Genomic DNA, 141,355 nt, shown 5'->3' on the forward strand with positions numbered 1-141,355 from the left:
CAAAACATTAATAGGATACGAAAACACTTTTGAATGAACTTATTTACTTAAATCTATTTAATTATTCATTATTTTGATTTTTCCAATTAAGGCTTTGTTATTAGTGAAATAACAAATCAAAATTATAGAGTCAACTCTTTCTAGAAATAGGAGGAAAAAAGAGAGAAAGAGTGAAAAGACAAGAAAAGGGCAATTGAGAAAGACGAAACAAATAATTCTGATACTTGGTTCTGATGAAATGAACTGTGAAAGTTTGGAGAAGTAAAAATGAGGCAAAGAATGTTTGGTGAATGATTTGAATCATTGATATCTCCACAGAAAGAAGTGAAATGTTTTTATTCCCGATATGATCTCGAGAAACCTTAATGAGGTTATACTGGACATATTGCTGACTTAATCAAGTTTGTTATGTCTGGATTCTGCCAGTTGCCTTCCACTTGGTCATTTAGTTCAAACTTGATGTAAAGAAAACTTCTCATTTTCATTTACTGATGAGTATTTCATGAAAACGGAAATCAACAGACAAATTATTAAAAAGACCAAAAAAATCACTTAATCTGATAAAATCTATACTAAATTATACAAAAGCTATTTGATTAATGTAAGATAGAAAGAAGAGTACCCATTGGATTAACTTTTTAAAAATATAAGTTAATGAGTTGCATTATTATTTTTAACGACTTCAAAAAAAAAAATGGTGAATGAAAATATATTCAAGTTAAATGAAGGATAAAAAAAAATTAAATATGGTAATGAATAGAAAGGCATTCTTTGCTATTTGGAGTTCAGTTGAAATTTGATCACTGAGAACTTTATTATTTATAATATGATTAAAAACAAATCACCAAGTATTTAACTTCTGTAAATATTTCGTACAGTTGCAAGAAAATCATTTATATGTGAAAGAAGAAAAAGTGACACTTTGTTCGGTATGAACTGAATAAAGTTTTTTGTTTTTTTAAATATGTCTTAATAGAGTGTATTCAATGGTTACGTCTGTTATTTTTCATCCATTATGATTAGATCTCATAAAAGTGTCATTTCAAAAATTTATTTATAGTTTCAAATTAGAACGAATGTTCTGCAAAAGATGTACCTTAAAAACAGACCTTCAAATTTTCATAATCGATAAAAACTACGACTAAAAAATTATTTTAATTTGATTTTCCAATAAATCATGACAGTTTTCCAAAAAAAAAGGCATTAATACTTTTTTCGAAAAATAAATTACATAAAAGGAAAATAAAAGAGTTAAATGAACAAATGTGGAAATTCTATGAAAAAGTGAAATAAACATAATTTTTCCATCAGTTTTTTATTAAAATAAATATTCGAATAATTTTTAATAATTAATAATTAATATTCTACTCGAACAAACTCCTTTCTCTTTTCTTTCTTTGACGCCGAGATTTGTTCAAATTATAAAATATTTATTCTTCAAGGCAATGCAAAACTGTATTATATTATAACAACAACCTGAATTATTATCACAGTTATTTATTTTCTGATTCAATATTGATCACATAATGAATATTCAATGTGTGCAGCCATGCATGTTCGTTACTAAACCAAATTTTATATGTGCCACTTTTGTTACATTTAATTTCCTCCCTGATTGGTACCACAGTTGGTCCAGGCATTTTCTGAAATTTAATTCCAGTATGAGTGAGAATTTCCTCTATCTAACTATATCAATCTAACTTTAAATACCAAAGATGAAGTAAGTGATGTTCTAAATGATACTAACTCTAATTATATGAAAGATTACGGAATATTTCATTCTCACTGCACTTTTACATTTTATTACAGTATTACTTTGAACTTATTGTAGAACAATAGTAGACAATGACTAATCTTCAAACAATTCCGTTTAATTAAATGAGCTAAATATTCGCAAAATTCAAAAAAAGAAATACATAAACTTAAACTAAACTTTAACTTAAACTTAAATATTTTAAGTCTCGATCCAATACAAACACCAGGATTAATATTATTTTTACCGGATTTCAACTAATACGTACCATTAATAAGGGATAAACATTAATTAGTGAATTGGAATTCTCACAGGACTGATCTTTGACGTAAAAAATAGTGAATCCAAAATGTCCATCAGCATGAATGCACCATTTTATAACAGAACCCTGGAAATTTTTTGTATTTGATAGATGTATATAGAAGTGAATATTCGTCTACCTGTACACACTGCTCTTTTTTAGTCCTAAATTATGCATTCTAATTTTATTTGTCAAAGTTGTCGTAAGTTATTCAATTTTAAAATGATAAAAAAATACCTGTTTAACATTCACATCAATTGTACCCGTTTTTCCAGCACCAACTGATAACACTTTACTCTTTTCATCAACTTTTTTTTTATGATAATATTGTGGATCGAGCGCTTTAGCAAGCTCTAATTCTGCTTTAAATATCTGCAATTCATCAAGTGGTGTACATTTATATTAAAAAATTTCTCAAAATTTAATTTAATTGTGGGGACGACAGAAAAAGTCCGCTATATGGAATAATAAACAGATAAATTGATAGTTAATTATCTAAAGCAAGCTGATTAGGTTAATTTACCAGCTATCATTTTTTTTTTCTCATAGATATGAAAATGTAACTTATTGAGGAGATGCACCTTTATTTTGTCATCATTCCAATATGCTGGCAATGCTTCTGGAACAGCAACATTTTGAATTTCGGTTTTCCAATTTGAGCCAAATATAGAAACTTTCTGCCGAGTTCGTTCTGGTAGCAGCGGTTTTACGATTGTCCTGAAAAATGAACAGATGAATTTATAACAGAAGCATCACAATCCACTTGTTATTGCTTGCATTAACAAAAACAAACTGATTAGCAGTAGGATGTCAGAGATGTCAGAGATAAATGAAATAGCATTTCATTTATCAGTAAAACAAGTGATGAATAATATACCAGATAGAAGCCATGAATGGCGGTGCATTGATGAGCACAAATCTGTGGATCATCTCTACGTAATGGTCACTCATAAATGCTGATATACCGGCCAACGGACCAGTCATTAAGGTCAACAAACGTTTGTCATATTTCAAATCGGTCAAATCCATCACATATATAATGGAAGCTTGTTGGCCTGCATTTTAATGGGAGATTAAAGTTTTAATTTGGTGAAATCACCTTACACTATTCAGCGTTAATGATTAATACAAGAATGCAGTGCAAGTGATTTGATTTTGATTGGTAAAATGAGCTATCGCTTATTGGTATATTGACTACACTTTGTTCAGTTATTGAATTTCAATATCAATTCTGTATATATGTAAATTTAAAGCAAATAATTACGCAGCATTTTGATTTAAAATACCATATGAATGTTCAGAAAAATGACCATTGGTAATTTTCCAAAAATATGTTTACCAGTTTTTTTCTCCATTTCCATTATTTCACGTAGCAACAATTCAAGATCCTGAGTTCTGGCCATCATAATTTCATTTAATGAGAATGTCTGTATCATTCCCCAGTAATCATTTCGTCCAGTTTGCTCGATATTAACAATAGCATTTGGAGTTTTTATTGCTGGGCCAGTTATACCAGCCTGGAATTTATAAATGTTCAACCAATAACTACAAATCTAAATATTTCATAAGAGAAATTTCAGAAAAGATTGAACCAATTGAATTAATTTTATCATAGGAATTAAAGAATGAACTTAGCATGCGGAATATAATCTGCACAGCGTTATTGTATTAAAGTACCTTCCAGTAAGTATGTAACGGATGATTACGAGGTTTGCTTGCCATCATGTCCAAATCCCATTTTGACTTTCGAAGGAGTAAGTGATTCCTTAATTTTGGTAGTAAAATGTCAAAGTTGTAGTTATGACCTTGGAGCCATCGCAATAAGTTGAATTCGGTGTCGTAGTATGGAGTAAGCTGAACGTTTTATTACTAGCAAAAGTACTAGCAAACGTTTTATTACTAGTATTGATAGCAAAAGTTTTAACACCTTAATTAATTTTATATTCCAATCAAGTACACACTTGGTTGCTATGTAGATGAAAGCATTTTTAATACTTGAATTAAGTGACTAAGATCCCATTCATTTTATTACTACTACCTGTTCATATCATACAATTACTGATCGAAATGTTCTGCCAAATTGATTCAAACCGTATCCAATTAATTGGTATTAAAATTAATCTAACTTAATGATCAAATCAAATTTATATGATAAATTAATGAACTAGTAATAGTAGAATGTACTGTACCTCATCTTTAACAGCTTCTCGTAATTTTGCAATGTTAACTTTGTCTTTTTCCGATATAGTAGAAGGAGGCATCAAAAATCTGTAGCATATACTTGGATTAGCAAATAAATATGAAATAAATCAGAAATCATTTATTTACTTGATGATTGTTAAAACTTTTGTAAATCTTTCACCGAATAACATCAATTAATTAGATAACCGATAATTAATTTTCTCAATCGATATTTGCTACCTATTTGAAAAATTTAGGAATGTTCAACTAGACAGTTTCGTTAGCTTAAGCGATTTTGAAAGTTTTTTTAGATGTGACAAAAGATTGTTTGTTTATTGATATGTCAGCAGATAAAATTATATCAAAATATTTCATATTAATGAAAGAAGTGGTGAAAAAAAAAAACACTAATAATTTCACGCGGGGTGGGATTTATAGGTTGATTGATTGATTAATTGATTGCAAATAAAATCATTTCAACATTTGCTTTTGTCATGCTTCACCGATATTCCCAAAAGATAATATCATATCATTCCGGAAAAGCCTTTGTATTTATTTCCGGTAGTGCGGGGAGAGTTACATCCTCCAAAGAAGACATTGCATTCTATTAAAAAGTTGTATTTTCAAACTTTCATCATCCATAGCGTAAGTCTCCTCCATTCCAAAAGCTCAAAAGAAGCAAAACAAATCATTTCATTTTGATAAGTATTACATTAATTGTTCTTATGATTATAATCTAATTCATTACTTTCTAATTCTTAGTGAGAAAAAGAATTTTTGCCTTTTTTTGGGAAACTGTGAATCAAAGAACGCAAATGAGTGTTGTTAGTGCCCCACAAATTTATTTCACTTTTTGGGGAATTTAAACTACTGTTTTGGAATCTGAAAAAGAGTAAATTGTACACAGTTATGCATCCAGTGAGTGAGATAGCAAAAAGATAAATTCATTAAAAGTATTTTGAAATTGGCAACATTATGAATTTTGGGTTTTTTGGGCAATATTTGCTGTGGATGATTGAGAATATGACAAAATTTAAAAACTTGAACACAGATTACATTGACATTTTTTATTTACAATATTCTGTTAAAAGCAGAAAGTAAGAAAAAGTGTGACCATCCTGTTGATAATACTGATAAGAATCACTGATTCAGTAAATCAATTAATTGAATAATTTTATTAATTTATTATTAATCGAATTAAATAGTATGTTTTGCTTTAGAATAGAGAGTTAGATCGTTGTAGAGGAAAGAGTCTTTAGTAGGAAGAAGTAGTATTTCCTTGGGCCGAAAGTTTTCTTCATGATTATATCCTAATAACAATCAATAAAATTCATGTTGTGCTGTAGACAAATGAACTTAGTCAAAAGATAATGAAAAATTGATGGGATAAAAAAGTTTATTTATTAATTTCTTCCTACAAATAGCTTGAAAGTGTCTTGAAAACAGAATGAAATGAAGCAAATGAAATGAAATGAACCTTTTCTGACAGGAAGGAAAAATATGTGACAGAGATCCACTCCGAAAGTGGGAAGGCCTTAGTGCAAACAATTCGCGTGTCGTTTTAAAGTGTGTTACCCCGATTTGTATTCATCCCATGTCTTTGTTATTACTATGTATATTTTTATCTTCTAAACCAAATTCATTAATATGAAAAATTGATGAATATGATATCCTAAATTATTTTGAACTTCCGTGTTTAGCAAAAACTATGACTAAACATTTATTTGAATCTCAATTTTATTTACTCCATAAAATATGGTGATAAGTTAATCAACCGATTTGATAAGGCGATTAATACAAAAGCTGTATATGTGAAGATGGGACTGAACTTTCCATTGAATTTCGGAGTCATCTTATTAAAAGTCATTGAAAAATTTCATGCTAATCCAGTATATCTATTTCTAATGAACTCTTAATGTGTCATGCTTTAAAACTATAACTCTGTTAAACTTCGAAATAGAATCATCGTTAGCATAGTTTATAAAGACAAGATATTTGACTTTGAAGATGGATTAGCTAAATGTGATGATTACAAATTTTAGTACTTTACAAAATAACAAATTTTGAAACAATAGATAAAGCATTATTTTGAACATTTTAGTAAACAAGCCTAAAAAGAGAATTAAAAATTGTAGGAAGAATGTTTCATTTTTTTCGCACTGAAAGAAGTTTATGTTTAAAAAAGTCTTAGAGACAAGAGAAATGGCGACAAAGTGACGAAAGACGTTTTGACTGGATGAATAGAGTCGTACAGCATGTAGTCAAAAACCGGTCCTGTATGACAACACCTTACGAACTGATCCTTATCATGCTGTTATGATAGTTGACAGTATTGATAGCTTAGTTTATTTACACCACTTATGACATATTTTTGAAGTTTTTGAAATGTATAATTGATCCACTGCTTCTTCAATTATTTTTGGCACAATATGAACTGTTGAAGATTCATTTCAAAAAAATGAGATTGTAAAATTTGAAAACTATCAATGAATAAAAGTATTAATGAAACTTTCATTAAAGTGGATAATCTCTTTTAATTGTAAAAAAAACTTTCAAAGCGCTAGTGGCTTTTAAAAATGTGTTGTCCTTCAGTTGTAAACAATTACTTAACGTGAAACAATTTATTGAAATTGCACTTAATAATTACATAAACCTAAACTAGAAGTAGAAGGATTCGCCAACAAATTTAAACCTATTTAAAATAATTGTTTTACCAATTCATTTACCTAACATCACACATGCAATAGATCTTAAATAATCTTAACGATTTTAAACGAGTTATAAAAATTAATTATCTGAAAAAGAATAATAAAATTAATGTACAATTTAACTGTTTATTACAAATTTAAAATTGTTCAACCAAAATTTGTGATTTTCTTGGTATTAAAAAATAACGAAAGACACAGCGGATATTTCTCAATATCACAATGTTAGCCTTCTCGATGCCAAAAAAATTTTTTAACGATAATATTTCATCATTTTTTTACACTTGACAAGTCTTGAATCCTTTTGGAAAATCATTTTGGACTTTCAAATACTTAAACTATTGATTTTTATTTTTGTTGAAATTGTATAACCTTAACACTGCGTAATAGACAAAGTTTTAAAAGTACGACCAGGAAATAATTGTTTTCTACCGCAGTTCATTCAGAAATGAAATCATAAAACAATTTTAGAATACATGATATCGAAGTACGAACTTTGAACTCGATCCACAAGATCTAAATTTCATAAACATACAACTTCGAGGGTCTTAACAGTTAATATTTTCAATATATCACTTTCATTGCTTTTAAATGTCTACTTTAGAAACACTCTAAAAAGTGATAAATTTTCAAGTGATTTTTTATCTCTTTCTTTTTTGATGTTTGAGTTTTCATTTTCATTGGAAAGTAGAAAATCTTCTCTTGAAGATAACCGGAAGGAGACCTTTATAAAAATCGGACAAAAAGCTTGTTTTGTAATAAATATTTCATTCAAAACAATCCGCCAAATAGGTATCCGTTTAGCAGTTTTTAAAACAGAATAATGCTTGATCTGAGTCTTGATCTCATCTTGATTATAATCTTGATCTCATAATGATAGCTATTGATTGACTGGTTGGTTATCAATGTTCACTACGAATAATCAAACTTTTTTTCACTTTGTTTGCATTGACAATTAGTCTGTTGAAATATTTTTGTTTATAATAATTTGGAAAAGGGTATTTGATACAGTAAAAAGGGAAAATTTCGACAAAAGTTTATATTCATATTATGAGTTGTTGATCTTTATCAATGAACAAGTTATCAACATAAGTAACGTAGGAATTAAAAGGGATAGTAGATCACATGATGAACAAGTTAGGGTTAATTAGTATTCAGCATTAATTAAGACATTTCTGGAATAAAATTTTTGAAGGAAATTTTTAGGTGAAGAAAGAGGAGTCAAAAGAAAGGCAATCTCGGTTATTACAAAATTTTTATGCAAAAAGATTACATTACAGGTGATTGAAACAATCAGGTGATAATACCGGAAGCGGCTCTCTTCGATCATTTTGTACTACCGGTACTCCCCGATTACCCGTCATATTGATTGTGAATAAATGACTACTACTTCCATCTTGAGCATCAGATAAAATCAACATATGTTCTGCTTTTGCCGGTAGTGCATTCAAATGCGGTTCTATCATATTCAGCGATTCCATATGTCGAGAGAGCAAAAAGTTACTACGAAATTCGTCGTCTGAAATTTCTTTTACGACCATTTGCGCCATATGTTTGAATAGTGTTAGAGTCCCATAAATTAATTCTTTTTTCTGCTATTTATAATATTACTTCAAAAGAAACAGATAAATACTCTCAGAAAGTGTCATAGTAACAAACCACTGATATCTTTATTGTTGAGAGGAGGTAGTGGCGGTCTTCGATATGGATCTAAGTTACTTGCGGAATTCTGACGCATCATTCGGAGATTCTCCTGTCTGTCGAAAATTGATTTCGGACAACATAACATCCACCTGCATTTTTAGTCTCTAAAGTGTTATGAAATTGAACTCAATAATACTTAATGATATCCTTAACTTGTCACTTGCTATTACTGTAGAACAATCATGTGAAAGTATTAATGTAATAGCAGCAATTAACCTGGGCCACATAAATTGTGATATGTTATCAGAAGAATCAGCGTTTCCCCGATCACTTCCATTGCTTCTCCTGGATTTTCTACTGGAATTTCTTAACAGTACCAATCAATCAAATAAGATAAAATTTTTTAGATTAAAAAGTTCATATAGATCTATCCAAATTTGTTCACTGTAGGCAATTTATATCGAATTATATCAAATTAGATATCTGTGCAGAATACGAAAAGAGATCAAAGTAAAAGCTTACTTCTTACTGAGTGCCAGATAAATAATAATAGTTATTAAAACAACAAGAATTACTGATGTACCGGCACCGATCAAAATCCATATAAACCATGGGATTTCTTCTGAAAATAAGTAAAAGTTAAAAGACATTGTAGTATATAGACAATTAGCTAAAATAGATTAATTTAAATCGAAGTAAATTGAAATTTGTTGTGATTTGATAATAATGTTGACATTTCAGAAAATCGATAGAAAAGCGATTCAGATTGATCATTAATATAATCAGGTGATCAGATTATGAAACATAACCGTAACAAATGAATAGACTGATCAAGTCAGTGGTTTGTATTTGGTAAAAATAAAAAAAACAAAGAAATAAAAATCTTTGTTTGCATGAGCAAAATAAAAAATGAAACTGGCAAATTATAAAAATAATCAGAAATTTTGCGAAGAAAAAGATAAAGTGATAATTTTCCGATATTAAAATAATGAGAAATTTTTGTTGTTAATGCATGTTTTTGAGCGAAATTTTTATGTTCATAATCAAATAAGAAAGTAAATCAAATATGGAAGCTATAACTGATAATTCTGATTGAATAGTTAACGAACAAATGAGCAGATGTGCGGATGATGCATTTTAATTAAGATTTTCGGGAATGATAATGATAATTGGTTATTAGTGAGATCATTTGAATGAGTTATATAGTTCGCTTCTTATTGATGATACGATTAACCCTGAATACAATATTAGATCAATTGCAGAAACGAATCATATTCAACTTTCATTACCATATAGAAATGAACGTTTGGATTAGTCTTTGAAAGTAAAAAAAATAAAATCAGAAAATGAAATTAAAGTGTAACTTAAGAAAACAGAAGAAATAAACTTGCAAAAGCGAATATGAATTTGTCATAGATTTCCTGGCGAAGCATTACAAGAAAACAATAAAATCGTAATAAGTTGTAGAAAAACTTAAATGAAAACGAAAAAATTAGTTTGTGCTATAATTTTGAAAAAACTAAATGCGTACCAAAAATATTCCAATCGTTTATTGTATTGAAAAAATTTTGAAGTGTTGAATTTGTGGAAGTTGTTATTGGCGTGACATTAAAACCATCATTGCCACTAATGCTGCTATTAGTCGAATTTTCAAAAAATTTTACAATTGCATCATCCCACTTCCATTGTGACCAATCATCCGTTATCACTGCTGTTACGGTTGCAATGTTGGTTTCAGTGATAGCAATCTTTTCCACATATGCAAGGATTGTTTCATTGTCCATTCGTCACTAATTAGTTTTCCCATAGGATTTAGGACAATGAAGTTTGGACATTTAAGTGGTATTTAGCTGTTCACATATATTTAAAACATTCTGAAAATGAATTTGTTTGAACTGAGTTAAAAACATTATTTTAGCAATACGATAAATCCAGAAACCTTTGGTCTTTCATTTATAACCAAAAGACAAAAATGGATTTATCAACATCTAATCTATTTAATTCAGCAAAAAACTCATGCAACTAATATCAGTGGAAAGAGTAAGTTCTACTTACCACTATAATCTTGCTGACAAAAAACACAGTTCGAAATATTTTAAAAAGTCAGGGGAATTGCATTCCAAATTTTAACCTTTCCATAACCATCACATTTAACCTTTGTTAAGATTTCTGAAAAATTAATAAATAGTGTCAAAGAGTTAAGGAAGATTTGATAAGGAGTAAAAGTGAACTGCTTTAAAATTATTCTCGAGAACAACGAAACAGAGCAATTTTAGAAGCGAATATCACAAAGAGTAAAATTGAGTAATTATCATAAAAGTGTTCTGTTATCAGTGTAAAAAATTGGTTGATAAAATCAGATTTTACTAAAATTTAAAGGCAAATCGTTCGGTTAATGTCATACGCAAACACTAATTTAATTTTAATTGATTTTTTTAAATTAATTTAACAGTTATTGAGAATAATTATGGCTCTCATTTATTACATTAAGGTAACAAATGAGGTGAGGACTAATAGAATATGTTGACGTAAATGTATTATCAAACAAAAAGCCACTTTATTATACTTTTTATGCTGAAATGGAGCTTAGCATATTTACACGAAGTAAGATAAATCGAAAATAAAGTTAGATTTTGAAATAAGTTCAAACAAAGTGCTTAAAGATAAAGTAAATTCACTTTGTTGTTGTCTAATCGGCTAAGAACAAAGCATTTGATGAAAGGTTAATAGTTAATAGTTTAAATTTTCACTGAGACTATGAACGCAACCGGTAGATTCCTCGTTTTAAAATTTTTTACATTGATCAGAGTACACTTTTTTTGTTTGCCATTGCTGTAAAATATTTAACGTTTTATAGCGATAGAAAATTCTTTGGGATTTTTTTAACTTTAGACTAAGTGCGTTAAAAATAAAGGGATAAGCTACTAAACGTTATTGAAATATACATGCTTGTCTCATTAGCTGAAAGTACTTGATTGAAATCTGAAATGCACAAGATGAAATAAGCAATTAATATTTCTAGCATAAAAATGAAAACTGATATTTTTAGTAATATTTCATTACTCAGTACTTATTTTAAAAGACCTTAAAAATATAAGTAATGCAATTGGGGAACGAAATACAAAGTGCCGAAGCAGTAAGTAAAGTAAAAACTTAAATTAAGCAATGCATGAATGAACTTTCATACAAAAAAGATCTGAATGTGTGTTTAGAATTGGGCTTATTTACTAATTGAGGTGACTTCTTATAGATGCTAAGTAGATGAGTTGAACACAAAATTACAGTTATTTAGTAAATTTAACAAACAATTAATATATATATATAGTGGGAGAGGGAAATGTGGACATAATTATATATATATATATGTATGTAAGCTTTTCGTTGCTAAGAGACAAGCTACGACTGGGTAAGAAAGGAGTATTGTGACGATTTGACTCAGATTAATTTGAATTCAATCCAGAAGTGTCCCTAATAATCAACCATAATTCTCTCATTCGTTTTTCACTCTCATTTCCGTCATTTCAATCATTTTTGAATTTCACTCAATGTAATAGGAATCAGTGGCATGATGGAATTTAATTAATAAATTTTTACCTAGTATCTCATCGAAAATATCTTTTCTTTTATGATATTATATCAGTCATTATGTTATCAATAGCAATGAATAAATGTGCTAAAAAGTTTTTGCAGTATTACTTTATAGGTAAAGTTCGATTCATATTGATAAATTGGATATCATCAACAGTGATGATAATGGTGATTAATAATCTTAAGAATCGTATCAGTTAAAATGAGAAAAAAAAGTTTGTAATTACCTCAAATTATCTCAAAAATTAATCGAATCAAATGATTTAAACTAATTAAAGTGTCAAATACCCAACAAGTAATGAAAATGTTATGATTCAGTTCGACAGATTCTAATATAACAAAAGATCGAATTTCGTGAATTATTTCACTACTCTTAATCACTACTACTCTTATCTTGCATTCTTCTCCCTTTGCCACTGTGCAATCTCATCAAAAACATCGGAAAAGCAATTGGTGCTTACTTCTTCCTCAGAAAGTGCTATTATTATACTAAAAAAAAGAAAAAAAAAAACGTAATAAATTCAAAGTTATATTTTCCGTAAGCTTTTTTCTTCCAAAGTGGATTTAAGGTTGAAATTTTTTTTTTTTTTTGAAACTTTCAGAAAAAAGTTATGGATGCTAAATTTCATTTCTAAGAGTTCAAATTCTAATAAATTAATCATTTAGTACTTGCCGTGAAGATTTTGTACTGAAATGATATAAGGGACATTATGAGCAGTTGAACGGTTAAAGTGAAGAAAAAAAACTGATAAAGAAAAATCATAGTACAATAAAATCGATTATTTATTTAGCATTCAATAAAAGAAATTAAACTTCTTTTACATATTAACTACAAGTTTTCAAACAACAAACACTGGAACATACGTATGTACTTCTGAACATGAATAACAGTGATAACTGTTGAATCAGTTATCACTTCATTATTTTTTTAATGATTCTTAGTTTAACTAATGATTCGTTTTTTCTTTTAAATCGTTTCATTTTCTTAGTCATTCAACAATACAACAGCAATATGTTAAGTAATATTTCCAGAAAAATTCTCGAATCATCAATGGAAGGAAGAAAATACTGAAAGAATGGAAACGTTTCAATCAATAATTGCAGAAAATAGAAAAAGGATGCGAAAGATATGTAAATTACATTACAACAAGTCACACACTAATAACTATCTGAAATGATGTTGAAAATCTCTTTTTGACATTGAATAATTCAGCTGTTTCTTCCTTTTTGCCTCTCTCATTGAATAGTGCAATGGCAGTATTCTGCGATTGAAAAAAAAGAGCCAATAATTGGCACTCAATCATTTCATCAATTTTGAAAGATTTCTCTCCGAAAATCACTCATATACTTTATAAAATACTTTTCCATGAGTAAAACAAAAAGGTTCCATTTTTTCTCTTCTTCACTGTGTGTAAAGAATGACGTAAAGATTTGAAATTCAACTTTGTTGAACTTTTTTTCTCCCAACAAACTATCCATATCATTTCCACTGCTCTCTTCTATCAATTTCACGATGAGGTCACTGTTCATAATGCGGAATAGTTGAAGCAATGAAATCAAAAAAATATTGTACTTGCGCAAATACAGAATACGTTGATATGGACACGAAACAATAAGTAGGCAATTCAGCAAAGTGATATGTAGACATATATCAAATATAAAATTATATTATTTGATTAGTTGCTATTAGCAACTATCGAGAGTATCTGAAGCACAAGCAGACGATGTCAAGAAAATGCTTAATTGTTTTTCTTAAATTTTAAGTGTTTTTGGGAATTTGTTTTTTAAAAGATGATGTCACTTTGCTGTAATCTTTAGCTTGCATAAGTAGGAATGTAAGTAATAATATGACATGGTTATAGAAAAAGTATGGTTAAAACGGCGTTAATTAGAGTGATAATGGAACAGATCAAAAATGCTGATAACATACTCACTTTTAATGATAGCAAATCAATTCTTATTTTAGAGCAAAAAAAAAAAAAGAACATAAAACAAAAAGAACAAGGAAATTGAAGACGAATATCAGAGATTTTCTGAAATTGATAGCTACTTGGCTTAATTAGCACTAAAAACTAAAACAAGTATATAGTCTGTGTAATTAATAACTAAATATTTCGTAAATTCTGTTAATAACTGAATCTTCAAGAATTTGATCCGAAATATAAACAGCAAGCAAAAACCTTCACTTAAACTTGAATCAGAAATTTTCAATCAAATACAAATAAGAAAACGATAACAGTGGTTTCAAGCTTTAATCTGTTTCTAAATTTGATTCAGAAGAATATAGCATGAAATTAAATATGTGTTCATTTTTTTTTTTTGATTAATATTAGAATAGATCTCTTTCAAAATAAAAGATTAAAAGCCGATGAAAGTTTTGCCATTTCAAAATTGAACTAAAAAATTTATTTATTCTAAGCTTAAAACCTGTTTTTTGATACGACTTTTGAAATTTTCTCAGTAAATAGTGGGATAATAATGCATTCTATGACACATTCATTGAAATATGATATCAAAGGGAAAAAAAGAAAGCAAATAAATTTGACACTGTCACCACGGAGTATTAAGACAACTTAGTGGCCTAAAACTTCTGATAGCAGTGAAATATGACAACTCCGCCTTATCTGATTTTTCATAAACTAGTACGGATGATGGAGACAACCATATATACTCATAAATAAATAGCTTCATTGTCCATTCTACTTCACTGTTTTATTTTGAAAATGTAAAATTTAAACTAAAGTGCTTTTAGTTGAAAAAATTACAAAATATTTTCAATTACGGTTATAGTTAGTTTAAAAATTAAAAAAAAAAAATGCACGCCAATGATCTTTATTTTCTTTTTTCAGCTTCAAAATGAAAAGTGAAACATAATTTGGAGAGATTTTTAAATTACAGCCATAAATTAAATTGTAATATTTGCTTGTAAAGGAATACAACAAACAAAATCACTGATTTGCTAATCTTATGATATGCTGAAAAAATTCAAAAAGGAAAACATAAATTATAAGGGAAAGATTTTCTATTATTTCAATCGAAAGAGAAACGTTGAATGCAATGATGAATAGAAATTCAGAATGCGCCATATAAAGAAAAACGAAAAGCTTCCTAAAATTCGAATTTTCTTCCGTAGCAAATATTTGCACAAAATATAATTGTAAATATATATATATATATGAAATATTGAACAAAAAAAAAAAAATGTATGAGTAGAATGAATGAGATAAGTTCAAAAATAGAAGGTAAACGTAGATATGCAAGTTATTCACAAATATTTCACTTTAAATAATTCATAAAATGATGCAGAAAACGAAGCTCATTTAAATTTCATTAATATTAAGTTATTATCAATATTGAAATATTGCATAACATAGCGACCATTTAGAGGAAATTATTTATATCCAAATTTGTCTGCTGAATAAAATTGGTAGCAATCATTTGCTATTAACAATAACACTTTTTACTCCAAATTCAATCAAATGTTATTTACAGATCAAAAAACACATACAAAAAAATCTTCCACAATAATTATAAGTAATTTTAATTTAGCATTTTGTTTTGCTATATTAGAGCAGATGAATTAGTCACTGCGATTTTTAGGAATACTTAAATTTAACAATGAATGAAGTGGAGTTGAACTCAAGATTGTCATTCCATGTTTCAGAGCATTTAACTTTATTCCAGACAAAATTGGTAGGAAATTTTGTGCAAAAAAAAGAGAGAATGGAAATGAAAATAAAATCAACTCACTTAATTAACGTTCACAGTTAATTGTTTTATTAAAATTCGAAAAGAAAAATAACATGGTTAAAAAAGTGTGATGACCTGGAAAATTTAACAAATAGAAATGAAAGAGATAGAAAAACAAAATAAAAAATAAATTCTTACGCTCTGAAAATGCTTCACTCAGTTTTTGGTTATAATTATATAAATTAATGACAGTTATCAGAAAAAAGTTTTTGTTATTTCAACTGAAGAAGAGTCATTGAATGCAATGATTCAGAATGCGCCATATAAATGCAATAAGTAGAATAAATCTTATCAAACATAAAATTCTTGCATCAACAAAATATCAAAGAAAGAAATACTTTATTTTGTGATATATTCCAAATTTTATTCCAAATTATTTCTATATTAAAAGAAATGTTACTTCTCTTTTTTATTATTCAGTTATTTTCTCTGATTTCTGAACAATGTTTTTGCTATTGAAAAACTTCAAATCGCTTGAAATTAGTTAAAAATTCATCATTGCTAGAGTATTTTTATTCTAATTCCATTAATAATATCTGTAGATCACCTAACAGATTATATTTCTTGTCATAATGAGGACCGACGCTCACTCTCCAATAATTTCGTAGGCTAGTGAATTGACTTCATGATACTCTTATAGAGATTTGAACTTACGATAATAATATATCACGAAAAGCTGATCTTCTAGAAATGAGAGAAGAAATTAATCTTTGGGATTCAAAGTCTCAGTTTTTGCAAAGAAAAAAAGGACATTTTGATGCGGAAAATGGACTTACCCAGTTGACATGGAAATAATCAAAAGTAATTTTGACCACTATATGGCTACTATGAGGCCGGTTGTTATTGCAAAAGCAGCCATAGATTAATTTGGAAATCACAGAGTAATGCCAAAGGATGATTGATGTAAAGCAGTAAGGCAATGATTGAGAAAAGGATGAAAATATTGCCTTTATCAGTTTTAGTTATCATAGATTTATATATTAACTTCATAAACAGCTTTAAGATTATGATTAAGTAAAAGAATTAAGAGGATCTTCTTTTCTATCTGCCAGGATTTATTCAGCTGTGAAGCGGTAAAGTCTCAGACTTTTCATTAACCTTCCAATCTTTATATTCTTCAAAACATATATGTAATATAAAACAAATTCATGCTATGTTTATGATTTCACATATATCGGAATGGTTTGAAATCAATGCATTTATTAACAATTTTTTCATAGAATTTCTCTTCTTACTTGTTAAATCAAGTGATATTATTATTATTTTACTTTAATCAGTCATTTTTGTGTGTACTAACCATTTTCTTTAGATTGAATTGGTCACAAAATTTCATTTCGATTTGTCAAAATTTTGCTCTTCTTTATTTTCTTTTTTGGCAAATAAGATCTGACATTTCTCATCTTTTATTTTATTATATACCTTCAAATTCAATTAGATTTTATTGTATGTTTAATTTTTTTCTCTTTTTTTTGCATCCTTAACCCAAATCCAGGATTTTTAAAGGAAATGTACAGTTCAACTTAATTGAAAATTATTACAGTCATATAAATGTGCCATTTCACGTCCTTTTTTTTTTGAAATTATATGGAAATTTTGAAGCTTTTTAATAAGCTTCACGTTCTTATATTGATAAAAATAATGCATTAATAACTCATCATGAGTTATTTTATTCCCAGATGATCCTAAAATCCTCCAAAATGGGAAGATATAAACATGTTTGAATGTTTGAATTGGTTTTTCTAGAAATTTTACGACCCTTATTTTTTAACTGATCGCAACGGCAAAATGACGCAAAGAAGTTTTAAGCAGAAATTGGTACAGTATCAATGGTTGAATGAATTATTTCTCATTCACAAAAAGAAAAAAAAAAACTACGTTGCATATAATTAAATTCAGAAAGTCAACAAAATGGGTGAATGAGATCATTGAGCTTACAAACGAGTAGAATTAACCAAGAAATTTATGCAAAAATCCTTGAGCAAATTCACCCCCAATAATACTATTCACTTGATTGATTACTTCTATCGGATTCTGAAATGAAAAAGTTTTTTTTTTTTTAAAAAAATGATAAGGAGAAAAGGAAGACCTTTCATCCACCTTCCCTTTTATAATAAGTTTGATATGCTGCTGGGATAATATGTCAGAGGCTTAAAAACAAACAGGATTACTGAATACCTGATCAATAACACCCGAAAATTCTTCACACCGTTGAATTGCTCTTTGCATTTCCATGCCGATTTGAAGTGATCCCAAGATATCACATTCACTGATTACCTTTCTCAACTGACCACAGTGTTGTCGTTCTGCACCTCGTTTACATGTTTCCTTCCTGAAAATTATCAAAATTTTAGCAAATTCATTTCATATAATAAAATTAGCAAAGACGAGCATAATTATTCCCTTATAAAATTGCAACAAATAAAGTAAGTCTCATAAACGAGCAAGTAAATATCAGCAACCAGTAAATAAATAGATTTCTCTTCGACACGTCATAAACATGTAGCAAAAAGCAACCAACTAATAAGGTAAGTAATTCACAATAGGAATTCTTAGCGAGTTAGTGTTTTCTGTCTAAATCTGAGAGATTTAAATGCTCATGCATCTAATTTTTTTTTTTTTTTTATTAACACTTATCTGCACACTCACGTAGCTCCGATGAAATCAACTTTACCACCGAAAAGAGCATTGGTAATTTGACTACCCCAAAGGTCCCACGCCTTTTCATCTGCTACTTTCACGCAATTCCCGTACACTATTTTCATGAATTCACTTAAAAATGGCAAACAACCTGGAAAGAAATCTGCAATAGCGAGAACTTTCAAATGAAACCTGTTTATAAACATGTAACAAATTTCTTCGATTTCCGATTTGAAAGATTAATTTCACCACTCAGAATATTTTTAAGAAGTATCTAAGGCATCAGTTTAAAAAAAGAAGTTCTTTTTGGAAACATTAATTAAGAATCGAAGATCTATGACAAATGAAACAATTTATAGCGATAATTATTAATATAATGAAATAAAATAAAATGCTCCGATTGAATAAGCATTTCAGTGCTTTGATAAATAAATGAAGTGACTGTTACTTTAAAATTATAACTGAAAAACAATTAAAGACTTGACACTGATCGTTGACGAACCTCTGCCCTTCGGTATACCAAAATTACTGTTAGCGCCAGGTGCTAACTCTCGAATGGTCGGTAACCAGTTGATATCTGCATCTTTGGTATATGTTTGTGCTCCAAGAGTTGTCGATGATTTAACAGGCCTTGAAGATCCTAAAAATGCTCCTGCAATATCCATCAGTGATTTGGTACCACTATTTGACTCAGCATGAATGCTTCTTTGCTGTTGTCTTGACATTAGACCACGATTTTCAATCGCAGAAACTTCAGCAAATTTGGTGATAGCTGGTGAAATAGCATTTGTTATAGACTGGCCGATCATTTCAGATGGTCGAGAATTGAGTAATATAGGTCCTGGTTCCGGATGGCCAGGCCTTGTTCTAAAACAGCAGCCATTTGTATTTTGACGTGGAAGATTACATTTCTTATAAGTTCTAAGCTTGCAGTAGTCTATGTTTCTCTCTTTCTCCCTCTCTCTCTTCAAACCTATCGTTTTAATTGAAATTGTTGAGGTCAAATCAAATAATCAGTTTAATGACAGATTCAAGCCAAGAACTCAAGAGATTTAGTATTAGATTGATAAGAAGGAAATCATACAATGCATCTATATTAGCTGCAGCGGAATGCTTTGCAGCGGAAGCAACAATTTCCGTTGCCATTTGCGTCAACCGTCCAATGTTATCATTTGATAGAAAGTTCAAGAATGGATTACCACTGTTGCTCTGCAAAGTCTACATCATTCGTTTTAATTGATATCAGTCCTTCAGAGCTATTCCAGTCATTCGGGAAAACAAATGGTGCCGGAACAAAATGACAGATTCAAGCCAGGAATTCAGATATGTGTGAAAATTTCACGAGATAGCTTTTTTTGTTGTTGACGAATGGTGGCTTGTGGAATTCTTAATCAGAAAATGATGTATTAATCCAATTCTGAGTTGAATGATATCTCGAACAAAAACAAAGTCCATGTAATCTTCCCAGAAAAGAATTTAATTATCATATTTAGCTTAAATTGATTCTAATCTGACTGAAAATGTTTCAATAACTCAAATCAGTTCCAACGATCAGTCCAAAAAATTAAAATAGTGTGAAAAATTTTTGTGCGCCGATGCGTGAAAGTGAAAAGAAGAAGTAGGGATGGGTAGGAGAAAGAGAAGGAATAAGGATTCAATAAGAGATTATAATATGAATATAACCTGGGCATTGGAGGATCTGAGCGAAATTGACACAGAGAAGGAAAAGAGAAGAGTGGTGACGAATGATGCCGGCATTCCAGAGACTTCAGTAATCAGCCAAAATGGTTTTCGCTTTGCGGATTGGAGGATGGATTTTGGGAAGGATTTGAAGGAACGGAGGGGGTTGGCGCTCAACCAGAGCAATACCGGATTGTTTCGCTCAGTAATGATGGTGATCCACTGTGATGTGGATGACATGACATGACATGACATGACATCTCATGCATCAACATTGCACATTGTGATTAACTCAGAATCTGATCTCGATTATATCTCGATGAATATATCCTTTCCCAAACTTGAACAATTCTTGAAAAGGTGGGCAAATTATTGGATAAAAGTGGGATGATTCGGATGGATGAAAAGATGTGGCAACCTGCAACTCCGATTTTTTATTGGGAGAAAACGACAACAAGGTTCGGGTCATAGTGTCGTATACACATACATACATACACACATAGGTGGCACAGCGAATTACTTTGATAGACGGCTGTAACGAATTACCAGTTCTGAAAATGATTATAGTTTTCTTTCAACCTTTGTAAATTCCTTCCTGTATTTCGTTTTAATTTTAACAAATTGTTTATGAAATTACTAATCTGTCGTTCCACTCAGATAAAGCTAATTATTGATTGCCTAATTTGTAAATTAATTGGACAGAAAGGTCATAAGGAAATGGAAATGTATTTGAGCTTTCGACGTCACTTTTGTTTTTGAGTTGAGAAACGATAGTACAGTTAAGATTATGGTATCATACATATATATGAATACTACAGCATAGCAAATTAAGGTTTGACAATGTAGTCGTGAGCTCTTCCTTTTGGGGACATGTCATGGATACCATCATTGAATAACGAAGTGAACTGAGCCGATAATGGTCGTCGACTCGTTATTGCCATTTCATAGTTTTGACCATTTCATTTGTCACTTCTGTTAACATCTGATATACTACCTTCGCTTCACACGTATAACATAAGCGTGGAAAAAGATCGCTCAACTCATATTCAATTATTCCGTACATCAGTACATCATCCAACTACTTTTGTTATTTGAGTTCATTTAAAAGAAAGACGAAACAAACGATGCCAATAATTAATGACAATGATAATGATAAGTACACAGATTCAGTCTTTAAGGATTGGCATATCACGAGCTGGACAGGAAGGAGAATACCGTTGCAATAGACCTTCGATTTAATTCCGGATCCGGAGTAATTTGGTCTTTCATCAAAGGACAAATTGAGAAAAGAAATTTCAAATAGTATATTCAGTGTAAACTGCCCAACATCACCGTTTCCTGATTCTCTCACATCAGATAATTGAGGATCTGTTCCGAACACCAGCTTTCCGAAATAGACCAAAGACTTGTTACTTGTTCACACGTTAGCATAACTGCTGTGCTTTTCAAGTCGAGAATGGTGTCCGGAAAATCTCACATGTAGCATACGGAAAAGGAAGAAAGGGAGAAATATCAATTAGTTTTGTTCATTTTTGGGGTAAACATATTACTTGCATGATTTGTCCTCCTTTGCTAATGGGGAGATTTCAAACTGGGCGATTATATACTGTAAGATAGTAAATCGGGTAGAGAGAGCAGGAGAGAGGGAGAGAACCTGTATTAAAATAGAATGGAATTCGAATAGATAGGTAGGATTGTAATGATGGCTTCCCAGCTGAAAACTTTCACTTGGTGATAAGAAGGTTTTGATGTCATTCAGGAACTCCAGATCGGATCGATCTATTTATACTGGGTAAATCATTGCATGACAGGCTTGCATCACAAGCTCATCTATTTTACTGTTATAACAGTCCTTTCAAATCTAATTTTTCTGGGTTGATTTTTGATCTTTGAAATAGAAGTGGGTGAGTATCATGTATTACCGTTTAGAATAGTTGCAACTTTTCATTTCATGTCATTTTTCAGTTATGGGTAAGACCGGAGAGAAGGATGGAACTTGTGAACAACAAAAAAACTCTTTCTCAACTGGATCGACTTTGCCAACTCCCGAGCTAGGTATATAATGACATTTATTTGTCGGCTGCTGAAAATTTTATTTCCATCACATTTTACAATTCTTTTTCAACGGAAAATACTGCGCATTCCACAAGATTTTTATATGTTTTGTTGTAACTGAAAAAAAAAAAGAGTGGGACGAAGTGTTTCACTTGACCTTTATTCCACTTTCTGTCGATTCTGTTTTTTGTTGGTAGATTATTTCTCATTATTGCACATAACAGTTTGTTTTGCTTGTTAAAACGTAGCAGATAAAGTGTTAAGTGAATTGCTGCTTTATTTTCCAGAGAGATGTTCAGGAAATTTACTTTCAGAAAAAAAGATCGGAAAATATTTTCAGGAAATTTATCACAGCCACAAATGCATCGAGAATTGAGGAATCTCAGATTTATCAATCCTGGGGAGGCAGCTCTCATTTCCACAGAAGAAACCTTGTATGATAGACACGGAGTTCGTAGATCATCAAGACATCGGAAAGGTTTGCTTGTGATTTTCAAAGGTTTTCTTCTCCCAAGCTGTCAAAAATAAAAAAAATTTTACTATCAATGAAAAATCAATGAAAAATAAAGTTTAGACCACCTAGAAATATTGATGTCACTTATTAACTTGTTTTTTTTTTTTTTATTGCTTCATATATATTACAGTTTCTTTGTTTTTCTTTGTTACTTACTTCCACATGTACATATTGCTATTCTTTAATTCTGAATCTAACATTACGACCGAAGATCATAAAGCTTTATGTGTTTCGCATTTTATTTTAATATTGAAGAGAAAGTTACTTCTCCTTTTCATTACTTATTTATCTATCGGCTGCCATTTTTCGCCAATATTCGTTTTAATAGGAGAATTTCAGATCATTTGCAGTTGCTCTAAAAATCTCATCATCGCGAAGGATATTTTTGCTTTAATTTCAGTACTGACTTCTGTCGATCGTATGACGGATTACATTCCGCATCACGACGAGGAGGGGTATCTTATCAGGGTCGATGGTCACTGTGTCAAATTATGCGATTGTTTGCGGATATCCTGTCCTGGTGAGTAAGCATTTTCAGAGTTTTTAATTTAAAATCAGGTTTTATGCTTGAATTAAACTCGGAATGAAAAAAAAGGAAATAATGATTTATCACTTTACTGTTCTTTCTAAAATTGGTGAGAGGTATTATTTATGATGACCTTAGTTTTTATCTATTTCAACGATTTTTATGGAGAATGTAGTCGTATGTATGAAGTTTCTATTTCTAAATGTGTATGTTTAGGTTGCCATTATCCATGTGAGAAGTGTGGTTCACGAATGTGTGGACCAGCTTGTCAGAGGAATCGAGATTACATTATTGAGAGCTTTTTCGCAGAGACTGAACCACCTCGGATTCGTAAACATCCTTATTACAGTCCTCTAAAACGTGAAAGCTAAAGAAGTTTTATGAGAAACACCGTTTGTATTTTACATGAAAAGATTATATTGGTACCGCTGTTATGTAATTTTATAAAAGTTTAGTGTTCAAGAGTTAGGGAACTTTGAAAATTTTATTGGATTTATATAAGGACAGTACTGTTTTTCTTTCAGTGTTATTGTAATTAACTGCAATACATCAGGAAAATTTTTATCCACTTTGTTCTGAGTGGCACAAAACTACTATTTCAGGTTGTTTTATTGTTGTAAAATTTCAAATGCTTATCTTCAATCAGTTCAGAAAAACACTTTGTAAAGGCTTCACAAGTCGACAACTATTTTTGAGTTCACCATTCTTAACATTCTTAACGTAATTATGTAGTCGTAGAATATTTTAGAAATCGATTTTAATTTTGTCATTTTATTTTGGGGAATTTTCGTGAAAATTGCATGATGATCGACTGTATGTTTTTCATTGTTTTTTGTTTAGTGCGTTATGATGTGTTGTCTCTAAATGATAAGTTATCATGTGAAATATTTAATTCACGTGCTTTGTGGTATCCTTTTAACGTCTTTCAAAACTTTTTTATGAACAGAAGGTTATTAGCAAGAAAATGGATGACTATTAAAACGGAATTTATTCAAATTGAATAAGTTGTTGGAAATTAACATTTGAATTTTAATCAGAAAAAATTTTTCCTTTCTTATGCGTGCTTATATAGTATATCTTTCTGATTCATTCTTAAGAAGTGCTCTGCAATAAAGTAGGAAGATCACTTATATACTTTATGCAGGCTGCGCGGATATATGAATATGATTAGATATTTTGTTGTGTAATTGTACTTTTTCTCAAGTACAGTATTCTCACTCATATTTTAAGGGGCATAAATGAAATTCTTCACTCATTATTGTGTTAAGTAAAAGAAACTTCTAAGTGACTTTTAAAATTTTTAAAGCTGTAAAAATGTGGGATTATTCTATATAGTTTATAGCTTCTTGGAATTCATACGTTTTATGACAATTTTTAGTGCATTTTTCCATTTCTGAGGTACTGTACTCTTTCTCGTTGTTTTGAATATTTAGTTTTAGATAGAAAAAGAATAAATCTTCTCTCTTTTTTTTCAAATGTTTATGTTAATTTCTCTTAATGTGTTTACAATAATCCCGGGTGATTTGATTTTGATTTATAGGAATGTAAAACTCTAAATGTAATGGGAAAGAGGTTTTCTGAAATCATTACTAACACAATTTAGGAAGTAGAAGATGGAAGTTGAGTTCCTTCTGTGATATATAAACGAATTTCGTGATTGAATTTCTTCCTGGGAATATTTGCTATATTTAAGCTTTTTTGCTATATCTATTTCTCTTGACACTGATAATGACTAACGGGTTTTGTAAGATTATCGTAGTGTCGTCTGTTTCCATAAATACCCTGATTCTAGATAGATGTTTATTAAGGAATCAGTCATTATGCATGTTTCTTGCACTATGCGTTATTCGTTACGGGAATTATTTTTTCAAAAGACTGTCATTTTTGTTTTAGGGTCATCTAGAATGTTAAAGGAGCAACCGAAGGGGACCGTGACCGTGTTGTTAGGTGCTCAGTGGGGTGATGAAGGTAAAGGAAAAATTGTCGATTATCTGATTGCGAAAGATAAGGTGAATCCCCATCATATGAGTTATTAAGATGATTATATGGATTTGTTAAGGATTGATATCGTATGATTATGACTTCTCAAAAGCTTCAAGTGTGATCTTCAATGTGCGTGTGTTGACATGAATTATAAATCATAAAGTGGTTTTCTATGCGCTCTCTTTTTGCTGTTTTCCATAATATGCTATGCTGATTTAAACAAGAAGTAGTTGGAAAGTTTTAGGTACAAGTTGTTGCACGCTGTCAAGGTGGTAACAACGCAGGTCACACTGTTGTTGCAAATGGACGAAAATATGACTTTCATATTATACCCTCAGGAATCATTGCTGAAAAGTGTTTCAACATAATTGGTAAGATTTTATTTAATTTTTATCTGCCATCGACGATAGAAATCATGAATTAGAAAAATAGAAACCATATCTAAGACGATACTTTGTAGTTCAAAACAATATGACATATGCGTAGTTTATGCTCAGTCGTAATTACATTTCTCCAGCGTGTGTTTATTGAGATATTCTGTTGATTCAGCATTTTGATTTTCAGGTAATGGCACAGTAGTAAATTTAGATTCGTTTTTTGAAGAACTGGATCACAACAAAATTACTAACATACCTGGATGGGAAAAACGAATATTAATCAGTGATCGAGCACATCTTATATGTGATATCCATATGCTTGTTGATGGTCATTCGGAGGATCGACTGAATATTAAGTAAGTTCTATGCGTTGCAAGTTGATTGTTTAATTTTTTAGCTGTTGCTTTTCTATCGGATTTTCTCATTGTTATGAGTATAAAATTACTGTTCCTTTTCAGTAAAATTGGAACAACAAAAAAGGGTATTGGACCAACATATTCTAGCAAATGTTTTAGAAATGGTCTCCGAGTTGGCGATTTAGTTTACGATTTTGATGGATTTACTTTAAAGTATCATATTTATGAATCACATTTTCTTACCCGAATTATTTGTTTCTAAAATGAAATATCTTACATAGTTCGAAATACGGAAGTTTTAATTAACGAATTAAATCTTTAGATTTCGAGAACTTGTTAAATATTATCAGAAGCAGTATCCTGATTTGGAGATTGACGTTGATCTCGAGTTGATCAAATTCAAGGTAGGTCTATTAATTTTTATTTGATTAACCAAAGTAATGGAAAGAGATTAAGCAACTTTATTTTTCTTCTGAAATTCATTCATAGAAGCACGCGAATAAATTGAATGAATTGGCACTGGTCGCTGATACGGTAATAACATTGGATGAATTACGAAGCAGTGGAAAAACTGTACTTGTTGAAGGTGCAAATGGTACCATGCTGGATATCGATTTCGGTGATTGTTTTAATTTTCGGCAACTATTTTAAAAAATTCAAGTACCTGTTGGCTCTTAAGGAAAGGTTTGTGGTAAGACTAAAATTGTAGAAAAAGCTTAATCATTTAGTTAATGTTTCCAGGAACTTATCCATTTGTAACATCATCAAATGCAACAGTTGGAGGTGCTATCACCGGTTTGGGACTTCCACCAATGTCGATCAAGAGAGTGATAGGCGTTACAAAAGCGTACTCTACTAGAGTTGGCTCTGGACCATTTCCTACGGAATTGAAAAATGACATTGGCGATAAGCTACAACGAATAGGACATGAAGTACAAATCATTATCCTGTTATCGAATATTCCATACCCTTAATTGTAACATTTTTAATATTCTGGTCCTTCATCCAGCTTAACACCATTGTCCAACCACAGCCTCTTTTTGGGACAATTGAATAAAGTTACAACATGAGAGGAAATATAACTATAACTACCAATTAAATGTCCTGATATATTCATTATTAGTCAGGTCCGTTAATAATATGAATTGCTTTTGATTGCTAATTGTATATTGTTACATATCGTGGTTTAAGTTTCTCAAAAAAAAAAAAAAAAGAGTTTGGATTATATTTTCTGGAAAACTGAAAATTCGTACTGAAAAAAAGATGCTTGCACAATCGGTCAGGACATTGATTTATTTCATTATTTTGATGTGGGTTCCCAATTTCAGGTTGGTGTTACGACGGGTCGAAAGAGACGATGCGGTTGGATAGATTTAGTCCTTTTAAAGCGAGCACATCTTATTAATGGATTCACGGAGTATGTAATTCTGGAATTATTTGAGAAGTCTTGAGAAATATTTGAAAAGCTTTTGTCCTATACTATATTTACTTTTGATTTTTAAGCATTGCTTTGACAAAACTGGATGTCCTGGATACATTTGATGTAATCAAGGCAGGTGTTGCCTACAGGTTGGATAAAGAATTGCTGAAATCCCCTCCGTGTAAGCATTGTTTATGCAATTCTTTTCATTACTTTTCTGGGACTGGAGTTCTTTACTAAACTGAGAGTAACATAAGCATTATGTAAGTTCATCTGCCAAACTTCATTTCATTCTTTAACATACTTTGTCTAACTTTCGAATACGTCATCAAGTAATTTGTTTTATTGACCGTTCTTTCAGCACAAGCTTCCGACTGGGAGAAAGTGGAGGTCGAATACCGTACATTCAAAGGATGGAACACACCGATATTGGCTATGCGGAGTTTTAATGAATTACCAGAAAATTGTCGAATTTTCATTGAATTCATTGAGCAGTATGTCGGAGTACCAGTGAAGTGGATTGGTGTGGGTGAGGAAAGAGAAGCACTGATTCTTCGTGAACCCTGAAGAGTGTCATATCAGCAATTCATTTTCAGAACTATATTTTATTTCTGAAACAAATCTCGAATCCTATAACCTATACCTATAGGCCTTGAGATCTTGAAGTCTTAACGATTAATCCCCAATTCATATATATTTGATGCGATTACATTTTGGAATATTTGTTAGTATTTGAAATCAACATCATTGTAGAACTTGCTAGTGTTGTCACATGCTGTATTGTTATTTGGAACGCATTATTATATTGTCCTTGTCATCTTCTGAAGTTTCATATGCTGCATGTGCATTATTTCCATATATTTATTTTTCATTATTGTCAGATGTTGCATGGTTAAATACAAACTTTCATTTTAATCATTTCCTTCTCTCTAGATGATACTATCACAGAACTAGCAGTAGCAGTATCTACAGCAAAACCAACTAGATTTCATTTCAAAGAGTTGGGCTATACATCTGGCGTATGTTATGTTATTATTGATTAGGGTAGGGTGTTTGTCGTTCGTCATGTCAATTGTGATTGAGATGCCAGGACACATTGATCGTGTGTCGGATGAGGGTTACTACTATCTTGCTGTGTCGTGTCTGTCTGTATGTGTGGCCTGCTTGCTTGCTGTCCTCTCGGTATCAGATGCCTTCTCCTCAGTGTGCTGCTGTCACATGCCTTGGTGAGAGAGCAGGGCTAGAAGCAGCGTCATGTTGTTTATTTCATCTGATCGATCAGTCGATTCAATGCTTGAGTGGTGGCTGAGTCGTGCAGGTACCGGTGGGTTACGTTAGATGCGCTCACCCTCATCCTTGCTGAAGGTGGCATTGGTTTAGATATTTCCTGTATTAATTTGGTCGATCATACATTGTAGGTGTTCTGCTCCACCCTGTGTTACATTCTTTTTGCACAGTCATCCGTCCACTTTTTCTCCGATATTCACGTTTAACAGGTTCTTGTACGACCTGTAATGATTCTAATTAGGGCGTCAATATAGCACCGTCATTGTAAGCATAGTCAGTGTTGCAGAACAACCCGGTGCCTGTAGTTATTTGCTCACATTTTAGTATACAGAAAATACATATAACTTTGCTTATAGCTTTAGACGTCATAATCCAAACAGTTACTGCCTATGTAGTAATGCCCCTTTCAGTGGTGCTTACTGCGTTGCATTCCACGCAAATCACTTTTCTGTAATATTTGTCTTCAGTGAAATGGCCGCTCACAATATTGCTAACATCAAGTGGGATCATTTTGGCGTTTATCGACGTTTCCAGTTGCCTATGGATGTTGTTGGTGACTTGTACCGGTTGTTACTGGTTAAAATCAATACCGTAGTTCCTGATTTTAACGGCAGACTGGGCTGGAAAGGTAATTTCGGACTGCAGAACTCTCTCAGATCTCAGATATTAAATAATTAGCTCCATGTATTTTTGTTATTTGTTATATAGAGTAACGAGATAATTCAGGAGGAGATATCTTATCAGTGCATTATTTGAACTGTAGAAATTATTTCTTGTTTTGTAAAATTTCTAAATGGAATACTGTAAAAGAGAAGAATGAGTAAATAAAATGAAGTATTACAACACCACTCATTGGAAAAAAATAAAATGAACCTAATTTTCAAGCAGTTCATCAGTGAATATTGTCTACTTAAAGGAAAATGACACTGAAACAAATTTTTAAGAAATTGCTCAATAAAAAGATGCTTCTAGACGAAGAAGGTGATATAATACATTTTTCAACTGACGAAGAATTGCGCAGTGCACTTCATATTACCACAGGCAATCAACTTCGTATCCAAACGATCAGTAAGGGTTTTTTCAGAATCCAGTTTATTAAAACATTTCTTAATACGTACTGCAGAATACTAGTTTTTCTTATTTCATCCTTTCTCAACAGAACTTTTATTGAAAAGTGAAACCTCTCCGGTTGTGAACATTCCAGAATTCATTACCGAATTTGCCAGTTTATTGCAGTTTTTTTTTTTTTTTTGCAATCAGATAATTTTTATCATTTTGATAGAAGACCTCCCGCAACATGAGAGAGAAAAATCATCGAGGGACACGAAGAAAGAAAATAAGAAAGTGGTATGTTTTATCTTTTTATCTGAAATTTGGGTTATGGTTTTTAAAATAAGAAAGTTGGTGTATTTTATAATGTTTCATCTCTTTTATCTTAGAATTAGGATATATATATATATATATATATATATATATATATATATATATATCGTAGCTGAGAATAAAACATTGGTTTATCACTTGTCTCGAGAATGAGTTGTGCAACGGAATGTTTAAACTGAGGGCAAAATGGAACAGGAATGTTTAAACTCAAGATTGGTGATTTCTGTTGATAAGGATATTTAGTGTAGTCAATAAATAGGAAGCTTCTTGTTATTTAAGCATCTCATTTAGTCCGTTTAGTTTGTTAATCTTTGCAGAAAGAAATCCATCCGTTTGTTACATGTAATCGTTGCGATCAGCCACTTTATGGAATTCGTTATAAATGCTGTATTTGTGATGACTTCGATTTGTGTGAAGAATGTGAGAAAGATGGGTGCCATCCAGACCATGCTTTGATTCGTTATGCTACACCACGAACACCGGTAAGTAACATTTTTTATACGAGGATTTTGGAGGGGATTTATTGACTTGGATGCAAAAATTTGGTTTAAATGAAATCCGTTTTACATCAAAGGCTATGGCGCGTTCACTATATCCTGCATGCATTAGGGCTGTTATAAGCGTCTTATGTTGTATAAAGGTGCAAGACACCTGATTTTTTTTATAGAAGTTTTTTAGAAAGCAGAAACGGTAATCATTTTCATCTTGATAAATCTAACTATCTCACTCTTGTAGAAGGTTGAACACCTCCGTCCGAGACGCACCTGGCGACAAAACAGTCATGCTTTTGGTCATCGCGATACATTTTCACAGGAAGGTATTTTCGGACGAACTGCTACGGCCGCTGCTCATGCTGCTCATAATGCAGCTAGTGCCGCAGCTCAGCACGCTGCAAGACACGCTGCAAGACATGCTGCAGCTGCTGCTACACATTTTGCTGATGTTAGTTTTTTTATTATTCATGGATAAAACGTTGGAAAAAATGCATCACTTTGGAAGTGAGCGCTTGTACTAAGTGGTTTTTTATAGACGCACATTCTTTTCAACCAGATTCATGACTTTGGTTACTTTCACATTTTAGAATACTAAAGAAAATACTGATGGATTTCCACCACAATTTCGGGATTCGGTAGCTCAAGGCATGGAATATCTGAAAGAAGTTGGCTCACAGATTCAACAGGCACTTGCAAATTTTGGTATTGTTTTTTATATTCATTTTTCCAAAGGAGTTTAATAGTGAGAAGGAGTATAGTTATTTTGCTGAAACCTAACTAATGTAGAATATGACTTTCATTGCTTATGTGTAAGAACGTTTGAAGTTTTATTCAGAAGCTTTGGGATAATGTTGAAACCATAAAAAATCAGTCTTAATGCCGTTAAGGATGTTAGAAGTATGAAAAACTAAGCTGATTTATTTCGTAAATTTAGGAATCGAGGTTGATATGGATGTGCAGCAGGATGATATTTCGGAGAAAATTCCCAAAGCAGAAGATCACACAGAGAGAAATGCTACGGAAAACAATATAGATGAAAATGATGAACAAAAGAAAGATAAAATAAACGCTTCAAAGATTGATGAGATGGAAAATGAGGATGGAAAACGGAAAAATGATAGTCCCAAGGTTCAGAATGCTGAAGCGGTAAGTACGGTGTGTTGAAGTCTTTTTAGGACTTTTTCATAGAATTTTGTCATCTCTTTCTAGCTATACAATTGTTTTTTTTTTTTTTTTCTTTAAATGCTTCAACTTTGTTAATGGTTATTAGACTACCCTTATCATTATTCCATTAATTGTTCATGATGACAGGAGCATGTTGTCTTCAGATTAATTTCTTTTTTTTTCCAGATCCCAGACGAGTTGGACGTACCAATGAAGAAGATGCACATCTCAGAGCATGAAGAAACCGAAAAAGTGGTGCAAAGTTCGAAAGAACCAATGCCTGATACTGTCGCTTCTGGCGATGATATTTCTGATGAGTGGACAATAATGGACATCACTAGTCCAGGCAACAAATGTCAATCAAGTATTTATTTCTCCACTGCTTATGTTATTTCATCATTGTTACATAGCAACTCCCAAATGCAGTATCACCTTACTTTTGTAAAAATATAAGAGACCCAGGCCTAAATTTATGTATTTAAACAAACCCTTAAAAACTCTGTATGTTATGCTAAATCGCTCCGGAATTTATATGCCTAGCTGTATTGATATCTTTGTTACGGTTTGTTTATATATGCTGAACAGTTATTCATGTTTTCAGATGCACCCCTGTATCCTATTATTACTGATGGAAAGTGTATGGCTGGTACGCCGTTCATAGTCCCACAACCTGGACCACACAATCCACACTGCTATTTCATTTACCCAGGTCACCTTTTCCTTTCATTTGCTGCAAATGATGGTTAGATAGTTAATTCAGAGTTAATTCATCGTTATGGTTTAGCCAGCTGATTTGTAAAATGAAAGGAAAAAAAAATTATGTTAACGCTTTTTATGTCAATAAATTGCAGATGAACATATTGCACTTTGTGTAATACAGTTGGAAGGAATGGGTTTCGATAATTGTAATGGTTGGCTAACCAAACTTGCGGCGGACCTAAAAGGTAACGTTAGTGCTGTCATCGAGGACATGAAGAACGATCCCGTTTATGCGAAACATTTCGAAAAGGATTTCTAAAAGTACTTTATACCGAAAAATAACATGTGTTGTACTCCGCTTGTTGTTTTGGTGATTTGTAAACATACATTATTTGCATTTTGTATATTTTCTGAACTTTTTTGTGTCATTTATATATCTTCACATCAGTCCTAGACTGTGTTCCATATTCATCTCCGTTCGTTGATTTAATTTCAAGCTGGTTTCAAATGGTACTGTTTAATGCAAGTCTTCGAATAAAACACATATTTTCAGGTAATATTAATAACTAATTGCATATATCTTCTCTCTTATTGCATAAAACTACTTCCTTCCGTTTCGGTGTATTGCGGAGTCTATAATTGCTGTGAATAAATGCTTTATAGAAATGAACCGTTGTCTTAGCAGAACGTTTCCATGACTGTAATAATTAGACCATTCTACTTGCATATTTACAGTGTATGTTCAGGCTTAACTGCTTCAGCAGAGAGCTCAGGTTCGTAAGACCTCAGTGAAGGATTTAAGGTATGGATTGAAATGTGTGATAGAAGCATCACTGTATGGTATAATTACTTTCTCCCTGTATTTCATTAGTATGTGATTGACGTGTTATACTTCTACAGTTTATATGTTGTGTAGATATCTTATGAGTGCTGAATACTCTTTCCAGGTTTGTCTATGTTACACTGGGTGCGAGATGTAGTAAGGCGCTCTTTTCTAATTGGTGAAGTAAAGTATTAACATTTCTTTATCTATCCATCAAATAAATAAAATAAGGAGAGGGAACATTAAATAGAACTGTTTATTAGGATCATATCGAAATTACCTTGAGGTTTATATATCGTGTTAGTGTGAACTTGATTTGTTTTTTACACATGCTCACACCTCTGTCGATTCGTTTGAAAGCGTTTGGAGCGGGAAAAATCATGGGAATAGTATATAATTTCAGATTCCATTTTGATTCATTTTTTAGCTAGTCGATCTGAATGGGCGCACTTCTAGCAACACCAGCATGCATCTCATCGGTTTATTTTACTTTATTTATTAATTTTTTTTTTTTTTCAAACACTGATCTTCCCATTCACTTATTAGCTAATGCCGTGCTCTGTTTTATCGATAAGTACTAGATTTGTTGTATATTGGTAACAAAAATAATAGTTAAGTAATGTAGCACTTGGCATGTCCAGAAAATATTGTTGACAAATAATTTTCATCGGTTGTTTCTACATTATTAATCTTTATTTGAAATAGATATTAGTGAAAATAATGCCTTCTATTAATTTTTCCTATTTTTAATTATGTACTATTCATTCGATTTTAACTTTTGGATTGGATGTTGTAATTTTCTACTCAGAGTTTGGCATAAAATCATGTTAACATTCATGTACTAACCATTGGTTAGTGTCAAGTATATTGCTGTATTCCTTTTCTTTTACAGTTAGCATGCTGCTGCGGTAGTGCGGCATGCTCTTTGTGCTGTGCAGCATGTCCATCTACTCGAAGCTCATTGACTACGAGAGTAATGTATGCTGGAATGTTGTTGATCAGTACATTTATGGCGTGTCTGATGCTTGCACCCGGTATACAAGCTAAACTTGCTGATGTAAGCTTGTTTCCGCCAAACTTCTTATTTCGTGTAGAGAAAATTGTTATTCTGATTTTCTTTTTAATTAAATAAGATTGCTATTTCCAGTTTACTATTACTGTCATGTTTTAATTTTAGTCAAATTGGTTTTGTGAGGGTCTCTCCGGAATTGCTGGAATAAATTGTTCTCACGCTGTCGGTTTCCAAGCTGTTTACAGGTATGAACTTGAATTTTTTTTGTTATATATATTTAATAGTTGTTCCAAATCTTCGAATAAAATTATAATAAGTGTAGTATGGTAGAGTTTGATATTTGAGATGCAAAATTTAGTTCTAATAAAGACATTGGGTATTCACTTAATTTATAGACTTTGCGGAGCAGTGGTAATTTTTTTCTTTGCGCTTATGATTTTGATGTTGGGAGTGAAATCATCTCGTGACACACGGTCAAAAATTCAGAATGGTTTTTGGTTCTTCAAATATGTGATTGTTATTGGGATCACTGTTGGGTTGTTTTACATCAGTTCAGAAAAGATTTCTTCGCGTTCGTTTTTTTTTTCGTGGTTCATTTTTTTTTTTTTTGATTACTGATTTTCTTTCTTATCCTCTTGGCATAAAAAATAATAAGAAATAAATAATAATGTAATACTGATACGTGGTAGATTTTTCTCTAGTTGTAAAATTGATGAGTTATTTTTTCAGCTTTAATGTGGACTGGGTTGATCGGCGGCTTTATTTTTATACTTCTCCAGCTTATTTTGATCGTTGATTTCGCTCATTCGCTTGCTGAAGGATGGATGGAAAAATATGAAGAGAATGAAAGTCGCACATGTTACTGTGGTAGTTTTTGTGAAACATTCTGGGAATAATGTTCAGTTTCATAACTTGTCATATTTATAGTACCTTATTCCGTATTTTTATTCGTGCTCTTATGTATGTAGAAATAATGGGAGATTATTAAACATGAAATAAGTTCCAAGTATAGTTAGACGAAGCATAGAAAGTCAAATGAATTTTAGAATATTATTAAAGAGAAGTTATTGTTGTGTGTAAATGATGCGAAAGGGAGAATGAAGTAGTTATTCTTTGTTTTAAGGGGAATTTTCAGAATTATCATTACGAAGTTGTGGATAGTGCTGCCACAATGGTATCCATAAATTTCTGGTTTTTATATTTTCCTAAGATTAATTTTATAGGATTATTGATGTTCACTTTCGTATCATATTTGTTAGCTGTCGGTGCAGTTGTGCTAATGTATATGTTTTACACTACGGTGAGTTTTGGCCTAGTAAATTTCATTCACATCAATAAATAATTTTTTACGAAAAACATTATCATTTGCATGCTTTTTTTTTGCAAGCATGTATTCTAAAAATATGATTTAAAGAAAGTAAGAACTGTTGCAGGGAAATTTATGTCACATGCCAAAGTTATTTATCTCTCTAAATGTCATTCTCTGTGTGCTAGTGTCTGTTTTGTCGGTCCTTCCACGTATTCAGGAACGAATGCCTCGATCAGGCTTGTTGCAATCATCATTCATTACTCTCTACGTAATGTACATAACATGGTCAGCACTAATCAATAATCCAGGTTCGCTTTTGTTTTCAATACAACTGATTTAAAAAAAATCCAATTTAAAAAAAGAAGTGCTGGAAAATTACCATAATTTTTCAGATAAAGAATGCAATCCTTCGTTGATTAACATTTTTAGCAATCATACAACTCGTTATGGCCAGGTAATTTTAGTTTAAAAGTCGTTAATTTGAAATGCAATGTTTTCTATTTTTTCATGTCAAAAAACCCTTTGATCATATTTCTTTTTTATATTTACTTTGTCTATAATTCTTGCCATATCAGCAAAACCAATACATGCTATTGATTTACAAAGCCACTGTTAATGCTGATGATTTTATTCTTTAGGATGTTTACGGAACACCAATACCAGCTGAATCTCTAGTTTCCCTTCTGATTTGGTTTATCTGTATACTTTATGCATCATTCCGGACGTCATCGAGTTTCAATAAAATTGCAGGCGGTTCATCACAGGGAACAGTAGATGATGCAGATAACGGTTCTCAGCAATACATTATCACATCTGAAGGTCCATCACACTTCACCCTATCATAAATAATAATTCTTAATAATCATTTTACTGTGAATTTTCAAAACTTGGAATTCGTGATAGGGCGAAGTTGCAATGGACTTTATACATTAACTGCTTTTTTACTATCTTTTCCATTCAAATTGTCTTTTCTTTTTTCCGTCTATATGCATGTTGACATAATTTTTGGATCGTAGGAAAATCTTTTGGTAAATCAAATTTTCGTTTACCTACTATTAGAGTATGTTTTGAAAGAGAATTATTTTAAACATTTAAACACAAGTGATCACAGTTTAATTTGAAAAAAAATAGATATTTGAAATTCAGAGTCCAAATAAGAATTTTTACTTATTTATTTATTTAAATGATTAATACTTCCATCTGCATGCACAGTTTATTTCTTTAGTTTTGAGAGAAATATTTCAAAGTAAAATTTTCAGATAATCTCGAAAACGGACGTGTTTGGGATGACGAGTCAGATGCTGTTTCATATAGCTATTCATTTTTTCACTTTGTATTTGGGTTGGCTTCACTCTATGTGATGATGACTCTCACATGCTGGTACAAGTAAGTTTTTTCATAAACATTCGAAGAAGGTTGTTGAGGAATCTACTTATTTAAGCACAAGGGACCGCAGTTTAATTTGAAAATTAAGTTTCCTTAGTTTCTCAGTACCAGAAACCTGTTTAAGGCCGGATAGTGACTTGCGTCATCTAAATAGCAATATGGCAGCAGTATGGGTGAAAATTGTGTCGTCTTGGCTGTGCCTTGCAATTTATGCATGGACGCTTGCAGCACCAGCACTTTTTCCGGATCGTGACTTTTCATGAAACTGGAAAAACTATTCCATTTAAAACTGGAGTAAATTTTGGGATTTCATTTCTCAGATTAAGATTTTGTACATAATTTCCCAATTGCAATACTGCTTCATTGCTTTTATTTTTTGTATTGATTAGAAATTCATTTTAATCTGCAGCCATTATTTTTTGTACATTTCATCGTGATTTAAATGTTATATATTTCTCGAATGCTTGCTTCATTATCTCCATCATCTCTTTAATATATTTTATATCCTTAGTACTTTATATCACACCTTTCTTTATATCATATTCTACATTTTCGGTGGAAACATTTTTAGAAAAAGAATATTATTTATTTAAATCAGTAATTAGGAGAATTGATTGACTGTATCATCCGTTATTGACATGATCTTTCCTTGTAGAATTATAAAACTGTATTCCATATCATAATTATATGATAAAGCATTTATCCATTTCCGGTTTTCTTTTCTGCATCACGTGGTTCCTGTCCGAGTGCTTTTTTCTTTGTGAATGAAATAAGTTGCGAATTGTTGACATATGATTGTGGTTTTGAAGACCTATGTTTTGAATTCTTTGGTTTTTAAAGTGTACGCTACATTATATATTATAAAATATCACTCTTATACAGGAGGAAGCAATCTCAATTGACTTCTTTTCATTATTTCAGGTCTAAAAAATGACTGCTGATTTGTTGTCAATGGAGCGGTACGTTGGGCCGGTAAGGGCTTCTTTGGCAATGTCATTTTTAGCGATGATATACACATTTCTGAAACAATTAGTAGTTTTGGCTCTTTGATTTATATCTACTGATCTAAAACCTCATAGTTTGCGCTGTTTTAGTAGCAATTTAAGTCCGAATAGATTTCACTGTTTTCAATTAAGTTTCGATTTAAGTTCCAGTTAAGGTTTCAATTTTTTTTAGGTGAACCCTTCATTATATCCACAGCTAGCAGTGCTTTTGCTCGCAATAGGTCTTTTTTTTATGGCTTGGTTCTTCGTTTATGAGGTGATTGTTCATCATACTATCTATTTCTTTTCTCACTTGATAGTTTCGTTTGATTTTATTACAGTAGCTCGTTATAATAGTTAATAATTGGTTCTTTACTTCAGTATCTTCCAGGTAACTTCATCGAAGTTTACTCGAGTGCTTATGAAGGAATTGTTAATTTCTTCAGTTGCGGCTCTTTTCCTTGGATTTGGTTCGGTTTTCCTCATGCTTTGGACAGGAATCTATGTTTAACAAGTGTGATATCGACCCTCCAGTTACTTGAATTTACTTTTTTTAACAATGCTAGTTTTTTGTTTTTTATTTCTTTCCATTTATAACTTATTTTTGATGTGAAAAACCATTTGTATTATTCACATCAGTTTGGACTTTAGAATTTCTGCGATTTCAAAATTTACTTTTTTTCTGAGCTTGCAGAGTTTCAGATTGTTTTGATATTTGCTTTTTCATATATTCCACGACCAAGAGGTCATTGGATTTATTGAAGTGTATCTGTTTACAGTATGCGTCGCTCTTATTCCCTTAAATTTTTCTAGAAGTTGTAGTTCTGTTGCTTCTGATCGCTATGATCGAAGAACAGTTTTTTCTTTGATTTGTTGAGTTAGTTCAAGTTAATTTGTTACTTTTTGTTGAAGAGAAAAAATGTTTCGAAACTAACAGTGTCCTTATGATGTAACAATCTATTTAAATTATGAAAAGCTCTGTATTATTTTATAAATTAGGCATAGCAAAAAATACAGAGATTTATTTTCGTTTGCTTGCCTCCGAAAATTGTTAATCAATTTAGGCTGCTTAAAATGATTAGTGATTCCCTAACAGTATAATTCTCGGTGAAATTCCATTTTTCAGCATACATGATATTTATATGAATTAGATTAATTTGCATTAAAACTAGCTAATAAGGTTTCCGAATAATTTAGTTCTCCGTGATTGCATGATTCAACTTCGAAGTGTGGTTAGTTTTACTGTTGAAACTATTTAAATAAATCTATTTATGTTTTGTGCAAACACTCTGACATTTAGCAATGTTTTCAAAACGATTTTCATTACCGCCGCAGTTCTGAGTACCAAATGGATAACATTTTTCGGTAACTGGGTCGAAGTAATAGCGCACCTGTAGTTTATCCCTGTCTATTGTATCATCGTTCGTTTCTTCGGTTGGACATAGCCCCGAGTCTGGAACACTTTATATTAGAGAGGGACAGCAAAACTCTAGACACCAGCTAGAAACTGGAATAGTTCTATTATTGCTGTTATCACTCTGACATTATCTTATGTTGATAACGGTATGTAGCTAAAGAATAGACATAACATTTATCTAGTTAGGTGAAATTATCTGCAAATATTAATTACCCATTTGGAGACTGATAAGAATAGAATACAGCAAACCTGGTGGGAGGTAACAAATACATGGGTAACGTTGTACATCGGTAAATACTGGAGGATCTGGTGAACGGGCAGCATCTAGTAAATTATACAGGAATATGGGTAAGGTTAATATCGAAGAATACATTACTCCTAAAATGCAATAAATATTTTAAAGGCTATGATATGTTTCTGTTGCTAATTGTTGCCCACTTTAGAGTGCTGGTCAGATATAGTCTACTTGAATATCACTAAGATATTTCTTTTCCCCGCTCCTCCCTTAGTGTTAAAAAAATTCCCTATTCAATATCTGTTTGATGGGTAAGCAAAAGTAAGTAAGTAATCAGTTGAAATTGAGTTTCAATTAATCAACCGAAATAGTTAAAATCGATGCATTAGAGTAAACAAATAAGTATACAAACAAGGGGATATGGACGGACTGAAAATTAGCAAATTCAAATGAAACTGGAAATGTGATTTATGAGAAGTTGAAATGTTGCTCTGTCATTAGTGGCTTATGTAAATGCATGATTAATTTTAAAAAGTACGCAATAAGTAGAAATCAGATCTTAATGTGGGATTTGATTTTGATTTCACATGGTTGGAAAATACCAAGACGAATGGAAGAAAATATTTTTAATAGATACTTGGAAGAAATAGTAGATAGGTATATCAAGTTAATTTTATTTCAATAATTCTGCGAAAAATTTTAATTTGAAGTAGCATAGAAGGAATCAAATAGAGTGAAAAAATCATTTTAATGAAAACAGAAATGTAACACTTGGATTCATACTTTCCGCAAAAAGCATTCTTAAAAGTAAATCGGAGGAATCTGCAGCATAGAATGAATAGAATTAGTAACTATTTGAAAGTCATATTATTTTTTTCAGGAATTCTATAAATCGTGTCACAAATGTCGCATTCATAGTCATTAATATGCAGTAGAACTTGTTTTAAAATTCGAATTTCATTCTTAATAACAAAAAAAAATCAAAATTTTTTGAAGTCACTTTTTAAAAATTATTCCAAATGTTTTCAATATGCTAATTTATTCTGTTTACTCTGACAAATAATTCAAGAAATAACTAGTGGATAATTAATTATAATTACAGCTACCAGTGAGCTGGAAATGAAGAGGAAGAAATATTCTTCAAAATTATTTTTTCTAGAGGAAATAAAAGTCTGAAAATGCTGAAAATGATTTTGTAATCAACCTTATTCTCTTCAAAATCACAAAATTAAAATTGCTGCTTTGATTTTCCTAAACTAAAATTCCTAATTCATAAGCAAACATAAATGAAATGAATCGGATTATTTACAAGAATTATAAAGGTGACAGAAAAGAATATAAATGCATATTGCCAAAGATTTTGTGACGAGCAACCATCGGTGACCTAAATATCCATCATTTCCCTCCTCACTTATGACCCTCTGTATTCCGAGAAGTGGTCAGTCTTTAAAATTTTAGATTTTCTTGTCATCATTATGGTATAGTGAAGTCGTAGACGGTTAATTTTTGTGAAATTGCATTAGAGCAAAAAATTGGAAATTGTTCAATAAAAAATTAAATTTGGATGAGATGGAAGGAATCGTTCTTAAGTTTCATTGGATGCTTGATTTAAAATTTTTGCAGTTGAATTCTGCTTAAATATGTCATATAAAATTTTGTAATGATTATTTAATGAAGTGATCGTAACAAGTTGAGTGATTGTCATTATAATTATTCATTGAATGAAATGAGAAAGAGTGTCAACTAAACTAACTTTATAATGAATCATCCATGCACTCACATAAGTTATCTGAGTAAGATTGATAATGCAAAGGTAAATAATCATGTAAGCTTTTCTATGCTAATTTTCCACAACCAATTTCGTTTTATTTTAGTTGAAAAAATCTCTTCTTCATAGATGTGAATGCATGTGAGAGCAATAACTATTCTTTTAAAACGATTATCAGTAATTGATAACCATCATTTTGAGCATAGACAACTCTAAACTGCAATTGTTACTGGAGTTGACATTTATGACATTTTTCAGCAAAAGATTTAAAAAAAAGGAAAAGCTGAAGATGAATTAGAAATAGAAGGAAACGAAGAATTATATAAAAGTAAATTTATAGCATCCAAACATAATTCATCAGACGAATACGTTTTTGTTTTCTGTTTGGATGAAAACTATTGTTATCGTTGAAAATGGGACGACGAAGATCGATCGTGCATTCACCATTTACAGTTGTGTGTACATTTATGAGTAATGTAAAGTTACTAGTAATTATCCTCATTCAATGGAATAAATGACCATTTGATATATACAGGTCAAATGGTGAAGTGAAGTGGTTAATGCAAAGAATAAGCGATGTAAAGTGTAATTTCATCCGCATATTTTAAATTTTCAGTGAAATTGGAGACATTTGCTTTTGTAAAATGTATGCCTTTGTTTTCTATTTAAAGTGGTAAAATATTGTTGGTTAAAAAAAAATGCATCTCTCAAGTAGTTTTAGTTAATATTTTATCAATAATAACTACAAAATGAATTTTATCAAATTAACATTTGTTACGGCACAAATTTGTAACAAGTAAAGAAGTGAAATAATTCGTCGTGATTTAGGAGTCCAATATCCAAAATTAACCTTTTTGACCTTAAAATAGATTCATGTATTGAAAAAAATTCGACCATCTTTTAAGAGTGACTCCATAGTTTGTCCATGTGTAGAAATGATAGTTATCAGTTATTGATAATCGTTTTAAAAAATAGTTGATGTTGCATACATTCTCATTATATATGTCAGATCACTTTAATGTATCAATTAAAGAAATAATTTCGCTATGCACAAACAAATTGGGTTATATATAACGACTATTTGGAGAATACATTGACACGATAGGAAAATGTCACTTTTTTTTCAATTTTTTAAATATACCAAAAGCTGCTTAAGGGTACTTGACCTGATTTTGTAATAACAAATATTTCCTCTTACGTAATAAACTTTTTAATTTAATCACTTTTGAATATACCGTATTCAATATTCATGTCATTAACATCTCGTCATCAAAAAGATTTCTACTTCATTTGTAAAATTTGATCCTTAATGAATTTTAGAACCTTATTTCTGTTGTCCATTACATTTTCTTCAAAAATTAAATCATAAAATCCGTATATTACCAGTTGCTAAATATTTTATTTCCAAAGAAATAATAAACCATTTCTGCGTTTTTCTATCAGAATAACTTTAAAAAAAATATATCTTACAGAAAACTCTACCGATAAACAAATTTGATCAGAAGGGAAAATTTAAACGGTTCTAATCCATCTTACTTTAGTGATCTGAAAATTTTCAACAGAATTTCTATAACAATATTTAGATTTTTGATAAAAATATTTGTCTGGTAAATGATAAGAAATCGATCATTAACTCTCTTATTTTAGTTTTAATAGAAAAATGTTTTTTTTTGTTTTACTTAACGAAATTAATTTGATTTGTTCTTTTGCGATTACTGATATTGTACAGAAGTATCAAACAACAGAAGAAAGGAAAACAAAGTGATCTGCATGCAATGGCTGAAGCAGTTTAAGAAAGCAATTTATTAATGAATAATTAAAAAATGTGTAAGTGTAAAAGTTATCACTTTGATGACATCACTCTATAATCTCTCATAAAATTTATAAATATCCAAAACATCAGTTGCATTCGTTGCTCGCTTGAAATTGCATTTAATGAACCACAGGTATCATTTCTAATATTCAAAACCGACAAGGAACTTATCAACAAATTTTGCGGTAAAACGTTTTTCAAAGTGAAGGAGGTCAAATGTATCAGAATTTCACTACTATTTTCTTAATTGTATTAACACATTGCTTTGTAGTAAATTTGAATAAAGATGCTAACTTAATAATGTCGATGGCTTTTCACTGAACAGATCTTCTATATTTGCAAAAAAAAAAAAAAAAAAAAAAAAAAAAAAAAAAAAAAAAAAAAAACAAAAAAGAAAAAAAAAACAAAAGAAAACAAAACAAAAACGACGAAAAGTCAAACTGAAATGTTATTGTGGAGGATATCTGAGAACGAAATTACATATCAGTTTAAGTTTTTCAACCTTCTCAGAGGTGTTAATTTTTGGATATCATGCCAAATTTAATTATTCTAAGATGATGACTTTCGACTTTTCCTGAAATCAAATTTTGTTAATCCGGCGAATTTCAATTAAAGATCTGCATGCTGCCTTCCCAATTTCATTATATTTATAACTCTCTTTAGTTGACTAACTGACATCAGTAATCTTCGTAATTCCTTTATTAGCCGATAAATTTTCCTGAAATAGCTATCTTGAAAAGTGGGCGTTGTTCAGAATTACTTTTGGTTTAACATCAATAAGCAACGATTGGTAGGGCCTTTGTTTCTCTCAAAGGCCATTTGAATCAGCGCTTTTCTAACCATACCAAAAAATATTCACAAACTGTGACACAAGTATGATAGCTTAGTTAGCTGACTTCATAAATGGCGTCACTGCAACGTTCCGCTGTCTTTCGACAAAGCATCCGACAATTCCAGCAATCAATTCAAGAAAGAGTAGGTTACTCCTATTGCTTACCTTTGGTTGGTAGATAATACCAGAACAATGCTACTTCACCATGTCCCCAAATTTGATGTCACGAAAAAGATTTTATTTTCAACTTAAGAATGGCAAATTAAAAATTATACTTTATGATTGATATTCTAAAATCATTTTAGGCATAGTCTCTAATTTCTTATCCTGAAATATTGTTCACTTTTTCTCATTGTTCGATATATTTTGTAACAAAACCAAATTTAACTAATAAAATTTAACATATACCAATGACAAATTCCTGATCCTTCGGATATATTTACTGATTTATTGTAAAGTAGAGAATGGTTTTGTTTTCATCAGTGTATGAAATAACTAATTTGAAAATTGAACAGTTTAACAGAGTTCAAGAACACTTATGAAACAGTCAATTTTCACAAAAAAATATTGAGCAATTGTTCTAGAAGAAATCATTGCTTATTGCCAATTCATAAACATTTTATAAGGTTTGTTGAGCTTCACGAAGTTCTATTCAAATAAAATTTGCTCTTTCTTGCACCAAATTTCAGCCTTTAATTATTGATATCGATAGAAAAGGCTTTTTTTTCCACTTGGTTCGAATAAATGATGCCAGTCGATACAACTATTATCGATAAAATTTTACTTCCACCTCATTATTTTAAATTTTTTAATTTTTAATTATCTTTTCTGTTTATTTTTTCTCCTCTATTCTCTAAATTAAGATGAGAATTTCTACCAATTAAGCCAAAAATTTTTAAATATTAAAAATGATAAGCGAAACAGAACCAATTCTAAATACCATTGGTTTAAAAATGACACTTCAAAAAAAGTGTGAGTACTTTGTCATTCAAATCTATTTCTTATAAATAGTTAGTAATATTGGAAGTCCAAAGTACATTAGAATACATTAATTACTTAATAACCAACCAGCAGTTATCTATAAATTTAATCAATGCTAGATTTTTTCTACCAATTTGTGATTTGAATGAAATGAAGAAAGCTCAGTATTCATAATTTTAGTTTAATAAAACACAAGTAAGAAGAGCGAATGAATGGAAATTATTTTGCATTTTTTTCATCTCGATAAAATTAAGATAAAGAATTTTTATGGATTTATTGATAAAACTTTTACACTTTACTTTACTGGTTTAGTCTAACTTAATTTATTAATTCTAAAAAATAGTTTCAAAAGATTTTAATAAATATTTACATTTTGTAAACAATAGTTCAGCATTTCTTGATGACATTCAATGTTTAAAACAAAAATAAATAATTTTTTTGATGCAAAAGGAAGTAATATCTTCAGGCAAATACAGCGGCTAATGTAATCCGTCAGGAAGCAGAAGTGAATATAAGACGTGTACGTCATGTGCCACGCTGGATACAACTTCTGAGGAAAGTATATCATGAATATGGTCTCAAGCATATTCTTCTAATCATTGTTCTCATCATTTATCAGTTTATTGGTGCAGCAATATTCTATCTTTGTGAAGCAAGTCATGATGAGTCACTTGAAACGTTTTGGAAAGAAAACATAAAGCGGAATCGAACACGTTTGATAGATGTTATCGTATCATCTATGCTCAATAACACCGAATATCTATTCTTTCTTACTTCCAATCAAACTAGACAGGTGAAATACAAAGAAAGAAACTGAGAAGTTTGAAGTATATTTATAAAATTGTGATAATATAATTTCCTAAATTGCATCGATAGCACTTGTTAATATGAAAATTGGGTTGGAAAATTTAACTGCCAAAATTTAGGTCAAAAGACGCTTAGGTCAAGAATTAACTTTATATGAAAAGGGCCTCGGAATTAAATATACTGATCAAAAAATCCGATGGGATTTCTGGAATGCTATGTTATATGCTCAGGTATTTCGCTTTGACACATTTTTGATTTTGTTAATAAATTAATTTTCAAATCAACTTCCCAAAAGAAAATGAATTGGAAAATTAATTTGAATGCTTTTTGCAATTGTTGAAATTATTGCAGTGTAAATGAGATATATTAGAAGAATTGAACAAGTAATTATGAATAATCTTATCCAAGTTTAACGATATGTCTTGTTTTCAGACAATTTGTACAACAATTGGTTACGGACATCTTTATCCGTCCACAACAGCCGGTCGTATTTTTACAATGCTTTATGCAATTGTCGGCATTCCGTTGGTGCTCAGTATACTCGATGATCTCGGTTCATTTTTTTTTTACTTAAAATTCACAGGAATACTTATCTTATGAATAACGTAAACCTTTTGGTATGGGTAAGTAATACTACTAAGAGGAGTGTATTAGATAAATGGAGCAAAGGATAGAAACTACTTGTTGTTTACGGTAATAAATAAGCATCTCATCCCGTATATTACAAATATCCAATATCTCCCAATGAAGTCTTTACAAAAAATGAAGCGATTTTGATATTTCAAAAATTTCTGAAATGTGTGTGACACCAAAAATGTTAAGCGGTAGTAAAAGGCTGTTTAGAGACATAATAGATTGCTTTTATTATGACCGTTTTAAATGTGCAACTGTTATGGCACCTTTAGTATTATAAGGAATGGATAAATCCTCTTAGTTCCCACCTCTGGGATTTATACTTCATTACAGAACAAAAAAAAAAAAAAAAAGATTTTATTTTTGATAGTCGAGATCAGGTAATATTTACATTTTCTTCCATCATCTAATAAAATTTTCAAATGACAGAGAGATGATAATAAGTTTTAAAGATGAGATTTATAATTGAAAATTTAATTCCAATAGTTAGATGATTGAAGTGAAGAAAGAAGAAAATGATTTCCAGTCGCAAATTAACAGGATTGGGACATTGAGAATAACTATTTTCCAATTTAGTATCCTATTATAATGAAGAACAAATTTCGATAATTATCGATTCATTTCATTTATACGTTTTGCTGCGAATTCAGTTGTAAATCTTTTAATCAACAACCTATTATTCCTTTTTTGATACATTTTCCATTCGTTTTTACCTTCTGGAAAAGTCAAGAAATAATATTTTTCACAAATTACTTCAAATTAAAATTAATGAGTATTTGTATGTAAGTAACTTATATCAAAAATTCGTTTAATAGTATGGTACAATACAAGAGTCTACGAAGTAAATTTAAATATGTTTAAAAAAAAAACTCTTAAGAAAACGAAAAGTCTGGATGAAATGGCGCATTTATTTTGCACATTTTGGCATCAAATATCAAATGAAGCTGGCATATTTGAATGAATAAATTCAAACAATTTGAATGCAATTTATAATTCAATTAATTAATTCTTCATAGAAATGTTCGTATTGCATTTCGCATATTCATTAAAGAGAAGAAACATGTTCAATTCCAGGTAAATTACTGACCAGATGTCTCAAAACGCCTTGGTACCTTACTAAATGCGGATGTCGCCGATTGTCCCGTTATTGCACGAAGCAGACAATGACCGAAATCTGGGAACTTGATGCAGAAGATAAAAGAGGTTTCGTTATTTGCTTTATTCACTTTTCTTTTCGACTTACTTTTTTATTGCTCGTCAATAATAATTGAAATAAAAAATATTTACACTGTATTCAATTTATAATTAACAAAAATATCTGCCAAAACTTTTACTTCTTGTGAAGAAATATCAAAATAACATGCATACATGAATGATTCATTCACGTTTTATTGATATTTGCTAGATGTAATTAGCAGTTCAAAGTTTATATTTCATAAGTCTGTGCAATCTTTTCACTTCAAATTGACTCATACTGTTCCATTGGGAGAGAAATTTCTGCTTGAAAAATATTTTCCAATAGTGACAACATATCACCAGTGTATAGAGTGATGTATTACGTCGTAAAGACCGACAACTTGTCAAAATTTTTTTCCTTCATATTTTTAGATAAAAATTCTAAATCTCAAAAGATTCATCCGTTGTTGTCGATATGAGTTATGAGGAAATGTATCAGAAACGGCGGTATATTGGTGCACAAAGAAGCCAGTATGAATATATTATTGGCTTCTTCGTAGCCAACAAAATCTTCCCAAGCAAATTATCCACCCAACATTTTGCTTCAATAGATATCAGTTTTGCATTGCTTTCTTTCAGAATCAATAATAACTTCTTTCTGCAATTTTCCTTCGTCTTTGAGCTTAATCAAACATCTAATAAAATTTATTTGGAATTTTCACTAAAGCCAAGATGATATTCTCTTCAACAGTCTGCTACTAGAGTAAATATCTCTGGTAAACAGCAGTTCAAAGCTGTTAAAATTTTAGATACTATTAAATAATCTGTACTCGCTTCTCTAGCTCTATTCTCTTATAGACCCACAACTAACTTTTTTTAAGATGAGAAATAAACAAAGAAAATTTGAAAATTTTGAAATAATTTTTTAGATTTGGAAATTTTTGACTTGCCAATACCGATAGCAATATCTGTTGTTATTACATGGATATTTATTTGTTCTGCGACATTTTGTCTTTGGGAGAAAGACTGGGATTATTTTGTTGCTTTTTACTTCTTTTTCATATCTTTAAGGTATAATGCCATTATCGGTAAAATTAACTATTAAAAATGAAAAATTTATTTAAAATCATTACTATTGCATCCAGTTACAAAGATGATTGAGTTGTAAGAATAGTGGAATAAGTTTACTATTTACTATTCAATATATAAGTGGCTAAAAGAAATATGAAAAATACAATTCAATAAGTTAATCTGAAAGTAAATATGAGAAAGACAACGTTCTGGAAAGCCTTGCTAGATAGAAACTGTCTCAATCATTTCTAAGTCAGAAGCATACAGCACCTGGAATGTCCGTTCATCTGTAAATTGTTTATTTTTGTTTTTAAAATATTCACGTGATCCTTTCTCACAAGCAATTTTAATTGCAGCACAATTGGTCTCGGTGACATCACTCCAACACAGCCAAAATATTTGCTCATGCTATTCATTTATATTATTATTGGTCTTTCATTAGTTTCTATGTGTATTAATTTGATTCAAGTAAACGGTTCAGTTATTTATTGCAGAGTTTTCTTTCTTTGAAATCTTTAATTAGTTCCAAACAACTTTGAAAGTTATAACTTAAGTTCGAAGCAATATATATGTGATATATGCTAAATTTGATGAATTACGGCCCTTCTAATATAAGACAAGCAAGTATGCTTCTCAATTGATATTTTATGTAATATTTAGTACTGTTGATAACTTCTTAATCATGAGAAATAAAATTTCAATTCCTTTTAGAAAGTTAATTTCAGTCAGAAATGGCTCGAACATACGAAGTTGGGCAACTGGATAATTTAAGCTTAAACTCGGCTGACTTTTCTTCCGAAAGCATGAATCAAAGGTAAGCAAAAATATTTAAAGTTAGTGTTTTGACATGAAATAACCGTTTTTTTTTTTTTGATTATGGCGTTTATAATTTTCTGTCATTTCCATACTTTTTTTGATTACTTAACTATATTCTCGTCTTATACCAAATGACCTTAAAGGAATTGCAGAATTTGCAACAAGAATTGTATTAGCTCAAGCAATGGAAGTAATATTATTGATGGTAGTGCGCGATCGTTGTCCGATAATTCTCTTTGGCGCATTTCAGTCAACAACAGGAAAAAATTTGATAAATCATCGCAAACGATGCTATCATTCCTCAGTCCTTGTGGAAATTCAAACATGTATAAGTATGATTATAATATAGGAGTAAGCCTTTTTACATTTAACTGAGAAAATTGTAAATGTAACTCAGAGATAAGTTAGCAACTAAAGATACTTTCATTTCTTTACTCATTTAAATTTAATGAAAAACAACACCCTAAAAATAAATTTTGCTTTTTTCTTCTTTTAATTTTATTTTTTTATTGTAGATTAAGTTCCTACCAAGGAATTTATCAATCGATGATGTGATGAAGCTAATGGATACCGAAGAAGAAGATATTTTGGTACTAACTGGACTTATTCGCGCTGATAGCAATGTTTCGGATAATAGTGATGATAGTAGTTAGCTATGTGAAGCAAGTAAAATAAAGGTATCAAAGAATGATCTTGTTGTGATAACGAATTTTAAATATTTTTAAACAATAAATTAATCAATAATTGAACAATTAAAATGATAGGACCGCCCCTCTCTTGAACACATTTCAAGCGCATATCGTAATTCTAACATTGTGCTAGGCGTAGCCCTCGTCACATTTTTATATTTATTTCCAGTTCATTCATTCAAGACTATTTGATTATTACCCTAGAATATTCTCTTTATTGCCAAATTCACCTTCAACTTCTCTCATTCAGGTAAGCACTAATTGGACGATTAATTCCTGTCCTTGCTTCAAAAAAAAAAACCAATAATAGCACATGTTTAGTGGAATTTAATGCAGTCATTATGCTTGCTCGCAAGGATTTTGGTGTCGTTATCTCTAGCGAGAAGCAAAGCCAAATGAACTAAGCTTTTAAACTGGAGTTTTTCATTAGATTTCAAATGACATCAAATGCAGAATACATTTCCGAACCTAAATGGAGCTAGCATGACGCTATCAATGCATGATATTGAAACAAATGACGAGATGGAGGATCAAATTCTTTTCGAAAGAGCTGCTACTATGTTAAATTCATCTGCTTATTTTAGATCCAGGTAAATTTCTAATAAGTTTGTAAAGCATTTCACCAATTTGGGATATAGTAATCAGGCAGTGTTTTATGAAATTATTGAATTATTACTAATTCCAAATGCAAAGAAACTTTCAAATCAAGGCTGAATTTGGTACCCCAAAGGCACAATATCACTGAAGATGATAAGAAGGAAGAAGAAAAGGACGATGAAGAGATATGTACGGTGCATACCAAATTTACTGAAGGACCTCAAATCTATACGGAACGATTTAGGTTTCCGTTATATTTATGCAATATAAGAGGGCTCTAATCTTGATCTATCTTAGAAATTAGAAGTTCCTTTTGGATGTGGAACATTTTTAAAATTCATTAAAGTAGTTCTCTTTCACAAATGTTTTAAAAAATGAGAAATCCGAAAAAAAGTGGATGAAAGCTTTTGGGCACTTAAATGGAAAAATAAGAATTTTAATTCATTGGCGCCTTATATCGTTATCATAAACGTACGCCCGAATTTTGGAATCGAATGAATCCAACTTTCAATAATTTTCAATAAGAATTTCAATAATCTTTCAACTTCACCCCCTTCCCCAAATTATTAAACAATGCTTTACGAAATAATTTGTGGGAATCCTTTATGAGGTGATTGAGGCATGAAAACAATCATGGAACGAAAGAATGTCATGAACAATACAGAATCAGCTTATGCAATAAGTCCTGCAACAGCTCGAACACTTCGTAATCATGCTATTAGCACATAACAAATTTAGTTAAACTTATCGATTGTTGATATTCTAATATTTGCAGTTGCAAGTTAAAATCTGATAATATTAATCAATGTCTGGATAGTCTCGGTTAGTCTAGTCAAATAAACTATTTTTAATTCACTGATGTTGGATCTATTTGATGGGTACAATTACTTGAAGTTGTCATTTGCTCTCAGCCTTAGCATCAGTGTTTGCGAAAAATTCTAAGTGAAGTTCTAAAAAAGATCCAAATTCTGTAAATGCAACGTAATAATATATCGATATAAATGGATCAGTTGTTGTAGTTTTTACTGCCAAGAGATTTCATCTAAACTAAGACTTTTTATCTAGAAATCATGTCAAAAAAATCCGTTTCAATCCTTAAATTACTTCAATATATAATAAATTTTCTTCACGTATGAGCACATTCTCCACAAAAATTATAACTATATTTATGAAGCATGTACAAAAAAGCATATTCAGATCCTTGGAATTTTTCTCGGCCTTGGTCCAAGCTCAGGAAGCGCTGACTGTTCGGTTATAGAAACAATTTTGACACCAGCAGTGGCCATACCTTGTATGGATGTCATTCGACCTGGACCAAGTCCTCGAACCTAGAACGAAATTATTGCGCAGAACTCAAACATAGCGCAAAACTGGACAATTTACATCTATGTAAATGAAAAGCGTCATAGAAATCAAATAAGAATTCTGAATCATTGAAGTAATATTAAAGCTGAGTTTGAAGAAAGACAGTGGACAATATTTCCAATCACTAAAAGAAGATGAAACGAACCAATACGCGAACTGTTCGAATTCCCCGCCTAATAAGCCGTTGTCCAGCTGCAACACCCGTCGTTTGGCCAGCAATATTAGTCTTTTTTCGGGCATTTTTAAATCCTTCCAAGCGACAAGAAGTATAGGTTATAATATTATACTGCAATTACAACCATCCACAGAATGTGATTTTCCGAAACAACAAATATAAAAGTTAAATTCGGACATATTTAAGATTAATTAGAATGTATATCAAGTGAAAACTAAAAATATTGATACCAGCTCTTGACATTTCTAATATATTTCAAAATTAGCACAAGTAAAATATAATCGGCAATCAAACCAGTTAAATCGCGAACTAATGGAAGCTAGTTAACTAGTAAAAAAACTAAATAGGAGTAAGTAATAAAGATCGAATTGTAAAACTATAATAACAATGCGTGTACCTTGTGATCAGTGACAGTAACTAGTGTATTGTTCCTTGATGCTTTAACATGCACAATTGGGAGCTCTTCAAAAGGTATACCATCAAATTGTTGCTTAAATATTTCTACTGTAGGTAAACGATCATGAAAATTCGTTAGACTGACTGGAACCCATCCTGAACCACCCACAGTACCTTCTGCTATAGGTGTTTCCATTTCTTTTTTATCAACACCTGTAAGTTTTCAAGAAAAATTGTTTTTTTTCTTTTTTTTCCTGGAACAAAAGAGAATAATGGAAATACCTGCAAACACCAACAAAGAATGCAATATATTGAAAAAGGGAGATAAAAGGAGTGAAAAAAGTAGAAAAAGTTTTAAAGGCTGTAACTCGAAATTAATTAGCTACCTGAATCTCTCCACTATATGTTGCAAAACTTTGCTATTTACTAGATGATGTTAACGGAGAAAAAGAACCTTCTCATGAAACAATTCTAAAATCTCACCAACACGGGACACTTCTTTGATGCTCTTGCGATGAGTCGAAGAGAAACTCAGAAAACAACACGTGTGGCTGTAACTTGATTGAACTGTTTGAAACAATCGCTCCAATATCCGATTGACATTCCTGGACATCTGAAAATTCCATCAAAAAGTTGCAACAAATATAATAGTATTTAAAGCAGGTAGAATAGAGCAACGACAACTTTTCCATAATTTTTCGAACAACTAGCAGTATAATACCTGTTTCATTACATGCCTTCAATACCATTCCAAAGAATCTTTTGAATTAAATATCTCATTTAATCTTTATAAATTTATAATGCTTAAAGGAAAACTATAACAGCGGTTCAAAGGCCACATGCTAAACCTCAACACTTCAACAATGCAAGCTTAATCCAAATGGAATGAACATTACTGCTGTGTCAATCTATCACAGGCCACTTTCCGGTCTGTTAAATGAAGCGATTCTCGATTGTTAGTATTCTGCTACGGGTGTGAAGGCTTGGTGAGTGGTTTTCTTTGTCACTTATAAAATTTGTAAACAGCAGAACAAATTATAGGATGACATCGTTAACACAATTGCATTCAACTGTTGTCGTGGCTGATCCGGTAGGTTCCTCTTGTTTGTGCCATATTTTAGTTTACCTTAAATAATGATCTACTTGTGAAGTTTAAATCAACTAAAAATGTCAACGGATCATGTGGAGCTGTAGGTAGTACCGTACATGGAGGTGATTCCGGATGGGCTATATCCAGGTCGAAGTATTGTTATTAGGGGAGCCGTTCTGCACGATCCACACCAGAAACGTTTCGTCGTAGAATTTTGTTGTGGTTTACTGATTCAAGGTGATCATCAAGATGACAAAGCTCTGCATTTCAACCCTCGATTCGATACTGGTAGCTCATGGTGAGTTATAGTACTTTTTATAGTCAATCAAAGTACGATACCATTTAGTGCATAGAGTTGAAAATAGTGCATGTGATAAAGAAGATAAAGGAGCTTCCTTATGTTTTAATTCGAAGTTACATTGTTGGGTTAGTTGCAAATTTAAAAAGGCTTCTCTAGTCCGCTTAACTTCGTCAACTGAAAAGAAAGTAATGTTGAAAAACAAGGACGGACATGTAATAAAGATTATTATAGGTTTAGTCCTCCACCTGATCGACAAATTGTATTAAATTCGTTGATTGGCAATCGATGGGGTATGGAAGAGCGCTACGCAAATGTTTTCAAAGAAGGAAATGAATTTTCAATGCGCATATTAGTGCTCGCTAATTATTTCAGTGTATGTTGATCTTATGTCTAAACCTCCTGTCGTTTAGCAAAAATGGTTCAAATTTAATATTAAAAGCACACATAGTTTGGATTTTCGCGATTTTTATTTCAGCATTTTAGTTAAAACTTTCTGATGGATATGGAGATGGTTGCAGATTCAAAATAGCCCGAAATAAATAACTGAACCAACATTCTGCCGTTAAAATTGAATCTATATTATAAATGATATTTAGATTGCTGTGGATGGTCGTCATTTATGTGATTATTTACATCGAATACCGATTACTAATATTAGGACAATGTATATAGGAGGCAATGTCCGAATCAACACCATTAAATATGAGGGTATCGATGTAAGTGTTTCTTCCACTTAATTCCAAATTTGTTTGTTTTATTCTCTTTATCAAGTTTAATTTGGATTGATTTTCACTCCTTGGTTTAAGCATAGAAATATTCATCATGGAAGATCGATTGGATATTTCTTTCAAATGTACCTAAACTGTATGTGCCTTTGAATATATGTACGTTTTGTTAAAGTTTTTCATTCATTTAACATTTCTAAGATCTTTGTTGTTCCGTCTGTTAAACTGTTTGTAATGGATACCATTTACGAATTTAAATGGTGATCTGAATGATTGCAATGGCGTAGTCCTTTTGTTGTCAAATGTATTGTATGCTTGCTTATTCATGTTTTGAAATGTTTGTAGTTCACTGTCTTTCTCTACAACGTCAAGTTAACGATTTTTTGAAACCTAATCATTGAATGCATGCAAGTCTCATGTGAAAACAACACAAGATATTTGAACTTATATTGGTCTTTTTTTTTTAATTTTTCACTTTATATGAAATTTCAGTGGAAAACTGCTATTATAAGGAAAATGGCACATGGCACATTGTAATCAATATATATATATATATATATATATATATATATATATATATATTGCCTGTTATTGCATTAATTTTTAACCATTTGTTTTGCTTAAATCTCTATGATTTCCATGTTTTAAGTATTAATATGTTAGATGATATATGATGATTACTTATTTTTCGCGAAGCAGACAATCGCTTACTGACGTCAAAATCCAAGACATCTCAATGCTTACGAATCTTCATTGTTAAATCTCGTGTTAAGATATATCTCAGTATATCATCTCTACTTCGTTAAATTGTGGAAAGAAATGTAACTTCTATTTTTTTTTAAAATGAAACTCTGCAGTTGGAAGATTTTGGATGTGTCTCTTAATCAGCCATGTTTTGTCACTCATTATTGAACATTTTGAAGGAAGTTCTAGTTATTACATTAATAATTGATTTATCTTGCCATCGTGCATTATTTTCAATGAATTTTTAATTTGCAGAATGCTTCAACTTCCAAGCAAGTAAAACTCACTGATGAAGTTGGTAAACTTTCCAGCAGCAATGTCATTCGCAAGCCTGTTAGTGTATAATTAAAAACAGATTTGTAGAGTTAAACACTGTTAATGTTTGTAATTTATGGAATAGAATGCAGTAATCTACCCGATATTTGGATGTTGAAATTAAGGATGGGCTTTCTGGTCTCTTCTTTATTTCCCTTTATCTTCTCATTTTTTCCTTATTTCAAAATTTCGTTGTAGGATTAATTTCTCTAATATAGCAAATTGCAGAAAGTCCCTTTTGTAATGCGTTTGAACGAGAGATTGTCACCCGGTATAAAAGTATTAGTTACTGGTACACCGCTAATGAACGCTGAATACTTTACCATTAACTTTTTGACACCGATGGAACATTTCTTTCATTTCCGAGTAAATTTTTCAGTAGGAAACGAGAAGGTTTGTTTGAGCACATTTCTACATATTCTCATTGAAATTTATTGATATTTTCAGTCTTTCGATTACGTAGTCTAAATCCATGTCAAAAAAAGTCTGATCAGTTTTTATTGGTTATGCGTTATTGTTAACTTTCAGGAAGTAACAGTATGAAAGAGTACTGAAAGTTTCAGATAGTCTCAGATATGTATATTTTATTTTTGTATTTAGTCGTTATGGTTTTGCTTTAAAATTTACTTCAAGAATTATTATCTGTTTCTTAAACAGGAAGCGATAGTGCGAAATAGTACAGAATTTGGAAAATGGCAAAAGGAAGAACGTGAAATGTGCTCCTTTCCTTTTCGACAAGGAATCACCTTTGACATCATGTTTTATTTTGAAGAACAACACATTTCCGTAAGTTTATACCGTTTTTATAGTTGATGAAATCTGTACTTTCGTAAAACTTATAATTTATCTTGCATTTTTTCCTTCTTTTTTTATATAGAATACCTTTTGATGATGAGTGACTTCATTTCCGGTAGTAATCTTATTTATATTTAATTTTTTAATATATAATTCGGGATTGATTTTCTGATATATCCGGAATAAGGAATGAGGCATTTTTTAGTAAATTTTTGCTGAAAATTAGTGCTAACATAAGTCAAGCTGGATGTTATAAAATAACCCTGATAACATAACATTTTAGTTCTATTTTATAAGCATTTATCTGTTTGATAGCACACTTTTATTTGAACAATAGGTAATTGTAGATATATAATGTCAAAAATAATTTTAAACAAGTACTGATTTTCTTGTTTCACTGAAGAGGTAAGCCGGGATGGTTTCTAATAGTTTCATTTTGAATGTTTATTTCAGATAACAATTAACGGCAATCACTTTGCTAATTTTCATTACCGAAAATTTTCCAAACTGATTCACATCGAGACTATCACTGTCAAAGGCGACTTGAGTCTACAGAAAATTGAGCTCCGATGAATACAGCTTTAGCACATATCGTTAGTTTTTTATAAATTGTCTTCAGCATTGCTTACAGTCATCGTAATTTCTTTTGATTAGACGTTGCGTTTATTCTCTACTTCTTCTAGTTGTTTGTAATCTTAGAAATAATGTTGGGATTATAATTAATTGTTTTGACAGATTACCATTTATGACTAAAAGTTTTCCTCTTGCTATTCCAACACTTTATTATAGGAATATAAGAATAATTGTACTAAGTAAGTAAATGAACAAAAAATTTTTAGAAGAGAAATAAGTAAGTTTTACTAGCAGTTTATTTGATAGTAATTGTCTCTTGCGGCCACTACCGGCCACTTTAAGATATTATTTCGATGATTGCGAATGTTTGCATCCATCTCTAAAATGCATGTGCTTCACCTCTTATTTTTATTGTTAGATATATAATGGCATTGAAACAGTTGTCTTTCTATTAACAAATAAAAATAATAGATAAAATGTCAAGCATTTAGTAAAATAAGTTTTATTTTCAGATTAATTATTAGTTACTGTTGTATTGTCGTTTCGAACACAAAAAAGAACATTTGAAATCGAGGATTTACCCTTTTTATGCGGCTTTCATTTTACTTTTTTTCTTACTTTTCAAACAGTATATCTTCCTTTATAGTACTTTTATGGATTTTACAAGCTCAAATAACCTGTTAATGTTTCAAAGTTCGTCTCTTAGTACCAATACCAGTTGATCAGTGATGATATTATTAATGTTATTTAGTTATGATTTTAACCTTTTGTCGTAACTTACTTATAGTACTAGGCTTCGTTAAGGTAGAGCTATATGTTTTGTATTTTAACAAAGTGCTAAATCCAACAAGACTTGGTGTTGATGCATATAATTTTAAACAGATAATTAGAAGGATTGTTTTAGTTGATTTCCAAAGTGTTCCTTTTTACATTTGGTATAAAATAACTTTTATTATTTTCATTGCTTATCTTCTTTACTTTAAATATTCTTTCACAAGTTTAGAATTCTTCTTGTTTGACTAGTATGCACTTGGTCTAGAAAGTTTTCAGTGTCATGTAGTAGTGTTATTATCAGTCGAGGCAATTTCACATATTTTAAAACCTTCCTTTTTGCCAAAAATATGTTTACAAAGTTTGCTTTCAAGCTATCTAATTCAATGTTGAATAAGTTGTCCAGTCTTCTTTCTGTTTTTGTTACTTTAAATGAATCAAACAAAAGTGGATTATAAAAAGCACTTACTCAACTAACTCAGCTTGGAAAGCACAAAATAATGATTTTTAATTCTTAAAATATATTCTTTTTTTGTGCTTTAAAATATATTTATAATTTACTTGTATTCAGGTTCCAACCAAATAGACATTTGCTTTGTATTTTTATCGTTTTCGCAGATAAAGCGTAAGAACTTTTGATCCATGATATTGTTTGCTGTAAAAACCTTTTCTTGACTGAAATATTGCAAAAGTTTGATAATTAATTAGTTTTCCTTTGTTTCTGTATGTTATGTTACTTCTTTATTTACGTGATTCGTTTAAAAATCCAAATTTATTTAGAAAATAGATATTCAGTTGCTATTTAAAAGATAGAGATTGAGATATAGTAAATTTTTTCCAGAAGTTGAATACCATCTCAGATGTTTCTACGGCTTTAGAAATATGGGATTACGAAGGAACTCTGATGACTTGAATGAATAGACACTTCCTGATCTTGACATTCTGCGATAGTTGTAAAAAATAGTAATTGTCGAATTTGTTATTAAATTCTGGTTCCAAACACTTTACGCCTTATTAAGATATATGATAGATATAGAGGCCTTCATTCAGTGGGTTATGGCATCGTTATTTACTTTTACTGGATGTCTTTAAAACATTCCATCTACTTTGGACATTAAATATTCTCATCCTACTTGACACTGGGAAAATATGCACACCCGTATTAATGTTAGCAGTTAGCAGTAGTAATTCTCACTGATGTCTATCACTACAGCTGCAATTATTGCTCTTGGGGGGTGGATTGGTAGTTTGGTATCCGTTAACATCCTTCATTCCACTTGTCCTAGCCTGACTATCTTACAATTAGCGTCTCTTTCTTGTCTGCCACATCATTCTGATTATTTTCTTACTCCTCTGCTTACTTGTTTGCTCGAATCTATCACTAAAAGCTATTCGTAAATGCGTCTTATTTATGTATATATGTATGTATGTATGCACACTAACTGATGCCATAAACACGCTGCATTCACAAGATAATTAGCTGACTCTGGTGGGCAAGCAAGAACTGCAGCAGTGCAACTGTGAAGTTGGGTGATGGAAGCAGGGCATAAGCTAACATCCATGCAGCCACTCACTTAGGGCCAATATTCTACCATCGGTTGCTTCCTATTTACTGTGAGTGACATGTGTTAAGTTTTTATATGAATTTTTATGAAAAATAATGTTTGGTAAGTATTCATATGCCGACACTTTTCTCTCCAACGATTTGTCAAATGTTATCCCTTACATTCAGATACGAATTGACGTGTTGTGTCGCGTAAATTGTATAGTTTATATTTTCATAAAGTTAATGAAAATTATCATTAAGGGAAACAATGACACATTTGGTGGAGAGCGATGTAACTAACGATGGCAGTTGGCAAATTTCGATTTTGGTTACTGATTTGAACATCCAGCGAAATTTATATGTTACCGGGTCGTTGCACATTGGTGGTTTAATGCTTAGACTGGTCGATGAAGTTGGTTCGTCCTTCATCGTATTAATTATAATTAGTATATTATATCCTTCAGCTGAGTTACCTTCCAAAAATATACCGTCAGTGTAAGGAAAATTCATTTTCTAATTTTAACTTAGAGTTTTAATTCCGCCTGTCTCATATTTTCTCTCGCTACTTACCAGAAATAATTTTGATTTCGTACAAGAAAATGGCTTTCATTTTTTAGAAGTACTTTAGAAAACTTCGTTTATTCAAAAAATCCATGAATTTTTTGTTGATATACTGAAATCTCAGTAAGCATTTCTTATTAATCGACCTCTTTAATGATGATGTTTATTGCGTACAGAATAAAATTTTTTTCAAAATGTTACAATGAAATATCAAGTCTTTCATTCATATGTAAAAAGAGAAAAGATTTACAGATGTGAGCAAAGATTGGAGTGATCATGCACTTTGGTGGCCCGAAAAAAGACGTTGGCTCACTCATACACGCAGCACTCTGGATCAAATTGGTATTACCGCAAATTGCAACTTGGAGTTTACTCCTCAGCACAAGCTGGCAATGTTTGTTTTATAGGTTATTTAACTGGAAATGTTATGTATGTAGCAGATAAACCGCGTTAAGAAAACAAGGCGGATTTTACTCATCTTGTTTAATATTTTTATTCTGTAAAAAATGTGTAGTTTTTGGCAGAACTCTACCTGTTGATGATAGTTGGTAAATAACTGTGTGCTGAACTAAAGCTATTTTTGTCTACATCGCTAGATAAATTTCGTGTATTTAGGACTCAAAACCCAATTTTCTTATTTAAAAATATTTCCAGCGTGCAATTACCGGATTTACAAATGATTGATGCACGCTTGGATTTTTCTGTTAATATTGTTCGTGCCACACAACAACTTTGTCGAGAAATCGGTGAGCTATTTCCATCTGTAGTATGTTCCTAAGTGGGTTTTTATAATATTTTATATATTTAACAATAACTCGGAAGGAAGTTACTACGATGAACGAAATTTAAATTTCAGGCATAAGGTACTCTGAGGAATTGTCGCTAGTACGATTTATACCACCGGAGCTTCTCAGGAAAGGTCTCGGATTTGAGCTAGATCAAGCTGGTCCGCAGCAATTGCCACACTTAGAGGTAGGTATATATTGCTAGCTTCAGTAGTAAAAATCGGTTTTACACTGTTTTGAAATCAGCAGTCAATTTAAATTCCTTTGGAATCTTAGTTCAAATATGAAATGCTAAAACTTGATTTTTTTTTTTTTACATATACCCAAGATAAAAATTTGAATTGCACGAATTTTCATTTTTATAAGTGTTTTTCAGGAATCAATTGGTCCTGGGACCCTTCGACGACAGAAACCGATTAGTGCATCAACTTCCAACTTATCCCGACCACTTCGTCGAGGTACCAGTCCAGGGTTGTCAACGAGTGGCCAAATATTTAATGCTAGTGAGCTCGGCTCACTTCCGCGTGCAGGAACAGTTCCACGAGGCGTAAGCCCTGGTCCTGGTGCTGTACGTTTTTCTTTTAATTACCTTATTTTTACATTATTGTTTTTTGTTTTTTGGATGCTTACTTAAGGTTTAATATATATCCAAGATTTAAAGGTAAATAAAACATTTAGTTTTCAAAAGTCTTTCAAATTTGCAGTACGGTGGTTCAATTGGTCGCAACCCCATTATGCCTTCCGTTTCATTCTGTGAAGGGCTCGAAAATGAGCAGTATGACATGGCGCTTGTGCAGTCACCACGAATTATTCCTAGTAAAGAAATGAGTGTCTTTAGGCCACAGAACTATGCAGAAAAAGCAGCGCTCAATCGTGGTTGGCTTGATTCGTCGAGGTAAAGTATTCAGCTAAAATCCTTACTTGTAAAATTGGTCTGCTTTGGAATATTAGGGGTATTAATGAATAAGAATCTTGGAAAGGATAGTGTGTGAAGGTAATATAATATTTCGATTGAGGGTGCCTGTTAATTAATAAATTTCGTTTTAGAGATCTTATTTTGAGGGCTTTTGATCTTATACACACTATTAAAAAAGTTTAAAAAGAAAATAGAAAACATTACACACGAATCTCCATGAATAACAGTTAATAGATAGTACAACTTTTTTCCATACAACGGCATTTTGTAGGTCCCTTATGGAGCAAGGCATATCCGAAGGTGACATGGTTCTTCTACGATTCAAATACATGTCATTTTTTGACATAAATCCCAAGGTATATGTTTGCTATTTTTCGATTATATTTTTCAATTTTCTAAAAAATAGTAATAAAGTTAAAAAAAAAAAAACTCTTAAGATGCAAAATTTTTATATTTGAAGTGCGAAACTTACATATTATGATGTCTTTTTAGTACGACCCGGTACGTATCAATCAGTTGTACGAACAGGCGAAATGGTCGATTCTGCTTGAAGAATTTGATCATACTGAGGAAGAAGCTATGCTTTTTGCTGCATTGCAAGTTTGTTTTTAAACCTTTGTTAAAGTCGTGAGAAAATTCAAGTTTTTAAACAAGGTCTTGCTTCTACAAACAAACATATTTCATTTGCAGTTACAAGCTACCCTACAGCGTGATTTGCCGGAACCAGAAGTTCCAGAGAAAGATGATGTGGATTTATTACTTGATGAACTTGTATGTCATTATTTTGAATCATGAATCTTGTAGTTTTTTAAACTTTTCATTTGTTATGATAAATTAAGTCTTTTAAATGTCTGTTCCACTTTGAGAACTGTATGAATATTGTTCAGGAGCAAAATCTGGACGCTGCAGCTTTCAATCGTAAGGCGGATCTTACGCAAGTGCCTGAACTTGCCGATTATCTCAAATATATGAAGTAACAATTGACAGACTAAATTTCTTGTAAATTTGCATCAGTAGCTAATTATCTTAAAATTTTGAAACATATGAAAAGTATTGAGAAATCAGATAAACAATGAGGGACCAGCTTTATTGAATAATAAATGCATTCAGTTTTATTCTTGTAACTGTTTTTATTCACTGTTGCATCTTGAACTGACTTGCATCTGTTCCGTTGAACTGATTGCTTCTTTTTATGTCAAAATTTTAGCTGACATTTCTACCTTGACAGGAACATATGATTCAGGCCGAAAAAAATAGCATTCAAAGGCTTTAAACGAGCATATTTCTCATTTCGAGATTTACATCTCAGTTGGCATCAGAATTCGAATGACATGAACGGTCCACCAGTGGGGCATTTCTGCCTTAAAGGTCTGCTTTCTTCTTGAGTCTATTTTTTTTGTCAGTTTTGGTTCTTGTGGTATTGCATAACTTGTTACCCAAGATCTTAACAGGACTTTATAGATGGTGCTCGTTATATTGATCAAATATTTTCATAAAGGTAACTGTTCTTGTACAATTAGAATATAATAGAAAACCGTCAAGTTCTTCGTAGAAGTGTTCTGAAGTTCAGATCTCATTTTTTTCTTTTACTACAAAAACTCTATTTTTTAGGATGTGAGGTAACACCAGATGTTTTTTTGGCACAATCAAAATTCCATATCAAACTGCTTATACCGAGTAGTGAAGGCATGAGTGAAATGATTTTAAAGTGTGACACGGTGAGTTCGTATAAGAAATGTTTGAGACAATGAGTTTAACAGAGAAATTAGTTAGTTTTTTTTTTTTATATGGAGAAATGCTCTATTGCATACATAACTCATGCATAACCATATTGGTAGTGACATGAAGGTAAAAACATAGTTAAGGTCGACGAATTTTCCTTTCGAATTGGTTTTTATGAATGTTTGCGAAGATATTGCATGAAAAGTGGTTTAGAAGTTTTTTTTTCTTGTAGGAGCATCAATATGCGCGTTGGATGGCTGCATGCCGTCTTGCTTCGCGTGGAAAAACGATGGCTGATGCGAGTTATCAGTTAGAAGTTGATTCTATTAAAAAACTTCTTCAAATGCAGTTAGGAGGTTTTTGAATTTTCTTTTATTCGTTATTTAATCTAGCAGATCGATTCGAAGTAAAGTTATTATTTGATTCTTAATTTCATAATTTCTTTAGAATGAATGATAAAATTTATGTTTGTTGAATATATACTCATTGAATATTGTTGCTCTGTTTAAAGTAATTTGGAACATTTGCATAACTATGAAGGCTAAAAAATCAATTCAGTTGCAATAAATTTTAATGTGAATTTGTCCTTTTTTTCAGTGGCAGGTGCGCCGAATAGCGTTATGAAAAAACATCTTGCTGTAGAATTGCCTCCTGATTTTAATGTTGACGAATTTGTTTCACAGAGATATGCTCGTAGGGCGCGTTCAAGGCAAGCAGTAAGTTCATTTTCAGAACCTGTATTATGCATAATTCGAGGCAAATACTTTGTTAATTTGTGATATGGAAGAATGAAAAATTAGAATGTTGCTCTGTCCAAATCATATCATTTATTTTCCATTTAAATTTTGGGTGCTGAGATATTTAGGAAATGTTAAACCTTTAACTTTCGAAGCCTTCCCTTGCTTCGTTCGTTTTATAGCACATTTTTTTCATTTATGCAAGCTGTTTCTAGCTGATACTTTCAGCATTTTGCTTATCTTTGTAATCAACTTTTTTTGTTAAATCATTTTGTGATTAGTTATTGTTGCAGCTCCAACAACGAATCACGGAAGCACATTCAAGTGTTCGAAATCTGTCGAGCACGGAAGCGAAATTACAATATATACGAGCATGGGAAGCACTACCAGAACATGGCATCCATTACTTCATCGTTCGATTCAGGTTTTTGGATTTTTGTAAAATTTTTGAAAGATTAAGTTTTCTTTGTTTCGCAAATGCATTAGGATTATCTCTCTATATACATAATTCTTCTTCCCTTTTTAGAAATAGTAGGAAATCGGAATTGATGGGTATTGCTTTCAACAGAATGATGAGAATGAATATAGATACGGGAGAAAGTTTGAAAACATGGAGGTTTTCAACGATGAAAAAGTGGCATGTGAATTGGGAAATTCGACATCTAAAAGTGGCTTTGATTTTTTTTTTTTTATATTTTTTGTATTTTTGTAAGATATATCTTGTAGATACCACATAATTTCGAGTATCTTTTGTACTTATTTAATCATACTCGATTTTAGTTACAATTAAAATGAAATCAAAACTAGTTTGTTGAGAAATTGGATAATTTCGGATAAAAGTATGATATGAATTAAGTGAAATTAAGGTTTTTGATTTGTAAAGTGAACGCAACTAGAACTTGAATATAATAACATTTTCATGAATACTTCTGCAATTAAGATAAAAAGGGTTTTTTGATTTCCAGATACAGTTCGAAGATGAAGATATCGAATTCAAACCTCTGTCTGCGGATTGCAAGGTTATTTTTTGGTAAAAAAATAATTTTTTTTTGGTTTTCTTGGTTTGTAGATGCAGTTTAATAATTCCCAAATATTAAACACTGTCATGAATTCCAAGGATTAAAATTTCTATGACTTCTTCTCAGGTTGCACATGAATTTATTGGTGGTTATATTTTCCTGTCGCTGCGAAACAAGGAACAAAATCAAGCATTGAATGAAGAGCTTTTCCACAAATTAACTGGTGGATGGGCTTAAAACTAATGGTGTTTTTTTTTTTTTTTTTTTTTTTTTTTTGTAAGGATTTTATCCAGTTTAGCATCACTGCCAATAATTAAAAAGAAACATAAAAAAACTTATTTTAATCTGAAATTAAAATCAACAAAAGTTGTTATATAGTTTGGTGATATTTCGCTCTGAAAGATATTGGTGATCGAATCCACTGACATTAGAAGAGGTTCTAGCGATTCAGACAAGATTTTAGAATTCATTCTCTAAAAATCGGATTGACGGTTTTCATTTAGCACAATCTATATATTTGTTTGTTCCTTTTCTTGTGTATTTGATGCTGTCTACACTTTTCTTAATTGCTCTTTTCTGTGTGCCTTCGATTTTTTTCTTTTTAATGTGTAATTATTCAAATAATCCTTATCCATTCATTTTGGTTGGTTTCATATTAAGCGTTTTTCACTTTTTTCGTCAAAACTGCCTCTGCCACTTGAGAGTGATAAGAAAGATTTTAATAAAACGCTGATTACGAATATTAAGTTCTGCCAGATTTCAAGCATGAATCATGCAAAGTCATCCCACTTTCAAATTATGATATCTCTTATTGCATTTAATTCTAATTTATAACTTTCGGTTTTACTTTAATTTTCGAAATATAAATGCATACATTCTGGATTACCTATTTTCTTTCGATCCCTTCTTGCGTATGTTTTTCTACACAAGGGCACAAGTTAATTTGGGTTTCATGATCCTTTTGCTGGTTACTTTCCTCGATTTTCGTTGGACCGAATTACAATACTTTATTTGTGTTATAGACTCTTAATGTTTGCCTTTAAGCAGTTAAACTATATATATATGGTGCCATATTCCTAATATCAAAATGGATCTTGAAAACAAGACGCATACATCTTCAAATTCTGTTACTTATTTACACCGGTTTTTGAAAAACCACATTAGACCATAAAGCATTCCGGGAGAACTTGCTACTTCTTTTTGCTCACAATACTTCTGCGCTTCGGGTATCGTCATGAAAATCTGAAGAAGGACATTTATCAACCAGCGAATGGATTATGAATTATTTGCTGATACCAATAACACAATAAAGAACTAGAACGACAGACCTGCTCGACACATTTTACATCAATATAACCGGACAGCTAGCATTGTTTCTCTTTTGCTAGCTTTGAAAAATTGTAGTTACATTCTTCAGCAGTTGGGATATACGTGGAATTACTATCCGGCTTATTAAAACACCGGGAAATTGGTTTTCTAATCATTCCAAACAGTTTCAAAAGGAAACTTGCTGAAGCATTAACTATTTAAAAAAAACAATTGTGATAATACAAACCTTTTCGATTTTCTCAGAATCTACACCACCTCCTTCACTAACTTTCATCGTTTCGTCAATCTCAGCGTAAAACAATTCTTGTTGGGCACCCGATGAACCCACACCTGTTCTAAAATATCAGAAAACATTTTTATAGATTCAATTGACAAACCAAAGGAGAATTCGGAATACTTACACAAACGTTTTTATGCTCTTAATGTCATTTTCGTTGACCTTATAACCACACTCTTCATTAATTTCTTCTTGAATATGTTTTCTCCAACTAATATTCGGTTTGTCAATAAGACCGGCACAAAGTTCCACCGTTTCACCCATACTTATTGGATATTTTGACCAATTTATTTCATTCCACTTTTTATTAACATTCTCATCCAGTCTACGTACTCTTGATATATAAACAGCTGAAAGAAATAAAAGGATGGTTGAATCATTACCGGAACTCAAAGTCAGACGTTATCGTACATTTATAAATAGTACTGCGCATATTCTTATAACCAATAGATTTAATTCTCGCAGAGTATTAAAATCATAAGAAAGTTCATTTTTTTCAAACTATTCTAACTTTTAAAGCTAATGAGACATAATCCTAAACTTTCGAAATTGAAGAAGCTTTATTGGACTAAAGGTAACTCAAATTACGGTAACTGAAAAAATTTACGACACACTGTCAAGTATAAACTAACAAAATATCCTTGAACTATTTAAATTGTTCGTGTTTAAAGTTTTCCCAAAAACATGCCAAATCAATCAGACGCCTACCTGGTCGGAACTGTTTTACAAACAGTAGAGAGTGCTTCTGTTTATGATATAACAAACAGGCAACACTGTCGTGACGTAAAACAAGATCCCATTTGATAAGCTTGCCACCCTAAAACCATTCCACCTTGAAGAATGCACGCGTGTTCCAAGAGGAAAAGGTTAGAAATTAATTTTGAGAGATAAGAAACTAGCGGAACTAACGAATCGTCATCGTTTAACGGTCTTAGGACAAAACACAACACAAACAAATAAAACAATTGAACATACATACCCTTTTGAATTTCATTCTCATAGGTCGAATAAACTGAGAATCACGGACGTCCTCGAAAATCTCAACCTCCACTGGGAATTCTTCGCTTTCAGCCATTTGGAATACTATCTCTCAGTAGTCTGCATAACACAAGTAATTGAAATATTTGACTTGAAAGACTTTCAAAATAATTCATCTAAACAAGCTCGCCATTTACTAACAACTGGAAATGAAACGACACTGGCAGAAAAGCAAAACTATTTAAAATGAAGAGCTGCTTTACGAAATATCAAATTTATTTAGCCTTTAGCATAAAAAAAAGAATCATAAAAAGCCACTAAATTTATCCCCGAACTTACGCAACAAATGACTAACAAATCGTTAAACTGGACAAACAGTAGAACAAACGATAAATATGATAAGCTGAGAAGCTATGACATAAGGAAAGTAGTTTGGATTTCCAATGAGGATTATTTTATAACAAGTTAAGAATTTACAAAATCAATCATTTTAAATACAGGACCCAACAAAAAAGGTGAGATAATTTCCAAAAAACAATCATTCACCAATATAAATTCTTTAAACTAGGAAAAAAAAATCATATTTTCGGAAGTTTAATGCCTTTCTTTTCGCATAGTTTATCAGTTAGCTGCCACAGATTTTCCTGTTGCTTCTCATCCACTGCATCTTTGAATAATTTGGTGATACGCTTACAGTTACGGTCGTAATAAGCACCATTCACGTTCGTAACACTATCAGAGGTACAGAGAAAGACGCAAGATCGAGAACCTTCGCAAACAGGAACTCCACTATAACCACCAGCTCTGAAATTTGTTGAAATTTCTATTCAAACTTATTTATGGAAATGATATTGGATTTTAACTAACGTTCAAAAATAATTCAAATAAATGTGAATAAAAGCACTGCAAACATGCAAGAAGGGAAAATTTTCCAGAGATTTGAAAGCAATGTCTTGGGTGTTTAAGAGCAACATAATGTTTAAAAAATGCTCACTGTCCGTTACTACTACTTTATTTCAAAAATCTAATATTTTAAGGCAACTTTGTAGTTTGACAGTGTCTCTTCGAACTAACCTTAAAAGTTTCGTCTCGATGATGCCTGGTTCCAAAACGTTACAAGTAACTCCAGATCTGCTGAACAAACGAGCTAACTTGAACGTCATCAAGTGAATCATAAGCTTTGTACGTGAGTACTGCGTGTACTTCTCATAAGTTTTCGAACTTTCTAAATCTGACCAATCTAGAGAATACCTGAAATTGTACTTCATTGCAGGAAAAGTCCTATTGAAAGCGGTTTTCATCTGTATTTTCTAGAAAGCAAAAATGAGTTATTAGAAATTATAAGATCATCACATGTGGTCTATATCACATATATAGAATACCATCATCACTTCATTTTAAAATAAAGATTATCGTGTATGTACTGATCTCCGTGCCACTGTTTCAAAGTTCCAAAATTATGCAAGAAATTTTTGTCCATAAACTTTATTTCTAGCTTCCATTTTATCTAAATACTAAACAACCAAACAAAATAAGAAACAAACCATTCGTAGCAAATGCTGCTTACAAGAACCAGTCGAGATGGAACATTCTTCTTCAGCAAACTGAACAGCGATCTTGATAGGATATAATGCGCAAGATAATTCACCTGTGATGAACCAAAATAATTTTACTTTCTCTTACCACAGCAGGGACTAGATTTAATCATTGTTAAAGAATCACTGATATGGATAACACTGGAAATTAAATTTAAATAATTTTTTTATCGAAGTTGAAACAAAGTAATTTAGATATTATCATTAATTTCCAATATGGTTTGAACTTCTTTGGTAACTATTACCACACATTTCAAATAACATATCAATGTGAAAAATAGTAAGCCAGAACTATCCAAGAACCAACTGACACAAATATCAATATTAAAAAAAAAAAAAAAAAAAAAAAAAAAACTTGCTGTCAGTTTTGAATCATTTCAGAATAAACAAAAGAAGTGGAGAATTTCCCTACAGTGTATTCAAAACACATGCAGAGATAAGATGTTATGATGTTCACCTATGATAAAAAATGATCTCGTAGAAACAGAAAACGGCTTCTTGGAATTTCCAGCGATAAAAAAGTTATGAAATAAACTATTATATATTCCATAGTTATAGGAGCTCAGAAGAATAGTAACGCAAACCAGTTCACTTTTCATACAAAACACTTCAAAACGATCATTTTTTGTTTTTTAGAATTTGATCCCTAGTTAAAAATCGAAATTAAAAAAAGTCACAACCTCGCAGTTGAAAATCGTCACCAATCCTTCGTTAGCAATACATAAACATGAGTGAAAGACAGGAAAATTATGAGATCACGAAGATAAAATGAAAGGCATCTTATAAAAGCACGACAAAAGAATTTTTTTAGAATTGTGAAATCGTTTAAATTAGTTTGTTCAATGAAATCATTTAAGAACTATTACATTTTTAAATGAAAAGATTTCAGCTACAGATAAATGCATAACTAAAAGAAAAATGGAAGACGAACTTCGTTAAATTCTTACGACTAATATAATTTTTGTCGCACTGTTGCAGGTTCAAAAACTAAAAACAAATTTCATTCATAAAAACCCGCAAAAATAATGTGAAAGAAAAAAAAAAGAAACTATTACATGAGGTGAAATTTAAAGCTCTTTAAAAGAAGGATCACATCATCAGTCGATCGTGCTACTTCATACATTATAATCCTGTCTATGATTACTGCAGTTGACATTATTGATCGTACAATTTGCAGCAAAGAGAGGTGAACCAGAATTTAGATAATCTTTACACAATTGTTCACTCATTTCCCATAGTTTTTGCTGCAATCGTTCATCGGTAGCATCCGAACCACTGCGTGTCTGCTTTCCATGGCAATCAAAATATTTACCACTAACATTTTCTAGTGCAGGAGATTCAACCAATGTTAAAAGTGTGCTAACACCACTACTTAATACCAATGCGGTATCAGAAGATGATAGCGATGTACTTCGTGATCTGAAAATTATTGACCATGCTGCTTTTTTGCGCTTAATAATAGTTACTACTACAAATAAACATTAAGCATTGACCCTACATATTTGAGAAATAAACATGAGTAAGTTGCAACTTTTGTGAAAACATACTGTTCAAAATAAACCATCAAATTAATTAGCAGTACTGCTTTAGCAGCTTTTTTTATGATTTATAACTAAATATGAGTATCATTCATACTTCCTTACCATTATAAGTACTTACCCATTAAATATTAAATTTCCAAGTATCTATGAATTCTTAATTTCGAAAGTCACTAATATCTTACCTCCGACCTCGCGGCTCCATATTTCCCAGATCGACAACATTAGAGGTAACCCGAAATTGACACCCTTGCCTGACCAAAAGACGATGAAGGGCAAATGATGTTAAATGATTCATTAGTTTTGTCCTCGAAAACTGAAGATATTTTTCATATTCCCGCTCAGCCATCACATCCTTCCAATCAATTTTATGCCTGAAAGAAAATTTTTATCAAATTTAACTTCATCGTTGCAGCAAGTTGAAGAAAATCACGGTTTTTAATTTTTGATATTTTCCACTTCTCATTGCTCCTCTTTTTTCGCAAGAAACTCCCTGTTTTTTCTTTCTAATTTCTGATTTATTATTAATTTTTTTATTTTTATTATCAACGGTGTTTAAGAGGGCTGTATTTGATAAACCACTGAAGAATATTTGAATCGACAAAAAAGACGGATTTCGCTAACCTATAATGGTAATAGAAACAAAAGATTAAAACTAGAAAAAAAAAAAAAACTCACCAACTATGAAGACTGCTACTGACAATAATAACCCTTGAAGGTTGATTTTGTTTTAATAGTGCAAGTAAACGATTTATGATAAGGAAATGTGCCAAATGATTAATCTGAAAGGCTTCATTTGGAAAGAAAACAAGATTATATGGAGAACGGGCAGAATATGGCAGAGCGAATAAGCAGAACAATTCATAACTGGGAGATGAAAAATTGAAAGAATTAATACACCAAACATATCGCCATTTATATCGCAAGAAATTGTATCTAATCATTCATAACAATAAATGATAAATAGTATACGACATAAAATTATATGTCTATTAGTTCTTCAAACGAATTTAAGAGTGATTTATAAAGTACTAGAAATTCAAAACTGAAACACAATTGACAAAATGATAAATAATGACAAAACTGATTTCGAAATCAAAAAACAAAGATGAAGAATATATGAGACATTCTTATATAGTGCATTTAGGAAATCCAAACATTTCTATCAGTTATTGTTCAAAAACAATTCTCAGTTTGACCACTAAATTTATTATTAGTACGCCTCATCTTTTCAAAAACACTATGTCAGAAGAATAAAGCTTTCTAATCCAAGAAATAAACATTGTTTTATGACAATCAGCTGTAAAATAAAGTATAAAATAAATTTAGTTTCAATTTTTGAAGTTTAAATTCTAATTCACTACATGTTCATTATCCATAAAATCTTAGTTAAAACGAATCAATTTGCATATTAAGTACTAAAAGCACTATACAATATAGTCTAATAAACAAAGAGAGGCATATTGAAAGCCTGCACAAAAACTGTACATTTCCTAAAGAAATGTCGAAACATTTTTTAAGCACATTAGTGAAATTGCTTACTTGAAAAGTTAATTCCAACCCATTTCGACTTTCTGCTCTTTTAGGTAAAAGAACACCGGCATTACACAATAGAACATTCAACAGCGGAAATCGCTTTTGAACATCCGTAGCCAAATCAGAAACCTGTAATAAGTAGTGGGTAAAATCATGGATTACTAATAAAATAGAGTATTTATTTAAAAGAAATGGAAAAAATAAAGCATAGAATCGTCAAAGAAAACAAGAATTGAACTAGTTCAAATGAAAAATAAGGTCACTGAATTCCATAACTCACCTCTTTCAAATCTGAAAAGTCACCAACAACAAAATCAAGATTTGACTTATCCGGTAATTTGCCCTCACGCATAATGTAGTCAATGGTTGCTTCACATTTTTCAATGTTCCTTCCATGCACAATAACGAAATTTTCTTTCTGAAAAGATTATGTCTTTATATCAAAAAAGAAAGATATCTAGTAAGATTTAGAATTAAACTGGGTTGTGAAAGAGTACTGTAAAAGGTCTCACAGCCCTAATAAGGTTGATAATTTGATTAACCTTACGTTATTAAATACATGAGCTAAGCCTTTTACTTCTCGTTTCAAAAAATCGAAGCTCGGATACCATGAATACATAGATGTGTTGCAACAGCTGTTTCAAGAATTCAAAAAAGAAAATTAAAAGGAGGTATCCTGCATGTTTGCACGAGCACTTATACAAGCACTTTTGCTCTTATGAATTTGTGACTTCATGAATATTTCAGAATTAGGGAAATAAAGCTCACATTTCGCACGGCTAATTCCAGAGCAGTTTGTCTACCAATGCCATCTGTTGAACCCGTAATGAGAATTATCCTTTTGAAGCTATTATGACATTCATTTTTCTCAGCCATGCCAAAAAAAAGTTACTTCAAAACTTAGATAAAACATTTTCTGATATACACAGCATCACCGCACGCAGCTCGTGACTCATTCTTAATTAATGAATAATGTTAGTTAAAATATTTGCGAATTATATTGAATAAGAATAAAGATGATGAAGACATGAAAAATACATTCTAGTGTGCTAATTTTTTCTAGTTAATTTTATCAGGGTCACTTCATTTCTCCCCTATTATGGCTTATAATTCATTCTTCGATTATTCTTTCACCAGAGCTTAGCTCCTCAACTTTTTCCTCCTGATCCTGTAATGATTACTAAAACCTTACGATGAACATAAAAAAGGACAAAAAGAAAGTGTTTATGAAGACTGCGCTAAATATATCTGTCAGGTTGTTGTTAATCAAAAGGGGAGAATTTTTTAATTACTGAAAATGAGAAAAAGAATTTTTTCTCAGGTTATTTTAGAGCAAAGAAAGTACGGAAACAGTAAAAATGGGGATCAAAAAAAGAAAATGAAGAAGCAGAAGCAACAAAATTGAGAATTTTTTCTAACAATCTTCCGTACTCAATAAACAACTATTCACTTCATAACCAATCAGAGATAATATGATTATATCATTATATCAGTAATAATTACGATTTAATAGAAATATACACTGATAACTGCTGCAAAATATGACAATGACACTAACATATGGTACCTCACTTACTGTGCTAATACTTTGAAAATTAATTCCAGTCATAATTCAGGACAACAATTACAATTTGAAGTGACTTCCTCGCACTTTTTACATATAGTTCTACTCTTAATCTCCGAGCTATTTTTTCCCCGTCCTAAAATCCTTCCCACTATGCTGTTCTCAGTTTACGTTTTTTACGTTTTTTGGCCTTCTAAATTTCCAAATTTGTCAATAGTCGATGAAGTAAGGCTACATCGGAACCCATAACTAAAGAAAAGCCCCAACCCATATATATACCCAAAATGCCGAGCCGTGCTTTCCCGAAAAAAAAAATGTCTCGCTTTGGAATTTAAAGGCAATGGCTGCGTGCATGAAAAGTTGTCTGGGAATTCTCGAGATGTGTGCAGGGTTCTCTGCATTTGAATTTGTGATTCCGGGTTGTTAAGGAAGGATCTCGAGTGCTAGTGAATATTCTTTTTCAGAATTCCAATAAAACTATATATGTTTTAGTGACTAATCTCCCCTGAATTCGTGCAGTGACGAAATATTATAAAAAAGTGGACGAACTTCATATGAAGTAGAAGTTTTATAGCTTAAAAAAAATGGGACGTTCAACTAAGGAAACAAAAACCAGATTTTTTTTTCCGCAATGAGTTGATGTACTTTTAAAATAAAAGTATCGTGAAATAACTCTAAACTGTTACTTCCAGGGTATACTTCGATTTTAAAATTGATGACTTAAATCAATGTATATAATCTGAATTAATTTCGCTTTGCCAATTTATTTTTCATACAACTCAAATCACTTAACTTATAGATAAATAGATAGGAGAGAAATTAACGCCGACCGTATGTTTGGAAGTCTTTTGGATCATTTGCACTTCTTTCGAGATTCTCTTTTAACATTCATCCTCACCTTTCTTTGATTCAGCAGTTATCTGCTTCTCTTATGAAGGAAGATATATCAAATAATAATGAAAAAGTGTGAAAAAGCAAGAACAATGTGTTTTTAGATGCAGCAAGGGAAAGAGCTATAAAACAGGCAAGCAAACAACTTTGTTTCGAAATTAGAACCATCAAAATTTATTTGCATCGCTTCATCATATGAGGGTAAAAAGTAAAATAGGTTACAGTGCATTCCTCTCATATAAATGATTAATTAGCAGCTTGCATATTGGAAATATGAATTGTCAGTAAATTCATTTCAATTTCAGGCTTATTGTAAACTTACATATCAGCAAAATAATGTTTTGAGAAATCATCAAAACACCGCGGTTTTACATCTTTATACATCTTTACAACACACTTTGGATATAATTATTTGGAGCTTTAAAATTAGGATTCATAAGTACGGAGCGGGAAGAAGAGAAGATATGAGCCTACGAAAGCATGTTATTTTCAGCTATTGGAGCTGTGTAAATATTGATCTAATTATCACTGGTTCAGCAGACTTCCATATTTTAATACCAGCGAGTTTTGGCAGCTTATTATTACAAGCTTTTATTATTACTGCCACACGACAACACTTATTTTTCTCTTTGCAGGATGTTCGCTCAATTTCACTTTTATTCATAAAAACTTAAAGCAAATTTGGAATTTTTTTTCGAGATTTACTCTCGAAATAATTGCAAAGCAGCATATGGCTCTTCCATGTGTTGTGATTGGAAATGGTCAAGATTTCACTGAACTTAGACTGGTTGTAATATAAATGTTAATATAAAATAATAATGATATTCAGTAAAGTTCAGATGAATGAATTTAAGATAAAATAGAACTTCTAGATAAGAAAAGATGACTATTTAGTTTTGGAACAACAGAACTAAAGAGAAATGACAATCCATAAATTTCAGTGATTTTGGGAGAACTTAAGAAAAGAAAGTTTGACCGAATAAGGAGTGCAAAGTCTGACTGATGAGGTCTATTTTCATCAGGTTTAAAAAGTTAAAAAATGAAATTGCAGAAAGAAAATGCGTGATCGAACTTATTCAAAATAATCCCTTTTAAAATTACGGTAATCATAACAAAGCAATGTTTGGAAGTGAAGTATATATGTTTTTTAAATTTCAACTAAATTCATATTTTCATTGTAAATATTGGTCATAAATATCGGTTCTAAATTAAATCAGTTTATTTTAGAAGAAAAAATATTTATCGAAGTGGTATGTTATACACTTATATCTGTATTTATATTTTATATCTATATTTCACATTTATATTTTATATTTACATTTATATTTATATTTATTACTTATATTTATATTTACATTTACGTTTATATTTATATTTATTACTTATATTTACATTTACATTTGTCATTTATATTTAATTTATATGGAGACATACATGCTAGGTGTTTATTTTAATCCAATTCTTATTTCTTACACAATAAGAGAGAGAAGAGAATACGGTTGTGAATTACTGCTCCAAGAAGCACTTCCATCCGCACCGATACAAAAGAAGTCAGTCCCACTGTCTCTTTTTTTTGCAAAAACAAATACAAATAACGTATAAAGAGGATTTGCACAATATGGCCGCGTTTAATTTTGCATTTTGATTTCCCGTGATGCTTGTATATTTCTTGTTAACATGATGGATTAATAGAAATTACGTTTTGTATCAGGTACAGATTAATGTGATCTGTGTAATTTAGGGATGGGGTTTTATTTTAATGAATGAATTTATTTTAATGAAAAATTTAATGGATTATTTCAACAAATGAAGATTTATTTTAATGGATTTTATATTAATCAATATAATGCTGCTTTAGCTGTCAGTGATATAATTGATTGTGTTTCTCTCACATTATTGATCTGAAAGGAATTTCTCATTTTTCAAGGGATTTCAGTTCCTTTGAATGGACACTATGTTAGATGAAAAGGATATACCGATTGACATACACAGCAGCAAACTCCTGGGTATGTTAACAGTTCACTTCGTTCTGCTAAATATTCAAACAAAAAGAAATTACATTCACTCAAACAATCCTCATTGATTGTTGCTTCAGACTGGTTGTTAAGTCGACGACACTGTAATAAGGACTGGCAAAAAAATGTAATGATCATTCGCGAAAAGATCAGCGTAGCAATCCGGGATATGCCGGAAGATGAGAGGATCGTCAAATTACTCCAGGGATCCTGTAAGTATTTAAAAAAGCATTTATTATAAGTATATTAAATCTCAAGTTGTATTTTGAAAATTTTCTACGCTTGGTAACCTTTATAAGAAACCTTTCAGATATTAATTATTTTCACTGTGCTCGAATTGTCAATATTCTAAAAGATACGGAGAAGGGTACGAAGAATTTCCTAGGATATTATTCATCACAGAGAATGAATGATTGGATGGTATGAATGACATTATTTAAGAAGAAAAACTATATATATATATATTTTTCTTTCATTGGACTCTTTATGTGAAACAGTGCATGTGATCGATATAATAGTTGGTGTGTAAGATAAGATTCGAAAAGGGAACGTGTTAGATTTTTAATGTAATGATCGAAATAAGTTTAATGGAGTGAATCTTTCAGCAGATTCAACAAATGTATGAGAAAGGAAATATCCATTTGGCAGAAGCAGCTCAAATCCTTCAAAGGATGATTCAGTATGAGATCCCAGTTCTAAAAAAGCAGATTTCGAAATGTGACCAAACAATTACCGTACTGTTTTAATTTGTTTTGGCACTTAAGTTATGCTTATGCTTGTGGTCAATAAATACAGTCTAAAATTTTTAGGACTGTGTCAAAAAGGAAAAAGATTACGCAAGGCAAATGGCTGACAGTAAGAAACAATATGAGAAGGAACTGTGGAAGTTGGGTATTGAAGGTATGAAATTGGAACTTTTTAGGATAGTTTTTAATGTTGGATTTTTCAAATATTGTTTTTTATATACCATTTTTTTAGTATTGATTTAAAATTTTTTTACGTTTAATTTTCTTATTTAATATTATTATTTCTAATTTTCTATTTCTCAGCGAAATTACGGGTACTCCTAGGTGTCCACTTAAAACGTGAAATAATATCGTTGCTGACTGATTTACCATCTTTTTTGGATGAAATGACAAAGTCTATATCGTCTTTGAATGAACCGCTTCAGTATTATGAACAGTTTCAGGCATACCTACATCAGTAAGTAATTTTATATTGAAAATGATTCTAGTAAAGTTTAAGGAAGATCTGACAGTGAAGAGTTATTCAGATTATAAAGCTTATGAAATTGCATAAATTTTACATAGCATCTGCTACCTTAGCCGGTGCTGTTGATTAACAGTGACATTATGTGTGCTATAAATGGTATATATATATATTTATTGTTTCCTGTTTATTTTCCATTTTTGTATAGGAACAAGACACAAAATGTTTTATTACCACTATGTCGTTTATTGATGGAAAAAGGTGCACAAGTTACAGTTTACGAGTGGAAAAATGGTGTAAAACCAGTAAGCATTGAATCACCTTCTTTGGATGCGTGGTTAAATGAAGAGGTATTAATTTACGTTGTTAGCTTTTAAATTTACATCTTTATAGCTGAGTTTGTCTCCAGTTTTAATTTACTGCAAGAGTTTAACATTTTATTTGTATTTTTCGTTACTCTTAGAAACACATTCAGTCTTCATTAATTATTTTTTATATGAAAATGTTATGTATGTTATCAGATAAATAATGCTGAAGAAATAGATTTTGGCGACGATTTTATTGTTCCTGATGATGAAATTGATTTTGGTGATAGTAAATTTCAAATTGAAGTCGTTGGAAACGAGAAAGGTAAGTTAAATAGAATTGTTTTTCGATCTTTTTCGCTAAAAGTGTGAAAACTTATGTCTGTTGGCTCGATTTAATTTCTGAACTATCCAGTAGTTTTTTTCTTTATAGTTGATGCTAACGATGGAATAGCTCGAGGCTTAGATGCACTGACAGTACTGGAAAATTCGCAAACTCGAAGTCTTATTTACTTTGAATTGAGAGAGGTACTGCCATATTTCACAATTCTTTAATTTCTTTTTTCGACTTTTCTACTAAATTAAATTTCTCTGTAAATGTTAAACGACATAATTTTTTAAATTATTTTTGCGACCTCTTCTTTTTATTTAAATGTTATTTTTTAGTTGGAAAAATTTTTGATAATACGAAGAGAGGACGAAACTATAGAAAATGTGTCCGATATTTACATATTAGGAATTGAAGAAAGGCCTGCAGCATTAAAAAAGGTAGTTTTTTTTTTTTTTTTTTTTTTTTTAATTCTGCAAGCGAAACATCCTTCTTAAATTCCAGGTTTTAGTAATAAGTGGTTTTAAAAGCTTGCAGGTCACTGTGGAAAAAATTGATAAATGGTCGATGCATGTGAGCGAGATTATCAATAAATTAATTGATACTCAAAAGGCTATTTTGTTTCGAATACGTTCCTCACCTCAGTAAATTTCAAATAGTCATAATTTGCTAAGTTTGTTAATGAGATCTTTCCAGTTACTTTATTGTGAAGGAGTTGAGAAAGAAATTTCGCTTTTTTGCGAAATTATTTTATACATAAATAATTTTGAACCATTTGCATAACTTTAATTTTTCTCGGTTTTACTCAAAATTGTTTTCCTTTATATATGGGCTTGTGAATTTTATATTTTTAAATTCCAAAACTTTTTAATTTTTGGAATCTTAAGACGATTTTAAAACTTCAAGAATTGGAAATATAGTCGTGTTGATTTGAGATATGTTGAAAAGCTGGTGGAAACATTGGAGCAGAAGCGCTCTTTAGAAGGACGTTACGAGAAAATGAGAGATCTGATGATAGAAAAACAGAGTGAGATGCGAATTAGTATGCAGAAGGCGCATGAAACATTGAATGGAATTTGTGAAGCTAGCAAACTGTTGCAAAAAGGAGCAAGTTACAATTTCTTTAGTAACTCGTTGGTAGAATTGCTCAACGACCGAAAGCGAAAAATTTTTTAATTGTGTAATATTGGTTTTTTAGTTTTATTTTTATTATTTTCAGATTGAAGAAGAAATCTCAAAAATATATAAGGGAAGGAAGGTAAATATTATGGGTGGTATAAATGTTGCGCTGATGGCTTCTTGAGAAAATTTTTATCACTGTTGCTGTAAGATACATTATTCGGTTATGGGCCTCGCTGTACAATGGAAATTTTATTTGATTTTTTGCATTGTTCTAGTTTTTATTTGGTTGTTTTAATAATTTTCGGCTGTTTTTTGATGGCCAGTGAAGTTCAGTTGAATTTATGGACTATGATTTCATTACTTTTTTTTGTAGTATTTTCGAAGAATTCGCTATAACGACGTTAGTTCAAATTTTACAACTTCAGGAAATTGTTAAGAATGCGTACTCCTTCTTTTGAGTGAATTAACAGTTACCTTCTTGCATTAAAAAGTGATGTTATATTTCTCTTTTCTTTTGCTTCTGGGAAATCTATACCATGTATAAGTCGCTTTTGTAATCTTCCAATAATTTTCTGAGTTACAATCGTTTTTTATTTTTTAACATGTTTATTGTTTAATTTTTGCATAAAATTTGTGTCAAGATTATTACATTCTTATAGTTTTATCAGAATTCATTTTAAGTGTTGATTGAAGATAAAAAGTTACTAGCTTTTTTCTAGGGACCACTTCTTTTTTTGAGTGTCTTGAGCTATTTTTACTCAGCCATTATAGCTTATCATGTTTATCAAATTTATAGTTTCTTGATTTCTGATCTTTTTAAAACATGGATTTAGCCATGCCGCTAGAGCAGAATCATATCTTGCATTTTTTTAAAGAATTGATATTGCTCCACTTTTTTCTTCACGTTTTATTTTTATTAATTGGGTTGCAGCTTTTCTGATAGACTGACCGATCTGATTTTCAAAACTTGTAATTTTCATCAAAGAAATTGTGAATAGCAAGGGGCGGCACGATGTCCACCATTTGTTACAATGTGGCATGACTATGTATAAGGCAGCACAAGATTTCTTATCTCATTAAAATTTAAAAGTTAAATGAAATATATACACGAAGTGTACAGGTTTCGTTTTGAACTGCTTGGAGTAAGTAGCTGGCGATTATGAAGGACAAATGATAAAACATGTTTGCATCAATGCATCTGCCATGTGTATCTGTTAATATTTGTCTCTTCGGTTCATTTATCAGTTTGATTAAAACATTTTGAAACATGCAGCAATCTGATTATTTCTATTAGTAGATATGTTTTAGATGTCATTAGAATTGATATTACTTTTCCTAACCGTCTTTTAAACTTACTCGAATCATGATTTAAATAAAAAGAATTTGGTTGATTTATCAAATATGAAATAAGTAAATTTAAGTATTTGCAATTCAAGATAGATTTTTACTGAAATTCCTCAGTTTCTTGGTATTACTGCTTTTAATATAAAATTGATCTTGATGACCGTTACTTAGTTTATCATAGTAAGTTTTCTTGTCATTTTTATTTGGCTCTCTAAAACTACTCACTTTTTTGATCATATCAAATGCTCCAGCATACATTTGGAATTTTCTGAAAACAGCGAAAGATTGAGAATACTCGTTGTTGCGGACTGGAACCAGCAAATTTATTTAAATTTTATTTCAAATAATTTAAACGCATTACATAGAACTCAAACTGATTTTATGTTCTCAACATTCTCAAATATTCTCTCAATTCAACGCATTCATGCTATTAATGATTTTTGTGCATGATAATAATCAGTTTATTATAGTATTCCGGAAACATGAAAGATATCCGGAAAATTGATATATTTTAGGTGATATCGCAATGATGTGATTTCACATAAAAAAGTAGTGTACTGTAACTACTCTATATGAAACTTCGGTTTATGAATAAGAAAAGAAATGAATCACGCGAAATATTCCTAACAGATCGGAAAGAGATCTGGCAGAATCATTGGTGTGAATGACCGTTCTGAATATAATATCATATTTTGCATTATATGACAAATTTCAAAAATATAAAATTACCAATAAATTAAATTAGTCGACATTGCTATTTGCCAACACTTACTGTTACGGTTATTGCAGAAAATGAAACTGATTGATTGGAATAGGTCAGGAAATCGATTTCATATTGAAGGTGATGCTTCCTCCTTACTGTTTGGCATATTTTTGTGCTTATTACCATCTGAATGAATTGATAAAAAAACTTCACAGTAACTTTAATAATTATGCTAAAAATAAAATATATATTCTGACACCTCTCAGTTGGTATTTCTCAGTCGTGAGATTATTTTAATAATGAAAATTCGTATTTGTAATTGTACCTAAATTTTTCAGATATAAGAGTATTGAATGGAATTTCTGTCGAATTATACATTTCACTTCTTACTATTATATATTCTGTATTACAAGGAATGTTGTTCCAAAAACCAGTTAATGGTTTGTCTTGTATCAAAAGTATTGGTAATTAGTAATAACAATTATTATAATAATGGCGATTATTAATAATAGTGGCTAGCGATTGCAAGAAATGTTGACAGGAATTAAACTCAAAAGCAAGCAGTTTTTAGAAGGCTATCAGTCAATCAGCGTATTTATAATAAGAACACAATATATTATAACAGATATTAAGTTATGACTCAGAAATTTAATATAGTTTGTAATAATTACAGCCGTACTATTTGCTATCATTGGATTTACTCAATTACGACTTTTCTGGTTCTTATATACGGGATGGCGCTACAAATCATCTTATCTCCTATGCATGCATTTCGTGTTATCATTCTTTTGCATTATTGTTATATTCGCATTATGTGTTATCATTGGATTTATGGACATATACTCAATTGGACCATTTCATCACATATATTTAAGGTAATCATTTTTATTTTAAATTTCAGAAAGTGAATTTCAGAAAAAAATTTTAGTATCTAAAACATTTTGATATGATTTATTAATATTTTAAAATGAATCTAAAGAAAAAAAGCTAGCTGAAATTCGAGATAACAGAATTTCTGAATGAACTCAAAAAGACAAACTAATTTAGTGGTCAAAATTGGTTCAAAGTGTGTTAAAACACATTGTTACTTTTTCTTTACAGTGCAAACGCTCATTGGTTTAGAATCCTAAAGATTATTATTCTAAAGATCTAAGAAGCAATGAATTCTAACATTTTTTTAAAAGTTTAAACTCTAATTTTAAAAGAAGTAAACTTCCAGAAGCTATTTCCAATCTCACATTTTGGTAGGAATATGTTCGTTAGTGCCATTTATCATTGGTTTCAGTGCAAGTTGGAGATTTTATTGGGTAATAAGAATGATTGCATAAATCGAAATTAGAATTTCTGCTCACAAGATAAGTTGTAAATTATTAAAGGTTTCTGAGGGAAAATTATCGGAGAAAACATTGTCATTTGAATCGAAATAATAATTCGAAATGTGTTCATTTCATTATACATTTCGAATATTGATTACCATTTTACCACAACGTTGTTATTTTTAATAAAATGGAAGTGGGGATTGTATTTATAGTTGACCATAGCTATTCCGGGTTTTTAATTCTAGATTACAAGCTATCTACTCTTTCAATCAGTTCTACCATACACACAAACAACTTTTCGACTAAGGATCTTCAATTACACTCTAAACAAGAACTATACATTCAAAAAAAAAAAATGATAAAAGGATCATTTTAATGGCATGAAACACGTTAAATTGTTATTGAAACTTATTTTTAGTACCATTTCTCTAATGTACATGATGAGACATAAGAATATATTAGTTCTTTTTTAACAGTTACTTAAAAACTTTTAATCGCTGTCAAAATGCTTTAGAATTACTCGCAAGCAATAGTTCTGATAATTTTGAAAGAAAAAAAACTCATCTTTTGATCTGGTATTTTCTCGAAGATATTATGTAATACTATCTATTTAGAATTCTATATCATAAATCACCAAAACCAATGAAATTTCTACTTGAGGAATATATCATTTATTGCATTGCTTCAAAGTCAGATAAATATAAGCAAAGATAATGATTTCATATCAAGAGTCGCATTTGAAAGATGAATATTAAATGAAAATTGAAAGTAGTATGATTTTGAAAGCTTGAAAAATCCCAGAAATGACAAAAATTTGTTGTCAGTCAGCGAGACAGAGTTTTGTTATTTAAATTTATAAAGTTTGCAAGCTTTCAAAAATTTTTGTAATTGCAAAATTTTGAAAAATTTTATTTATCCACAATGCACGCCACCACAGAAACGGCCCGATCGGTCTACCATTGCATCCATTAAATTGTTAATAAAGTCGAATCCTATTTTCAACTGTATGTGCGCTGTTCCCGTAGTGTCCGCAATAACCTAAAATAAAATATGAATAATTAACAAAGTACATATCTTGACATTTGATTGAATTTTATTTATTGATTTCAGTTTAAGCAGTCATTCTCTTTCCGTAATAATCTCAGTTTCTGCTTTTAAAGGTAAAAAAATTTCTGAACCAAGGTCTTGACCTTTCGGCAGCCGACATTGATAAGCGAATCGAGACCCAGATTTTGCCCCGCTGGTTTTTTCTTCAAGCATTTTTCCAGCGCTTTGTCGATAACCTCAATCCAATCATTCACTGGTGTCCTCCTAAAGCTTAATTTAAGTACAAAAAAATTTAATTGTTAATGTTTAATTAGCATTCAACTTAATATTTTATTTATTTCACTCAATTAAATCATTTAATGTTTAATTTAAAATTTAGTTATTGATGTACTACTACATCACATTCAGTATGTATTGCAAATGTCTTGTCATCAATTAAAACCAAAATCATTAAAAAAATAAAAACAAATTTAGTAAAACATTGTTTCTGGTAGAAATTTTACAAAAAATTTGGAGGACAAAATAAGCCAGTAGTTAAAAAATAAGAACTCTAAAAAAATTTAAATATTTCAAACAGCCAATGCTAACACTAATGCTTTGATGCTTGATACACATTGATCCACCTTGCTACCACCTCCGATCGATGCTGCACCACGATCGTTGCTATCAATGACCTGAAATCATTGCAAAGACTATTACTTATTAATAAGGTTGTTAGGCAGCGAAGGTCATAGTTCAACCTAAAGTTATTGCTGATTTATACAATATGTTAACTGATTACAAAAAATTGAATATGTATGTCCTTTGAACATGGTTTTTTAACAATTTATAATTTAGAACACATAACTCATCATATACTCTGTACCACTAATATAATTATAACTGAGCTATGTGCCTTGATAAATGTATTGTTCTTAAATTACATATTATTATAATTATTATATCTCAACTGTATAAGTATTTTATTCCATATTGGACTAAAGTTTAAATCTAAAACAACATGTCAAAGAGAAAACACAGTAATCTTTTTCGATGACGCTTACTTTTCAATAATAATTACAAAATGTTCATCCACCAGTTCAAGTTTTCACATTTCATTACACAGTGTCAACTATTTATCCACTCTAATTTGTAATATCACGAATCTGTGGACATGTAGACGGTAGATAACCTACCTATTTTCTCCATATAAATCTACTGTAAAGTAACCCACTAATTATCTGAATCTTTTTTAGAGAGTGGAACGTATACAGACGTGAAGACAACTCTTTATTTACAATTTTCTTTAATAGCTGTTCATAAGTTAAGTGAAAATTTCCTCATCTTTATCCAAACATAGGAGATTAAATTTTTCTGTTCTAAAAATATTCTAAAAAAAATACATGTCTCTGCTCCTGCATTTCCGAATCTCAACAAAGTTTGGAAGGTTTGCTTACGAAAGTTGAAAACACTATTTGAGATTATTGAAAGGATAGTAGTTATCCTCAATTGAAAATTTCAATTTCTCAAATTTTTTTACTACGAAGTATGTGTCTAGTCTGCCATTCCGCAAAATCCTGCACTTCTTATGGCAAACGGACTGATACTGACAGTTTCGAAAATATTTCAAGGTCCAGTTTAGCTATTCTCTCATAAATTAGCAGCTGAAATACTAAAAGAAAAGGAATATTCAGCATTTAATTTTAAAAGAACATGCAAGCGGTGAGGAATGTTAGATACTGTAATTAATTCCTTCTATAATGTAGCATACATTGAAAAGTGATGTGAGATTCCAAGAAATTTGATAAATTTCTCTCATCGCTGATGAGCAGGGTTGAGTGAGTATCGAAATAAAGACATTGAGGTAAGAGCCATTAGCAACTTTTGAATTGAAACTGTCTATAGCAAGTTGTCATCAGAATAGAAAACTGTTGCAAGGAGAAGAAAAGTTTTGCTTAGCTTTATAAAAGCTTTCATAAAGATTAGAAAGCTGAAAAGACTAAGTTAATGTTGCCTTGATTTAATGTTGAGGAAAAGCTGAAAATAAATTATGGGTATATCGAATTTCTGCTAACCCAATGTTGTGTGCTAAGTGAAATACTTACAATGAAGTCATTAAGTTTTGTTCTACTGAAATAATCACTTTGAATTACAATTAATATTAACATTTCTGATAGCCTGTGCAATAGAAGCAAGACGCTTTTTGAGTTCTGATCGAGTATTCTCAATACATTCACAAGTTGCTTTCATTAGTTGCATAGTTTGTGCTTGACAAGCTTCTGAGACTTGACTTCTGCAGTCCTTTAGAACTGAAAAGCAATTCGATTGCAATAAACTTAGATTTTCATGGAGGTTCAGTTAAACTTCTGAGATATTTGACTGAGTTACAAAAATTTTTATTGACCGATTCTACAGATCTCATACAAACAAAATCCCTTTTTTGTGAATAGAATTAATTAATAATCCAATTATTTTTACCTACGTTTATCATCTCATTTCTATTGCAATCTATCAAAATTAATTTTTCGCAAAAATGAGTCAGAATTTTGGAAGAAAATTTTGCGAATAATATTTGAAAATCTGACTGTTGCAATGTTTTGCAAGATATCCATCAAACGGATTCTTCAAGCATCGTCTTGTAGTTTCTGCACGTTCCGGTTTACGTTCATTACAGAATGCTAGACGGCTATAGATTAGAATATGATCTGAGATCGAGTTAATTCTGAAATGATTCACAAATACTGCCTCATTAGCAAATTTAATAATCCAGACTATAGACAGTTTTCCATTTTAATGTAGTGTATACTTACATTTCATCCTTAAATGCATATGAACCTTCTTCTAAATCTGGAAACTCAGGAATGCCACCAAAATTGTTAATCTTCCCCCGTAAACAGTACTCTACTTCCATCGTTACAGCTCTAGAAACCTCAGAACGTATACATTTCTGCTCTTCGGCAGAGGTCGATAACATTGCTTTAATTGCTCCATTAGCGAACTATAATTAATTCAGGTCATTCATACTATTCTTGAAATTCGATTATCTAAAAGCTCCCATTCATAATTGCCCAGTTGAGCATTATTTAAGAAAAAAATTAGAAAACAAAAAAAAAAATGTGTTGATAGAAACTAAAAAACTGTATCATTCCACGAAAAATAAAAGCTTTAGCTAAAATATTTATTTATATATGAGCTTAAATTTATGCACAAACATATTCTAGGCTATCATAACACAGCAGAGAATTGAAATAAATTTGGAGAAAAATTAAACAAACCGTTCGACAAATGGAGCAATCACGCAACGGACCGTTACGATCCCAAGCCTTGTTGTCCAAGTCAGATAGCGCTAAAACGCAGCGATTGTCGCGATTCCCTTCAGCAATAGTTTGAGCAAAACATGATTTGATTGCAAGACTGTTAAATTAAATCATTAATGACTTTCAAAAGGATGAGAAGTTTTTCTTTTAAAATAATATCCATTTTGTTAAACAAATGCGAACAAGACAATTTTCAATTTAAGGCTTAAAGTTAGTGAACAATTTTAGAACAAGATAGAAAACAAAACAAAAGCAGATAATCTAGAGTAAAACAAGGTTGGATAACTTAAGATGTAGCTTTTCATAGGAATCATTTATTATTGAAAAATATGAGATCAATAATAGCTCAGTTATTGATTTGATTTAAGCAAATAAATGAGTATCTAATTAACTTCCCGTTTTGTCAGAATTTTCAAGCACTTTTGTCATTGAATTTAAAAAATTTTGAAATCTAATAATTGATAACTAACCGATTATGTTCTCTGATTTCTTTTTCCAACGTACCATAACTACTGGAAACAGTATCTTTGATGCATTGCATATAACTGCTGAGGGAGGACGGTAAAGAACAACTCTGGCACCAACCAAATGCCTATAAATTATGATTCATTTCAACAAAATCTTTTTAGAAGAAATTTATAGCTCTAGTGGATCATTCCCTTTTTCCATGTTCTTCATCATATTTCAACAAACAACTCAATTAATCTGTCAATCAAGTGATAGATACTTTTCAGTTGATTTGGTTGAAGATGGCATTTAAAAATTTCCCAGAACTTATCAAAGAGGAATAACTTTGATGGAACACGCTTAGTGCCTAATTTCAAATTATTAAAAATTTATGTCGCTTCTGTATTATGCATTTGTTTATATGTGTTACAATTCACTGAATAATTTATTTCAATATTTCACTAAAATTTGGAAAGCTAAATTTAAATTCCAAATCAACACAAAAAATCAATAATAAAAAAGTTTTGACATCAAGAAGCTCGAATAACAAATGGTTATGATGATAAGGTTTGTTTTCTTAAGTCCTTTATATTGTGATCAAAAATTGTTGAAATTGTACTATGAAGTGATATGGTACTTCAAGTCCTATGAACTGAGTTAGGTAACAATCAGGTATAACATTAATAGTTTTACAACCAAATAGGTAGCCAATTTTTTTCTTATAAAAACACATTAATAAGTGTTTAGTGCTTTTTTTAGCACAAAGATTTAAAGAACAAAATTTAAATCATTGAATTCTTTTTTAGTGTCTCAGGAATTTTCCTTTGTTGACAATAATGACCAATGACCATCATAAAGTTCCGTGAATGTTTGATAAAATGATGGATCACTGATCATTAGTGTTATTGAGAAAGAGGTGTAATTATATGATATAGATTAACCTGAAGGTCGACCCTATAAAGTAGCAGATTGATTTCTACACTAAGATAATAACTCGAGACTGCTTCTCATTCTTTCTCTCTCTCTCTCTCTCTCTCTCTTTCCCTTCCGCCCTTTTTCCATAAATGATATTTTGAACTTTAACTGTAATAAAAGCTTAATAGCTGTTCTCACTCCCAATAATATTGATGATGAACTCTGAGAGTGCTAAGAGTAAATTAGGAGCTCTTTCTCTGCTTTACAAAGGAAGGGGAAATTGGAAAGCTGGAAATTTTGAATGAAATTGACTTACCGTACAAACGGCTACAATAATATATAATTCCAGCCAATGCTTCATTTTATTTCTGAAAGTTTTACAGTTTTCAAAAATATAATTTGAAATGAATGCGAAATAGGACAATAACGCGAGATATCAATGACAATCGATCTGTTTAGAGTTTGGAAATAAGAATAGGAAAAGATAAAAATTGTAATTATTTTATTTTCACTTTCAGATAAAGTTCCAATCTATCCTACTTTTAAAATAATTGTTCACGGAATAGAGCATGCCCTGGTCTTCTTAAAGGAAGTATGTAGTACACGACATCAATCATCTAGAAAGTCATTACAAAAGTGTTGATGACGTCAATTATTGACCTTTGTTTAACCATCAAAATCGTTATTTTAAAATAACCGCATATTTAAGAACAACAATTTGGTCTAATAATGACAGTAATAATAATTACAATAAATAATAATAATTGCAATAAATAATAATGATAATGGCAATAGTTATAATAATAGCTATAATAATAATAAATAACAATAGTAATAGTAATAACAATAATAGCAACCTTATTTTGAAGTGGTAAATTACCAAGGAAACCGTTGAACAGAACTTTAAAATTCGAATATCATCTTTGCAATATCACGTCATTGATTCAAAACTGCTAAGTGAATAAAGCAGTCTTTTGTCACTTGGCCAAATATTTGAAAGAAGAAAAAAATGGGCAAAACTTAAGATCAAGTAAACGAAATCCGAAACTGTTACAAACACACCTACTAAACTGCTAAGTGAATACGCAGTCCGGAAGTTTGTCATTACAACCATCGGTATTTCATTTGATCGATAAAACTAGTTTTATAGTTTTGGATAAAGAGCGAATAGGAGAATTTTCATGCCCATTCTTTATTTACACTCTGAAATTCATTTTTCAATGGATGTTACTTCTTGTATATTTCACCTTCCTCAATAAATATAATTTAACAACCGCAAAATAAGTTGTAAAAGCATGAATAATCGCAGTGATAATCGTCATCCCTGATGACTGTTCAATTGAGAAGGTGTTTCACTCTTAAATTAATCAAGCTAATAAAAACTTTTGCTAGCTTCTGTAATATTTATTAGCGTTCGAAAACAATCGATGTTCCCATCTTCAATCTTTGGGAAAATTCTTAGGCGAATAGAAGAATATCGGAAGTCACTTTGAATAGTTTCGGGCATCTTTCCATTCAGTGGTCGTTATATGGGCATTCAAAATTATATTTTCAAGCAAACTGGGAACGCGATACTGTAGTTAAATTCAAAAATGTGATTTAAAATGGGTAAATGTAGAGAAAAAAGTTGCGTGGTCATGGTGTTCAGCTGTCAACCGTTCGAAATAACTGGGTAACCTGATAGGATGGAGAGGTTAAAAGGGTTGAGATGAATTGCTGTCGACTGCGTGCTCCGAAATCAAAATCGAGATCGATCATTCCTTTCATACTATTTCTACTCTCCTATGAATTTGTATGATCCACATCGCACCATGAATCAAAAAATTTCAATCTTGCGTATATTTATTTTGCAAAAAGGAAACGAGAAAAAAATTGTTTAGAAAAAGATACATATGGCATTATCATTCATCTAAGAAATTAAGGATTAACGAATTACCAAAGACTTAGTAATAGTTGGAAATTTTCTTAAGAATAGAAAAGAAGATATGACTTTTTATATTAAACAGAGAGTGATAATCGATTGGCAAAAATTTAGTTAATCGTAGAAAAAATGCTGATTACTTCAAACTTTTCATTTAAATGAAAACTATTTATGACAGCTTACTGAGATTTTAAATTAGCTGATCTTAAATTTAAAAAAAAGATCACAGTGTTCTACGCTGTGCATTTCTCTCCCTCAACATTCTTCAGAAGGTAAACTTATCAATTTTGATAAATCAATAACGAAAGTACTGTTAAGCTGAAATTAGATGAAACAGAGAAACTTTTTGCTTAATATTTTTGATAAAACATTTAGGTATTTTGTGATGAAAATATTTAAGAAAAGGAATGAGTGGAAGAAAACATTTAAGGAAAAAGAAATGAGTTGTATGTTTTAAAGAAGTAAAAAGAATTCCTTATCAAAATGCTTTAAGATCCTTCTTTACTCTGTTGAATTTCCTGCACATTTATGTGAAATCTTCCACTTTCTTGCAATGAAACTTTCAGTTGAAGTGCGGAAGAAATTCATAATGCCGCAATGTTACAAACAGATTATCTTGATTCAGTTTTCAACTAATTATATACTATAAGTTCATGTGTTATATTATTCTGTTCTACAAACATGAGTTGCTTAAACTTTTGCTTCATTTCGAGTTATAAGTAAGCAATGAATTTTGCAATTTTACATAGATAAATTAAAGATGGATTAATCTGGTTTTATTATAAATTTGCATTGTTAAGCATAGTTATTGTGATGACAGATGAACGATATGAATAATTTCATTTATCAGTCCGGTTTGTAGAAAAAAATGAGATGAAATTTTGCTTTAATATATATTTTTTGCACTTGTGTGATCCTCAAATGACAAAATAATTTCATTAATTTTTTCATTGAAGAAAACAAACTGTGAGGGAAAAAAGATTTGATCAGAAACTACATTTATTGAATTAACTATTGATATAAAAAGTAGAAAGAAATAATGTCGAGAATTTCAAAAAAGCCTTCGTTTCAGTAATACTACTCAATTTTGTTCTTTCATTCTTAAAAAGGTAACAAGCGCATTTTTAAAGTAGTATTAAATCTTTAAGTATAGCTTTAGGAAATCATACAAAAAAAATTCCTTATATTTTCCCCAAAATATAAAACAATTCTTCATAGTCATTTTCTTTTCTTCCCTCAACTTTAATATATTAATCAAATTTCAAAGTGAATGGAAAAATAGAGTCAAATTTTCAGATGGATTTTGATATACAAAAATAGAAAAAACTACATCTTCACGCCATCCCCAATTTGATTAGTTAATCCTCGAATTTGTTCACTATTTAAAATGCACCATATTTACTCATGAAAAAAATGCAACCTTGAAAATCTCGGAAAATTTTTGAGATAATTTATGTATAACTTATGAAATTACTTCAAACTAACTTCTGTTAAATTATAATCCACGTTAATATTAATCAAATTAAATCAAAAACAATTTGAACAATTTGAGTTGCAATGATCTTCGAATTACACTTATATCCAAAACATTATTCCAAGAAATTTTTACACTTGATGACAAACCAAACGAAATCTCTGAAATTATTGTCGTGAAGAATTATAGAAAACCCCAGTATGAGATAGAGCCTTTTAATGAGCGCATATTTGAATATGAATTCATAGTAGCAAAACTGATGCCAAAGGTATAAAGCTTAAAAAGTTCGGTATATGCTTCTTGGCCAGTACTACATCAAAAACTACGTGAATATCACACTGAGAGCTCTGAAGAAATGAAACTCTCAAAATTTCCACAATACAGAAAACCCCTTCGGAAATTGGATATTTCTATAACACCAAGAATCTACACTCAGTTCAGCTCACTGCACCACCGCGGGAAATCATACGCATCATTCGATACTTCCTAAGTGTTACATATGTAGTTTATAAGTGAAGTAATTAAAAGAAATGGTACCGCATTTGATAAAGTATCGGTCCTTCAGGTCATATTTAACTGCAACCAGCGTTAGCATTTTCGTGTAAAAATTTCTAGAAGTTCGCAATTTTTCTTTTCTATACGAATACATGAAGTTACAAAAATATTCAAAATGGTTTCACGGAGACCAATACAAACATGCGAATGTATAAACTGTTTGGCAAAATAATATTAAAAATTATGCATTTCGACATAGCTTTGTAAATAAACATAAAACTTGAATTTAATTGACTCCTATACACATCGGTTAAAAGGACACAACTAGCGCACAGAGTGCGTCTGATTGTGAGTGCCATAACACAAACTGAAATGTCACATCCTTTTATTCGTACTATCCCTTTTTACTTAATGAACGCACTTCTATCAAAATACAGCACATAAAAAGTTCGTAGGAACATAAGCAACAAAATAAAGAAATTCAAAAAGTGACCAATCCTACAGAATTTGAAGGAGTTTGTCCATACTTATTACCAACTACTAAAAAATAAAGGGAATAATTAACGATTCCTTTTTGTAATTTCTTTTTGTTTTTGCTCGCTTATGTCTTGATAGCCACCTATTTCCAGGTGAATGCTTGCATGTCCTGAAGTTATAATTCGAATGTTTTTGGAGAAACCTTGTAATTCAGCAAGTGGCATAATGCATCGAATAACATATGTATCACCGATACATTCTATTCCACAATTTGACACAATGCCTCTTCGCCTATAGACTTCTTGAAGTGTCATATCTGCATGCTTTTTACTTGTTGTAACTATCTAAAATAATTGCGCAAACTAAACCTTCAAAGTTTCAATTACATTTATACCTGTATTCAAAAACATGTTTTGATTCAATTACTCTAAGATTCTAGGAAGTTTTAAAGAACGGAAAAAAGGAAAGACTTAGAGAATACCTCAGCATTCATTATAGGTTCCAATAAGTGCGTGCCTGCCTTCTGTAAAGCCTCAGTTACACACTTACTGGCAGTAGCAGATATTAATGCAGGACTCAAACGTTTACCGCTCGCCACGAAATCTGTTAGTATCACGGCAATATCATAAACTGTGAAACCTGCTAATGGTCCCGTGCACAGGGCATTACAACAACCTTCATTAATAGCATTCAACCAATTTTCATGTATACCAACACCCGCATATTCATTATTATCATCCAAAAGTACTACAACCTAAAACATACTATTATACATTGATATGCAGCAAAAATGAAGAGATATAAATAATGCATCTTTATGAATATTTTATAGGTGATTTTATAGGAGACAGTTCATCTTTGATTTTTATAGATATTTCATTGATAGGTTAACTAGTACAATGGTTTTAGTAGGTGGCTGGAATTTGAAGTCCTGAACAAAGTACCACAACAGGTTGACGCTTGACCGCTTTTTAGCTAGTAACTACCCTACCTGTGGAAAAACAATGAAAAACAATAAATTTCTGGCAATTCTAGTATTTTGCACTTGAGCATCTTGATATCAACTATAAGTACCTTACAGTCAATAAAATTTCACGATTTAATTCTTTCAGCAACGATTACAGAACAAAATTATAGAACAAACGTCCCAAACTTATCCAAGTCATTACATTTTAACAGATTTAATTATACTAGGCAATTCCATGATGCAGTCATCTGCTGTACAGTCTTGATTCCTCTGGGAATTCGGGATAATGATGCTGGCAATTATCACAGAAAAAAGGCTAACTGCACAAAAAAGAAAGCAACACGTTTAATTTTAAATGGAATGAAAAGATTACAAGTATTTTTAACAACTTGCAAAATAAGATGTTTCATTTTACATTACCATTTATCTTGCAAAATTATACCTGCTTGAATTTACCGCTGCCTTTATTTGGTTTAACAGTGAAGGTAATTCTACATTCGTGCTTCAATTCATTACCAAATGTAGCATTTAAAACTGTGGTATTTCTAACTTCATTTTCAATTACTTCGCGATATGCGACCTGAGGCAAAATTTCATAAGGCATACAAATAAAAGTAAAAAGTTTAAGAAGTTATTCTTCGGTTTCGAATTTTCAAATCAGTTTGTAATCTATTTTTCATCGTTTAATAGTTGAACAAAAGAATCAAAACCTGCAGCGATCCTATGAAAACATTCAAGCCATAATCACGTCGAAGTCTATCTTTAACAACTTCAATATGTAGCTCTCCCATTGTACCAATAATCGTTTGACCTAATTCGTTATCATATCGCACTTGTAAGGACGGATCTTCTACTGCCAGTTCTTGTAAAGCCTATAAAGTATGTATTCAGAAATATTAGCAAAATACGACTATATAGAAATATTTGTCGAACAATATTTTTGATGCAAAATTTTGCAACATCATGCTGCAAATTTAAACTGCTTACACATACAAAAAAAACCACTGATTTGAAAATTTTGAAGACTTATTATTCCTTTTCATTAGAAACTTTCAAATAACAAAAGAAGTCAAAACTGAATTTCCCAAAATTTTATGAAATCTTATTCAACATAAGTAAAGCAATTACAAATAGAGATGAAAAATCATTTAAACTTCTTGCCTTTTCAAATTTCACATTAGCTGCTTCAGATGGTGCTTCGACGGTGCAAAAAAAAACTGGATCAGGTGGTTCAATGCCCGCTAACAAAATAGATTTTATGGAACCAACTGGATGTTCAGAATGACCTGCAAACTTGAAAAATGAGAGTTTCCTTTTGCTCTTCAAGAACCAAGCAAAATTTGGCTAAATTTATATCATACTCATTTTGATTAAAATTTATACCATGTCTATAAATTATTTCAAAATCTTTAAAATTTCATGGAAACAAGAACGGTCTGCATAAAATTTGCCGAAGTTCCTTTAAGAATGACATAAACTTTTTGCAGTTTGGAAGAACAAATTATGAGCTCCAGAAAGATCTTCATCGATTAACTTCAGACGCCTTTCACTTGCCATTTCAGCAGCTCTTCTGTTTGCAACAAGTGTATCACCTGTAGCTATACACTTCATACCTGTTAGAACAGCAATATTTCCTGCCTGTAGTAACAGATTCTTTCATAAAAGTTACAATAAAAATACTGAATTCGCTGATGAAAAGCCAGAAAATTTTTCTGATTAAGAGCACGAAGTAAGGAAAGAGTAGGCAAATTCAAAAACAAAACACGAACTTGAATAACTTGATCAAAAGATATTCCAGAATCAGTAAATAAATAAAAAAATATATAAGTTCGAAACCATCTGATAACAAACCTTGACAGAAGAAGTCAACTGTAGTTGATCACTATACGGGATATGAACATTAAATTTATTTTCCACACTATCCTTGTTAGCATTATATAATGAATCCATATTTTTGATTTCACCAGTGTAAATACGTGTGTAGGCTAGCTGTCCGAGCCTTTTGTCATGCCCAATCTGTAACATATAACAAGAGCAGATGAAAGAAATGCAGTAGCTTGCTAATAAGTTTTTTTACGTAAAACATAAAACAATAGTTTCTTATTTTTGTTTTCCAGATGCTCGAAATTTTTTATTAGATTAATCATTAAATGCATTTGGGAGGATAACCGGCTCGGTACGTTTTATCCATAAGTTGATCAAAACTGTGTATATAGAATGATGACAGATGAAAGCTTGAGCAATTTCACATTTCTATCATCAAAGTAAGTTAAAAAAAAAAATGGTTTCTGTGAGTGAACAATAGGGAACGAAAACTCCATCGATTAAATTCGACTGTTCTGAATAAGATATAATCCAGCAAAAGGATGAATATCAATTATTTTTGAGAAAATTTTTGTTATATATATAGCCATTACAGGTTAGCACAAATTAAATCACTACAAACTAACCTTATATACCAGGGCACTTAAGTCACTGCCAAAGACTTTATTAACAAGACCATTCTTCTCTGTTGGACATGGCAAACAGCTAATGACCAAATCAAGGATTGGACTTACAGTTTCTGCACATCTGCAAAATATGACAACATTTTTATTCTAGTTCGGACATAAGATCAAGACGAACGCAACCTACCTTAACGCTGATCCGCAAGCCACCGGGATAATTCGGTGAGTAAGTGTAAGTCGTCTCATAGCATAAAGTGCCTCTTCATTCAAAACATCATCTTCACTGCTGGTTTGTAAAAATATATCAGCAAAATGATCATCTAAATCCGCCAACTTTGAAAATATTTCTTCGCGAGCAGTCACCATTTGTTCAAATGCAAACATGAAACAGTTATAATCAACTATGTTACAGTAGCTTTTTTTAGGGATAAAATTTCCATATTATCAGTCCTGAATATATACAAGAGAGACAGAGAGAGATAACTTACTGGGAATAACCCTCTTTTAAATCAGTCCATTGTGCTTCGCCATCTAAGTCAAGATTCAAGTAACGCTTGTTAATTACATCAACTACTGCCGCAAAATGCTTTTCTTCATGCGTAATGGGTATACAGACCTTTAAAAAAATCAGCGGCATTGGAGAAACGTTAAAACTTAAAAGACGAATTAAAGGGAAAAAAAGTATCTTCTAGAAGTATAGGTAATATGCTGTTAAAAAACATACGCTGATAGGATTTTTTAGTCCCAATCTCTCCGTTATTGAGTCAACAGATCTGCAGAAATCCGCACCTTTTTTATCCATTTTATTCAAAAAAAAAACCGATGGAATTGAAAATTTCTTCGCCTGTCGCCACACAGCTATTGTTTGTGCCTGTACACCGGCTGATGCATCCAAGATAGTTACAACACCATCTAACACTCGAAGACATCTTTCTACCTGTAATAAACAAGCAGTTCAAAGATAGAAAGAAAGAATGACTTAAGCTTGATCTAAAATAATGTTTCGGAAAATTTTCGTAATTGCATATTTTCTGAATTGCCATATACAAGTCAACAGATAATTTCAGTTTATGATTTTGATCATTAGCAGTGAAGCTTGCAGTAAGGATGAACAAATTTTATCCAGTGCGTCCATACTTCTAGAGTGAAGTCGACATGTCCGGGAGTATCAATTAAATTGATTCTATGCTTTTTCCAGAACAATGTTACTACAGCAGACTGTATTGTAATACCTCGTTCACGTTCTAATTCCATAAAATCCGTTACAGTATTTCCTAAAATTATCCTTTAACCGTACCTTTAAACTCAACATAAAAAGTAGTGTGAAAATTTCAGAAAAATAATAACTGACCAGAATCAACGTTCCCCAAAAACTTCGTTGCACCAGCAAGATATAATAAACGTTCCGTAACCGTTGTCTTCCCTGCATCAATATGCGCAATAATGCCAATATTACGTATCAACTTCGGATCCACATTCAAATTCATTGTTTTACTCGAAATTGAACCTGAAATTAATCCATTTAACTTGTTGACTGTTTGGGCAAACACGGAATCAATCAACATGATGAGATGTCTTAATCAGTACATAACATGACGTTGGAAATGACATTAATGAGGTTAACCTTTTGGTATCCTTGGTCTGTAAGTGCACAACATTCGAATATTACATCTACCTGTGTAAAAGCACTTAAGATTCAGCTTCATCATTTTAGCGTTAAGTAATCACTGTCCCTTTCAAGACTATTTACATTCCTGAAACATTATCAGCTGATTAATATAATAGGGCTTCTTTTTAATTGACCGGAAAAGATGTAAGTACTGAATGATCGGTCATGATAATATTAACGGTATATTAGTAATAATGATGATAACGATTACAAGATGATGCACATGGAAGTTTACGATAGGGAGAGCAAGTGATAGCAGTGATGATAGTGATAATGGCATAATAAGGATGAAAGTAAGAATAATGTGAAAAACAAGGAAGATGGCTGACATACGGGAAGAAAGCAATATTCATAATTTCACACCCAGAAAGACATGGTAATGCGAGATATAACGGACCACCGTGGTGACGTGAGGAGGTAAGGAGAGTAATATTGACGTGTAGTTGTTTATGCGTACGTTCATGTCGTCCTTGAATTCATAATAACTTCATTTTTTATTTTCAGTGTTATCTTTTTGTGTGTAGCAATTTTGATATCTGCAATTTCCTGTAATTCTCGGCAATTTTCCTTCAGTAATTCATAATTCATAGTTTAAGAAATTTTATTGGGAAATGTTTAAAATTCTTTTTGTTTTCTTTTTTTCTTTTTCAAGCTTTTACTGCAAAGGTTGTGTGCTGACTTATTTGTCACAGGATTATGATTGAACACATTTTATTGGTTACTCTATTTTTGAGAATAGTTTGATCTTAGGAATTTGAATGAAAAATAAAGATGTCTGGTGTGCTGGATCGTTCCCATCTTTCACTGCCATTAAAAAGTATTACCACGAGAGATAATAGTGGTGTACCGGAAGTTGCGAACACAGATTCAAGACCGATGCAGCAAAAGCTTATGAAGAGTTTTAGCACGCCAGCAGATTACTTCATCCCTGCACCCGAGGTATTTACCTTTATATTTTTACCAAAGACTTTTAATGCTTAAAATGAAAATGACGAAAGCCTCTGTAAGCATTAGATTCTACCTATCGCAATAGTTTGTTTCATTACGTCTTTGGATCGTCTTTGGAAAAACAAACTTAAATCAGTAAGTACGAAATTCATTAGTAACAGTTTTATTTTCTGGTAAATTAAACAGCTGGTTTAATGTTTTCTTTTTATCCGTACGTCTGATTTAAATGAATTCCAGGACTTACACTTTTCGTCGTCGTCTTCCAACTCGTTAAAGGGATCCGGAAGTTATCCACCTTTAAGTCGTGCACAAAGGTAAGCTTTCGTGTTTTACATTTGAATTTCGAATTTTTTATTTTGAAAGAAAGGTTTTTTTTTTTTGTTTTGTATATTCTTTTAAAGAAAAACTCTCCATTTTCTTTCTGTCATCATTTCCCTTTCGAAATAGGTTTTCATTATATTAAAAGCAAACTATATGGGATTTTGTTATTTTTTTAATATTCTATACGGTTTAGCATGGTTTGTCATTATTTATTTATTTTTTTTTGATTGGATTAATCTCGTTCATATAGCTGTGTAGCGTTAAACTATTTTTAGTTGCTTTCAAGGTAGGTATTTGGATTTCTTTTTCCAAATTTCCAATTAAGCTTAGTTGTATTTTTCGGGTAGACAACTTAATGTTTCAGCATTCGAGACACAATTTCAAACGGGACAGCAAAGTTTTTCGGTGTCCCACCATCAGAAAGCTGCCAGTCTTCAATCTGTGTACCTGTCGATCAGAAGTGGAGTTGCCGCCGACTGCGGTTCATTAGTAGACATTATGGAAATCCGAAAGAAGACATATTTACACGAGAATTAAGGCTACAAAGCATGTTATAGCAATTTTAATAATCATTACTTAAATATGTATATTTAGAGTTATCTGTGAATTGATGGACCTAACAGAAGATTAGAATAACACGTAACAGCAGTTTTTTTTTTTTTTCAAATAATGCAGTTTAAAATTGTAAAGTTACTTGTAGTCAAATACCGTAGTCAGTTTATAACTTTATACCTTTTACCATTTCAACTTTTTCTATTTAATGCTAATATTTTATTAGCTTTCGAGAATTTAATATTCGTTTTGGAATTATTACGGTAGAAATAATGATATGCAGGTGTAGCTTCAGTTCTGGATGATCTGACGGATGTTCCATTACCATCAAAGAGTGTTACACCACAGAGCGAAATACATGAAGATGTATTTTTAACATCTGAAATTGGAGCCGTTGTAAGTTTTGAAACAATGTAGCAAAAAGGTTGTGATGATTGTAAGTTGTAAATATTTGCCAAAATAAGAAATATAGTAAGTGAAATGTTGAATCCTTCAATTTTACGAAAAACTCATTCTCAAGGAAATTTATTTTTTAATTTCATTGCTCAGTAGCAAGAATTTTTTCTTAAGAGATTAATTTTCAGAGAACATTTTGTAGAAGTAAATCGGTAGGAAGCCGTGGAAGCAGACTTATTCAGCAACATCTGGAACGACGCGACAGTGTTATAAGAATGATTTATGACGGAATTTCTTCCATAGTACAAAGGTTGCAATTGTAATTTTTTATCACATTTGTGTATTTGTGTATTGTAGGTTTAACCTCTGCTTTGTTGCCCTTGAGTGATATATGCAAACTTATTTATTTGTCTCCTCATTTTTAAACGTTTTGGTATAGTATTCAGAGACAGCTATGATTCGTGTAACATTGGTATTTCTTTTTAATATTGATTTTCAACTTTTAGCATCGAAATTATCTTTTTCAGGGGGACGTTGAGACCTAAAAAAGACTATGCTACAGTCAGACGTGGACGATCAATATCGAGCAGTTTTGCACCATTTTCAGTACAACAGGCTGGAAACATTACTCACATAAAAATTGGGCCACGAGCTATAGATGCCCCTGTCGGTAAAAATAATATTTCAGTAGATTTTTGCGCAGTATTAACTGTATTTGTTAATTTGGTACAATTTGCAAAGAGATTTTATGAGTTTTATGAATTTTATCAGCAGTAATATGGTAGTTTTTTCGCAGAGTTGTTTATCTGCAATTTAATTTCGGGGAATCTTTATTTCTTCATTTGCTTTGTTTCAACTTTCATTATTACATATTGCAAGACAATAAGTTTTAATTTCCGAATTTTTCTTTTTTTTTTTTTTTTTTTCTAAAAACTTTTGAAACTAGCGTCTTAAAAGTATAAAAGTAGTCTCAAATTTCAGTTGTTCGTAACCAATGATTTTGAAATAGTTGAAATTTTAATGCTTATGAGTAATGTATCATATTTGTACTTACCAGCAGACAGCATGCCTGCGGTCGTGGAATTTGCCATTGAAAGTCATCATTTGGTGAATACCACGGACGTATCTCAAAAAGAAAACAAAAAAAAAATTGGAGTTCCTTCAATGGAAAAGGTGAGCATTTAGAAAGGATTCCAGTTTTATCCAGAATCTAAGATATCGGATCATGTTTCAGATTGATATGGATTAAAATCTGTTCTGAATTGATGAAGTGATTAAAATATTCAATTTTCAGAATCACCCAGTAATTAATTTCCCGTCAGAGGTAGAAACTGCTGTTCATGTTGCACTTCCGAGGGAAATTATTGGTCAGAAAAAACCTCTGTTGCGTTCAGAATTGACAAAATATGATATACCTGTAGTTTCTGTTGTGAAACCACAAGTTCAAGCACAAACTGTTACTGACCGTGAAACGATGGGTGAAAAGGCATAAGTTTGCTACTATTCTTAATATCTAAACTTTTGGGTCAGTAATTGAAACACTTTAAGATTTAATATGTATCTAGGTTTTGTCCAGATTTTTTCAAGATGTCCCATTTGAATTTTGAGCTGAAATTTAGAAACTATAAGCATAGCAATGCAGAAGATAAAGAGATAGAAAACGAGTACAAGTTCAATAACTTAATGAAAATGAGCATTCTATGCTAATTCTAGGGTATTTGAAGGGTTCTGCACCGTTTTCAAGTACAGAGTCTATACAAGACGAAGTTTTCTTCGATTATACATTACCAACAGTTTCGTCTAATATTTCCGACACCGACCAAGGTATTTCCTTATTTCATTTTTTATTTTTTATTGATCTTTTGACCTTTATTACTGTATGTTTTTTTTCCAAAGAATTTTTTTGCTTTGTCAAAATAGAAGTGTCTTTTATTTAACAAAAAATTTTGTTAAAACACCAGTGTTGAAAGATTTCCATGTCTTCTTTTTGTTTTGCAGAGGGAGTTATTTGCAGGAGCATATCTTTCTATTTCACGAGTATTTTTTTGCATAGGTTTTTTGTTTTTTGCATTATAATATCAAAGTACAAAATAGATTACCAATTTAAAATATGGATAATTGAAATATATTTCATGATCACTTATACCGGTATCACTAAAATCTTGTGTTAGTTAAAATATAGGTTCTGTTTAATTTAAGAAATAAATAACCACTGAGCAGTTTTAGCAAGGAAATGCATTAGTATGTCAATGAGTGAAAAAAAGTTAAAATAAGAGTTCGAAAATTTTCTTCCTTTATTCAGAAGAGCAAGCGAATTCTTTGAGTATGCATCGCTGTCAAGAATTCAGTGTCGGGAGGTTTCCATCTGTGGCGAGATATAAAAAGGTAATTTTTCTCTGTGCTGCTATTCATCGAATTCCGATGATGATTCATTCAGTCAGTTGAAATATATGTACTATTTCTTTCATGAGATTTAAGAATTCTTCTGAATTTGATTTTGGATTAAAACAAACTTTTGACATCGATACAAATAACAATTTTTGAACTTTTTTTTTTGGAACTGCCTTTTGTCTCATTAAGTTTATCAGAAATTTCATTACTCACTGCCTTTAAGTTTTGCTCTGAAGACGATCCAGTAGAATCCGACACGGGAAATCGATGTGAAAATGGATCTCCAGAGAGGGAAATGCAGCTGCATTATTTGGATGAGGTAAAAAAATTAATTGCAGCAGCTTCAAGAGATTTTTGTGTTTGAAATAGTTTTATGAAGCCTACTTATGCAAGCATGTTTTTTACTTAAGATGTGTTTGACAAAAAGTAGTTTAAAAATCAAATAATACATGCAATTAGAAGTTTTGCTGTCTCTGAGCAGCCCCATTAATGCTTTGCCGCAATTTTTAGAGGTATGCTTTTAAACCCAATAAAGAGAAGCGAAAAAAAAACATTTCGTGGTTTTTCGAGAAATATTTCTCAATAATTTCGAATTTGCAAACAAATCATCAGCAGAATATTGTTTGCTTTTAGAAGTAGATCTTTATACGTTTATTTGATTCCAACTCTGCTGATCCTAGTTCATATTACCTCCATATGTAAATCTTAGTCGCCATCATATTGATCAAATTTTTCTTTGTTTCTCGAATAAAATGATATCTATTTTATTAAAAGCTACGATGAGTTTCTTTTCTTAGTTTCTCAACCTTTTTCTTTTATTTTTTAGCATATATATTCTTTTCTATTTTAGCATGTAACAATCAGATTATTTTGAATTAAGTACTATGTTGTTTCTAACTTATTTCCTTTCATAATAAAATTATTTTTTAGGAATTAATACCTTTTGCATCATTACACAACACTTTTCCAAACTCAAAAGTAAGCCCTTGCTATGTCATTTCTATGACATGGCTTCTGTGTCACTTTCCAAAAGTTTTTAGAAATTATTTCAGGAATGGCTGCAAAACATTCAAACCGCTAGTGAGAAAATGACCAAAAGAACTATAGAAACTTGCAGAAGCGTGCGAAAGAAATTATTGTTAGATGTAAGTTAAAATGCTGTCTAATCAACAATGTCCGCTTTGTCTATTGGAAAATGATAAGATTTTAGGTAGTTTGCTTCGTTTTCATATGCTGATATATTTGCTGTTATTATTCATTATTATTAATTATTATATAGAAGATGCTGGGAAATCGCTTCATTCCAGTGTAACAGTAGCATATTAGATGTTCAACCGAAAATCCATCAGCATCATTGAAATTTAGTTAAAAGTATTTTACATTTCTATGACTAAAAAATTGTCTCATATGAACTCTGGCGTTAGTTTTAGACAATCCATAGTGAGCTGAAATCAAGAAAGTATTCTGTTGCACATCGTCGGCGTTTTGGAAGTGGTTTTGGAATATGGCGGAAATATTTTCACCGAGCTTATAGGAAGGATGTTTATCAACTGAATAACGACACTTATATTGACTGTAGGTGTGTGGTTAGTGGAATATTTTGAAATGAATGAAAACCAATTTAATCAATTTAAAATAACCTAAAGATAGCTTCAAATAGTTTGAGTTACAGAATGATAAAGGACTGTGCGAGAAAGATGGGTGGGTAGCTATTACTTCAGTCAAAGTAAGATTTGCTTTTAAAGAAAAGTTTCCATTCACGTTTATTTTCAGGCCTTTCTTCACTTACTGGATTACCACAGTTCAAATACTTGTTACCATAATCAGTTTGTACACCTATGGAATTGGTCCTTGGGGATTCGGTCTTATGGAGAGGACAGCTGATGTTTTGCACACTACTGTTACTTTAAAGAGGGTCAGTATTTATGCGCAGCAAAATATTTGGCTTGGACCAAAATTTGTAAGTTTAAGTAGCTATTTTTTCTTTTAATTTGGTGTTTAAATATTTTTTTAAATTCTAATCAGTTCAGTTATTGAATTTCAACTTTTATCTACTTCTTACAAAAATCGCGAAATATTTCAAGTTATAAGAGACGTGTTCATTGGGTTGAAAAACCAGCTATTAATTGTATTAAGTAAAAATAAAAGCAGTAAACTAGGCAATCACGAGCTATCGTTAGGGCCCGTATATGATCATTCATCACGAACGATTTATTTTGAATGTAGATTTGCTAACAAATCATTTACTTTATAAAAAAGTATTATTTACATTGTAAAAAAGAAAGTATGTGTTGAAACTATGATATACGTTGAGTTTTGAGGCTGATTTGGTACATCTGGGTGCTAAATTTACACCTTGTATGCGCATGGATCCAAGAATTTTCGAACAAATTAAAGCCGATCGCAAGGAAGAAAATGAAACCGGGTGCTGTATTTATAATGATGGTATTGGTTGCTTTCAAACTGGGCGGAATACTTGTCCAGTATGTTTTACAGTTTATATTGCCACCTGTGCAGTGAGAGTTTTTGTTATTTTCTGCATATTTTTTTTTGCAGCCATTTTATGTTTAAAATTGTCCTCCTGCGCACCAAAACGGTTAAAGAAAATATGTTGATCTTAGTTTTACTGAAACTTAGCAGAGTATTGAAGACATTTTTAATTCAGTGCTTTTTATTAAGCTTGTGATTTCTTATTCAGGATTGTCAGTAATTTTTATTTTCTGGTGTTTTTTGATCTATTTAAAATTATTTTTCAAAAATAATTAGCAAACATTTCTGAAGTAAATATTTTTGTGCACAGGATCCTCAAGAAAAAAATTGGGGAAACAAAAATGAATTTGATATAGCGTTATGAAATATTGTCAATAGAATGAATGAAAATCTTAAGAGTAGGGTAGTAATGTTTAATAAGCGATGAGGAAGTATTAATGAAAAAAAAAAAAAAAAAGAATACTTTGTTAAGCAATTCAGATATCTAATTTTTAGTCTCTGATAGCCACACTAGCAAAGTGGAAAAACGATAAGCCAGGTCCAGATGGTCGCATATCGGGCGCTGTTTGTGGGCAAGATCCGAGGTATACTTATAAATTGTTCGTGATTATTTTTAATCAAATTTTGGTAGTATTTTTGTGAAATATTTTTCGAAAGTCAAGGAAAAGTGATACAGATATTGCGACGATCCAGTGTCCGTGAAGCCGTACGAATGGCCGGATGATATAACACAGTGGCCTGTAAGTTTATTATTATTGGTATATTGTTTTATTTTTGGACGATAGTTAATGAATATCGCGATGGAGCAGTGCCGGTAATTACCGGTAATTAGTTGCTTTAATGTGGAAATAATTATTGGGCAAATGAACAGTGTATTTAAAAATTTATTTTTTTCACAGACATGCAAACAGATGGCTTTCCTCGTACCCGAGAATGTGGTGCACATGCAGTGTGAAATTACTGGCCGACCTTGTTGCATACAGTTGCACGGACAGTGTCGTATAACTACCAGAGATTATTGTGATTTTGTGGAAGGATATTTTCATGAAAATGCAACACTGTGTTCACAGGTATAGTTACTTTCATTACTACTACTATTTATTACTATATCAGCTGGGAAAAAATCAAGACAAAGTTTTTATTGATAATACATCATGATAAAATATCGTGAAAAGAACTTATAGTAACATATCAAAAATGAAAGAAGGGTGCTAATAATATATCAGTATTAGTCAAATCACTGTTTAATATTAATTTTCACATAGTTCTTAAATTAAATCCTTCACTACTTGTCATTTGTTTTTAATTTTATTTTAGGGAAGCATGACGGAAAATATTAACAATGATTTTAAAACAAATGACATAGTCTTATTTCCTCAGTGTAAAAAACTGCCGTTAATATGAATTTATTACAGGTGTCATGTTTGAGCGAAGTTTGTGGAATGCTCCCATTTTTGCGAAAAGATCAACCAGATCAATGGTATCGCCTTTTTATACCACTTTTTCTGCATGCGGGGTCAGTTTCGTCATGTTTGTTTTTGCTAATGTGACTACTTAAAGTTTGTAAGTGAAAGCTTTTTATTTTGTCATGCTTGTACAAGTTTTGCTTTTTTTCCAGGATAATCCATTGCATTTTAACAATTTTTATTCAAATTCTATATATGAGGGATTTGGAGAAACTGCTTGGTTGGGCGCGCATAGCACTTCTTTACATGGTATCCGGCGTTGGTGGATACTTGGCTGGTGCAATTTTTGTTCCTTATAGAGTAAGCAAATTACATGTATGTGATTAATCGGGTAATCGAACAGCAGAGTTTTGACCAGTTTTAAAATAAGAGAATCGATGATTAGAGTGTATGCACTGCAAGAAAATAAATCAATTGAATATTTAAGCCAGAAGTTGGTCCAGCAGGATCACATGTTGGAATGTTTGCTGCGATGTATGTTGATGTGCTCTATAGTTGGTAAGAACTTTTTTTAAAACTTCCAAAAGGTATATAAAATTTCCAGTTTTCGTGGATTATAAAATTTTGATGGTTTTTGATGTGTAAGAGGATGATTTAATTTTGAAAAGTTAAAGATAATTATTTCTTACATTTATGTGTCTCTTTGATAATTATCAGTTAATTATGTTTTTTTTAGGAATCTTCTAGAAAGACCTTGGCATGCAGTTGTGCAACTGAGCTTATTTACTCTAGCGCTTTTTACTATAGGAACATTACCGTGGGTTGATAATTGGGCGCATTTATTCGGCTTCATCTTCGGAATTTTGATATCTTTAGGTGTGTTAATCTAAGCTTCGAAAATTCGACGAATTAATCCGTATGAATTCTTAAAATTGCGATTTGCCGTGATTTTATAAGTATCAATCAATTTTTTTCCGCAAAAGTTTGCTGAAATTGAAATTGTTTTTATCATTGGAAGATATAATATGCCATTTTTAATATCCATTGGATGGAATAAGTACTAGCTGAAAACTAAGCACATTATAGTATGTATCTGCTTGACGATTAATGTTTTCAGCTGTACTTCCATATATTCAGACAAAGCGTCATAATCGCACCCGACGAATAATAATTGTGGTAACATCACTTACCACCGCACTTAGTTTATTTATCGTTCTGTTGGCTGTGTTTTATTGGCCATCCGGTTTCAATTGCGTGTATTGCGAGTACTTCAACTGCATACCCTATACTGATCATTTCTGTGATAACCAAGGATTACGATTGAAGAACTGGTTACCTATATGATGCTTTCCCAATATGATTTCCATCATCACTTTATAACATGTTTTACTTTTGATGTGTTCGATGAATTTATTTTCATTATAGCTCTTTACTATCCTTTTTCTCCATTGACTGTGATGATATATTTATGTCATTTTGCAAGGAGTTTAGATTTTTTGAAACTTTTATTAGTTTAAATCTCATGAGAAGAATCGCTTGGAAAAAAATTTTTTTTCTGTTTTATTCTTTAAGCTTTCATATTAGGGAATTAGCTTTTATTTGCTTTATGATTGTTTTGAATATTATTCCAAAAAATTATTTCTATTCCATAAGCTTGTTAAACATAACAGTATTAGTTTTTTTTTTGCATATCATCTTCCGGTGTTATTATAAAGATTCGTTCGATCATAATTATCTGTGCGTTATAACCTTAAATCTGTTTCAAAAAATGAATCGAATCTTTCTTGTTATTTCTATTTCACTTAAAATTTTTAATTTTATCACTTTGTTCATCACTTAAAATTTTTAATTTTATCACTTTGTTCGCTTAATACATATGTGTGGCAAAGATTTTGCTTTGTCTTGTGTGCATTTTATATACTTCGTCTAAATTATGTTTTTTTATCTTACGAATATTTCCTTATTTTGGTGAATACATTTCAAACAAAACATTTATGTTAATTGGATTAGCCTTCTAAATTTTTTCGCCTTATTTAGTGCTGAAGTGTGATTGGAACTACCGAAACATATGATTTTAAAACTGTATTAAATGCCTGAGAGCAATGCTGAGGATAATTCTGTTTCTGTCAGAACTGTCTTACCAAATAGATGATAAATTGTTTTAAAAGACAAAATTTGCCTTAGATGTACAAATATATATATGTATGATAACTGCTTTTAAGCATATTGCTGCCTTTTGATTACACTGTATACTTTGTTGTTTATATTTATTATTGCACTTCTTAGTAAAGTGTCCGTCAAACCCTGTGTTTTTGACCTGTCCGCCATTATCAGATTCAATAAATTCTGACTTAATTATATTTGTGATAAATGGCCAAAAGTAAAGGTAGCTAAGACTCCAGTTGAATCCTATTCTTATGAATTTTCGTAAAGTTCAGTGGAAATTTCAATTGAGCCTTGTGAAAATTGAATTTTATAAAATGTTCAGTTAGGATTTGGTATTCGTCATTCGTGTGGCCGTTTTAATATATATACATATGTGTGTGTGTGTGTGTGTGTGTTGTGTGTTGTGCTTAGTGATATGGAATTATTGGTTAGAAGTGGTTAGAATTTTGGTATAATCAGGTCCTCAGTTATCTGAAGAATGAGTATTTCCAGCCTGTTGAATGGCCACAGTCAGTTTTAGCTAAATTTTAATGAACTGATGGTTATTTTTACCTTAAGTACAGTTCTTGTACAAACACTTATTAGAGGATTATTTAATCAGAAATTATACAAACTAAGTAAAAATTAAAATGACTCATATAATGTAACCCATAGAACTACTATGATTTTTTGTGGCTACACGTCACTTTTTCAGCCCTATTGGCTTGATTCATCAATCCTTTGTGTCAATTCGCTGACAGATGCTTTCAATTAATCGCTTATTGGAATCGATCTGTCTTTTGCAAATTTTAAAGACCATTAATACTTTGGTCAATGTAACTATCTGTTATCCAGTAAATATTATTTTCAATTTCAGATACTGGAAAAGACTGCAGTCCTATTAGATTTTAGTTTTTGTCAAATACTTAAGAAGTTAAATCTGACTCCATAATTTATTTTATACATCAATTCTGTAGACAAAGAGGTCTAATTGCAAAAGTAGCCTTGGTTTGGTGTTAAAGTTCCTTCGATGACTCTATTAGGATACAGGATATACCCACAACTTCCCTCGGAAACATTACTCATCAGATGCATCTCGGAACAGTGTTGTTACTTCTAACTTTAAGGATCCATTTTGACTTCTACTCTTCCTTCCTCTCTTCCAGAATTCCTCTCTCCCCACCTGTCCATCATTCATCAACACTCCAGAGATCTCACTCTATATTTTGCGCCCCTCTTCTTCTCCCTCTCCCTTCCATCTCTATCAGCAACCCTTCACTCTTCGTTCCCATTTCATCACTGTTACTCTCCTCATCCCTTCAAAAAGTGTGGAATGGTGGTGGCCGCTCAGATACTCCTCAGATGATGATGATGGTCCTTGTAATGGTTGTCGTGGTCAGTGCTAGTGGCTCTTGTGTTATGTCGTGTCAATGTGTCTGCATTTTGACCCCAGCAATCGAACAGAGTCCATCTCTGCTCTCCTTTCTCTGCTTTACAAGCAAGAGTTCACAATGTTTATTAACCTCAAAGTAATGTCAATTCATTGATTTTAAATATTCTTATTGTCATTTTCATTCCTCTTTGCAATGATTGTTCCATTCATTCTTTTCTATCAAAATGAGATTGTAGTGTTTCTTCTTTGATCTCTCTCTACTGGCTTTTTTCTTCATTGTCTTTTTCCATTTTGCAGCTTTGCAGGATAATAGTTTCATCGCCTTAAAACATAATTTGAGTTCGTAACATTTTATTGCTTCTCTTACTGTTTTTTTTACTGAAAGTGGTAAGCTCGTTCCATTGCTTGTAAGTAATTGTGATGAAATTTCATAATTCTTGAATTGTTTTCATGTAGAAGTTTTTAACAAAATATATTTTATATTTTGTTAGTACTCTAGAAATTTAGAATCAGTGATCAATTCTTGAAATACAAAATTTGCGATTAAATTGACATAAATATCTTCTTGGTAAAACTATTTATAGAAATTATATGATTAATGCGTTCCAAGATGACATGATCCTTTACTCTTTAGTTGAAATTTTATTTAGCATTATTAGAATTGTGAATTTTTAATTTTGTATAGTTGTAGTAAATATATGATTTTCCAGCGTATAGTTGAAACAGTTTTCGCGGAAAGCAGAAAACTAGGCGAAGGATTTTGGTTAGAAAAATGTATGAATAGGGGAAGAATGAAACTGTAAAATTTGATAATTGAAGAGCGTGCCATGATGTGTTCATTCGCTAAATTTAATATCTCTCAAAATATCTTAATGCACACAATTCTATTGTTGAATTATCATATCTCAATTATTCTGATATCTCTTTTCTCCTATTTGACATTAGAATGAAATTGAATATCTGTATATTATAAAATATGAATTGTGTTCGATGACTGATTCCCACGCCCTTCATTCTTTTTATAATTTGCAGTCTTTGAGAAAAATAACTTCATAACAGTTTTAGTTTTTTAATCCAATATTCAGACATTTTTCATTTTGCTTGAATTATTTATGTTATTCCAATAATAATATGCTTTATATAGTTATGAATTCCAGATCATTTCGGATAATTATGTATTACTTAATTCCTGATTACCATTCATTCAAATCTCCATGCGCTTTATTCTTTTTCCAACTTTCAGTTTTTAAGATGATTATTTAGGAAAAAGTGGAACAGTCAGTGACTTTATCAATTGAAAACCAGTAATTCAGTTACTCAACAATGTATTTAATAACTTAGTTCGTTCCGTGGTCCCTTCCAGAAACGCTAATTTCTGTTTAAATTTATTCATTTGGATTTTTGTTAATACTTACACTTGTACTTCCTCGTTTTGTAATAGTATTAACTTATTGATGATCCCTCACTTCCTTTAAAAGTGCGTTTGTTATTTCTGCGGCTCTCACTATCAACAAATCATTTCTTCTAGTAGAAGTTTTATCATGATTATTTTTAGAACTATTACTGAGAATTCTTTCCTAAGTGCAAGGTAATTATGCACACCTAAAATAATGGGTAAAGTGTATTAGAAGTTAGATGATTTAAGTCTACGTATCTTTCTATTTAATAAGATATAGTTTCAAGGACAGTTGTCAAAACTTAAGCGGCTTTTAATGAACAGATCTAGTATTAAACGAACTTACTGGAGGTGTTTTCATACTTGTACTTTATATATGGTATGTATTACTGCTTAAACATTATAAAAGTAACAGAAGTGTTCCCGACAGAGTTCTTATGCAAAGGGTTAAAGTTTATTGAATCGCTTAAAGCAAATTTAAAAAAAAAAAAAAGCAAATTTAAGCGTGTCGGATATATTGTGCAAAAGATTAAATGTTACAAAAGGACATAACAGACTGGATCTGACTGTAAGAATTTATGTTTTTTTTTTTTTTTTTTTATGTGCTTTTATAATATTTCAATATTAAGTGATAAGGTTTGGTTTATTTTAGCCCTGGCTATGTTGGTAATGATTAGTTTGAATCATACTTTTACCATTAATTTGCATATATTTTTGCTTTTAATATATTGTCTCATTAAAATAGTAAAGCTGCAAATTCTTCAGATAATTCTTAATATTAGATAATGATTTCTCCTAAGTTACTAGTGTTCCTTAATAATAATAATTATAGACAGTATTAATCCTGCCTCAAATAATTAATTTATCAGAACTAAGATTTTTTGGTTAAAAAGAGTTGAAACTAAGCTAATTGAAATGTCGTTCATAATCTGTAGCTGACAATTTACTACTTTAGTAAAACAACCGCTCGAGTACCCTTATTGTCACTGTTCCCATTTGTAGCATTCAGTGCTTACAATATGGTCCTTGACTTAAAGGTATGTAATTGTGTTGTTGGAATTATCTTTTCTTTCAGACAAACTAATTGCATAGGATAGAAGTATCGAATTATGCAGTTTTAGTACGTTTCTCAATAATTAAATGTTGAAATTTTTGTAGTTATCCTATTGAAGTGTTCATTGTTTGCAAGATTTTCCGTCCCGAACCTATTTTCAGTCTCTAGTACAGAAGTTCTTTTCAGGGAATTAAAATATTCATTGTATTGCATCTTCCAAATCTATTGGCATCATTAGTATCCATTCTGAATTCGTTTATACTATAGTACCCTTCGAAAAATTGATATCAATTATCGCTCCTCTTTAATAAGGATGAGTATAAAATATTAATAGAGATGAAGAAGAAAAGATGCAGAAATCGGTCAGATATTTGTGTAAGTATCTGCCATCGAATTTCGAGAGATAGATTTTGTGAACAAATCTTTGATGGATTGTTGGATGAATGGACGGATGAGTTGCGAGGAGTGATGACAGTTACAGTAGCGATAATAGTCTGAAGTTAGGTATGCTTCTAGAAATGGATTTCTAGAAGCATAGACATATGAAAGTTTTATGGTATAAAGAAATGGAGATTGAAAGGTACTGTTGACACTGCTTATATTTACTTTCCTTTTTTTTTTGCATTTTATGGTTCAGTGAGTCTTCCATCAATTTATTTTTTCCTATACTTTTTATGTGGCTGATAACTATTGTGAGTTAAAGTATGGAATCGAAATGCATAAATTTTGTTAAATTAACTGAACTTCTGGGAAAGAAAGCATTTTCTCTTTATTGGTTTCATTTTGCTCACTATTAGCCGAAAGAAAATGAGAGCTGAGGTTTGGAAAATTTAAGTTTGAGAAGTGGAGAGACTTACTCATTCCAAAGTGGGATATGTTTTTGGTAAACCTGATAAAATTTCTTTTTCGTATAACTTGCCTTATTTTGTGTGGATTTGCATTTTATAAATCCGGGACTCACCATAGGGTATCCTTTTTTCCTGTTTTCATCATTGAATACAATTGCAGTCTTTCCAAAATGATCTATAACCTGAGTGAAATAATATCAGAAACACCGTGTCTAAAATTCTTGGATAGCGTAGTTAGTCTATTAATTTTTCCTTAAGTTCTTTTGAGGATAGGTTGTCTTGTAAATATTGTCTTCAAATTTTATGTTGAAATTAAATTTTTATTTAAAATTTATTTGACTGTAATTTTTTGTTGCAGAAAAAATAGTCGAATTTCATGCAGAAATTGAAGAGATTTTCCTATTTAAAAGATAAAAATAATTTCGTAAGATCAATGTTTTTTCTCCTCTCATTAATTATTGTGCAGATTTTTTTTTTTAGGGATTGTAAATCTATAAATGTTGAATAATTTTAGTTAATAGGTGCAGCTTATTGATAACTTGATAACCTGTATTTTAGCTATCATTTTTCTTGTGATTTATGATCGCAAAAAGAATCTATGTGATTATAGAATGTGAAATATGGCAGAGAATTTCGAAAAGCTGTCAAATTTGCCAAAAGTAGTTCTTAAAGAGTAATTTAGTTCTTGGATTTAGCATAAAAACTTCCTCCGCTCTTCCCGTAAAAACTCAAAATTTAATGTCCTTTTCTAAGATTTAGGGGTCAAACTTTATTCTACAAAATTAATTACGGGTTTTTAAGAAACATTTTTTTAGAGCAACAAGGATAGAGTCCTTTGAGGTTTTTTTTTTTGGCACAATGTTTTCGATTCGACAACAAGCAGTTATAAAATGTAAGTGAGAGGGCTTATTGCGAACCGAAAGTTTAAAATGGAAGTACAGTGAGAATATGAGAATAGTACAACTGTTTTGTGATCTACCAAATTTTGCCAAAAAACGATGATTAAATTTCACATCGATTTCAAAGTTTATTATATGTATCAAATTTGGATTCTATTTCTTCCCACTCACTTAATTGCTCTTCCTATTTCTCCGATTTCCCTATTCTTTTTTCTGTATAGAATATTTGCTAATATAAATTGGGCTTAGTAGAAAGAGGTCTGCTGGAGGAAAGAGATCTTTTGCAGGCTGCAGGAGAAGTAAGAATGGATGGATAACTAGGCAAGGCCGTTATGAGTTTTGGTCATTAGTCTTCCCATACAACTGGTTTCATCTATTCTAGGTCCTCCATTAGGCAGTCCTAGACTCGGACCAAACGTCGATAATTCTAGTCTCATGCTGTTTCACTAACCCTAACCCTATTGAAAGAGGTGCTGTTCATGTTTTCCTTCACCTCCTTTCATGGTGGATAGCTTGGCGTTCGATTAGAAATCAATGAGGAATAAATTGAGCTAGAACAGATGCGACATTTTGCATCATCCTTACGACTATAGTTATTAAAAAAATTCTTGAAACTTCTTTATATTCAATCATCCTATTTTTGTGTCCTTAATACGCAGTCTTGTTAAACTGCTGGTTACTATCCAATACGTGATTATACTTTCTTTCTTTTCTTCTAGTTTTAGTTTATATTCTGTGAAAGCCAAAGGATTTTTAATGCTTAAGAGTACATTCTATTCAAAACTCATTGTCAACGGTGACAGTGGAACTCATGACTAGTTCCAGTTGAATGGAGGTGGTTGGTATTCGGGATTATGCTCGTCTATACTTTTTTACGCTTTCCTGATGTTTGCTTACTGATTTAGAAAAAGATAGGAACAACACTAAGGACAGTGACCCAAAATGAATTTGATAAAAGAGCGGAAAATAGAATTCAGAGATAAAAAAACTGAGAATGGGCGATCTCCGTTATACGATTTTATAAGTTAAGAAGGAAGAATGGAACGATAAGAAGCACTTATCGCTGTGTAAATGTGGAGCAAATCGATGTTTCATCTCAATCACAGTGATCATGTTATCGAGTAATGTTGCAGTTCATGATATTCTTTGGTTGGTGTTTCAGTCGACATGGAGATGTTTGATTGAATACTTCTCTCAGTCTATTATAACAATAACATCGTTTTGTCACCATTTTTTCTCATCTCTTGCGGAATTCAAGGAAGGTTAAGAATTAATTCAGTGTTCTTTTTTTCTCTGCATTAGCAGTTGTTTATTAATGCATAGTCCGGTTGTATAATACAGTATTGTAGGTACGAGAAAAGTAATACAAAATTCACATAGAGCTTGTACTCCTTTTTTATTTTTCTCTTCTTTTCTGAAAATTTTCAAAAATTTTCAAAGCTTAAACATGAAGGACGTTCTTGATGCATTATTCTGAAAATGTAATTAAACAATCATCAATATATTTAAAAAAATGTAATTAAACAATCATCAATAGATTAATGTGACTATAAGAACTTTATCTGTGGAAAGATAACTTCGAAGAGAAGTTTTCTAATTTGGGAAGTTGGCAAGGATAAATTATTATTAGTTGCAATGTTATAAAGGAAAAGAGCTAATGCTTCATTTCAAAATTATCGAGGTTTAGAAGTTATAAATTGCATTTCATGTGAACAACAAAATGCAGCACCATCGAAATTGGATGATTTATGCTATTACGGGTGCGGTCATTTCGTACTCACCCTTCTACTTCTTCGCAGTCGTCCCACCCATTCTTATCGTCTATCCATTTCATTCATTACTGCAAATTTAATAGTTATATATCTTTGAAGATAAAATTTCCTTCTTTTTTTGAAATTGTTCGTAAATACCTCTCGTAGGTATTTTAAGTTAATCTAAGTACTGTCCAATAATTGTTACCATTGTTATTGTTTCAGGTCATCACACCATTTACATCTCTCCGGTTTCGTTGTACTTCTAATGTTTCAAGCACCAACCTGTTTTCATCGAAATTTTTTTAAAATACAACTTCGAATTACCGTGCTTATTAATCACTTTCTCAAGATTCCTTTATTTAATTTTGCCTTTAGTTGCTTTCATTTATTCCTTTTCCACACAAACTTTGTTCAATCTGATGAAAGATTATATAGTCGAAAGAAGCTTTTTTGTTTTTCTTTTCTCTTCGATGTAGATAATATGTCAAATAAGCACTTTTGTGTTTTGAATTGTTCAAACATTTTATTATGGGCTGCAAGTTGACATAACTCGTCAAGTATCTAATAGCTCCATTTATCCACCATATTTCTTAAGAAAAATGAATTGTTTTTGCTTGAAAGAGATAACGAAGTTCTGAATGACTGCTAGCAAATGTAACTGGCAGTTTAATGAAGAAGTAATGAAGGAACCGATCGAATTCACTGAAACCGGTTTAATTTTAAATAAAATTAGTTGTAGTTTAATTTCCTTCAGGAATTTTACCAGTCGTTACGGAGCTGATATATCATGTCAAATCCTTCCCAGTATCAGGAAGAGCATTTATTGAGCTGCTGTTTCCCTAATTTTTCTTTCTGAGGTCTAGCTGAAATTGTTAAAATGCTTAAGAGAGTTTTTTAAGAGACAATGAAAAACTATACTGGTCGATCTCCTTCCAACTTTTTTTTTATTTTGCATCGTTTGATTTGCTCATCCTTAATTTCTCCTCCGAGAGATTTTGTCCACTCTTAATTTTCTTCGATTCGATCCATTAAGGTTTATGAAGTGGGGATTTTTATAAAGTTCAAAAAGGAATGTACTTTTATGTCTTACAGGATGTAGGAGATTGTTAGATACCATCAGAATGGTTTTTTTTTTTTTTTTTTCTTGGATCATATTTTATTATTGTAGAATTAGTTTCCTGTGCCAATTTGTCGGCCATTAGTGCTGAATAATTATTTGGTATAGATATTGTGGTATCAGCCGGATGACCTCACTTTCAACAGCATTCATTAGAACAGTACAAATGGAAGATTGTAATTATAGGATAGTTACGAGTGCTTCAAAATTAAGCCAATTAGGAATATTGTATCTTCTGGACATATGCCAATATGCTTACCCATTCAGTCGTTGCGTGTTTCACTGATACGAAATGTCGTGTCTATGTGTGCCATATATGAACGGTAGAAGTAATACTTGAATGCTATGTACTTAACAATATTTATATCTGAATTAGTTTAAGGCAACACTTATATGTAATTGCTTTCATTATGCTTGGCAGTAATTTTATTTGTTTAGATATAGAGATTTAGATATAAAATTTGTTTGTATTCTTATCTTGTTACAACATTTTTTTTAGAATGAAAGTAAAACTACAAAAAAAAATTTTAGATTGCTTATTCATTCCTTATTATTGCAACACTCTCCTCTGTACTATTCTGTGTTTCCATTTTATTTCGAAATTTCTTTTTTTAAAGTCTTAATTGCGAAGAACTAGGATAACTTTCTTCTAATTCAATTATGAGCGCTGTGGCTTTTTTGGGATCACCAAAATTTATTCTAATAGCCTGGATGGATGGACAAAAAAGTTGTTTTGTTTACGTTGATGATAATGTTTTTCTCGATGATAACTATCAGCTTAGATATGATCATCGTTTTTGCTTTTGTAAACCTCGTTATTTCAAAACATTTTTCATTTTTTAATTTTTTTTTTCTTTGATAACATTGTTATATTATATTACATAATGACAAGAAAGTAGCAGAAGGGAGATGATCACATGGACCGAACTGTAACTAAGTTTAGCCTTACAGTGCATACGAAAATTGTTGAAGATTTCATTTAGAGTGATAGTTGGGTTTATCGTACATATTGATAATTCAGCTTCAGAAAGTGATGTATTTTTGAAATTTTTTTTTTGTTACATTTAAGCCTCTTAATAGGGAAGGAATGATTTCTCTGTTGTTTGATAAGTGGAGGTTTACACTACTTCCTATTCATTTTGCTTACAATTTGTAATTTTTATGGTTCAGGCGTGTGACGTGCGTTCATTCTTGAAATGTGTATTTCGAAAATAGTTTCATACAAGTGTTTTTGTTAAATTTCAGGCGTCAGGCCTCTAAAGAGTGCTAATAGTTCAATTTATATTTGCTACTTTTGCTGTGCTTGTTAACAACGACACTGTACTGCTGTGGTGCTGGCAATACAGACATTGAGCGTCACTGCCGATAATATTGCTCTTATTGTTATTATTGTCATTAATTATGGATGTACTGATTTGACAGTCAGCGACAGCAGTAAGTGAATGCTTTTAGCTATAGTAGTAATAATAATGATAATAATAGTTATAATGGTATTCTGTCAGGTGACAACAACTGTATTCCTGTAGATATTGGTGACGATGGTGGAACTGATAATGGTTCGTTTTAAACAATTTTGAATCTATTTCTGTGAATAGGATTTGTACTCATTCTGCATCTGTTTTGGCATTTTGCTGATTCTTTTCAAAAAAGAGAAGAAGGTGAAAAAGTTAGAAAGAAGAAGGGAAAAGCTTATTCCGTCCTTTATTGTATATTTACTGATTTATTTAATTTATTCAAAATTTGCTTTACTTACTGCAATCACTGCGGGAATCGTTTACACAAATCGACAGTTTTCTAGAATTGGAATTATGGAGTAAGTTTACATATCTTTATTTTTAAAATATAAATTATGTGTTTCTAAAGAAGGCGAGTTTTTCTCTCAAACTTGATATTATTGACGTTCGAAATTTGCATAAAGAAAGATTCCAATTTTTGCTTGTGGAAGCAGTGTTTCTATGATTAAAGGTTTTCGAAAATTAGTTTTAAAATTTGAAATTCTTTATCCTTGCATGTTTTCAAATTTTCGTCTTTGTTTCTGTGGATAACTTTAACAGAGCTATAGTCCTGAACTTTTTTTTCTCACTTTGAAACATCTGCTGATAATAAAGGATGCTAACTTTTTTATGAAGTTGGATCAGGTCTACAAATATGGATATGTAAATTACGGGGTTTTCTACCGAAATTTAGTTTCATTATTCTATGCACTCACAAAATTATTATTGTAATTCCATTGATAAGTCTAAAATTTATGGGAAACAAACTTATTTTGCATCACTTGGACTTTCATAATTATTTAGCCAGTACAGGAGTCATATATCTCTCGTTTCTTTAAGTTTGAAACTGAAATACATACCAGTAATGCGTATTCACTTCCTAAGTCATTGTACATTTTTCCAACGAGTCAAAGAGATAGCATAGTTTGAAAATTAACTTATGAAAATGGTATACTGAATATCGAATTGTTATCAGCAGATAAATTTATTGATATCGGATTACTTAATAATGAGCAAAAAGGAATCAGAAATTATAGTCTACTGATCGGAAATTATTCGTTTTTTTGTCCTTTTTTTTGTTAGTTTGGAAATAAAGGAAATTAGAAGTTTAAAAATATTGAGAAATTTTCCGCATTTATAATTAAAAAAGCAGGTTTTCAAAATGGCAAGTTTTTAATGATCATATTATTTTATGATTTTCAAAAGTTGTGAGTTTTCTTTATCTTTTTTTTTTTAAAAAATAATCATAACCATAGATAAATATTCCGGTATTCCAGTTGTGGGGATTAAGCCAATATAAATGAATAATAATTCGAACTACTTTGGGTTGGTCACAGTTACAAAAATTTCTGTTTATGCAAATGCGAGAGGAAGAGTGACAGTTTTTCTGCATACTCATTATTTCATCCCCTATATGTGTTCCCCTATATTTGTATTGTTTATGTCCATCTGTCTATAATTTTCGCTCTTTCTTCCATATATTATCCTGAAGGTTTGCATAATTGCGATCATCGTTTTGCCATTTTTCATGGCCAAAGCGGTTCTTATCTTGCAAATGATAATATCACATCGATTATTTTCTTGGAAGATATTTGGATAACTCAATACCCTTGTTAATAAGAAGTAAATAAATGGGCATGTATACTTAAAGCTTATTTGGAAAATCCAGTCAATAATAGACGGATAAATGGTTATAAGTGGTTACAGTGTATAGTCATATTTGAACTGAAATGAATTAAATAAACTTGGCTGTCGAAACACTGATTCATGCTATAGGAAAAAAGTTTGCTTTCATTCTATTGTTTCTTTTACTGTGTTAAATACTTTATACGGTTTGTATTACTATTCCCATAAAAGTAAAGTGTGAATATGCGCAAACAGACTAGACGCAATTTGCAAGAGTAAATAAATTTAGCCGCGGTAAGTTGAGGAATTTCATATTCTGAATAATAGTTTACTTAAGACTTCGTGTTCTTTAACGTCTGGGCTGTCAATTTGTACATTTATATACATATGTAGAAGAAATGGATTATGCTTTAAATGCGGATACAATCCACGCAAATGAGTAGTTTGTGTAAAGATGAGGAGAAAATGTCATGGTCAAATTAAAAATTTTGTTGTCATTACAAATATAGCAGCGATGTATTGGACTATTGTCGGAAGTCTTTTCCGATGGACAAAGATTTTAAATTAGCAATCTGGAGTTCACCAAATATAGTTTATGAAATAAATGGTATTGTGTGGATCGGGAATTTTACATTTTATAAGATAATTTTAAAAGTATTAGAGGAAGAGTTGTTATATATCATTGAAGCAGAATAATGCGTAAAATAATGAAAATTTTTTGCAAAAATTTTTGTCGTGGGAAAATGTTCGAAAAATCATCCTTTGTGGGGACTGAAAGTAAGGGCATCGTGTATTCTATTATTTAAATTTGTCCTTAAGAAAGGGCAAATATAATTACGCTGCTTTTTTCTCTTTCTTTTCTTTTTTGTCTGAAGGACATTTCCTATATTGAAAATGATATCGAAATGTGATACGAAGGGACAGAGAGAAAACGATTTTTAGAAAATCGAATTTATTCTCTCAGTTAATCTTCCCATTTCTTTTTGTTGCACCTCTTTTGTTTCAGTTAATTCCTGGAGGTAGTGGAGCTCATACCTGAGACGACATTACATTGAGGTTCGAATGACTAGAAGTTAGCTTATACTTTGTTAGCACAGAAGTGATTAGTTGAGCTTATGTTGAGGGAATATGTACCAGTCGATATTAATAACACGCATTAACATATACTATTTCACAAGATATATTCGAAATGTTAAGTCTTGGAGAAGTTTTGTTTGTATATAACGCATCTCTGATATGATAAGCAATTAATGATTCGCAAATTAAAATCATTTGACAGAAAAGGATTATTAGAATTAGAGATTATATATATAAACTAATATCTCAAATCTTTATTTGTGATGTATCTTAAACTTTCTCATTCTTTGTTGCTTAAGGGGAAGCCATTCATTTTAGATGTCCGTGAATATCTGTTTGTTAGAGTATATTTGCTTTATGCTGTTATTGTTGTCATTGTTGATAAATGCAAGTTACTGATGAAGGACGAAGGAACTTAAAATATGAGACGAAATAAGTAGGCCTGCAAATACTAAATCCTCTTCTTTCAATTTCTTCTACTACTCGTGATTTTTGTCTTTTATTATATGATATAAATGAAAAAAGATAAACTGATTAAAAAAAAATGTTTTCCGACTCCAAATTACTCTAGTGTAATTCTAGTTGATTCGTGGCGTATTTATTAGTAATTAAAATTATTATAATTTGATATCATAGTACTATTACTTACATATAGTTAGATGGAAATTTTTTCAGAGAGTCGACAGTGGCAGTGGCAATGGCAGATGTAATGATGTACGATGATACTACGAAGCAATGGCTTTCACCTGATGGATCTAGTGAAGCAGCCCGATCACAAGTCCGAATATTACATAATGTTCATACTAACGCATTTCGTATTGTCGCTACTCGCCTGCAGGTCAGGTTTTCTTTTTTCCATTCCTTGTGTAGTGTTAGGCTATGCAAATTCTTTTCTATAAATTTTACTAATTGCTGTTACTGGTAATTGTGATTTTTCACAGTAAACTGTGAGGAACTTGAATATTGCAGCAGCCTGCTGTGGTACGTATTACTATAATTGAAGTTATTTGAATGATTTAGGATGGACATTGGATTCTTAATTGCAATGTTTACGAGAGACTGAGGTACAAACCAGCAACTCCAACATTTCATCAGTGGAGAGATGAAAAAAGAAAAGTAATTTATTTCGTTTCAAAAATCATCCTTGTGTATTGTTTTATTGTTATCTTATTAACAAGTGGTGGCAATTAATGCTCAAGTTATTTCAGCAGTAATTTAGAAACAAAATAATATTCGTTCCAGGTTTATGGCCTAAGCTTCATGAAGGAAGAAGATGCTCGTCTTTTCGTGAAAGTTATGACACAGGCGCTGTCAATATTAACATCGAGTAGTGATTATCAGAATGGTAAGATTTTGAAAAAATATTCGGTAATACCAGTTGCTGGTTGTCGTTGAATTTATGCAACTTCACAAATTCATTTTATTCGAAACGTTTCTGAATACAGCGGTATTCCCAGAGTTTCTGTTTTATTTTCAAAAAAACCCAATAAGTTTAGTGTTTGCCCTCTATACCAAACTTCTTGTAAGCCGACTGCTAATTCTTGAAAGCATTCTTTTCTTATCGGTACTGATTATCCTATTTTATCATAGCACGCTTATACGATTCTTTTTGATTCCATTATAGCATTTGTTATTTTGTGTTTCATAACAGTGAATTACAGATATATTGAATTTTTGTGAAATTTTCAGTACTTACCTGTTTCAGGCAGTGATTTGGGTTTTTCGAATACTATTTATCAAGAGCCGCATCATTTACACCATAATGCATACAGTTCACCATCATTTCGGGGTGCTGATGAGGAAAGTTTATGTTCTGGTGGTGGTTCACAGGCACAAAATACGAACAACTTCCGGTTAATTTTTTTTTTAAACTTAAAATGAATCTGAAGCAGAATTAGAAAAGGAACTTATCAAACTCTGAAAGGATGTCTTCTGAAAATATTAGCTTTTTTATGTAGTAATGAATTTTGACTTGAATTCAGATCTGTATCGTGATATCTTGATTACCAGAATGGTTAATTTTTGATGGGAATTTGAATGGTATCAGTGGCGTTTTATTTGAAATTGATCAAATTTAATAAGATTTTGTTTATTTGGAACGATTCTGACCTTTATTACTCATTATCTTTCTTTTTTTGTTATTTTATCTATTAGTTGGCGATACCATTGAATTCAAAATTCAATGGAATGTATAATCCAGAATTGATAATGTGAAATTTATGTTGAATTATCTCAAATTTGATTTACGCAGTCAAGGTCCAAAATTCTCAGAATTGATAAACTGAATCAAGATCAATATTCAATTCCATTTATCGTTGTAGTTTTTGTCACAAAGTTAATTTTTAAGATGTAAATGGAAGGAACACATCTGACATCATAAGCTTTATTGTACACACCATAAGGATTGTTAGGAAAGAGGGAAGCATGTAGAGTAGGCAGAGTGAATTATTTTGGGTTTGACGATGACTAAATTTAATCATTTTCCGAAAGCTATAAAATTAAAGCTTAAAATTGACAAATATTGAGAGGTGCATTGTGCTGTTATTACTGTATAACACTATGAAGGCATACTCTATTATAGAGGAAGAAAAAGGAGGAATTATTTGTGTTGTAGAGCTTTCAAGGACATGGCTTCAATTATGCCACTGCACTTCAAAAGATTTTCAGTTTCTTAAAGAGGAGAAAAAAACTTTTTTTTGTTCAAAAATTTTGTTGAAATAAAGGGCATAACACTGATGTAATGCTTTGCTATATTCCCAAACCGTCGAAATCTTGAAATTTTATCTCTTTCTGAAAGTCGATTGTATCAGAAAAAGCAGAGCTCATGCATTTTTTTTTTTTTTTTTTGTGCTATTAAGCAAGAAAATCCTTTTCATATCTCTTTTTCCCTTAAAAAAGACTAGAAAAAAAGGTATAAAAAAGTCTAACAATAATTAAAAATTAGTAAAACAATTCAGATAGGAAAATGTGGCTTTTTATGACAAGATGACAAGACTTATGGTAGAAGGACTTTAGTTTTACTTTCGTAGAATTTCCAAAAACAAAAGAGGGCCAATTAAAAAATGTAGTTAAAAAGTGGTGTTATTTCTTTAAGTATGCAAGCGAGAGCAGTGAAGGGAGTTTAGAAAGAATAATAGGAAGTGGTGTAATTATTAGTAGAGCTTATAATGAATTGAACAAATATAATTAGAGTGAGGAAGAGCGTATGATCAAGCTAAGAAACATTACACTTTTCGATGATTTTCTTAATCGTCAAGTTCTATTGGCTAGCAGATACAAGTTTGATCAGATTGGGATGAATAAATTTAAAATTATCCTTTATTTAAGGATAATTTTTAGGTTTTGGCATCCCGTTTCCCAAAGTACCAATCATAGCATTTAGATTGTTTAAAAAAGTATTTTTATCTCTTTGTATATTCCTATGATGTTCATGCCTTTATTTTAAAAAAACTTAAAAGCAATCTTGTTTACGTCTTTATTAAAATTTATTTGAAGTTATTCGAAAGCAGTAAATATTAGTAAAGCGTTGCTTATTGAAGAATGGGAATTTTTTGTTGAACAGAATCATGTTGCTTCATCATTACACTCATTCTGTGATATTTTTATGCTTACTAAAAATGAATTCATGCTTTAAAAAATGAACTTCATTAGTTTTTTGCTTCTCGAGATCCTTTTTTCTTCACCTTTTTTTTTAAAAAATGTTGGAAATGAGCAATGCTGTCTTGGAAAGAAGGGAGGAATCTCTCTCCAATTTCTTTTTTATTGATAAAAATCCTGCTTTCAATTTAAACAGTATCAGTAATCTTTTTGTACTTATACATCAAAGATAGAGATTATTTGCAAACAGGCTAGCTTAGATTAACTGTATCATAAAGAGTAAGATTCAGTAATCCACTCTATCCTCACTGATGATCAATAATGAGTAACAAAATCCTAAAATTGTAGTTTATCTTGAATCGACACGTGAATTATGCATTAGAAGATTTGATAATATTCGCGCAGTACTTGTATAAATATAGTTGTTTTCTTGCAATCTTTTTTGGTATTTGTACTGCTGCCTCTTTCTCGTCTGTTATTTTGAGAAAAAATGCTGTAATAGTTGTCAATAGGATTCTGTTGACAAGATATCCTGTTGATCGAACAGGGCATTGTAAGCAGGACATGTAGGTACCAAAGGCTTCATTTAGTCTTATTAGATTTTGAACTTGAATAATCAAATCGGAAAATGACTCACAGAAAATCAAAATAAATTTTTCATTATTTTAGTATTTTAAGTTCCTAGGCAATTTTTCTCAATTCAAATAAGCTTAATTCATCTTTGATGCTGCTAAATAGCTTTTGTACATGAAATTTTGAGATTAGGATATCAAATAAATGCATATCAATGAGAAATTACCTGAAACTACAAAAATCACTTCAAGAAGTTGGTTATTTTGTTCATTACTTGACCGAACTGATAGCACATAGTCGTCACAGTCGTTGACTTAGAAACATAAATAAAAGTAAACATTAAACACGGTAAAAGCAGAAAACATAAGACAGTTAATTACTTCAAATTTTTATAATTTTGATATTAATATCAACCTAGAAAAGAGAGAACTAGCAGGCCACACTAAAAAGGTTTTATATTTTTGAGAGAACTAGGCTGAACAAAAACTAACAATGCATCTAGCTGAACTAAGTTGTTCAGGCAGTAATTTTTAACAAAGGTAACTTTTTTTCAATTCCTTTTCTGCCAATTTTGTTTTTTGCTACATTCTGGATTTCAATCTCACTTTCATTATAAGCTGGAATAATTACTGAGATGTTTAGACATGTTCGACAAAGGATATTCCATTAATGCTTTTGTAATTTACGCAGCATTTAAAGGGTATTTGAGCCGAATTTGTTTTGATTCTTGATTCTTCTGTAATAATTTTCAGTTTTATCTGTTATTTAGCTCCAAATAAGTAAGATATAAAGACTCCATGTTTCTTCTGATCCTTTGAAATTTCTCCTTCTTCATTTTCTTTATTCTTCCTATCGACTTAGAATTTATGGATTCTTTCTGATTGATAACAAATTTGGTAATTAAGCATTAGTTGAAGATTGTTTTTCACACAGAGCGTGAAGCCATAATAAATTACGTTGTTATATTGCGTTATTATAAGTTTTTTTTCCCAATTTTTGGAATTTCTATGATTGTTTTTACTGAAATATAAAATTGTCAGAATGTTTTTATGTTACACGAAGGCACTTTAAATTTCTCATGTATTTGTGTAATCTAGACATATTTAGTTAGTTAACATAACATGCATTCTATGTCGATTATAAGATAAGTAATTTAAAATTTGAGCACTAGGGAATTAGGTAGAAATAGGGAGAAGGCAAAAAAGGACATTCTTTTTCTACCTTCGAATTATTCTGTTTTCCACTTAATGATCTTGTTATATTATGCATTCGTTTTATTTTCTCGACATCTTTGTGGTAGCGAGAGATAATTTATATTAGTATATATTTGCTTTCATGTCCACTATTTCACTTTAATCGAAAAATGGCCAGCTGCTTGTGTTGATAAGCTATTTTGTTGTTCATAGAAGTTATTGCTTTTCCTGTGTAAATTTTATACATTTCAGGCTTTCGGTGAGATAAGAAGGAGCAGGTGTTAGCTTAATAAGGGTTTCCTGGTTAAATTGGTCTACATTTTTAGTGACTGCTTTGTTGTGAAAATTATCTAGTTATGTTCATAACGAATAAAGCTAGGAGAGGGAGATTATCATCAAAATTGATGGTTTATTGCTTCACAGAAAGATTCATTTGAACTGAAATTAATAAGCTGAAAAGAGGTACTATTCGAATTGACTGTGTTAATTGTAGAAAATCGTCACAGTCGGTGCAAAGTTCAACTAGTGGTACTGGAGCTACAACAACAATGGTAGTATATAATGTACAGCGGCGTGCTTCACAAGGTTCATCGAGTTCCTCCAATGGTTCCTCACTACCTCCAGCCATTTATGCGACAACTTCTGCTAATAACGGATCTGCCAGTAGTTCTGTTCGACCTGTCCCAGCTACATTTATTGCAAGCAACTATAATTCCACACCATCACTTTCCATTAGTTCTACAAATGTTGGTAAGTTCATTTTCCTGAGTTTTATAGTTTATGATTTTTGTGTCTTGAGCTGACGTTATCCATTTCCAATTTCTTTTTTCTTATAGCAACAGTTTCATCAAATGCACCACCAGCACCGCCACCGCCGCCACCTTTATCTTCCCTGTCATTGAGTAAAGGATGTGGCAGTTCTATTGCAGATCAGCTGAAAAAAGTACAACTTCGGAAAGTTAGTGCACCACCGTCAACGAATTCAGCAGCTTCTGGTACTTTATTGTTTTATGTTCAAAATTTTAATTCGAAATTTCAGCAGTCCTTACTACCCATTTTATTATGTATAAGGATCAGTTCTTCCATACTGCAGCTTAAGTTCAACTTACCTCTACAGGTTGTCCATACCTTGCTTTGCAGTTTTTTTTAATCGCATTCTGCCATTTGAAATTTTTGCTGTGTTGAAGAACAACTTAAAAATATGAAGCTTCTTTTTAATAGTTTATAAATATGGCTGTAAATTTCCTCATAAATTTGTTCTCATTATATTTGTTTTAGAGAGTTTCCTCTCGATTCTTTTGTATTTTTTGAATATTATTTCATTTAAAAAAAAAATCTTTTTTTTTTTTTTTTTGCGGCATCGAGTAGACTTTTCAGGTGGCAGTAATTTGTTATCGGAATTGGAAGCAACTCTTAGCAAACGCAAAAATCAATGTGATAACAGTGATTCTCGCTCTATCGGTTCGTGTTTTCACGTAAGCGTAAAAAAAAGCAGTGCATTTCATGATTTTATGGAAAAGTGGGACAGAATACCCTATCCTATAATGGACTCATTTTAGGAAGTGATACGGCATCTTCAACAAATGCTGTCGGCAATGGCACCTTACGTCGCCCCTGGGAGAAGCAAGTTAATGGCAGTGCAAATATTACTGATTCTCCAAAAATTAATCGCAAGTAAGCAATCATTATTATATAACCATATATTTTAAGTGTAGAAGAGAACAGAAATGGGAAATCAGTTGTTGGAAATATATTTTGATCTTAATATTTTAATGTTCCGCATCTTAACTTTATAGAATGTTCAAAAAATCCAGCTTGGTTGAATATTTAGAAAAGCTAACCTTAATGACTGGAATGTCTTTATCAAAGTAGCATGTCGTTGTTATTGAAAAGGATGCTAGCACTGAGTATAGTCTCGCAAGCTGTTTTAAACTGCATTATTTCCTGTTTTTAATCCCAGTTTTGCAAGTAAGCATAACGTTTTTTCAAACACTGTCACATTTTCTTTCAAATGACAAATGATTTATTGAATGACTTTTCGTTAATTGCGTAGCATATTGCAATATGTTCGCATCTTTCATCACAAGCATGGTTCATTTAACTGACTTGCAGATTGCCAAGCTCGAACTCGTTGAATCAAGAGGAATCACGAACTGCAGGGCATGGTGCCGCTGTAACACCGGAAGCTTTGGAGAAGTGGAAGGAAGAGATTTTATGTGAACTAAAACAAGAAATAAGCAAAACAAAAAATGAAATTATCGAGGCATTACGCTCCGAATTTTGTTTGCAGAGAAGGTAGAAAGTGCTGCTTTTTTTTCTCTCTCTCCATGTTTGTGTTAAAATAGAATTTTGATGACGACATATTTTGATATTTTGTTTACTTATATTTGCACTGCAGTGTATTTGTTCATTCAATGTTGTCATTATTTTCTTCTTTCAGATCTATTTATGTTGCTTGTTGCATTCTAATTTTTTTCCATTTTTTATTTTCAATTGTTTAAATGCTGAAGTCATGAGAGAAATGTTGGCTAGGTAATGTATCCCTTCAAAATTTTCACTGCTCTCTAGAATGTATTCCAGGTAGCTATATGTATAAAATCTGCGCAAGTGATGAAGGAATTGTCGTTAATGAGAGTAATGAAAATAATGAGTGAAGTTTGCCTCTATCTGATCGTATTTAATTTATGAACTTTTTCTTTCCATGAATTTAGCACTAAGAAGTGGAAACGTTCTTCATATCACTTTGATTTTTACTGCTAAACCTCTTTTTCGATCAAAAATTTGCTGATATTTCTATTTCTTGTGCACATTGTGGATTAAATCTAGTTCATGGTAAGATCATCTTTTGAATAAATGCGAAGAATTTAAGCTCATTGTTATTGTTTTCACTGCCAGTTCACATTTCCTCTATCGTATTCTTTTGCCTAAGAATTCTAAACTGCATTCAATCACTGTTCTTTCTTATTAAGTTTTTATTAAATTTCTAAAATTTTACTAAATTGCATTTATTCAAATAAATTTAAATGTTTAACGCATTTAGTTGCAGTAAACATTTTTTTAATGGTTGCACTGGTACTAAAATATTTGTTGTTTCATAAATTTGTAAGCCGTTTTAGACCAGTATAAAATTATTTTTAAGCATCGAAAAAAATTTTTTTGGCTGAATAATGTATTGAGATTTTTAGACCTTTGTCAGATGAATCATATTCAAGTTTCACATTAAATCAGTCTTATGAAAAAAGCAAACCAGTTGTGACAATTGATTTAAGTTGAATGAAACCACTCAAGAACAAATTCACAGGAAACAATTCTGAATACTCTAGGATACTTTTTTGGAAGACTCACTGTCATTTTTTCAGTCATTTGCTTTTTGCCATTACAAATGCTTGTTCAGTTTTCTGAAAGTTTGTTGTTCAGTTTAGTCTGTTGTCGATATGTCAGTGTATTTGAGCTTGCCCTTTAATGTTGCCTTTTTTATTGAAATCAAAACTGCGACGTTCATTCAACTGCATTTTCATTATAGATCAACTCCAAAGTGTTTTTTCTGTAATTACTTGCATCATTGCTTTCTTTTTCGTGTACGGTTCTCGATTTGTAAGGATTTAGAAATATGAAATTTTTTTAATAGATTCAGAAATTTAAAGTGCAAAATAGATATCTAAAGTGTGTGAAATTTTGGTATGGAGAGGTGAGGAATATTACCTTACTACCTCGACTAAATTTATTAGCTATAGAAAATTTCAGCAGTTGATTGAAATATGGATGAATAGGAGAAATGAGTTATTATATATGTATATATACTTTATTTATATAGAACTTTTAATTTCCCACCAAAATTTTACTTGAAAATGATTGGGTATAGAAAGCATCATTTTATGCACGTTTGTTCGTTCATTTAATGTCACAAGTCAGTGATGATGTTTTTTTTATCCTTTCATCCTTATCGTTACTTTACGCTTTCATTTTGTAGACTTTATAAGCAATTATTTTAGATGTTAAAAATTTTCTGGCTCTATACCATTGTGTAAAATAATAACAAAGATAGGTATCACATCCATACACATAAACTGCAAGGTTGTTTATTGATAATTTGGTGCTAGTTTGTGTCATGACATTGGCACAGTGTTGTTTTACAACAAGCATTATGCAAATTGTTATCAGTAAAATCAAAGTTTAAATTTCCAAACTTACTGCCAAGTAGAAGTTTTCATTCAGCTTCTGTTTTGTTAACATTGGCAGTTACGTTGTTCAGTTATACTTCAAAGAAATTGATGGGGCAGAAGAGGGCTGATGTAAATTGGCAGATACCACACACAGCTCCCTATTTCTCCTCCGTTTTAAATCAATGGTTGTCATCTTTAGTAATATACATTGTTGTTATGTTGACAAGTATATCCAGTGAATTATTCCAATTTTCGATTTTAATTGAAATTCCTGTGTATTCATATCTTTATGCAGTTCACTGAAATATGTTAGTAGTGCAAATCGTTTTTCTTTAGTCTTTCTTAGCGTTTATCTGATGTAAGATGCCATAGTGAAATTTTTAGTAATCAACTTTATCAAGCTGATAGTTTCTGCACTATGCTTCCCTATTTCAGTAATAGTCCGGTTGTGTTATGTAATAAAAGAAATTCAAAATTTTTTATTAGCTGAACACAGATGTGTCATTTAACATCACAGTCTTCTTTTTTTACGACAATTTTTTTTGCTAAGAGTAAAAGGACTGAGTTGCTTACGTCTGGACCTCGTAGTCCTGAAGAATTTTTTGCATTTCCGGGAAGTGAAATATACAAATCTTACCATTGGCATTCAAACCTTTTTAGTTTTGAAATTTCATTCAACAGTGAAAATTAAAAAATTCGGCAAGAAACTTGGAAATGCAAATAAATGTTCAAGGAAATGGTTTGGGAATCAATGGGCGCATTGTATTGAATGCAAAACTGCTCTAGAAATTGTAGTATTGCTTTCAGACAGAAATTCCAGGAGTTTTTTTTTTTTTTAGACAACATGAGCTTGTTCGTAGATTGAAATGATTATATTAGTTTTGCTGCTAAAAGCAACGGCGTTGGCCCATATGAATATTGCAAAAGTTGATAGTTTCGATTATTTTGAGCTAACTTTAATTTATCCAACATCTGTTTGTCATGCCTATGGTGGAGCTACTAAATTTATTGTCAAGAAGACGATTGATAATTTTTGCAAAGTTCCTGCCGATGCTGCCTCATGGACAATTCATGGGTTGTGGTAGGTGGAAAAATTCTGAACTTTGGAATTTTTTTTTTTCAAATTCTCATATCCAGAAAGGTTATGAGAAAATTTGGAGTTCAAGTTTTGAATTTTTCAGATGTAATAAAGGATCTTCCTTTTCTCCTTTATAGATTTTAATTTATTCGTATATTCTATCTAAGTTGTTTCTAGATATCTTAATTTAGAGTTTTCATGATTTTAAGGCCACAGCGTAATGACGGATCATTCCCGCAATTTTGTGGTAGCGACACGAAAAAGTTTGTATTATCCAAACTTCTTCCAATCAAACAAAAATTGGAAAAGTACTGGCCAAATTTGTTTGTGATGCGATCCGTATCGTCATTATGGTAAGATCAAATATTTTTATTATCGGAAGAATTAACGTTAAAGAATTCTGACTCTCAGTTTCGTCTTTCAAGTTTCTCTTCAACACTGTGGCATAGTGACGAAAATCTTGTTTTTTTTTTTTTTGATTTAGCAATGTTTTGTTTTCAGTAAATGACACAGTTTTCAGGAAACACGAGTGGGAAAAGCATGGAACGTGTGCGGAAATTGTAGAAGAAGTCAGTGATGAATTAAAGTATTTCAGCAAATCTCTCGCTCTCTATAAACAGTTTGATATCTTCGGGTACCACTTTTTGATTTCTAATTATAAGCAATGATCGTCAGTGATAAATCCATTCAATCAGGTTTCTACCTAATTCACAGTGAAATTTCCTTTTTTTTCTTGAAGAGTATGATTATAATTTGGACAGGAAAAATTTTTGAGACAAATTTGTCAACTTTTCTTAAACGATCGTAATGTAGGCCTTAAACGACCTACTAATATTGTTCGAAAGACACTATTATTTGGATTTTTTTCTAATTAGTAGATGGTCTTAAAGTTTAAGTTTACAGTATATTAGAAAAGCAAGAAATCATTCCATCACAAGAAAAGTTATACGACCGGCTACTATTGCATCAAAGTTTAAGATCTGCTTATGGAAAAAATGTGGAATTTCATTGCTTACAAGATAAACAGGTATTTCTATATAGCTTACTTAATAGCTTATTGTTTTCTTGATAGCTGTTGTTTCCACGCATTCAAGATTCAACCCTTGCAGACCAAAAGTTGGTTGTTAGCTGATGTGCGTTTATGTTTGACCAAGAATTTCCAACTTATGGATTGTAAGAAGAAACCGTTGAAATGGAAAAACTTGAAAAGGTCACTCTCATTAACATATCAACCATGTCCTGCAGATGATATCGTCTATCTTCCTTTCAATAATGCTCATTCAGTTGTCAGTAATAGTGCTATAATTTTGATCTTATTTTCTTTGTTATATAGCATGTGGAACTGCTTCCATTTTCAGATCTTAATATTCTGATCTACTAATCAATGAGTTCATCGTTGTTTATATTTATTGTGTATGACAAAAATAAGCGATGAGAACTTCTAAATTTCTTAATCATACGATATAAATTGTGTAACTTCTTAACTTTACAAATTCTGCATTTATAACTTTCCATCATTTTATTTGCTCAAAACCCTTTTTTGAGAAGAGAAATAAATTTGCAAGATACATACACAATGTAAATTCATACTTTGCAGAAAAATTACATATCCTATCCGAAGAGCTTATTTTTTTCTTATATTCTCACATTTCTGATATACACCCGTGTTTTTGTCCAAGCCAAATGCTTTTTCAAATCTCTAGTCTGCATCCTAACTTTTCACTCACACCGAATGTGTGATTCTGTTTAAATTTCCGCAGCTTTTTAAAAAAAAGCTGCGGAAAAAAATTCGAAAAAGAAAAGGTAGAAACTAACGTTCATTCAAATTTTATTTTCTTTTGGCTGTTTTCCGCCGTTTGCGGAGCAAAAAACTAATCCGAATTAATTGTCAGACTAGTTTATTATATTGCCAGATTTGTAAGAATGTTTCTCAAGAGTCTTGAGAATGAAAGCTGATTTCTATCTAAATATTGCTTTCTCTTGTTTTCGCACGCTACCTAAGTGATGATCTGCCGTTTTTGCAGTGAAATAAATTACTTTGAAGTCACTGCATAGCTTATGGTAATTTATCAAATTAAATTATCATTTTAAATAAATCACAAATAAAACATTCCTTCCTTCCGTTCCACAATCAATAGATCATATGAAATACTGGAAATTTTGCAACTGAAAAGCTACCAAAACGTAATTTGATTTTTTTATTTTATTGATTTCTGTTTGGTCACATCGAAAGAAGTGATGAATGCTGTTATTTATTCTCAAGCTTGCACAATTCTTCCCAAGATTGTCTAGTGAAAGTTGCAAAAAGCTCTCTATATGCTTACCTTTGACGATGATTTTTTCTGATATTCAGGAAGAAAAGGAATAAAATAAGTATGGAAGTAGCAGCGAATAAAATCTGAAAGAGAACGCATTGAAAGTAAAACTTTTTTTTTGCTTTTTTGCGCAAGAAGTGATAAATTAATGTTTCAATTTTTAACTAACTTTTTAATCAAAACTTAATTTCACATATCAACTCTTTGTTATCTGTAACTCAAAATCATGCAATTCAGAAAAGCTTACTGTCGAGAAACGTAAACGTAATGTGTACCACCAAGCAGCAGCAATGAAGTTTTCTTCTTCGTCCCCACTGATGAAAATCGCAAGTTTTTGGGTTGTTTGAAAAGAATTTGAAGAGCAAATTGTATGAAGTACAGCACAAGCAAATTGTGCTATTCGATACTGAAAGCGACACATAGAAATTGTTTTATAACAAGAAATTATTTTCAACAGTAGTGGGAAAAGGTAATTAGATATTATGCTAACGAAAATTCATCTATACGACATTGTCCATTTTTTTTTTTTTTCAATTTCACGAAAATATGAATATCTATTAATATTATACATGATTGAATACATTGAATACATTTTAATATAAAAAATTTTCTGCACAAAAAAATTGAAACAATAATTAGCTTATCCATATAATTGGAATTATTTATGATTTATTTATGAGTACATCGAGATATATCTAATGACTAAATAAATTATCAGTAGTAAACAAATAATCGTTTTCAATTCTAATGAATATATTAATAGTTGTAATGATATCATACTGATAATATAAATACATACCAAAGTCTTGCACTTCCTGGATCAAGATCATCAACTCATTCACATTATCATTATACTGTTGAAATGGACAGAATATTCAGCAAAACGTTATTCTCTTCGAAGAAAAGAGCTATGAAATCAAATGAAGCGCCGTACAGTGAATGTTTTCTGCAAAATACAATAAGATTACATGTGTCGCGAATCGAAATTTCGCGAAACTCTAACTAAAATAACAAGGTTAATTTAAAGAAAAACTAATAAATCATTTTTAAATTGTAAACAATCTTATAGTATCATGAATCATTTCTCCATAAATTTGACTTCTTAAGATTTATTACTCATGTGATTTTATGTGAAATTAGCTCTCATCATAATCTCTTTCTTTAAATTCCTTATATGATCTTATTGTAAACACCTCCAATTCCGCACATGATTGATTTACCATATACATGCTTAACCCTTTACATATATGATCTTAAAGTAAACACTTCCAATCCCTCACATGTATGATCTTACCGTAAGCACGCCCAATCCTCACACATATAAATGCAATCATGATAAACAAGATTTTGTTGTCGACTATAAGCGTCATAACGAAACTCAACTTCCGATTTTTTACTGCTCAGATTATTAATAACGCTTTATAAGAATAAACTTACAATAGTTTCACTGCTGTATTATAAAAAAATAGCGTATTTGACGCTTACTATCTTTAACGCTGCGAGCGGAACACAACAATCAACGTAAGTCCATTAACTTTTGTATCTCACAGACCAAAGACTACCTTTCACAACAATATGATCGACAACACACATTATCCTTTTCTATCTAATTATTTAACAGTTCTAATTTATTAATTAATAGTTCTAATTTAATTAAAATTAAGTTACACATTTCATATACCGAAATATCCTGAAGCTAAGGAAATAAAAAAAAGTAGTCATCCTTATTCCGTTTATAATACGAACTGAGAATCCAGCCTAGCGTTGCAATAATTTGTGTTGCAAATATTTTTTCCTTAAGTGATGCACTGCAAAACTATAATTTGATAAATGTTACACTATCTAATGTGATGAGTTATTTCTTATCCTTATTTTCATTACCATGTTTATCTTTGGTTCAATTGCCGAAATATGCAAAAGTTTTCTATCTGATAAATAACCAGTCGCATATCAGTCGTTTTGCTGTTATCAGATCTTCTTTTACACAGCCTTTTTCACTTACATTAGTTATTTTGTATCCTATGCATTACATTATAATATGCTGATATATAGGGAATTAGAATTCATTACCAGGTTTGTTTCATGGAGAATCATCACTTTAACCTTTTGACAGTTCTAAACTACGACTCAACCCATATCAATTTTGAAACCATGAAACCATCTTCAAATTATTAATGTTTATCTATTGACCAATAATTATTGGATAAGGTTACCATCAATCGTTCAAAAATGATAAATCTTTACAATAAGTTTTGTCTGTTAAGCACAAATTACTTAAACAAGAGGGGAGTTCAAAACAGAAGTTACCTAAATTATATATAATGCTAAATTTTTTTCAATATTCGCCTGTTGTCCAAAATTTGTTATATAAGATTACCAACACTAAAAACTACTTAAATTATATATAATGCGATATTACTGATTTGGCTCCATAAGAAATAATAGAAGTTCAAAGCATTCGGATTGCATCGAATATTTGTGTCAAAATCTTCAACTTTGGGAATAAAATATTTGAATCTTGAAAAATAAGATATTTGCTGTCATCACTGCATCAGCATTTATTAATCAAAATCAATTTCATAAACTTCGAAAAGTTAAAAAAAAAAAAAAAAACCTAGATAAAAAAAATGAATGAAATCAAAAACTGAAGCGATCTTCAATTGTAATATAAATATCAATTAACGGGAACATCAATGGAAGTACGTTCCTTACTATCAATTCTGATAACTGACATTTATTGATCAAAATCATAACAATCATTAGAATGACACTAAAAGGCCATAAATAGCTTTCTGAAGCATTTCTCAACTGATCTATTGCCTTTGGGATTCTAAAAACTACATGTACCAAGAATACATGTAATTCAAACTCCACACGCCCCAAAAACAAGCAGTACTTGATGGATACCACCAACACCACCAGTACCACCAATTTTGTGCTTCTAATTTAGGAACTGGAGCTACCGTTAAGGAAGGCAAGATCGTTGAAATTAATACATCTCTTAAAGGAGGTTCTGTAAGCATCGTTCGTGGTGCTGTAGAAATAAGAGTGACACGTTTTGAAGTTGTTAGAGTTGTTGATGCCGTAGAGGGCATTTTTACAGTAGTTGCAGTTGTTGTTGATTTTGATGTCGTAGAGGACGCTGTTGAAGTTGTTACTGATGTTGTTGATTTTGATGTCGTAGAGGACGCTGTTGAAGTTGTTACTGATGTTGTTGATTTTGATGTCGTAGAGGACGCTGTTGAAGTTGTTACTGATGTTGTTGATTGTGATGTCGTAGAGGACGCTGTTGAAGTTGTTACTGATGTTGTTGATTTTGATGTCGTAGAGGACGCTGTTGAAGTTGTTACTGATGTTGTTGATTTTGATGTCGTAGAGGACGCTGTTGAAGTTGTTACTGATGTTGTTGATTTTGATGTCGTAGAGGACGCTGTTGAAGTTGTTACTGATGTTGTTGATTTTGATGTCGTAGAGGACGCTGTTGAAGTTGTTACTGATGTTGTTGATTTTGATGGCGTAGAGGATGATGCTGAAGTCGGCTATAATAATGTACTGTTAAATATGATGAAGTTGATAAAAATAGTGGAAGATGGGAAATAAAATAAAATTGATAAAATTTCCACAGTTCATTAACAGGCATCAATGATGTTTATTACTAAAAAAATTTTTTTTTTTGGTTTGATTATGAAAGAAATATAAAACAGTAAATTCAACATGGAGGAAAAAATCAATCGATCAATTGGATTTTTTATTGACAAATCAATAAAAAATGATCATTTTATTCGCACAGTACTTCTATCTGATCAATTTCAGTCCTTTTATTTGTTAAAAACGATTATTCTGGCTGATAAAATTTAGAATAAAATTGTTACCATTATCATGTTGAACAACAAAATAGCGGTGAAGACAAAAGCAGATCTTTTTTTTGCGATCATCGTTTAATTTGATCAATCGGATTGAAATTAAATACAAAAGGAGTTGTTTATGAATGATATCACCAAGCGGATGCTTCATGAAATTTATTTACTTAATCAGGCAAGCGATGATTAAGCGCAGATTATCAACCATTCAAATTCCGTACACGAATTTTTTGCACATAACACTAACAGTTCCAGCATTCACTACTGTGTCTAATGCACTTCATTCAGAACGCATTGATGTAATCCTCGTTCTTCAAGTATGATAAGAAAATTCCTGTCCTACATTCCGTACCGGTAAAATAAACCTTCTGCCATTCACAAGTAAACTATTTTTCGCGCAACATTTGAAATGAAGGAATATAACTTCCAGTTTTTCTTTTCTAATATCTAGTAGCGACGACGAAGAAGCAGATGGCTTATAATTTGCAGTGTGACTGAAATGCACCGGAATTGTTATCGAGCCGAACGTCCTGCACTGAAAGATTTGATGACATTTATATAAGAATTGTTTTACTTTGCATTTATTTGGAATAATTGAATTGAATTGTAAGCATTGCTTTCCAAAATAGCACTACTCATCCAAAGCTTCAGGAAAGCGGGCATTGTTTAATGCAGCTACATCAATGAGGCTTCGCATTTGCATTCAATTGGTGAATTTTCTTTAATATAAGAGAAATCAAAAGATATGAAATGTAAACATCTTCAAATGGACAGAAAAAAGTAGTTCTTTCCATTAGAATCAAAATTGTACAACAAAACTCTGCTAATATCTAACTGTCTGTCATTCGAACATTTATCAAACCATTGTTGCTAATCATTTAGAAATAATGATTACAATGATATCATCCTTGATCAGTTATTTTATTATCATTCAACTATCTTTCAATTAATCTTATAGAAATCATTCAAGCGAGAATCAATAATTTATAAATTAAAAATATTAATCTTTTTTTTGCTGTGAAATAACCAAGAAATAATTACATAAAACCATTGCAAAAATAATTGAAAAGTTCAAATATTTATAATGTTAAGATTCTTGTGTAATTCTAATATATGATTTTACAGAATGATATAAGTAAATGAGGATATGTATCGATATTCACTTTTTTCCATGATCTCCCACAGACCGGTTGGAAAAGTTCGAATTGTTTCGTTCATTTAAAATTAATGGATAATTTCAGTTCATATTGCAAAGCAAATCAAACTTTTTGTTCCCATTTGTTTTTTTTTTTTTTAAATATTCATAAAAAGGTCAAAAAATTTTTATCACTTGGAATATTTTAGGAGTCTGCGATCGGTAACCTGTTAACATTCACTTAAGCTAACAAGAAATGGTATATTATAGGCTGATTGATTTGTGTGCTTCGATTTTAAAATCTGAAATGAATAGCTAAAAGAAGTTGTATTCCTCGCTGAAGTGAAAATATTTGACATGGATTGCCGGTTTTAATTAGCTTCATTTTGCAAATTTATGTAAAAGTTCCGGAACGCTGCTTTAATTTTTACATAATACCTTTCAATAAACATATCGGAACATTGCTTGAAAATTTTTAGATTCCTAATTTTCTATAAAACAATGAGTTTTTCTTATCAATCAGTTACTGAAATAATCCATAAATCAATTAGCACACAGCAAATATGTTCTCTTTATAACGTTTATCCAAGTGATTATTATCATCACAATACTCAGTTATACTTATCATTGTTTATTCTTTGATTTATACCGATTCATCATGATAAATTTGATTAGTCGAAGAAGAATAAATCCAGTAGATTTGTGACAAAATATCTTTGTAGACTCTATTTGTATTTATATGTGCAACTAAATGGTTCATCATGTTTCCGCTTTCATGTTGTTCAGTATTTCGGAAAATCTTTATCAGAAACTTTTGTTGACATCAAATTGACAAATTGTGAAAACGTTAAATTATACATGCATACATATTACTCTTTCACTACTCCGTATTCGTTTTCTTTTCTCCCTGATTCCGCATTTCAGCCGTATCCTCTTCAGGAAACCATTTAATTTCATCATGCACTGATTGTGTTGTCTGCTCGAAGCGAGCTTCCAGGATACCTTAATGAAAGCATAATTATTCATTCATTATAAAATGATTTTTTTTTTTGAAAGTGTAAATGTAATTTTGAAAATATAAAACGAACTAAAATGAATCAATTTAGTTTTTGTTTCATTCAAGCTATCCAACTATATTCTTTAATTTGTGTGATTATTGGATCTACACTCACTATTATACTCATTTTTGATAATGATTTTAATGATCATTTTTGTTATACAGAGATAGTTTATCTTTGCTCAAGTATCGTTCAAAACATGTATTATTGAAATGATCATGCAAAACGAATTCTGAAATTAACTATTGGCGTCACTTAGACTATTTTGGATAACGTAAATTTTGCAAACTAATTATGCTGTATAAAACATAAAAGGATTGAAAATAGCATTATTAGAAGTATGATATTTCTGACATTTGTGCATGAAATTAACATTGAATTTTAAAATACTTAACAGTTTTATTTCACGTTTCTTTTTGTAAGAAGTTCCATAAAAAGTAATATTCGATAAAGGTGAAAAGTATACCAAACACTAGAAGTCATTTTAA

The 141,355-nt window shown here is 31.0% G+C and overlaps 24 protein-coding genes across 40 annotated transcripts in view, besides 2 other annotated features; 14 read left to right on the top strand and 10 right to left on the bottom strand.

Moving 5' to 3' along the window:
- Positions 1-1,493: 1,493 nt before the first annotated feature.
- Positions 1,494-4,315, bottom strand: Bm3472 (Uncharacterized protein; the record flags this gene model as incomplete). Its single annotated transcript, XM_001901577.2, has 8 exons — positions 1,494-1,643; positions 2,022-2,141; positions 2,292-2,426; positions 2,636-2,771; positions 2,932-3,109; positions 3,394-3,571; positions 3,732-3,908; positions 4,244-4,315. The coding sequence occupies 8 exons, from the start codon at positions 4,313-4,315 to the stop codon at positions 1,494-1,496; spliced, it is 1,146 nt and encodes a 381-aa protein (XP_001901612.2).
- A 3,899-nt stretch (positions 4,316-8,214) lies between these two features.
- Bm10546 (Uncharacterized protein) lies at positions 8,215-10,368 on the bottom strand (the record flags this gene model as incomplete). Of its 2 annotated transcripts, none has more annotated exons than XM_001901576.2 (5): positions 8,215-8,459; positions 8,600-8,733; positions 8,861-8,941; positions 9,107-9,206; positions 10,116-10,368. In XM_001901576.2, 5 exons carry the CDS (start codon positions 10,366-10,368, stop codon positions 8,215-8,217), a joined length of 813 nt encoding a protein of 270 aa, XP_001901611.2. The 2 variants fall into 2 exon arrangements, with proteins under 2 accessions (XP_001901611.2, XP_042938020.1); XM_043082086.1 differs by having other exon boundaries at positions 8,215-8,468.
- Positions 10,369-17,869: 7,501 nt separating this feature from the next.
- On the bottom strand, positions 17,870-20,317 carry Bm6352 (Uncharacterized protein; the record flags this gene model as incomplete). Of its 2 annotated transcripts, XM_043082087.1 has the most annotated exons (6): positions 17,870-17,953; positions 18,098-18,251; positions 18,569-18,710; positions 19,062-19,426; positions 19,644-19,768; positions 20,243-20,317. In XM_043082087.1, the coding sequence occupies 6 exons, from the start codon at positions 20,315-20,317 to the stop codon at positions 17,870-17,872; spliced, it is 945 nt and encodes a 314-aa protein (XP_042938021.1). The 2 variants fall into 2 exon arrangements, with proteins under 2 accessions (XP_042938021.1, XP_001901610.1); XM_001901575.2 differs by lacking the exon at positions 20,243-20,317 and having other exon boundaries at positions 19,644-19,705.
- A 1,889-nt stretch (positions 20,318-22,206) lies between these two features.
- Bma-arle-14 (Uncharacterized protein) lies at positions 22,207-23,705 on the top strand (the record flags this gene model as incomplete). Of its 2 annotated transcripts, XM_001901573.1 has the most annotated exons (4): positions 22,207-22,294; positions 22,635-22,772; positions 23,209-23,328; positions 23,551-23,705. In XM_001901573.1, 4 exons carry the CDS (start codon positions 22,207-22,209, stop codon positions 23,703-23,705), a joined length of 501 nt encoding a protein of 166 aa, XP_001901608.1. The 2 variants fall into 2 exon arrangements, with proteins under 2 accessions (XP_001901608.1, XP_042938022.1); XM_043082088.1 differs by lacking the exon at positions 22,207-22,294 and having other exon boundaries at positions 22,655-22,772.
- A 1,425-nt stretch (positions 23,706-25,130) lies between these two features.
- Bma-adss-1 (Uncharacterized protein) lies at positions 25,131-28,037 on the top strand (the record flags this gene model as incomplete). 2 transcript variants are annotated; one of them, XM_043082089.1, is made up of 10 exons in its annotated part: positions 25,131-25,343; positions 25,562-25,688; positions 25,882-26,050; positions 26,153-26,263; positions 26,373-26,454; positions 26,540-26,669; positions 26,792-26,982; positions 27,379-27,467; positions 27,554-27,651; positions 27,832-28,037. In XM_043082089.1, 10 exons carry the CDS (start codon positions 25,131-25,133, stop codon positions 28,035-28,037), a joined length of 1,416 nt encoding a protein of 471 aa, XP_042938023.1. The 2 variants fall into 2 exon arrangements, with proteins under 2 accessions (XP_042938023.1, XP_001901607.1); XM_001901572.2 differs by having other exon boundaries at positions 25,239-25,343.
- Positions 28,038-29,228: 1,191 nt separating this feature from the next.
- Positions 29,229-32,816, top strand: Bm2024 (Uncharacterized protein; the record flags this gene model as incomplete). Of its 2 annotated transcripts, XM_001901571.2 has the most annotated exons (10): positions 29,229-29,385; positions 29,730-29,825; positions 30,040-30,104; positions 30,458-30,622; positions 30,876-31,082; positions 31,222-31,336; positions 31,569-31,780; positions 31,985-32,162; positions 32,400-32,507; positions 32,650-32,816. In XM_001901571.2, 10 exons carry the CDS (start codon positions 29,229-29,231, stop codon positions 32,814-32,816), a joined length of 1,470 nt encoding a protein of 489 aa, XP_001901606.2. The 2 variants fall into 2 exon arrangements, with proteins under 2 accessions (XP_001901606.2, XP_042938024.1); XM_043082090.1 differs by lacking the exon at positions 29,229-29,385 and having other exon boundaries at positions 29,720-29,825.
- Positions 32,817-33,760: 944 nt separating this feature from the next.
- Positions 33,761-37,290, top strand: Bm6897 (Uncharacterized protein; the record flags this gene model as incomplete). Of its 2 annotated transcripts, none has more annotated exons than XM_001901570.1 (11): positions 33,761-33,799; positions 34,213-34,377; positions 34,498-34,577; positions 34,728-34,903; positions 35,062-35,199; positions 35,556-35,632; positions 35,766-35,949; positions 36,034-36,095; positions 36,280-36,460; positions 36,901-37,027; positions 37,152-37,290. In XM_001901570.1, 11 exons carry the CDS (start codon positions 33,761-33,763, stop codon positions 37,288-37,290), a joined length of 1,368 nt encoding a protein of 455 aa, XP_001901605.1. The 2 variants fall into 2 exon arrangements, with proteins under 2 accessions (XP_001901605.1, XP_042938025.1); XM_043082091.1 differs by having other exon boundaries at positions 36,280-36,430.
- A 667-nt stretch (positions 37,291-37,957) lies between these two features.
- Bm6900 (Uncharacterized protein) lies at positions 37,958-38,521 on the top strand (the record flags this gene model as incomplete). Its single annotated transcript, XM_001901569.1, has 3 exons — positions 37,958-37,999; positions 38,204-38,287; positions 38,402-38,521. The coding sequence occupies 3 exons, from the start codon at positions 37,958-37,960 to the stop codon at positions 38,519-38,521; spliced, it is 246 nt and encodes an 81-aa protein (XP_001901604.1).
- Positions 38,522-39,275: 754 nt separating this feature from the next.
- On the bottom strand, positions 39,276-39,800 carry Bm6901 (Uncharacterized protein; the record flags this gene model as incomplete). Its single annotated transcript, XM_001901568.1, has 2 exons — positions 39,276-39,463; positions 39,677-39,800. The coding sequence occupies 2 exons, from the start codon at positions 39,798-39,800 to the stop codon at positions 39,276-39,278; spliced, it is 312 nt and encodes a 103-aa protein (XP_001901603.1).
- A 4,346-nt stretch (positions 39,801-44,146) lies between these two features.
- Positions 44,147-50,212, top strand: Bma-twk-35 (Uncharacterized protein; the record flags this gene model as incomplete). Of its 2 annotated transcripts, none has more annotated exons than XM_043082092.1 (10): positions 44,147-44,218; positions 45,523-45,849; positions 45,983-46,093; positions 46,296-46,416; positions 47,571-47,699; positions 48,602-48,743; positions 49,100-49,211; positions 49,469-49,557; positions 49,712-49,910; positions 50,075-50,212. In XM_043082092.1, 10 exons carry the CDS (start codon positions 44,147-44,149, stop codon positions 50,210-50,212), a joined length of 1,440 nt encoding a protein of 479 aa, XP_042938026.1. The 2 variants fall into 2 exon arrangements, with proteins under 2 accessions (XP_042938026.1, XP_042938027.1); XM_043082093.1 differs by having other exon boundaries at positions 49,712-49,885; positions 50,075-50,114.
- A 483-nt stretch (positions 50,213-50,695) lies between these two features.
- Positions 50,696-51,555, top strand: Bm17769 (Uncharacterized protein; the record flags this gene model as incomplete). The annotated part of the gene is made up of 3 exons (XM_001901566.2): positions 50,696-50,838; positions 50,958-51,089; positions 51,465-51,555. The coding sequence occupies 3 exons, from the start codon at positions 50,696-50,698 to the stop codon at positions 51,553-51,555; spliced, it is 366 nt and encodes a 121-aa protein (XP_001901601.2).
- A 483-nt stretch (positions 51,556-52,038) lies between these two features.
- On the bottom strand, positions 52,039-53,394 carry Bma-mrps-11 (Uncharacterized protein; the record flags this gene model as incomplete). The annotated part of the gene is made up of 4 exons (XM_043082094.1): positions 52,039-52,173; positions 52,356-52,496; positions 52,783-52,994; positions 53,265-53,394. 4 exons carry the CDS (start codon positions 53,392-53,394, stop codon positions 52,039-52,041), a joined length of 618 nt encoding a protein of 205 aa, XP_042938028.1.
- A 429-nt stretch (positions 53,395-53,823) lies between these two features.
- On the top strand, positions 53,824-57,324 carry Bma-lec-12 (Uncharacterized protein; the record flags this gene model as incomplete). Of its 2 annotated transcripts, XM_001901564.1 has the most annotated exons (8): positions 53,824-53,871; positions 53,976-54,169; positions 54,404-54,545; positions 54,769-54,888; positions 55,897-55,974; positions 56,185-56,349; positions 56,614-56,742; positions 57,205-57,324. In XM_001901564.1, 8 exons carry the CDS (start codon positions 53,824-53,826, stop codon positions 57,322-57,324), a joined length of 996 nt encoding a protein of 331 aa, XP_001901599.1. The 2 variants fall into 2 exon arrangements, with proteins under 2 accessions (XP_001901599.1, XP_042938029.1); XM_043082095.1 differs by lacking the exons at positions 53,824-53,871; positions 53,976-54,169; positions 54,404-54,545; positions 54,769-54,888; positions 55,897-55,974 and having other exon boundaries at positions 56,200-56,349.
- Positions 57,325-59,909: 2,585 nt separating this feature from the next.
- On the top strand, positions 59,910-65,618 carry Bma-unc-112 (Uncharacterized protein; the record flags this gene model as incomplete). The annotated part of the gene is made up of 18 exons (XM_001901563.2): positions 59,910-60,057; positions 60,455-60,596; positions 60,857-60,948; positions 61,059-61,174; positions 61,364-61,555; positions 61,692-61,882; positions 62,175-62,259; positions 62,396-62,503; positions 62,594-62,674; positions 62,791-62,876; positions 63,147-63,271; positions 63,515-63,621; positions 63,858-63,981; positions 64,223-64,341; positions 64,656-64,786; positions 64,889-65,030; positions 65,328-65,381; positions 65,508-65,618. 18 exons carry the CDS (start codon positions 59,910-59,912, stop codon positions 65,616-65,618), a joined length of 2,154 nt encoding a protein of 717 aa, XP_001901598.1.
- An 894-nt stretch (positions 65,619-66,512) lies between these two features.
- Positions 66,513-68,062, bottom strand: Bm2879 (Uncharacterized protein; the record flags this gene model as incomplete). The annotated part of the gene is made up of 5 exons (XM_001901562.2): positions 66,513-66,623; positions 66,937-67,045; positions 67,112-67,337; positions 67,696-67,804; positions 67,967-68,062. The coding sequence occupies 5 exons, from the start codon at positions 68,060-68,062 to the stop codon at positions 66,513-66,515; spliced, it is 651 nt and encodes a 216-aa protein (XP_001901597.2).
- A 481-nt stretch (positions 68,063-68,543) lies between these two features.
- Positions 68,544-73,510, bottom strand: Bma-dhs-17 (Uncharacterized protein; the record flags this gene model as incomplete). 3 transcript variants are annotated; one of them, XM_001901561.2, is made up of 9 exons in its annotated part: positions 68,544-68,769; positions 69,040-69,216; positions 69,510-69,613; positions 70,682-70,979; positions 71,284-71,472; positions 71,777-71,880; positions 72,641-72,763; positions 72,915-73,052; positions 73,403-73,510. In XM_001901561.2, the coding sequence occupies 9 exons, from the start codon at positions 73,508-73,510 to the stop codon at positions 68,544-68,546; spliced, it is 1,467 nt and encodes a 488-aa protein (XP_001901596.1). The 3 variants fall into 3 exon arrangements, with proteins under 3 accessions (XP_001901596.1, XP_042938030.1, XP_042938031.1); XM_043082096.1 differs by lacking the exons at positions 70,682-70,979; positions 71,284-71,472; positions 71,777-71,880; XM_043082097.1 differs by lacking the exons at positions 70,682-70,979; positions 71,284-71,472; positions 71,777-71,880; positions 73,403-73,510 and having other exon boundaries at positions 72,915-72,986.
- A 3,524-nt stretch (positions 73,511-77,034) lies between these two features.
- On the top strand, positions 77,035-80,249 carry Bma-cdkr-3 (Uncharacterized protein; the record flags this gene model as incomplete). Its single annotated transcript, XM_043082098.1, has 13 exons — positions 77,035-77,095; positions 77,185-77,316; positions 77,415-77,524; positions 77,710-77,838; positions 77,914-78,004; positions 78,175-78,307; positions 78,522-78,663; positions 78,835-78,943; positions 79,052-79,146; positions 79,285-79,386; positions 79,484-79,590; positions 79,882-80,053; positions 80,166-80,249. The coding sequence occupies 13 exons, from the start codon at positions 77,035-77,037 to the stop codon at positions 80,247-80,249; spliced, it is 1,467 nt and encodes a 488-aa protein (XP_042938032.1).
- Positions 80,250-82,204: 1,955 nt separating this feature from the next.
- On the top strand, positions 82,205-83,443 carry Bm1438 (Uncharacterized protein; the record flags this gene model as incomplete). Its single annotated transcript, XM_043082099.1, has 4 exons — positions 82,205-82,253; positions 82,454-82,555; positions 82,789-82,990; positions 83,335-83,443. The coding sequence occupies 4 exons, from the start codon at positions 82,205-82,207 to the stop codon at positions 83,441-83,443; spliced, it is 462 nt and encodes a 153-aa protein (XP_042938033.1).
- Positions 83,444-84,346: 903 nt separating this feature from the next.
- On the bottom strand, positions 84,347-89,500 carry Bm5834 (Uncharacterized protein; the record flags this gene model as incomplete). 2 transcript variants are annotated; one of them, XM_043082100.1, is made up of 9 exons in its annotated part: positions 84,347-84,472; positions 84,625-84,745; positions 85,070-85,155; positions 86,627-86,769; positions 87,046-87,182; positions 87,271-87,458; positions 87,736-87,874; positions 88,248-88,369; positions 89,456-89,500. In XM_043082100.1, the coding sequence occupies 9 exons, from the start codon at positions 89,498-89,500 to the stop codon at positions 84,347-84,349; spliced, it is 1,107 nt and encodes a 368-aa protein (XP_042938034.1). The 2 variants fall into 2 exon arrangements, with proteins under 2 accessions (XP_042938034.1, XP_001901594.1); XM_001901559.1 differs by lacking the exon at positions 89,456-89,500 and having other exon boundaries at positions 88,248-88,318.
- Positions 89,501-93,589: 4,089 nt separating this feature from the next.
- On the bottom strand, positions 93,590-98,578 carry Bm7329 (Uncharacterized protein; the record flags this gene model as incomplete). The annotated part of the gene is made up of 14 exons (XM_043082101.1): positions 93,590-93,850; positions 93,988-94,260; positions 94,916-95,053; positions 95,184-95,345; positions 95,635-95,759; positions 95,952-96,111; positions 96,325-96,489; positions 96,924-97,044; positions 97,108-97,206; positions 97,409-97,536; positions 97,645-97,857; positions 98,058-98,194; positions 98,272-98,427; positions 98,545-98,578. 14 exons carry the CDS (start codon positions 98,576-98,578, stop codon positions 93,590-93,592), a joined length of 2,172 nt encoding a protein of 723 aa, XP_042938035.1.
- Positions 98,579-99,360: 782 nt separating this feature from the next.
- Positions 99,361-108,437, top strand: Bm11149 (Uncharacterized protein; the record flags this gene model as incomplete). Of its 2 annotated transcripts, none has more annotated exons than XM_043082102.1 (23): positions 99,361-99,528; positions 99,775-99,851; positions 100,223-100,404; positions 100,694-100,806; positions 100,995-101,116; positions 101,334-101,472; positions 101,788-101,979; positions 102,101-102,292; positions 102,531-102,630; positions 103,109-103,191; positions 103,421-103,516; positions 104,250-104,342; positions 104,628-104,776; positions 104,971-105,157; positions 105,519-105,680; positions 106,183-106,271; positions 106,364-106,427; positions 106,587-106,757; positions 107,103-107,203; positions 107,306-107,453; positions 107,581-107,651; positions 107,830-107,969; positions 108,211-108,437. In XM_043082102.1, 23 exons carry the CDS (start codon positions 99,361-99,363, stop codon positions 108,435-108,437), a joined length of 3,066 nt encoding a protein of 1,021 aa, XP_042938036.1. The 2 variants fall into 2 exon arrangements, with proteins under 2 accessions (XP_042938036.1, XP_042938037.1); XM_043082103.1 differs by having other exon boundaries at positions 100,706-100,806.
- An 11,070-nt stretch (positions 108,438-119,507) lies between these two features.
- Positions 119,508-129,557, top strand: Bma-unc-34 (Uncharacterized protein; the record flags this gene model as incomplete). 3 transcript variants are annotated; one of them, XM_043082104.1, is made up of 10 exons in its annotated part: positions 119,508-119,512; positions 122,571-122,733; positions 122,916-123,011; positions 123,138-123,240; positions 123,601-123,748; positions 127,752-128,008; positions 128,095-128,253; positions 128,636-128,719; positions 128,818-128,932; positions 129,371-129,557. In XM_043082104.1, the coding sequence occupies 10 exons, from the start codon at positions 119,508-119,510 to the stop codon at positions 129,555-129,557; spliced, it is 1,317 nt and encodes a 438-aa protein (XP_042938038.1). The 3 variants fall into 3 exon arrangements, with proteins under 3 accessions (XP_042938038.1, XP_042938039.1, XP_001901590.2); XM_043082105.1 differs by lacking the exon at positions 119,508-119,512 and having other exon boundaries at positions 122,593-122,733; XM_001901555.2 differs by lacking the exons at positions 119,508-119,512; positions 122,571-122,733; positions 122,916-123,011; positions 123,138-123,240; positions 123,601-123,748 and having other exon boundaries at positions 127,807-128,008.
- A 2,730-nt stretch (positions 129,558-132,287) lies between these two features.
- On the top strand, positions 132,288-133,872 carry Bm4983 (Uncharacterized protein; the record flags this gene model as incomplete). Of its 2 annotated transcripts, XM_001901554.2 has the most annotated exons (5): positions 132,288-132,502; positions 132,709-132,852; positions 133,020-133,133; positions 133,403-133,526; positions 133,609-133,872. In XM_001901554.2, the coding sequence occupies 5 exons, from the start codon at positions 132,288-132,290 to the stop codon at positions 133,870-133,872; spliced, it is 861 nt and encodes a 286-aa protein (XP_001901589.1). The 2 variants fall into 2 exon arrangements, with proteins under 2 accessions (XP_001901589.1, XP_042938040.1); XM_043082106.1 differs by lacking the exon at positions 132,288-132,502 and having other exon boundaries at positions 132,830-132,852.
- A 5,949-nt stretch (positions 133,873-139,821) lies between these two features.
- Positions 139,822-139,872: a sequence feature (Short protein (BM_BM14243, VIO98854.1) was converted to a misc_feature.).
- A 146-nt stretch (positions 139,873-140,018) lies between these two features.
- Positions 140,019-140,054: a sequence feature (Short protein (BM_BM14243, VIO98854.1) was converted to a misc_feature.).
- Positions 140,055-140,689: 635 nt separating this feature from the next.
- Bm10542 (Uncharacterized protein) overlaps positions 140,690-141,355 on the bottom strand; it is a gene marked incomplete at both ends in the record, with an annotated part of 2,851 nt that continues 2,185 nt past the window's right edge. For both annotated transcript variants that reach the window (XM_043082107.1, XM_001901552.2), the window contains one exon: positions 140,690-140,811. In XM_043082107.1, the coding sequence (XP_042938041.1) occupies positions 140,690-140,811 (122 nt within the window). The remainder of the gene's footprint in view (positions 140,812-141,355) is intronic.

The sequence above is a fragment of the Brugia malayi genome, assembly GCF_000002995.4.
Source record: "Brugia malayi strain FR3 genome assembly, contig: Bm_v4_Chr4_scaffold_001, whole genome shotgun sequence".
NCBI classification, from domain to species: Eukaryota; Metazoa; Nematoda; class Chromadorea; order Rhabditida; family Onchocercidae; genus Brugia; species Brugia malayi.